The sequence below is a fragment of the Molothrus ater genome, chromosome 2 (assembly GCF_012460135.2).
Source record: "Molothrus ater isolate BHLD 08-10-18 breed brown headed cowbird chromosome 2, BPBGC_Mater_1.1, whole genome shotgun sequence".
NCBI lineage: Eukaryota > Metazoa > Chordata > Aves > Passeriformes > Icteridae > Molothrus > Molothrus ater.
In genome coordinates, this window is record NC_050479.2 from 100,828,646 (window position 1) to 100,969,302 (window position 140,657).

General features: G+C 51.4%; 4 protein-coding genes across 5 annotated transcripts in view; 3 read left to right on the forward strand and 1 right to left on the reverse strand.

The window, feature by feature from the left end:
- Positions 1 to 12,797: 12,797 nt before the first annotated feature.
- On the forward strand, positions 12,798 to 54,438 carry PDE2A (phosphodiesterase 2A). Its single transcript, XM_036397418.2, has 31 exons — positions 12,798 to 13,009; positions 31,243 to 31,294; positions 42,141 to 42,230; positions 42,768 to 42,856; positions 43,464 to 43,573; positions 44,070 to 44,125; positions 44,201 to 44,260; positions 44,359 to 44,518; positions 44,606 to 44,658; positions 45,149 to 45,223; positions 45,334 to 45,375; positions 45,461 to 45,529; positions 45,644 to 45,774; positions 45,903 to 46,014; positions 46,101 to 46,140; positions 46,581 to 46,644; positions 46,736 to 46,814; positions 46,898 to 47,075; positions 47,991 to 48,103; positions 48,358 to 48,435; positions 48,633 to 48,755; positions 48,967 to 49,037; positions 49,380 to 49,502; positions 49,606 to 49,693; positions 49,802 to 49,849; positions 49,959 to 50,033; positions 50,189 to 50,288; positions 50,518 to 50,630; positions 50,895 to 50,933; positions 51,079 to 51,185; positions 51,394 to 54,438. Exons 1-31 carry the CDS (start codon positions 12,942 to 12,944, stop codon positions 51,617 to 51,619), a joined length of 2,832 nt encoding a protein of 943 aa, XP_036253311.1. The 5' UTR covers positions 12,798 to 12,941; the 3' UTR covers positions 51,620 to 54,438.
- A 1,674-nt stretch (positions 54,439 to 56,112) lies between these two features.
- On the forward strand, positions 56,113 to 69,561 carry ARRB1 (arrestin beta 1). Of its 2 annotated transcripts, XM_036385568.2 has the most exons (16): positions 56,116 to 56,507; positions 61,796 to 61,826; positions 62,420 to 62,480; positions 62,881 to 62,925; positions 63,286 to 63,482; positions 64,045 to 64,104; positions 64,224 to 64,291; positions 64,734 to 64,869; positions 64,949 to 65,033; positions 65,124 to 65,196; positions 65,518 to 65,655; positions 65,850 to 65,933; positions 66,130 to 66,153; positions 67,008 to 67,078; positions 67,452 to 67,503; positions 68,138 to 69,561. In XM_036385568.2, the coding sequence occupies exons 1-16, from the start codon at positions 56,488 to 56,490 to the stop codon at positions 68,247 to 68,249; spliced, it is 1,257 nt and encodes a 418-aa protein (XP_036241461.1). In that variant the 5' UTR covers positions 56,116 to 56,487; the 3' UTR covers positions 68,250 to 69,561. The 2 variants fall into 2 exon arrangements, with proteins under 2 accessions (XP_036241469.1, XP_036241461.1); XM_036385576.2 differs by lacking the exon at positions 66,130 to 66,153 and having other exon boundaries at positions 56,113 to 56,507.
- A 3,556-nt stretch (positions 69,562 to 73,117) lies between these two features.
- Positions 73,118 to 78,969, reverse strand: WDR73 (WD repeat domain 73). Its single transcript, XM_036392805.1, has 8 exons — positions 78,905 to 78,969; positions 78,762 to 78,829; positions 78,306 to 78,394; positions 77,598 to 77,686; positions 76,450 to 76,517; positions 75,611 to 75,784; positions 74,145 to 74,519; positions 73,118 to 73,518 (listed from the first exon to the last, which is right to left on the reverse strand). The coding sequence occupies exons 1-8, from the start codon at positions 78,943 to 78,945 to the stop codon at positions 73,280 to 73,282; spliced, it is 1,143 nt and encodes a 380-aa protein (XP_036248698.1). The 5' UTR covers positions 78,946 to 78,969; the 3' UTR covers positions 73,118 to 73,279.
- Positions 78,970 to 140,084: 61,115 nt separating this feature from the next.
- LOC118688848 (transforming growth factor beta activator LRRC32-like) overlaps positions 140,085 to 140,657 on the forward strand; it is an 11,036-nt gene continuing 10,463 nt past the window's right edge. Inside the window, exon 1 of the mRNA XM_036386764.1 lies at positions 140,085 to 140,151. Coding sequence (XP_036242657.1) covers positions 140,129 to 140,151 — 23 coding nt within the window. The 5' untranslated portion in view covers positions 140,085 to 140,128. The remainder of the gene's footprint in view (positions 140,152 to 140,657) is intronic.

The following is a 140,657-nucleotide window of genomic DNA, read 5'->3' on the forward strand; positions in this document are numbered from 1 at the left end:
GAAACACGTGTGCAGGTGTGTTTCAGGGCCTGAGCCCTTGCAGTGTGAGACACAATGGGCATTTCAAAGCCAGAGGCTGGGAGCTGTCTCTTGCGGTCATGGCAGCCATAGGAACTCCTCCCCATAGCCCATGGCTGATCCTGTGTGCTGCTGCTGCCTGCCAGTGCTTGTGACCTTGGAATTTGCCATGGAAACCTTTTGAGCTTCATCTCACAGCCATCGTGGTGGGGAACATCACCTGAGCTCGGCCTGAGTGGCAGAAGGTAGCTGGGACTCTGCTTTCCCTGGTTTCCAGGGATGTGGGGATGCAGGGCTGATGGGAGGCAGGGGTGCTGGTCCCCAGGGATGGAGGGATGCAGGGGGCTGGGTGCAATGCAGGGCTGGGAGCATCACTCCCTGCTGAGTTGTCTGTGGCAGCCCTGGGTGGGGGTGTCCCGCCGCCCCCTCCTCACGCTGAGCCACCACAGGGGCTGTGGGTGAGTCATGCGTGGGAGCAGGGGGGCTGTCAATCACCTGCAGGCGCTGCCAGGCTGCAGGGTGGTGGCAGCGGGGCTGGCAGTGTCACCTGCACTGCTGCAGGAGCCACTAAGAGGGAGACAGGGAGGGCACCTGTGTCCCCCACGCCCCCCTGAAAACAGCACCACACAACTCAGTTACAGCAGTGTGTGGCTCAGGCCCCTCGTTGTTGTGGCAGGGTGAAGACCCAGGTGTTGGGGAGGGCAGGAGAGCCTTCACCACCCCTGGTTTCAGGACCTCTCTCCCATTCTGCTGTGCCAGGTTGCTTCATGGAGCTTCTAGTGCTCGGGACTCTGTGGGCTGGGAGCAGATGCCTGGCACCAAACCCCAGGGATGTGCCAAGAAATACCATTAGTGCTCAACATTGTTAGATATCCACTCACTCACTCACTCACTCACTCACTCACTCACTCACTCACTCACTCACTCACTCACTCACTCACTCACTCACTCACTCATCCATCCATCCATCCATCCATCCATCCATCCATCCATCCATCCATCCATCCATCCATCCATCCATCCATCCATCCATCCATCCATCCATCCATCCATCCATCCATCCATCCCTTTCTCCCTCCCTCCTTCCCCACCTCTATCTCTCCCCTGACCCACCACCATTCCCTCAATCCACTCCCTCCTTCAGCAGCCTACCTGTCTCTCTGGCCATCCAATTGTCCCTCTTACCCTCCTTCCCAGTCTTTCACCACTAGGATGTCCAACCTCTTCATCTTGCACTGCTCCAGGAGCTGAACAGACTCTGCAGCTCCCAACCAGCCAAGCTTCCAGCCAAGGCTGGATCTGTCCTCCCTGCACCCCTCAACAGACCAGGGGCAGAGTGTGGGGGCAGCAGGGGGATGCTGGGGGCACTTCTGGATCCCATGAGCATGAGATTTGGGGTTCCCTTCATCTCTAACCACATTTTTTTGGGAAGGGATCAATAGGGAGCTGCTGGTGGCCCACTTGAGGGAAACTGGGAGCGGGCAGGAGGGATGCAATTGTGGTGCTAGGAACCCGTGGGTGCCATAAGCATGAGGTTTGGGGTTCCCCTCACCTTCATACTGTTTTCTGGGGGAAGAGATGGGCAGTGAGCTCCTGAGAGCCCATCTGAGGGCAGCCAGGCTGCAGTGATGATCACTGGGGACCTCCTGCCCTGATGTCCTTGAGCCCAGCCAAGACAGGAGGGGCCAGGACACTGTGCCCTGAGCTGGTGCAGCATTGCCTTGTGGAGAGGTGGATCCATCCAGGAGCAGCATGGATCAGGCCTCTCTCCAGCTCTCACTATTCATAGTACTGCGGAGGCAGTGCCATGTGACACCGCACATCGGCAAGTGATTAATTGCAGAGACATTTACAAACAACTTAATAAACTGACACTGGGGGGGTTGGGCGTGTGAGGGTGTCTGCTGGCTTCTCCACGAGCACAGGCTGGGACCTGGCTGAGACCCACAGCCTGTTCCTGGAGTGCCGGAGCCCTTGGCACTGTCCCTGTCCTTGCCCGTGGTCTGCTGGTGCGGTGGCATCAGTGACCTTGTGTGCCAGACATGTAGATTAGATGAATGCCAGACTTGAGTCACGGTCACGGTGCCACCAAGGACAATGCTGCCATTCCTGAGGTGCTGCCTGCCCTGAGTGCTGCCATTCCTGGCTATTGTGTCTTGTGCTGGAGACACCCCACATTCACTGTCCTCATCTCCTGAGGAGGAGCCAGGAGGTGGCTGGACAGCCTGGCATAACGCCACAATCACCCCATGGCAGCAGTACAGATTGTCCCCAGGGGTTCTGCTCTGCATCCCACACCCACAGCAGCTCTGTGTCCCACTGAATGGCTCCTACCCCTGCACTCCCCCTCCCCCCTCAGTAATGAACTCAGCAGATTATCAGGTCCTGGGTTATTGCAGAGCAGCCACACTCCAGCAGACTCTAAACTAGTCATTATTTCATCAACAGCCCCATTAAACTGTCACTGGCTTTTTCCAGCCTTTTCCCCATAATTTTCCCCTTTTCCTTGCCTCCTGCCTTTTCTCCATCTATGCTTTTTTTTGTCAGAGCGTGTGGCTGCCAACACACTCAGGATGCTCCCAGGGGGTTCACCTCACCCCTCAGCTATCAGTTTACCCACCCAGAAAATGGGATCAGGCTGGGGAAGGATTTGAGGAAATCTACCACTGTCCAGACTGACACAGGAACTCCCCTCCCCCTGCTCCATTCCACTTTCAGCCTGGGCCAGTGATGGAAAAGCTCTCTGGATGTTGGGGAAGGGAGAGAAGAGCCCATGGGAGGGTTTTAAAAGCAGAAAGTGAAGGGGCAGAGAAAAGGCCCAGCTTGCTTGAAGCTTTTTATCCTTCACAGTGCTCTCTCCCCTCCCCGTGCTCTGTCCACTCCCAGCTTCCCCCCTGGCAGTTGCCCTCTCACTTTAATAAGAAAAATGAAGGAAATTTAAATAGCCAGGTAAATGTTGGGCTGGTATGGGGGGGAGGAAAGGCTGCAGAGGTGGGTTGTGCCTAGGAGGGTCCCATGGGATGGGGGATCTGCCTCTCCCCACTCCAATGGGGTGCTGGCAGTGCCAGGCACTCAATGCCACATTGCAGGTGATAGGTGTTGGGAGCTCGGTGTCTTGGGAGAATGGGGAAGGTGTTTAGGAAAGGATGTTTGCCCTTGGCTTTGGATGGCCAGGGCGGGTCAAGGAGACATGACTAAAGCAAGATGGTGATGGGTGGCAGAGATCAGAGCCAGACTGGGCTTTTCCCTGCCAGGGGGACCCTCCCAGTGGGACCAGTGAGCACAGCCAGCTGCCAGCCTTCTTCCCAGCAGAGGCCAGTGGTGCCATTGCATCCCAGAGCATGTGGGTCTGGCATGTGAACAAGGATGCTCTGGCTGATGGCTGTTTATCCATCACTGTCACAGACTGGCTCAGATGAGGATCTGGGTTTGTCTTTCTCCATTAAGTAGATGTTAATTTGCATTTATTTAAAAATAACAGAGCTTTCAATCTCTTTATTAACATCGCAGCAGCAATGCTTCTGGGTTGTCAGCCCAGAGATATTCCTGATGCATCCCTGCCCAGGGCTGGGCACAGAGCCCAGCTAGGATCCCCTGGAGCCAGGATCCCCAGGGAGATGTGTGCAATGTGGGACAAGCAGATACATATAATTGCTGAGTTATCAGCATCCTGGCTGCTGCGTGTCCCCTGGGTGACAGCCCTGCTCCCCTCGGTGCTCCAACACTTCTAGGGGTGGGGAGAAACAGGGATGAGCTTTTCAGGGATGGTGGGGGGACTCAGTGTCCCTGGGGGCTGTAGGAGGGTCACAGAAGGGATCTGAAGCATCTCTGGAGCCTCCCTGGGCAATCCTTCCCCAGGCAAAGGCTCAGAGCTGCTCTCTGAGCTACAGACAAGACCCCAGCAGGTTCTGCAGGTGAAGGCAGTGAAATCCCTATGGAATCAATCTTTAGGAGCCCTGTGGCTGATGGCCACAGTGCTCCAGGCAGTTTCATGGATGTGCCACATGTCCTGCAGGCTGGGCATCCATCCCCTACCCAGCCCTGCACCCGGGTGCATCAGACATGGGTGCAGCTGCAGAGGAGCAGGCACAGCTCTGCCCATCCACGAGTAGATGGCACCTGTCTGGTTCACCAGGACTCCAAAACCTCAGTTTGCCCAAGTTCCACCTGCTGGGAGATTCCCAAGGAGCCCATTTTGGGCTGTGACTCCAGATGTGTGTATGAGCATGCTGTATGCTCTCAGTGACATGGCGTGCCTGGATCTGCAATTCCATGCGTGACCATGCCTCCAAGCACACTCATACATGCTCAGCTGCACACACGTGTATTTATCCCACCTAAATACCTACCCAGGTGAGCAGCAGCTCCATGCACATGGCCTGAATGATGTCATCCCACTTCCACGTGGGCTGCCACTGAAATAGCAATGAGCTTTGGCTTATTGAAGGCAAGGGAGATGGCAAACCTCATTGTCTTGAGTGTTCATGGAGGCCAGGCATTGAATCAAAGGAAAAAGATATTAAAGAAAAAATAACAGCAACAACAACAACAAAAAACAAAAAAACCCAAAACAAAACAAAAATCAACAAAAAATAAAACCAAAAAAAAAACCAAAAAAATCCCCCAAAACCCCAAACCAAACCAAAACAAATGACAAAATAAAGAAAAATAATAAAATAAAGGAAAACAATAAAATAAGCAAGAATAAATCTAAAAAAATCCCTGAGACGTTATATATAAAAAATAACTACAGGGGAAAAAAAGCTCTTTGAGGAGAATCACTTCAAATTGGCTATTTATCGGTGCAGCATCCCGCCGGGAGGTTTCCATGGCTACCTGGCAGCCAGAGCCGGGCCAGCAGCGTGCCAGCCCCATGTGCCTCCCTCCCAGCGTGTCCCCGCCGTGCCCCCGGGCACCAGCCTTGGCGCTGCCCGATGCTGCTGCTGCCGAGCCAACACCATCGGCCTCAGCCCCGCCCTGAGGTGCTGCCCTGGAGGCCAGACCCCGAGGATTGGTTCCCACCTGGTGGGATGCTCAGGGGACTGGAGGCTGACATTGGAGGCACGGTGGGAATGGGGTGTCCCTGCAGAACCCCCTGTGCAGGTCGGGAGCAGGGCTGAGCCCCCATCTGGGGGGGGATGGATGCCTCAAGGCACTTCTGCTCCCCAGAGGAGCACTGAGTTCCCCCTTTACCTCTGGAAGCCTCATCACTGCTTCTGCCCACCACAAGAAGCCCTGGAGCATGATGGGGAGTGCAGAGGACATGCTGTCAGCACCTGCAGGAGCTGAGCCCTTCCCTCTCACCAGCCATGGTTTGAGACATGGGGTAGGGAAACCTTTGGGAAGAGGCTTTTGCTATCCCTTGGGGGGGATGCTGCTAGATTTGAAGGGATAATGTGCTAGAGAGCTCCCATGACGGCCATTGCTCGCATGGATCCCTTCCATGACCCTGAAGGACCATCCCAAAGGCAGCCTCTCTCCATGGGGCCCCTTCTGGGTGCACTCATGGGCCATGACGAGGGGACACTGATTGACCCTGACCCCTGCTGAAGGTGCAGGGAAACTTCTCATCTGCCCCAGCGCTGTTGGAAGGCAGAACACTGGGCCACCTCTTCCCCAGAACAAGGAGCTCCATCCTGCTCTTCCTGCGTCACCAAGGCTGCCTGGTTCCTGCCCTGTCCCCTGTCTCCCACCTCATCTGCCACCCACCCTGGGGGCATGGGAGTGTTGGGTGCAAAGGAAAATCCCCTCCACTCCTCCTATCAGGGGTAGGCCCCTGTCTCTGGGTGATGGCAAGGGGGAGGAGGGATTTGGGACTTCTGGGACTTCTGGGCCACCCTGGGGCTGGGTGCCTTGGTGCCCCCATGCCTGCTTCCACAGGCAGCAATGGGAGGGCTGGGAAGGGCTCAGGGGTGGCAATAAGGATCTCCAAAACCTTGAGCATTTTTGGAGTGAGGAATCAGTGGAGGGGGTCAGGTCTGGGTCCTTGGTATGGGGGAGGACTTACAGGGATGGTACCTGGGCTGTGGTACCCTGGAAGCATCCTTATGACTCCTGACAGTTCCCAGGGTCTGATCCTGCAGCCCTGCTTCAATCCCTGTTTCCCACTGCCTGTGTGCCGAGTGTCCCCTCCTGGCATAGCCCAGGTAAGGAAGCTGCCACCTGGAGAATGGCACTGCAGGGATATTTTCCCATAGTTTGGGCTCTGCAGGGACACATCATACTATGGGAAGATGGAAAAAATTGAGGTGCAATGAAGAGTGAGGTTGGAAAGTGGGGGCAGAGTGTCCCCCTGTGCCCCTTGGTGTCCATGAGGACCTCATTCTCCTGGCTCAGCACTGGGGAAGGTCACCTGCATGGTGTCCTGAGTGGGACAGAGCCAGCGGGTGCCTGTCCCCTCCCGCAGCCAGCTGACAGCTGTGACAGGCAGGGGACACTGGCAGAGGCTGGAGGGCATGTTCACTGGCAGGTGCTGGATGGGGCTGCAGGGGCTGGCCCCAGCCGCCCTCCCACTGTCCTGCCAATCCCAGGGGCTGGGGGGGCTGCTGAGACCAGCTTATGACGGTGTGAAACAGCCCTGGAGAAGGTGGCTGACTCAGATCTCTTCCTTCTCCCTTTTCCCTTCCCCTTCCCTTTTCCCTTCTTTTTCCTCTTTCCTCTTTCTCTTTCCTTTTCCCTTCCCCTCTCTCCCCTTTACCTTCTTTCCCCTTCGTTGCCTTTTTCCCCCCTTCTCCCTCCCTTGTTTCCCTTTTTCCTTCCCCCTTCCCTTCTTTTCCCTTCACCATCCTTCCTTTTCCTCTTCTTTCCCTTTCCCTCTCCAAATCCCATTTCCAAAGCCAAGGAAAGCCCTTGCCTCCCCAAGGAGGCTACTCAAGGAGCTCCTCAAGGAGTTACCCAAGCTCCTTCCTGTGGTGTTCAGAAGCTCCATCCCAGCTCCATCCAGCACCTTCCTAGCCAGTAGCACCAAACCTGGATGGCTCCAGCATGGGATGGGCTGGCATTGGTGACAGCATTGCCCCAGTGTGGGATGTAGTGGCCCCAAACAGCTCCTGGGACACCCATCCCCACCCCAAAATACACATAGGGTGTATCTCTCTGTTCTGCCTCAATCACAGGTGAGCTGTTGGACCTCTGGACACAGGGAATGATTTTCTGGTTCACTGTGAATTTATTTCCTTTTGGTTTTTTTTATTGAGAACATCTTGTACCGACGTTGCAATAAAAACAAGGCTCCAGGTTCCTCTGTGTGTTTTTTTTCTGTTCTTTATCTGTTCCCAGGATAAATGTCAATGGAAATGGAAAAGCTTCTCCCTGTTTTGCTGTTTTCTTGTCTCCCTGAAAGACTACTCAGGTTTATGAGGGAAAATGGTGGAAAAATCAGAAAGGGAAAAAAAAATCCCCAAAAGTTGCTGAAATTGAACTTTCTCATGGATATGCCTCTGTACATGGCAGGACCTGGAGGGATTAAACAGATATGTAGACGTGGCACTTGTGGATGTATTTTAGTGGTGGGTTTGGCAGTGATGGGGAGCTGTTGGACTTGGTGGTCTTTGAGGGCTTTTCCAACCTTAATTATTCTGTGATTCCATGATTCAAAGTAGGAAAGTGTACCATGGCTCAGACCATTCCAGGAAGCTGGACTGGGTGTCTTCAGAGGAAGAGAAGTATCTCCCTGCATGCACAGCAAGAGAGCTCACAGCTCTGGTGTGATGTAGAGCCCATTTCTAGGGAAGGTATTCAAGGTGCAAATTGCTTTGTATCAGCAAATACATCTCCATTAGCGCTGGAATTGGTATCCTGCACAATACGTGCTCGAGGACAAAGCCTGCCTATTCAGAGCCCACAGAATTCAATCATCTTGCTGAGGAGTATCAGCAGAAAGCAAAGCAAGGCTCGTTTCGCATTCACGCCACAAATATCGGCATGAGCCCACGGAGATGGAACGCTGCCTACGGAACCCTGGCACCTGCTTCGCTTTCCCAGCAGTAAATAAAGACATGCAGCCCATGCTGGTGCCCAGTGCAGGATCCCCAGCAGCTCCAGCAAGGAGAAACAAGAGAGATTTGTAGGAGATAAGGTGATATTTGTAGGAGACATTGTGTCAGGACTTCTGACTGTTGTCACGTCTCCCAGGACCCTCTCCTTGCAGCAGGAGGTCAGGCTAAGCTGCCCCTCTCAGATGCACCTGGAGAAGGTTTCTGGGAGGATCTCCCTGGCCATCACTGGGGCCTCACTCCTGTGAGATGGATCAATGAAGCCCTGGTTTGAGCAGCTTTGTGCAGGAGATTGTACCAGGAATGTCCATGCTCTGTAGCAGCCTCTCGGGTTCTCTAGCTGGTCACAGTGACCCCGAGATGCATTACAAAGTCTCTTTTCCCAGCCCAGCGCTCAAAGAAGCAGTCAGAACTCTTCATTTCTCTGGTCTCAAGGTTGTTTATTGTTTCTTATCTATAAAATTCTTTCTCCTGGCCTGCTGAGGTCAACCCAGCAAGACAGACAGAGGCATTCTGCCTGCCCCTGGGGTGGTGTTATCTTTTTATACTAAGAACTACGTGTACAATATTTACAATTACTTTCCAATACCTATCACCTATGTTAGACAGTGAGCTTCTACTCTAAACCAACCTAAAAGTGCCAACATTACAGCAGAAGATGGAGGCCAAGAAGAAGAAGAAGAAGAAAGGCTGGACTCACCCATATTCCTCCATCTTGCCCCCTGAACCCCCATTTTAAAAACCCCAAATAATCTACTTTTCACCCCATGATAAATTCACTATCATTCTACTTATACTGTAGTCACTTGTAATTCTTCATATAAGGTTGGTAATTGTTTTTTCCAAGGACTAATTCAAAGGCACAGGGTCTTGGGCTCTGTGCAAGGTCTCTGAGCCCCCTGGGCTGGGGCTCGAGCCCTCCAGGGCAGCCAGAGGAATTTCCTGGGTTCCAACACATCCAGTGATGCCCACCCAGCAATATCCTGGCAGCAATCCCCACCCAGAAATGCCTTGTGTGCTTCCAAGGAAGAATTAGCAGGATTTATTAAAAAAAGCCCCCAAAAAACCAACAAAACAAAAACCAGCCTCAAACTGAGCATTTTTAATCAAACACACCAAAACATTCCAGGAGGGTTTTTCTGATTCTTAGCCTCCATGACACCCCTGGGACTTCACACACTGTGCTGCCATTTGCAGGAGGACTCGAAGAAGCTTCTTGGATATGGGGCAGAGTTTTCTCTTGAGGAGAAAATAGTACAGAGAGATGTGGAGCTGAGAAAACCACGTCTATTAAATACCAGGAATGACATTTGGAGAGGGGAATGAGAAGGGAGAGAGCTAGGCATCACACTGGAGGGAGTCGTGGAGGGAGTTGTGGAGGGAGTCCCAGGGCTTTGGAGCATGTGGGACAGTGGGGATCCATGTGGATGTGGCACTTGGGTCCATAGTGTACTGGAGGGCTTGTCAGTGGTGGGGAATGGCTGGACTTGATGGTCCCAAATGGCTTTTCCCACACAAATTCTATGATTCCATGGTAATATGCAGATGTGATGGTTCTTGCCCAGCATCTGGACATGGATGGTTCCTTCTGGTGGTCTTTGCACCCAAATCTGCTCTGATCTTCTCAGCTGCTTCTGCCTGGGGACCACTGCAAGACAAAAACATCTCTTGGGGAATAAGAGAGGCTGGGATGAACAAGCATGGGAACCAGCTTTTCTGGAAAGGAGGGGACTCCTTGTAGATTACAAGGTGGTGGGGGTTAGCAGGGTGTGGGATGGCCCATACATGGCAGGCACCCTACTCCCAGCATCCACTACTGCCTCTGCAGAGTGTTGGGAACAACTTGGCCACCTAGGTGGGAGGAGATGGATGAGTGCTGGAATGGCTCCCAGTCCTCAGGGCACCCCATGGTGCCCCACAGCAGGTTCTCCCCCTAAAGGAGTGCAGGATATGATGAAAACCTAAGTCATTAAATCTAAGGCTCAGGGTGGAAACAGGGATTAGATTAAAGTGATGGTCCTTAAAATAATCTCCAATTAGTCCCAGCTCTGCTCTCAGCTCTTAGGGGAAAATTTGGGAAAGTAATTGCAGGTCTGGGCCTCAGTTTCCCCTTGCAGATAACAAAGTCAGAGGATCTTGTGTAACTGATACACTGCCTATATCTGTAGGCCATGGGGATATTAATTCTGGTGAATTTGACAGGAACTGATGTGATTTGAGTGCTAATCCCTTAATATCTATTGCTGCTCTGACGTCCCAGCTGGTGGATCCACAACGACTTTAAAGCACATTCCTCCCTTCTCCCCACAGGCAAATGATGCTGGAGAGGTGAAGGTCTGCAAGGATAGTGAAGAGCAACCTAAATAGCTTTTTTTGGTGCAAAATCTTGATGCACTAAGCCAAGTTCCCAGTTTGGGAGTGTGGTTTGGGCCTGTGGTGCAGCACACAGCATGGGGAGCGAGTGCAGAGGATGCAGAGGGGTGCAGTGGAGCCTGCAGACCCCAGATATGCTCCTAGATTAACCTGTGTGGCTGTGCTGGCTGAGAACAAAGGTCCATGGCTCCGTGCTGCCAGTGGCCCAGAGATGCTGAGAGTGAGGGAAAGGGCAGAGCAAAGAGCAGGGCAAAGACATGGATCTTTGTTAGTGGCACAGGCAGTGGGATCCAGGGTACCCCTGGCATGTTTACACCAAGCTCTGCGGTGTGGTCACCATGCTGGAGGGAAGGGATGGAATTGAGGGGGACCTGGACAGGCTGGAGAGGGGAGACTGTGCCAGCCTCATGAAATTCAACAAGGTTAAGTCAAGGTCTTGCACCTGGGCTGGAGTATTCCCAAGCACAAACAGAGAATGGCTGGAGAACGGATCAAGAGCAGCCCTGGGGAGAAAGACTTGAGAGTTGAAAAGCTCAGGATGCCCTGGCCATGTGCACTGACAGCCCAGATACCCCTTGTGTCCTGGGCTGGCCCCAGGAGCGTGGGCAGCAGGTAAGGAAGGGATTCTTCTGCTCTGCTCTGGTGGGACCTGTCCTGCAGTGCTGCTTCCAGCTCTGGGGCCCCAGCATCAGAAGGACATGAAGCTGATGGAGGGAGTCCAGAGGATGCTGTGGAGATGCTCTGAGGACTGGAACACATCTGCTGTGGGCATCCCTCCTACGGCTGAGAGAGTTGGGAGTGTTAAGCCTGAAGAAGAGAAGGTTCTGGGGAAACATTGGAGCCCCTTCCATTGTGCCAGGGGAGCTGAAGAGGGATGTTGGACAATGGCCTGAAGTGACAGGACAATGGGGATGGCTTTAGTCTGTAGACAGACAGTAGGGTTAGATAGGATATTTGGGAAGAAATTCTCGGCTGTGAGGGTGGTGAGACCCTGGCACAGGCTGCCCAGAAAAGCAGTGGCTGCCCCATCCCTGGAAGCATTCAAGGCCAGACTCGATGGGGCTTGCAGAAACTTGGTCTAGTGGAAAATGTCCCTGCCCATGGCAGCAGAGTGGAACTGGAGGAGCTTCAGATGTCCATTCCAACCCAAACCATTCAGTGGTTCTATGATCCTGAGTCAAGACCTTCATCAGCTGGATGATCTCTTCACAGTCTTTGTCCAGGACCTGGTCCCTAGGAGCTTCCCTTTTTGTCTCTAGTGCTTGCACTGGAGGAAGCTGAAATGCTTAAATATCTTGGAAAGCTCAGGTTACTGTTGGTCCTTTTTGATTCCCTCCCCTTGTGACAGGAGGTGTGAGGTTTCACAGAAAACTCTGACCTGAATTCAGTGTAGATGGGTGTCCTTTCCCAGGGTCCCTCTTGGGAGTGTAGCTCCCATGCATGGGGTCATTGCCTGGAGAGCACAGGCAGTGCTGGCACTGTAGTGACTTTTACCCTTCTCCAGGCACCCTCTGACTCTGTCCCACCCTGCTGACCCCTCTGACACTGCCCCACCCTGCTGACCCCTCACACTGCCAGACCTCAGCCCATGGGGCCCAGGACAGGAGAGCAGCAGGTTCAAGCTGGGGACCACCCATGTGGCTGGGACTGTTTGCAGGGTGTCCACTCTCTGGCAGGGACCTGTTTGTGGTCCAGTGCTGCCCTATATGATAGAATCACAGAATCATTATTTGGAAAAGCCCTCTGAGACCTCTGAATCCAACTATTTCCCAGCACTGCCAAGCCCACCACTAAACCATGTCCTCAAGGATCACATTGACATGGCTTTTAAATCCCCACAGGCATGGTGCCTGCAGTGTTTGACAACAGCATTGGGGAAGAAATTGTCCTGTATACCAAATCCAAACCTCTCCTGAAAAACTTGAGGCCATATCCCCTACAAAAGAGGAAATATATTGCTCAGTGCTGCTTAGTGCCCTCGGGAAAGCAATCCACCTGTGGTCCAAGTGTTGCCTAGTGCAGCTCATTGCCCCTGGGACAGGAACCTGTGGGACCAGTGCTGCTCAGTACCTCTGGGACAGGGTTAGGTGGGAACAGATCTGCCCAGTGGTGCTTTTTGCGGCCGATGCCACCGGGGCAGTAACAGCGCACGGCAAACCGGGCTTGCGGTCCCAGCAGGCCCAGAGGGGAGAGCGGGGAGGGCAGGTCCCGCGGGCACTCCGAGACAAAGGCGGGCGCTCCCCGGCGCGGCGCGGCGCACGGGCGAGGCCGGGCGCGGCGCGGGGTGGGCGGCGGCGGGCGGCAGGTGCGGCCCCTCCGGCCCCTCCGGGCCCTCCGCCGAGCGGCGCGGCCCCCGCCCAGCCCCGCGGAGCCGCAGCAGCGCCGTCAATCAGCGTCGCCCCCGCTCCGTCCTCCCCTCCCGCACGCCTCGGCGCGCTGCATCGGGCTCGGTGACAGCAGCGAGCTGAGCGCGGCGGGAGGCTCCGCTCCCAGCCGGCACCGAGGAGCGGGCGCGGCGGCGGCGGGGCTGGGAGGGCTGCCGAAGCATGCGGAGCCATGGGCCAGGGCTGCGGACACTCCATTCTCTGCCGGAGCCAGCCGTACCAGGCGGCCGCATCTGACATGTGAGTTCCCTCCCGCAGGCATCGGGAATGGGGGACCACGCCAAGAGGGAGGGATGCTCTGGGAGTAATGCCGGGCAGAGGAGCGAAGGAGACGTCAGGGACGCAGGAAAAAGTTCCTCTTGCCTGACAGCTGTCAGGGAGGGGGTGGCAAGGAAATGACAAGAGGCTGCGACCCCTCCCTGTTCCCCAGTCGCCACCTATGTTAGCCCCGGGGCAGGTCATCGCTGGTGTTTCTGTGCCAGAGGGCTGGTGTGAACTGAATCTCCCTGTCTCCCCATCACCCCCATCCCATAATGATCTCCTGCAAGGGTAGAAGGCTCCTGGCCCAGTGGTGGGCCGCAGGGGGGCCCGGGTGACTTTGTGAAATTCAGGTCAGGCTTCTGAATTGTGGTTTCGGCAGCTTCACACAGGGCAAGAGAAGCCAGCCCCTGCACAGCCACCCGCTCACCAAGCAGATTTGGGGGTCCCTGTGTCACAGTGCCTGTCTGTGTATGGCCAGGTGGGGATCGGGCTCCAGGGGTCATGGTGGTCTCCTGCTGCAGCAGGCACAACGGGCTTTGTGTGACAGCCTGGGTGACCTTGCTGAGGGATGACAGTGCTCCCTGGAAGCAGGGAAGGGTCATGCTCTGGAGAGCCCACGTGGCAAGAGGGGAAGCTTGCAGTGTGTGGATTCCCAGTGCCCAGAGGCTTGGCTGGGCTGGCAGAGCCCCCCGTGTCTGTGCACACGCGTGTGCAGCGCTGGCGAGGCGCCGCAGCTGCTGGGAAGCAGGATGTGCACGGATGGTTCACAGCGCGTGCTCTAGGCACCAAGGATCTGGGGTGCTCCCAATCCCTCCTCCCCCTACTCCAGGGGGAGCAGATCCCACATTTTGAAAAGCCCTCTGGGAGGGTGAGGTGAACCACAGGAAAAAAATGCAGGTCTAGGGCAAAAGGGAGGAAGGCTTCTCAGTGCTTGGATTCCTTTGTCTGACAGTGCCAGCTCCACATGCTCGGGCTCTGGCCGAACTGCCTGGCTCAGCTGCTCACACCAGGACCACCAGAACCAGGAGGCACATTGCTGCACTGGAATGTGCCCAGGAGCAGCCTGGGGTCTCCTGGAGCAGGTGCTTTAGGTGATGACAGGATTGTTGGGGTGCAGGGAAGCTTCCATCCACTCCTGCCCCAGCTCTACACATTTCCCTCACCGAATTTTCACACCTTCATGAGTTGACCTTTGGGTGAGAACCTTCTCCCTCTCCATAGAAAACACCCTCCAGCATCTCTCTTGCCTACATGCAATGTGTGCCTTGGATCTGTTTTCTCAAGGCCCCAATAGGTGCTGATCCTCCTACGCTTCTGTGGGTGCTGGGTCTGTCTCTGCAGGCAGCAACCTTCCCTGAGCTCTCCTGGCTCACTCCCTGGTGCTGTGTGTGCTTTGTTCCCTGCAGAGATCCTTCTCTGGTGCTGCCTGAACACGTGCACGTGTCCTTTTCTTTCAGCAAAACACACAAAGGTCTTGAAATGCCATGCGAGCCCCATGTTCCCTCCTGCCTCTGCTGCTGCTGTTTAAAGGCTTTTTAAAAAAAGTAAATGACAGAAAAGCTTGGCGTAGCTGGGCTGGCTGTGCCCAGGTAGGAATTGGCAGGCGAGGTAGGAATGGTGAGTCCAACTGCTTTACCCTTTTACCCGGGATATGTCCTTCATAGACATCTGTCCCTGCTCCTGTAAACCCCACGGGGTATAGAGAGGTGGAAAAGCTTCCCAGGAGTTGCCAGAGGATGATGCCCTTGGCCCTGCAGTGCTCCCTGGAGGGGCTGCAGTGGTGAGGCTGGCGCTGTGGGGAGGGGTGCTGCCTGCTCCCTGCCTCCCCTCCAGCCCTGCCCTGTTCCTTGCTGGCTGGCAGTGCTGCTGGGGCTGGCATCCAGAGGTGGCCCAGCTCTCCCATGTGCATGGTGCATTTTTTTGCAAGGGGATGCAGGTGCAGCATTATCCAGGTCACGTTTTAACCCATTTCCTCCCTTTCTCCTGCTGGAAAGTGTGCTCCCAGGTGGGTGGACACTGACCTGGTTAGAGGTGGGTGGGGTGTCAGGGTGCCTGGAGCTGCTGCTTTCACAGCATCTGACAGCAGCCGGGGCTGGGGAAGCAGCTACTGAGCTCTGCAGATGGAAAACACAGAGGAGGAGATGCAGCTCTGAGCATCCCTGCGGGAAGGATCCAGCTCAGCAGAGGCTGGGAGGGGTCAGGGCTTCCTTCAGGGCACGGCACTGTCTGGGACACAGGGAGCATGGGCTGGGCTCAGCCACACTTTGGGAGCCTTGGGGCACCTGCAAACCCCCTGGAGAACCCCCCAGACCCTTCATGGTTATTGCTGGTCCCTGGGCTGCATGTGCAAAATGCCATGGAAAATACTCACTCCATCACTCCATTGTCCTGGCAGTCTGGCCCGGATGGCTCTGCTCCCCCTCCAGCAGGGAAAGGGGTTCAGTGGAAGGAGGTTAACCTGGTCTCCCATTGTTGGGGTTCTTAGGTGGTGCTCTCCAGGTTTTTCAAAGCCTCAGGCTCTTCCTGCACTTGTAACTGGGGCTCTTCAGGATCACCCACCTGCCTGTGCACCCAGCCCTGGAGCCTGGCAGGGAAAATAGAGGGAAAACTCCTGGTTGCAAGCTCCCTGCATTCTGCATATGCCAGGAGCTTCCCAGCACCCTGCACCTGTCCATGGAAAGTCTCCAGGGTGAGCGAGGAATTTCCCCTCCATCACCCCAGGCCATCTCCCTGAGAAGCATCTCCAGCTTCAGAATAGCCAGTGGTTTGGAAGAGTTGGGAATTGGGCCAGATTCTGGCTCTGTTAGTGAGGACCCACACCAAGTGTGCCCTGGCCAGCATCTACAGCAGAGCCCTGCTCATCCCCTGTGAGCTGTGCTGCTCTGGGAGGCTGAGCATCCATCTAGGGCTGAATATAGGATTCCCTGGGGGCAACGGTGGATGTGGCAGCAGTTTCTGGGAATCCGTCTTTCCTTCTGCTGCCCTCTGACCCTGGTCCTTGCTTTTGCTTTTGTCTCATTCCCAGCTCCCACGTGGCTCAGCAGGAGCTGTCCTGGGCTCAGAAATGCCAGCAGGGCCCAGAGCTTCCTGGGACTTTCTGCCTGTCCAGCTTGTCCTCCTGAATGGATGGGCCTGTCTGGAGGGGGGAGTGAGCTGGATAGTGAGTGTTGGGAGAGGCTTTGTTTTCTGCCATGGCTCCATCTGCACAGCAGCAGCAGCAGCAGCAGCAGCAGCGGGGTCAGGCAGTGCAGAGGCTGCTGAGTGGGCAGCAGGCAGCCTGGAGCTTGGCTTCCCCCAGCCCAGGTGTCAGGGCTGGGTGGGGGGTCTCACCTGCCTTAGCAATGGGAGATGACAGCAAGGTTTGATGTGGCAGGAGTTGGAACCTGAATTGTGGGATGATTGGTTTGGGTTGGAAAGAACCTTAAAGCTCATCCAGTTCCTATGTCCCTGCCGTGGGTAGGGACACCTTTCAGTACACCAGGTCCTTCCTCATCCAATCTGGCCTTGTAGAAATGTGTAGGAAGGTGTTTGGAAGCACCTTGTAGGAAGCTGTCCCCAAACCTTGTCATCCACAGAGGATCCCCTGTGGGGAATGGACCGGTATGGCAGCCTCAGGGACTTGCTGGGTGCCAGCTCAGGAATGTCCCTCAGGCTGGTTATTTGGCAGCAGGAGCTCTTGCTCCACTCCTGTCCCCAAATCCTTCTCCCAGCAGCAAATCCTGCTCCTGGACCCATGTTCTGAGCCCTGCCTGCATCACTGGCGTGTGGAGTCAGAGGAGAGGAAGGACATAGGAGAATCTTGGGTGGGTTCAAGCCTTTTGGGCCTTTATCAGTTTGCATATTCAAATAGAACAAAGAGAGGGATTTGGAAGTGGGACGAGGTGCATTTCCCACTGAAAATATGAAACCCTGACTTTTTTTGGCTGGGGCTGGGTTGGGGCTTAGCCTGAGCATTGCATCCATCGAGGACAGCCTCACTGTGTGTTGCAGCATCCCCAGAGCCCTCTGCTCTCCACCCAAAGAGGGAGAAGCAGACAGCAGTGCTGCCAGTGCAGCTCTGGGACAAAGTGCTGACTTAGCCAGAAGCCTCCTCTGCCTTCCAGTTGCTTCCCAGCCCCTTCCCAGGCTGTTAATAACTTGCACGTTTCAGCTGGGTGACTCAGAAGACGGTGAGCAGATATTTATAAGGAGCATTTGAAAGGCAGAGACTGGTGCAGGGTTTTCTTCCCCCTTCTCTTCTCTTGAGCTGGTGCCAGCTGAACGTGCCTGTGCTTTGCTTGGCTGTGGGGTGAGGTCTGGAGGGTGACCTGCCCATGTCCCCTGAAGTTCAGGGTCTGTTTCCTATGGCATGAGGATGCTGATGCTCCAGTGAAAACCTCCATGCACACTTAATCTCACCCCATGGCAGCAGAGCCCTAATGCTACTGTCTGTGAGGGCAAAAGCTGGCAGGGCAGCCAGAATTTGGGAATGCAGGGATTTGCAGCCCCTGCTTGGTCTGATGGTCCCCAGCCTGGCTCTGAGGCTTGGAGCCCTGCCAAGCAGTGGCATGGATCAGCCTGGTGAGGATGTTGCTGCTTGGTGCTGATGCTGTGGGATGTCTGTGCAGCTTCTTGGTGGTTTGGGGTTTATCCTCACACCAGAGCTGCCCTGTGTACTTACTCCTGCAGCGAGGATGTCTCCACAGCCCTGTCCTCAAGCCAGCACTTGGCTTGAGCCTGGCTGGAAGGACACAAGCTGTGGGTGTTGCTGTGTTTTCCTTTGCTCTCCCCAAAATGGGGTCTTTCCTCATGCGTTTTACTAGTGTGATCACAGACAGGTGGATGGCAGCATCCTTCCTGCATGGAAAAAGCAGGTGGAAGCCATGAAGGCTTTAAGTAAGAAATTGGGGTCAAGGAAGGTGGTGCTAGTGATGGGGAACAGTGCCAGAATCCCCAGCCTCCTGATGACAATTTTCAAGAATTTGGTTGTCAACTGCTCAAGCCAGGAACTCCTGCAATGGGATGGGACTCCTGCAATGGGATGGGACTCCTGCAATGGGATGGAACTCCTGCTCCCCTCCTGAGAGGAGGGTGTTGGATCCTGAGCATGAACATCCTCAGGAGCTGCAGGATGCAGGGACCCCCTCGGTCCTTCTGCAGCACCTCAGGGGCAGAGATTGGCCTCCCTTTGGCTGCTGAGGGGCTGAAGCTGGGCCTGAGGTTAGGATTAGGGTCAGGGTCAGAGCTAAGGGTAGGGATAGATCTAAGATTAGAGTTAGAGTTAGGGTCAGAGCTACTGCTAAAGTTGGACTAAATTTAGGTCTGGATTTAGGACTATGGTCAAGTTTAGGGCTCGTTCAGATTAGGGTTTAAGGTTAAGGCTAAAGCTAAGTTTAGCTTTAAGGTTAGGTCTAGAGCTAAGATAAAAGATTTAGGATCTGGTTAGATCTAAGAGTAGTGTTAGAGTTTGAGTTAAGTCTAGGGCTGGTGTTTGGCCCATGGCTACATTTAAGGTTCAGATTAGTGTTAGGAGTAGTACTAATTTTAGGTTTATGCTTAGGTTTAGATTTAAGCTTAGGTTTGGGGTTATTGTTAGCCTCGGATTAGATTTAGGGCTAGGGTTAGAATTATGTTTCAAGTTAGTTTAGTGTCTGTGTTAGAGCTAGATTTAAGGCTTAGTTTAGTGTTAGGGTCATAGTTAGGTTTAGATTTAGAGCTAGGCTGGGTCTAAGTTTATGGTTACAGCTATGCCAAGGTGTAGGTTTATGGTTAGGTCTATGAGCAGTGTTGTGGTTAGTGCTTGACTAGAGTTAGTGTCAGGTCTGCCAGGACAAAGGCTGCAGTGCTCCATTCTCCCTCAGCAGAATATGCTCCACTTTCCCCACCAGCACAGCCTTGGGGCCTTCCCATCCATGTTTTTCCCCCTTTGGCTGAGCCAAAGGCTCTCTGGGACCTGTCGTGGTTTTGTCTTGCACCTGTCCTGGCCTCACTGGGGAGTGGGACAGATGCTGAGTCAGCAACGCTGCTGGATGAAACCCCCAAAACTGGGGTGTTTTGCTAAAGCTCAAGTGAGGAAAAGCAGTGCTGGCTGTGGACAAAGCAGGTCTTGAGGCATGAGGAGCGTCCCTGTGGAAATGGCAGCAAACCTTCCGAGGGATTCCCCAGAATCAGCCCAAGGGAGGGCTCTAAGGCACCAAGGTGCCCTTTGGGTGCTGCTTTCCTTTGTTCAGACCCAGGTGCAGGTGGATGCAGCAGCAGAGCCAGGTGAGCTCTTGCTGCAGAGGGTGCCACAGGAAACAAGCTGCTCACGGTGGGAGCTGGCTATGATGAACCCTGTGAGGAAGAGGCTGAGGGGGCCTGCTGTTGGGTGTGGCTGTCTCCAGGGAAATGATGATCCTGAGAATGGCTGTGGGTCCCAGTCAGGCATCTGTGGCGGGTCCTGTGCCTACCAGATCAACAGGACACAGCTGGAGCTGCCTGGGGCAGGATTTGTGCTGTGGCGTGCCATGCTGCTGGCTGGGCAGAGGGGCCACCAGTGCCAGTAGCTCCCATGGTTTGGGAACCCCGAGGTCTGTCCTTGGGGCCCCCCATGTCCAGTTGGGACCATCTCCCTTACTTCAAGGAGATGAAGCAACCTGTCCCACTGTGCAGGGGTGGAAAGAAGGGATGGAAAGAAGGTCTCCTTCCCCCAGGAGCAGCGTGGGAGCTGGCTCCTGGCTGTGTGGGTGTGCTGTGTTGGTGAAGATGGAGGCTCTGCGAAGGTGGGGAGCTGCTGGAGAAGCCCCTCTCCCCCGCGGCGCGGGCAGGGACAGGGACAGCAGGGACAGGGACAGCAGGTCCGTGGGCTGGTGAGAATGCAGCGTCAGGCACGGTGTGTGTTGCTGTGCACAGAGCCTGCAGCGAGCTCCACGTGCCAGCTGACAGTGCAGAGAGCTGCAGCATGGCCGGGGGGACCCCAGCTATGTCACCTCCCTCCTGCAGCCCCCAGTCTGCAGGCACAGCAGAGAACCCCTGTGCTCCCAGGAGGGACCAGGGGGTACTCTGGGAACCCTGTAGCTCAGTTGGATCCCAGCTCCTGAAGCAGCCCTGTCATGGGCACTGTGACACAGGGAAGGGGACGAGGCTGGGGACCGTTTCCAGGTGGCACCTGGCTGCCAGTCATCCTGCCAGGGCTCTGTCCAGGCACAGTGTGGCAGGGGAGCTGGAGCCAGCAGTTCAACCACAGAAAAGCCATTAATTAATGGAAAGCATGGTCGAGGAATAAAAGCCTGACTGCTCCGGCACTGGTCCCAGTACCAGTGGGATCTTGGCTGTGCCAGGGACCAGCCCAGAAGGGTGCACCAGAGGAGATTTAATTTGGATATTAGGGAAAATTCCTTCCCTGCAGGGGTGCAGCACAGGCTGCCCAGAACAGTGATGGGGTCCCCATCCCTGGAGGGATTTAAAAGTTCTGTGGATGTGGCATTTGGGGATATGGGTTAGTGGCAGGCTTGGCACTGCTGGGGGAATGGTTGCACTTGATGGTCTCAGAGAGCTTTTACAACCTCAGTAATTCTGTTTCCATATTCCATATGGCATCTCCATGCCTGTCCCAGGGCTGAGCTGAATCTCTCTGCCCGTTCCATCTCTCCCCCAGTATCCACACCAGCCCCACCACTGGCAGTCCATACAGCCAATCCCCACCCCCAGTTTCCCCCTTCCCTCCTCTCAGGGAAAGCTGAGGCTTTGGAAGCGAAAAGCTCAACTCAGCTCTGGCAAATGGGTTGAAAGTATCAGACAGAGCCACTCTTGCCCTGATAAGCTTCCAAGGCATGAGTCGCTTTGAGCTGTGCCATCTCTTGTCCCTCCACAGATGGTCCCCACTCCCTAACTCTGGCTCATGGGAATATTTGGATCATTTGAGAAGAAGTCTTGGCCGAGTGAGTGGCTCCCACTTGTGCCATGTTCACAGATGGAGGATCCAGTTAGAAATCTGTGGTGTTCCTTGGGAGACGATCCCTGCTCCTAGGGTGCTGTTGTTCATGGAAAGCATGGGGCATGGAAAGCACAGGCAAGATCCTGGCTCCTGCTCTATTCCCAGTATTTTTAAAGGAAAACAATGCTGGAAGGAAAAAAAAAGCGAAGGCTAGATGATGAACACATGCTGAACCACGATCAACTGCAGCTTTCTTTCCCCCTCTAGTTATCAACCAAATGGACTAATTGAAAGATGAGTTGGCAGCATCTGTAGGGTTGCATTTATCCAAGGACAATTCCCCAGGGATTCAGGGTAACTGTGTGTTTTCTCTCTCACCTGGCTATGCTCCTGCCTAGTTTGGCTCCCTTGGGGTGCTGGTGGCTTTGCTTGGAGGTCCCCATGATGGTGGGATTTGCAAGGATGCCATGCAACAGGGATGAAGATTTGCAGGGCTGCCATGCAGTAGGGACAGGGATTTGCAGCCTTGCAGGGCTGCCAGGCTTTCCAGCCCTGTCACTGAGACCAGCTGCATTCCTGTGGCTCCTGGCACTCCTAGGGGTTTGCAGGGATGCCGTGGAGTGGGGATAGGGATTCTCAGGGATGCTGTACAACAGGAATGGATTTACAGGAACGCCATACAACGGGGATTTGCAGGGTTGCCGTGCAATGTGGACAGGGATTTGCAGCCTTGCAGGGCTGCCAAGCTTTCTAGCCCCACCACGAGGGCCAGCTGCATTCCTGTGGCTCCAGGCAGCCCCGGGAGCTGCTCTCCCAGCCTGGCAGTGGGGGCAGCTGCTTGCATAGGACCTGATGCTCCAGGGCGGAGCACCCGGAGCAGTGTGTTTGCCGAGCAAACAGGGCTCAGCCTTCTGCAGCCGGATCAGCAGCCTCCCCTCGTTTGCTCAGCAAACAAATCCCACCCGGCAAAGCTTCGGTGCCAGCGCTGCCCTTCCCGCAGCTCCTGCCAGCTGCTCTGGCACTGCCATGCAGCACCTGTCCATTATTGTGCAGGTCTGGAATTGTGCAGGGCTCCTGAAGGCTTCAAATGGAACATGGCAGCTCAGCAGCCGTCCCTGCCTTTCCTGCCTGCAGATGCCAGGGTGTTGCTGAACCGTGTGTGCCCGTGCTGGGATCTGTCCTGGGGATGTGCAGGGCTGAGATCCTTCGGCTCCAGTGAAATGGTTTTGCTCTGGACTGAGCAATTGCAGGAATTTCTGTCACTGCTGGAGGCTGGAGGAGATGGAAACTGCATTGGCAGGTGCTGGCCTGGGAGGCTGGCTGCTCTGGTGATGGAGGAAAGGTGTCTGGGTGTGTGGGGATCCTGGAGCACCACGCCATGCCATTGCTGCTTCCCTTGCTCCAGGCTCTCCATAGCCCCAGACCAGGTTCCCTCTGGGGTCCTTATCCCCTCATAACACACTGCCCACAACCAGGGTTCTACTGACGTGGGGACAGATGCCACCTCCCCCCCTCCCTTTGCCTGGAGACTGTGGGATGTATCCCAGCCATTTCATGGGCTGGTTGCTTGCTCCTCCAGCTGACATCTTTCTCTGCTTCCCCTTTATTTCCCCCTCACAGACACACTCTTTAGCCCCTGCTGCCTGCAGAGACAGAAAAACTCCCTTTGCCCAGGCACTGTTGGCTACCTCAGGGACCCATTTTCTCTTGTTCCCTCTTCCCTGAGGTGCTGGAGGCATATTCTTCTTTTTATCTTCTCTCCCAGAGCAGCAGGACTGTGGCTTGGTCAGGATGTGACTGTGGGTACTGAGCCTCCCATCTCGCTGCACCATCCCTGGCAGAGTGGCCAGGCACTGGGGTCACCACTGTCACCCCATGGGGACACTGCTGCTTTCCCTCCCACAGAGCTCTCTGGAGCTGGGACCAAGTCACCCTCCAGCCTTCCAGCTTCTCTAAAGTCACCAGAGTCACTTGTGCACTTATAGGCCACTAAGTGCTGTAATTACAGATATGCTTTAATTAACATAATTGTGTTTCTACGCAAATAAAACATTTGGCACAGTTAATTCCAAGGCTGCAGCTCCAAACACAAGGCTTCCTGGCCCCCCTGTGGAGGTGGCAGGGGGGCTGGCAGAGAGTGGGGCTCTCACCTCCCTGCCAGAAGATCATCCCAGTCCCAGCCAGGGCCTGAGCCAGAGCCCCCCCTTCCCCACTGGAGTGTCCTGCCCTGCTTTGGTGGAGACAGCTGTGCTGGCAGACACTTGGATTGCTGGGAGATGGCACTGGGCTTGCTGGAACACTCTGTTGGGCTCAGTGGAACAGAGCGCTGGGATTTCTGGGATGCAGCAAACCCAGTGGTTTGCTGGGACACAGAACTGGACTTGCTGGGATGCAGCCCCAGGATTGCTGAGACACAGCCCTGGGTTTGCTGGGACACGGCTGGAGCCCAGCAGTGCCCTTGCAGCAGTGCCAGGGGTGTTCACCCTGGCTGGGCAATGGGCACAAAGGGTGGATCCAGCCCCTCCATCCATCCCAGAGCCTCCCACTGAGCTGCCCCCAGGGTGTTTTGCCCTCCCTGCACCCAGAGAGCTCTCACTCCCCATTCCCTCTTTAGCAGACCCCAGAGCTCCCCATGCTCTTAGGAGTCTTTGGATGAAGGCTGGAGCTGGGGGCAGCATGCCAGCCCTCTGCCAGGAAGATGCCAGGAAGAACTGGGAAAATGGCTGATGCTTATGTGCTAAAATGCCCTTTCCATTTGAAAAAACAGAAGAAAAGGGGAAAAAACATATTCCATTTTTCTCCAGCTGAAAATGAAAGTGATTATGTAACGAGCAATAAATTACAGAAAGGAATGAGTCATTGGAGCAAATCCCAAGAAAGGCACAGTATTTTTAGCTCCAACACCCTGTGCTGTACTGTGCATTAACCCTTGCAGGACTTGGGCCCCCACTGCAACCTGCCCCTAGGGTGACCCCCCCCCAGAGGCATCATATTGGTTTCTGTGAGGATTTTGTCCCTGTGACATTCCCAAGGGAAGATGGAAATGATGTAAGCTGTGGGCCCCTCATCCCATGGTCCTCCTTTGTATGGGATGCTTATGGGTGGTCCAGGGAACACTGCTCACCCCAGATCCATGTCCCCATCCTGGGCTAAGCCCCCGCTTCTCTTCCCCTCTGCTCATTCCCACTGGGATAATTAATCCTGATCCCTTCCTGAGACCCTGGGCACCACTGTTGTTTCCTTGCCAAAGAGCCTGAAGAATTAATTAGGAAATAAAAGCGAGGAACAAATTAATTGGAAGAGAACTAGCGAGGGAGCAAGTGAGCAATGCTGCTTTAATCCAGGTTAAATTGGGGAGTGATTGCTTTGCTAGCAGAAGAGATGATGAGGGAGCATTGGAGCAGGCAGGTGCCAGGTGAGACAATGGCAACAAGCATCCAGGTGCCAAGGGATGCCCATGGAGAGCTGTGCTGAGGGGGGAGGAAAATCCTGAAGATGCCAGTAGGAAGCTGGAAGAGGAATCTGGAAGAGAGGCTCAGAGCATCTTGGGCTCAGGGCTCAGAGTGTCCCAGGATCACCACTCAGACCATCCTGGGGAGCCCAGAGCTTGGAGCACCCCTAGGAAGAGGGCTCAGAACATTCTTAGGATTGAGGCATGGAGGACCCCTGGGATCAGGGCTCAGAGCACACCTGGGATTTGGGCTTGGAGCACCCATTGGAACAGGGCTTAGAGCATCCCTGAGTCAGGGCTTGGAACATCCCTTTCTTAGTGACACTGTCATCCTGTGGAATCAGGTACCAGCACAGGGACAGGGACCCTATTCCTTGTGTGCCACATTTCTTTGGGGTCTCCAGGCTGGTGGGAACCAGGCCTGCTTCTCTGTCTCTGAACAGATCCCTGGGTGCTCATGGTAGCACCACACTCCATTGTCACCTGGCAGCAACCCCACCCCTAAATAAGGGGCCAAGGAGAGTGGCAGGGACCAGTGAGAGCTGGTGGCCAAATCCTCGTGGCCTGCAGCTGGAGTGGGGTCAGCTCAGAGTGACACAGCCAGTGCCAGTGGATGTCATCTCCTCATCTTTTATTTAATCTGGCAGTAAATTCCTGTCTTCCATATGCTTGGGCTGGGCTGGGATCTTCCTTATTGCTGCTGGGCCCCCTGGAAGAGGGGCGTGGCACTGCATGTCCAGGGGCTGCTGTACCCCCAGTACACGCTGTCCCTTCTCCTGCTGCACACTCTCATTCTGGCACATAATTCCCCAAAATCCATGTGACCCACCAGACACATCCTATTCCTCCAGGCAAGCCCTGTCCTTATGGACATGTGCTGTCCCTTGTCAAACATGCTGTCCCTCTGCAAACGTGCTGTCCTCTCAGGCACCTGCTCTCCCTCGAGACACGTGCTGTCCCCAGGTGTGCCGTGTCCTTCCAGACACAGGGTGTCCCCCAGGATGTCACCTGTGCCTCTGGACGTGTGCTGGTCCCATGAATGCATGCTGTCACCCTGGAAGCAGGTTGTCCCTCTGGACACACGCTGTGCTTCTGGGTCCAGGCTGTCACCCACGGACACGTGCTGTCCTCCGGGATTCAGGCTGTTTCCATGGACACACTTGTCCCTGTGGATGCATGCTGTCCCCATGGATACACAGTGTCCTGATGGATACACGCTGTCCCTTTGGATACACGCTGTCCCTTTGGACACATGCTGTCCCTCTGGGTGCACGCTCTCACCATGGCATGTGCTAATCCCTATCCATAGGCTGTCCCTATGGATACCCCCTCTCCCTCACCCCTCTGAGGGCACAGTGGGGCTGTGTTCTGTCCCTGTCCACACGGGACAATCTCATGGGACAGGCTGTGTGCAGCTCAGGAGAGGAAATCCCACCAGCCGGGCTGAAGATGCTGGTGGCCACCCTGCCCAGAGCTTGGTGGCCCATGAGGACTGTCTGAGCCAGCTGGGAAAGCAGCCAAAGAATGGGGAGAGAGGTGTGGGAGCAGAGCCAAGAGCTGTCTCAGCCCCACAGGGACCTGACCACCATCATGGGGCCAGCAGGGCTCTGCCATCCCATTGTCCCCTTCATTAGCCCTGTCATGTCTGGGGGCTACTGGTGGCCCCCAGCCCCAGCCCTGCTCTGAAATGTCTCCACAGAGACCCTCCAAGGGCTCCATCACTTACTCATCAGTGGTATCACTTAATCAGCCTGGCCCTTCCTCGTCCCTTTGTCACCCCTCCACAGAATCCGCTCAGTTGGAAGGAACTCATAAGGAGCATCAAATGCAGCTCCTGGCCCTGCACAGCACCATCCCCAAGAGTCACATCACATGCCCAAAAGTACTGTCCAAATGCTGCTTGAACTCTCTCAGGCTTGGTACTGCTCTGGGGAGGCTGTTCCAGTGTCCAGTCACCCTCTGGGTGAAGAATCTTTTCCTAATATCCAACCTAAACCTCCCCTGACACAACTTCAGACCATTCCCTTGGGAGTGTCACTGGTCACCAGACAGCAGAGGTCAGTGCCTGCCCCTCTTGTTCCCCTGACAAGGAATTTGTAACTGCAGTGGGGTCTCCCCTCAGTCTCCTCCTGTACAGGCTGAACAGCCCAAGTGACCTCAGCTGTTCCTCATACAGCTTCACCTCAAGGCCCTTCACCACCCTCACGGTGTTTCTTTAGACTCTCTCTAGTGGCTTTAATGTCTTTGTTACTTTGTGATGCCCAAAACTGCCCCCAGCACTCGAGGTGAGTGAGAGCTCCCAGTGCAGAGCAGAGCAGGACAATTCCCTCCCTTGCTCCACTGGTGATGCTGGGCCTGGTGCTGCCCGGGACACGGGTGTGACAAGGTGACTCATGTCCAACTTGCTGTTGTCATGGAAAGGTCCCTTTCCACGACACTGCTTTCCAGCAAATCATTTCCCAGTCTGTGTGTACACCAGGGTTGCCCCATCCCAGATCCAGAATCCTTGTTGAACTTCACACACTCGGCAATTGTCCAATCTCCAATTTGTCAGCAGCCCCTCCCAGTTTTTTATTGTCTGTGAACTTGCTTAGTCTGAACTTCCAGTCCTGCGTCCAAGTAATTTATAAAGACGTTGAAAGGCTCAGGACTTCCTCATCCCTTCCTCATCCCTTTCTTATCCTGCTTTGAATCCAATGACAGCCCAAGCCCCAGAGCTGATGCAACCAGGTCTCTGCAGCTGGCACCTCTGGGGGCCATCCCCACTGGGGAGCTGATGCCAGGACACCCCCTCCCTGCCCAGCCTGAGGTCATTCAGCTCTTCCTTGTGTCCACACATTCCCAACTCTCCTGCTGCTCCCAGCAGGTCCATGCAGTGAACTCACCTGATGCCATGGAACCTTCTAGCACCCCCAGCCTGTGCCCATTGCTCGGGTAAGGGATGCCACAGCATTCCCTGTCCCACAGCATTCCCTGCCCTGCCATATTCCCTGCCCCACTCGGGCACTGCAGCTGCATCCTGGGCTCTGAGTGGGATGTATCCATGGGGAAACCACAGAGCAGTAAATAGGATATCGATTGGGTGCCATTGTGGGGATTAGTGCAGAGAGGAAGAGCAGATGGATTGATTTCTGGTGGGGTTTAGAGCTGCCAGTGTACCTTGTGCCAGCAGCTCCAGACAATAACACCCCAATTCATTCACAGATCCAGCAGCTCTGTTCGTGGCCGTGTCCCCCAGGCTCAGCTGAGTCTCAGTCATCTCTGTTCAAAGGGCAGGACCCCAGCCCTATGTGCCACCTGCACTCCCCATGGCCACTGTGTCCCCTCCTTCCCCAGAGGACAGGGATGCTCCAGAGGGCAGCACAGTGCTGTGCCTCCCCAGATCCAGCATCCAGCCCTGGGTCTGTACTGGTGCCACAGTTTAGTGGAGCACTGCTGATCCTACATGGCTCACAGCAGTCCTGGCCCAGCTGGGAACAGCCAGCCATGCTGCCCTCCTGCCCTGCTCTCCCATCCCAGTGCTCCCAGGATATCCCACACTCCCAGTGTGCCCACAGATGATTCACAGATGGGGAGAAATGGGATCTCAGGGTTACACAGGGTGTGAAGGCTCATCTTGGTGCCTTAACCCCCCAAAATCTTCAACTTTGGGAGTTTGGTACCATTTGCTGCCAGCACCTCCCAGAGAAAAGCTAGAGTGGGGTTTATGTGAGTGTCTTTGGTGTGGAATATTCCATTACCATGGAATAAAAAAGGTTAATATTTACTTGCCTGCATGAACTTTATTCCCACTGATGCCATCAGACGCCCTCCAGATGGGATGCGGCGTGGCTACTCCCCAGTTCCTAGGAAGAGACAGGAGGCACAGTACTTGATGGATCCACTTCAGTCCAGGAACAAGGGAAAACTGCAGGATGGATGGAAATGTGGGAAGCCCAGCTGGGAAGCCCACACTGCTGCCTCTCCTCAGCACCTACAGATATTCCCCAGCAGCTCCAGGGCTGGGTTCTGAGGCTGTGTGTGTCCATCTGACTGCTGTGATGTTCCCATCCAAGGAATGCCATTCCTGGGGCACACAGAAAAGCCAGGGATCAGCTCATAATTACCCTGGGACTGACTGGGAGATGAGCAATGATGTATGAATGAAACGGTGGTGCTGGAGCACAAGTCCCTGCACCCTTGCATCCCTGCACCCATGTCCTATTCCCCTGTTCCCAGATGCCCCTGTGTCCCTCCACTGCCATGTCCCTGTGTCCCATTTCCCTGTGTCCCTGTACCTGTGTCTCCCTCTCTGTCCCCAGGCCTTTGTGCCCTGTGTCCCACCACTTGTCCCCCAGCCCCTCCCCCGATGTCCCTGCTCCCCTTTGTCCCTGCACCCCTGTGTCCCACCCCCTGTGTCCCTGCAGCTCCTGTGTCCCAGGCACCTGTGGGCGAGCCCGAGGGACAGCTCCGTGCTGTGTCCTTGTGCCCAGCAATGCCTCTGTGTTCCCTGGGCAGCTGTGCTGGCTGCGAGCTGCTGTGGGTGGCTCTGGTGACAGGGTTGTGCCAGGTGGCAGGACATGGATCCTGCCAGCACCCAGCTCCTTGGGGTGTTCCCACTGTTGGCCCCACAGGGAACCTGCTATTCCCACCTCCTTTATTCATGGATTCCTGGACCCACATCCGTGCCAGCAGGACCTGTCCAGGCTGGGGTGACACTTGGTCACACCTGCAGCAGGGTCACCCCAGAGCAGGGGGATTCCACACCCTGATCTTGGGGACCTGGCGGCTCTGGTGGTGTCCTAGCCGGAAAGATGGGCGCTGTGAGACGCTGCTCTGAGGGGTATCCATGATCCTGTGCCACTCCCGGCGAGGGACGCCCTGGCCCTGTGTCACCCGCAGGGCAGGACCAGCGGGCGGCCGGGGCTGCTGCGGCAGGGTCGGGGATCGGCCGGGAGCTCCTGGTGGCTCTGGCCGCTAGATGGCCCCGCGGCTCCACGGGCCACCCTGAGCCTCCCCCGGGCTCCCCAGCCCACCCTGAGCCTCCCCCGGGCTCCCCGGCCCACCCTGAGCCTCCCCCGGGCTCCCCAGCCCACCCTGAGCCTCCCCCGGGCTCCCCGGCCCACCCTGAGCCTCCCCCGGGCTCCACGGCCCATCCTGAGCCTCCTCCGGGCTCCACGGCCCATCCTGAGCCTCCTCCGGGCTCCCCGGCCCATCCTGAGCCTCCCCCGGGCTCCACGGCCCACCCTGAGCCCCCCCAGGCTCGGCTCCCCGGCCCATCCTGAGCCTCCTCCGGGCTCCACGGCCCACCCTGAGCCTCCACCCGGCTCCCCGGCCCGGCGTCCCGGGGGTCTGGGAACAGGGAGCGAGATGGAGGGTGCAGCATGCAGGGTGTCCCTAACCCTACCCTGCTTGGCCCCTGCCTCGAGGTGGCATTTCCTTATCACGACTTGTCCTAGCGAGGGTTGAGAGACCATGCGAGGAGTCCTTTGCAAACCCCCAGGCAAGCTTCAGAGCACCCTGTCCCTGAAGAGCACCCTGGGGACAGCGACACAGAGGTGCAGGAACACAGGAGTGCCTGGGTAGGGAGGGGGACACAGGACTGCAGGGACACAGGAACATGGAGGGGCAAGGATACAGGGGTGCAGGGACATGGGAGTGCCTGGGGGGACGGGAGTCCCAGGATCTGGGAAGAGGCCCATCCTCCCCCAGACCAGAACCTTCTCTTCTGCCCAGAGAAGGAGGAGGAGGAGGAGGAGGAGGAGGAGGGGGAGGGATGGAGGTTGTCGCACTGCCGATATCCCTCTCACCGTGTGGCATGTGGCCGTCGTGTGACGGCTTGAGCACGTCCACCCTCCGTGCAGATTCCCTGGGGCCATTGGGGTAGGGGCAGCATCCCGAAATCCTTGTACTATCTCGGGCCGGGGGGCCGTGGGGCCGGGAGGAGGTGTCACTCCTCACTGAAGGCAGTGCGGGGATTAATATAGGAGGGTGGGGGCGAACAGACCCTATAAGGGGTCCCCAAGATGAGGGTCCCTCCCTATCCAAGAGAGGGGCGCTGGATATACACCCCTGCAGTATCCTATAGGATGGGGGGCAGGGAAGACTTTCTCTACTGAGCCCTGCTTCAGAGTTACCCCAGGGCGAGGGATGGGATGAGATTTCAGCCCCTCCGTCAGGGAGGATGAGGGGAAGACCATCCCAACCCAAACGTGAGGCGTAGCCTTTAAGGGGGTAGGGGTCTCTTTATTGGGAGGTGAAACGTGCCCCAGAAGGGAGAAGGGGCAAGGGGGAAACTTCTGGCCCGACCCCCAGGAGGGGAGGGTTTAACGGAGGGAGGTTGTTGCCCTCCCAGATACCAGACCCGTGACGGCACCCCCGGCACCTGCCCCGCAAAGAAAGCACTGCCAGCCCCGCGCTCCAGAGCGGAGCTACCCGAACTGGGGAGCGATGCCCTCATCCTCTCCCCACACGGGCTCCCCTGCCCCACTCCTGACCCCCTTCACCTCACCACCCCACACCGGGACTCCCACTCCTGACCCCCTCCCAATACCGGGGAGTGACATCCCGACCCAATTCCCACATCGGGACCACCCTCCCGACCCCCGCCCCATCCCGGGAACCCCCACCCCCGGTTGGAGAGCGATGTCCGATCCCCTGGCCACCCCACGGTCCCCACCCATCCTCGCTTCCCGGAGCCCCGCGGAGCCGCTGCCCCGCAGAGCAGGTGCGGGGCGTGTCGCGATCGGACGTATCGTGACGGGGCGTGTCGCGGCGGGGGCGTGCCCGCAGCCCGCGGGCGGTGCGGGGGTGCGCGGGACCGGGATGGTGCCGGGATGGTGCCGGGATGGTGCCGCGGCTCCTCATCGCGCTCCTTCGCTTTTTCAGCCGCGGGTTCCTGCGGGCGGGGGACGCCGCTCCCGGCCCCGAGGCGCTACAGGTAGGGACGTCGGGACCTCCACCCCGAGGGGTCCCCGCACCTCCTTCCCTCTCGGGACCCTCCTCTTCTCAACCTGGATTTCCATCCCCAGCCGCACCCCCTCCCATTCGGGACCCCAATCCCAGCTATCACCCGTTCCACCTGGGACCCTCAACCCCCCCCCCCCCACTCCCCCCGCCCCGTCCCATCCGGGCACTCAGACTCCCCTCCGCTCCTACCCGGGACCCCCACCCACGTCCCCCGACACCTGGGACACCCGATTCACCTGCCCCGTTACTGGGACCCCCACCCCAAGCCCTCTCCTCCCACCGGGGACCCTCAGCCCTTCTCCCCTCCCAAAGCACGACACGCAACTCACCTCCTCTCCCACCCGGGACCCCCATTCCCACGGCCTCCCTTCCCGCTGGGTCCCGGAGGCGGGGGGGATCCCCGTGTTCATGCTGTGGGGCGGGGTTGGGAGTCGGGGCTCCCGATTCGCCGTGCTCGGACTCCCCATCCCTTCCCAAGGGCGCAGGGGGCTTTCCCGAGCGCCTCTGCACCCGCTTGTCTCCCCCTTTTCGGTGGGGGGCTCTGAACCCCACGGGGAGAGCTTGACAGGGAAACTGAGGCACACATGGGGCTCCCGAGGCGGGGGTGACGGTGCCGTTTTGTGTCGTCGTCCCTTCCCCCCCAGCCCCGACCGCATCCGAGGTTCGAGGACACGCAGGGAGGAGGCAGCGGGCTGGGGGGTGCGGATCCCGGCGGGATCCCGGGAGGAAATGGGCTGGACTGGCAGGGAAGGGGGGACGGCTCGGTCCCGGGGGGACCCTCACGCCCTCCGGCAGCCGCGCCAGGAGCCGGGCCGCGCCATGGGGACTCTCCAGGACACTGTGAGCGACCCTGGGGAAAGGGATACCCTGGGGGTCCCGGGGGAGCTGTGGCCTCGGGCTGGGGGTCCGTCCTGTCCTGGGGCGTTTGGGGTGCGATGTGCTTGGGAGTGCCTGGGGGTCTCGGTTTCCTGGGGGGTTGGAGTCCCCCCTTCCCTGTGTCCCCTTGTCCCCCTGGCAGTGGGAGCCTCAAGAGCTCGGCTGCGAATTCCATCCTGCCGCCAGACCTCGGGGTGGGTGTGCTGGGAAGGACGGAGCCCCTTCAGCACCCCCAGCAGGACCCAGCCCTGAGCCCCCCACCCTCCTTACACCAGCGGCACATTTTGTAGAGATGGAGGCTGCATCCCAATATGTGGGTGGGAAAACACTTGGTCCCTCCTGCCTGCTCCTGTGCCTTCGAGCACGCCAAAATTTGGGGAGGGGGTGACTTGAGGGGGGTTCTTCCCCTCTGTTCACCTGGATGGATCCCTGCCCTGTGTGCTGATGGTTTTGGGTTTGGGAACCGTGGCCTTGGTCCTCCTGGGGGTAGAGCTGCTTGGGGGGCTCCAGGGGGCTGCAGGTCCAAGACAGGAGCGAGGACCTGGAGATTCAAGCTGGGAAACGAAGGGAAGGAAACGCTCTCTGGGAAATTGCCGAAAGCTGCTGACGGAGAGAAAGAAGCTGATCAGGGCCAGTGTGCCCCGGGCCGGGGGGAAATGAGCCCCCCCTCCCCCTCCGGATGGGAAGGTGGCGGCTTGCGGACATCTGAAGTGTCGCTCAGCACGACGGTGGGGTGTGACACTGCTCACCGCCCAGCGCAGTGACACGGGGGTCCCTGTGATCCCTGTCGGTCCCGGCCCTCCAGAACCCAACCGGGCCGGACCCAGGAGGGTGCTGGCAGCTGGGCAGGCTCTGAACCCCGGACACAGCCCCCCAGGGGGATCTGGGGATGGGGGAGTCAGGGAGCCACAACTCCCAGCCTGGGGGGGACAAAATGCACCCATATGGGGGGGGGGGGGGCAGGCTGGTTTTAACCCAGTGCTAGTGTGGCAACGAGGAGGAGGAGGAGGAGGAGTGGATCACATGGTGAGGCAGAGATGCAGCCCCAGTGTGTGAGGCCACAGTGGCAATGGGGTGTGACCCAGGATGTATGAGGAGTGAGTGGTGGGGATGGATCCTGCCCCTTCTCCATCACATCCCAGCCCAGGGTGGATGAGGAACAGCTCATCCCCCACAAAATACCACAGGACCCCTGTCCCCATTGGTGTCCTGGGTACTGACTGCATCTGGAACTCCCATTCCTGAGCTTGGGGGGGCATATAGGGGGGTATATAGGGCTTGGGGCATTATTCCCCTCCAACACCCTGCAGTGGGGTGAGGCTGAGAATGTCTGTTCCTCCTCTCTCTCCCTGCCACGAGCTGCAATGCAATTACTTGCAGACTGGATCATGAATCAAACGGTAATTGATACATGTTCACAGCCTGGAGAAGCAGGAGGGGCTGAGGGGGACAGTCAGGCACCTTTACTGACCTGCCAGGGGCTGGGGGGCTCAGCCAGCACCACGGGGCTCCCCCTGCCTCAGTTTCCCCCCGTGTGGGGCCAGCCACATTCAGTGGGCCCAGGGCCTGCTGAGGCCAGTGAGGGGACATGCGTACGCGGGCGTTTGTCCTTGCGTTTCCTCTGGCAGACACAAACACATCAGCAGGGCAATAAAGGGGAGGAAAGGGCCGTGGCGGCTTCTTTCCATGACATGCAGCAGGGCTGGCTTCCTCCCACGCTCAGCAGGGTCAGGGGTAGAGCTGGATCACCAAACTGGCATGGCTGGGTGCAACTTGGCATTTCCCAGCCAGGCCTGGGATCCCCACAGATCAGAGATCAAGGAGTGATCAAGGCTTGCAGTGTGGAGTCAGCCTGTGCTGGCACTGCAGTGCCCTGCTGCTGGTTTTTGAGGGGCAGTGGGGTTTGAGATATGGGTTGCAGTGCTCTCATGCCTCGTGACATCACCTGGGAAGGGAGGTCTGGAGTGGGAGTGCCCTGCTGGATCCCGGGCAGGGGAGCTGGGATGGGGATGCTCCTGCTGCACCTCAAGCAGAAGGAGTTGGAGGGGATTAGTCCTGCTGCATCCTGGGCAGTGAGAGCTGGGACAGAATGCTCCTGTTGCAGGATGACATGGTGGCATCTTCCCCCTGAATGGGATAGGCCCCGTGGGCTGACCTTGGCTTTTTGGAGTCAAGCTGTGACATTTGGCAGGGAGGTGGTAGGCTGGGATCCCCTGCAAGCCTGGCTCTGGAGGGTGCTCCTCTGGGAGCTGAGTCCATGGATTTGGGGACTGGCCTGGCACCTTTGCAGCTGAATCCTGCTGCATACTCACCCTGGCCACTCCATGGATGTGGGGGAGAGGATGGTGGAGACCTGCCCGAGAGAGCCATGGGGTGGAAAATGCCTGGGAATCTCCCTCCTCTTGGTGCAGGAGAGAGCACTGCTCCTGGCCTGGCTCTGGCAGATGCAGTGTGTCTGGCACCTTTGGATGCTCTGGCCACAGCTTTGGAACCCCCCACACATAAGGGTGGCTGGAGGCCAGACCCCTGGCTGGGTGCTGACCCATTAAACACCAGCCCTGTGATCCTTTCTGCTATGTAATGGGCTTTGGTCTTCTCCTGGCCGTGCCTCAATTTCCCCATCTGAGCAGTGAGACCACCCCGATTCCTAGACCCCCTTCACAGCAATTAAGAGCTGCATCCCACCATCAAACCCTCTCAGGCATAGAAAATAAGAGCAGTCCCTGTACAGACAGAGTGGAATCCCCTGGGGGGGCAGCTCTGGCAGCCCCCAGCCCCCCACACCCTGCTCCGGAGCACTGCCCAAATCGAATTCCTCCCCAGCTGCAGATGGCCAGGAATTCAATTTTCCCAGATCCCATCAGAGTCTGATAAATGAGGTCCCTAATCACTGTGCAGATCCCATTAGCACCAGCCATGCCAGGAGGGGCTGCACGGATGGATGTGGGAATGCTGCATCCCCCTTCCCACCCCACTGATTCCTATCCCCCCAAGGGACTTACAGGTCCCCTGAACCCTTTCTGGCTGCATCCCCAGAGCTTTGCCATGATGGCCCCAAGCAGAGCCAGGCACAGAGACCCCTGCATGGCTAATCCATCAGAAAACATCTAGGAAAGTCCTGGAAACCCAGCCAGCATGGATGGGAAGGGGACTGTGTGCCAGGGAAGTTTTTCCAGCCATGCCATGTCCCAGGAATGCCCATCATGCCACCTCTCTCCCAGCACTGCCAGCACCCCAAGCTTGGTGCCAGGATGTCTCTGTCCTTTGGGGTGAAGGCACCTGCATAGCAGGGATTCTCCTAACCATGGAGCAGCTTCCCTGCAGCTGCTGCAGGAGGGTCCATGTGCCCCTCCCTGACATGAGTTAGGGACAAGTGACATGGGGCTGGGGGGGCTCCCTTTCCCCCTCTCTGACGTGGCTTAGAGACAAGTGACAGTGAGACCCCCAGCCCTCACCACCTTCTTTCTTAGAATAGTGAACTAATTAGTGACAAACTAGTGACAGATCATTAGGCTGGTGGCCGAGCCTGCTGTTCCAAGAAGGCCACGATGTTCTGGGGACGGAAATCCTTGAGGAGTGTGGCTGCTGTCCCGATTTGTCCCGCCCGACAAAGGGACATCAACAGGAAGCAACCTTGACTCCAGCCCAGTTGTCTTGGCCCCGGGAGGCCAGGCCAGGATGTGGGGGGACAGACTAGCAGCACCCCAAGGGCTTGTGAGCTGCCAGAGGTTAGGAAATTTGCTTGGTTCAGCAAACATCCCACTCAGAATGTATGGGGTCCTCAGGGAATGGCATCTGTCTGGTTCCAGGCTGTAGAAACTCCATGTGCAAATGGTCTGTGCAAATGTCCTGTGCGGTGTGAGCATGCCAGGCTCCAGTCAGGCTGATGTATGGGTGAGGAGGAGGAGGATGGGGTAAGGGATGCACTGAGCTCCAGGGAGACACTGGGCTCAGCACAGCTCATTCTACCTGAACCAAACTCTAGTGCCAATCTAAGCAGGTCTTGCATGGCCATCACCCTTTGCAGGTGGGGAAACTGAGGTAGGAAACCTCCACAGAAAGGGAAATAGAGGTAGGCACAGGCATGCAGGGCTACTTGTGTGGTTTTTTGGGATGGCTGATTGCACAGATTTATGTCCTCCAGCCCTTGGAAGCCTCAGCCTGGATCACTGGGTGCCAGGGTAGCTCCATGACAGGGTCCTGCACCTCAGCCCTTGCTTCCCATCCATACATTGCAACAGGCAAATGACCATGAGGAGACAAGAGATATCCCAGAAGTGTTTCCTTCCTGTTTGCCCTCATTATCCCCCTGGAAAAGATGAGGTAATTAAGGAGCTACCGTGTTGCAGGTTGTTGCTGCCTGATTAGATTAAAGCAATGTAATTTGGGACTAAGAGCGGTGCTGGGAGGAAATGGATGGATGGCTTCCCAACTGGAGTTGGGCAGAGCTGCCAGCTCTACCTTCCATCCATCCCTCCATCCTCTGCTGCCCTGGACCTTGCTCCAGGGACACTGCTGGAGGGTTATCAAGGGTGCTGCTTTGGTGCACTAGGGATACCACTGTTTTCTCACCCCTACAGAGAGGATTTCCTGGGGAATTGGGACTGTGGGGCAGAGGAAAGGAGCCTGGAGCAGTGTGGGGGGTGACAGAGACAGGGTGACAGGGTGTTAGCAATGTAACAGCCTGTTGCAGAGCTGAAGGTTATCAGGGCTGCTGCCTCTGTTTCCCCAGCTCTGTGGGGAGGATTCCCTGGGAAATCGTGGCTTTGGGCCTGGGGGAAGGAGCAGTGCGGGGAACAGGGACAGGGTGACAGGGTTTGAGCAGTGTCGCTCTGCCCACAGCACAGCTGGTGACCTGCTGCCTTCAGGAGCTGCTTCCCTGCTCCTTAGCTCAGTTTCCCCACCCATGCCCAGTGTCAGAGCTGTGCTCTCCTGCCTGGCCCTGCCCCCTGGTTGTTAGCCCGGCGTTGCCACAGAGCTGGGCTATATTTAACCACCATGGCCAGAGCAGCCAGGGGAGAGCAGCCCCCCAGGGCTGGAGGGAGCTGGGGCGGCTCAGCGTTGCTGGAGGTGGGAGAGGAGAATGAATCATGGCTCAGGGATATTTTGGGATATTTTTAATGCCGCCAGATTGCTCGGCAAATGCTTGGGCAGGGCGGCGCGGGCGCGGGCTGGGTGTTTGCTGGCAGCTGTGGCTCAGCTTGGAGGCCCAGGGGGATCAGCTGCTCCCCGTGGTGCTGTCACTCTGCAGCCGTGCATTGGAGAGGTGACAAAGGCAGGGACATCTGTCCCCATGCACTTGGAAACAACTCGGGGTGTGATGGGTGGGGACAAAAGGGGATCCTGGAGCAGCATCTTCCTCCTTGAAGGGGAGGCAGGAGGGGAAAATGTTTCCCCATAACTTTCCCTGGAAAGGGGAAAGGGCTGGGAAAAGGCAGAGAGAGGGTGGGTGTCTCTGCCTGCAGGGCTGTGGTGGATAGGGAGCCCTTGGACAGGGACAGGTATCCAGGCTCCCTGTGGGTGGGACACAGGGAGTGGTGAGGGGCTCTGCAGGCGGAGGTAGGCTGCCTCCCAGGAATCCAAACGGGATTTTGCTTTTTACCTGCCAAATGTAACAAGATCCAGAGGCTGGTGGCTAAAAATGCATCCTATCTGAAGAGACCACAGTGGGAAGGAGCCCTAAGCCCCCAACACTGGCTCTCAGCCTTGCAAGAGGTGACCACATGGCCACCCTCCTCATCCAGGGCTCTCCTGGGAAGGGAATTCCCTGGGGAGCAGCTCCTCTGTCCTTGAAATCTGCAAACCCTCTGTGAGAGACACTGGGGCTGGTGAGACAGGCAGCAGGGGGGTCCTTTGCTGTGCCCCAGACCCCTCCTTGCTGTGTTCTGCACTCCCAAGCATCCCAATCCCTTTGCAACCTGAACCTGTAAAATCCATTGAGAAGCATCTGGATGGGATGTGGGTACTGGGATGTGCTGCCCACTCAGCATCTTGGAAGCTCTAATTTGATTTGGGGCCCACAATTGGGGGTGAAGTTGTCCAGACAGAGCGATGTCCAGCTCCATCCCAAAGGTCATTGCTCAGGCAGGGGCTAATAGACTAATCCACTGCCAAAATTAACTGGGCTCATTTTCCTTGTGCTCACAGATGGATAAGGTCCCATTGGAGGGCAGGAGCTGAGTGAGCTCTGAGGGCTCACTGAGCCATGGATGCCTCAAGCTCAAGCAGTCACCTCTGGCAGATCATTTACTTGGAATTCTTACAGCAAAGCTGGGCTGGAAGCTCGGCAGGGAGATGATTCATTTCCTCGAGGTTCTTTGGGGAGGGTTGTGGCAGGAGTCTGCCACTGAAGCCTGGGCTGCTGCCAGCATCCCCCTATAGAATCAGCACCCATGGGTGCTCTGGCAGCGATGGCAGGATCCATCTGGGGCCTCCCCAGCCCAGCACCCCCTGGCAAGGCAGGGTGGGGGTGCTGCAGCCCTGCTCAGCACTCCTCTGGGAGCAGGATGCTCACAGGCACCTGGAATTGCTGCCTGGCTCTCCGGGTCTGTTTTCCCATGGTGAAAGAGGAATCCAGTGGGTGGCAGGTCCCAGTTCTGAGCTCTGCTTCATGCAAACTCTACTCACCGAGTGCTCAGGTGTGTCCCTCCTCAGAGAGAGACCCCAAGGTGCAGGTACCCTCAGGGGGGCTGAACATCCCAGTGGGTGCCTCACTGCACTGGATCCAGCCTCTGCCTGCTGCCGGGGGCTTCCTCCTCACCCTTGGGGGGCCTCCATTCATCTCCCAGGAGCAAGGCCAGGAGAAGGGGTGCAAGCTCAGGGACCTGAGACCCTGTGACATCAGTGTCCTCCTCCTCCAGGCCCCCACCCTCCTCATGGCAGGTGTGAAATGAACCTTTCTAGAGAGAAAGCTGGCCAGGATGGGATTTCTCTATGTCATAAACATCCAGAGAAGCTGGGGGTGCCAGGGAGGACAAACCAAGCTTCCACAGCTGGTGGGGTTGGGGGTGGGGTTGTCAGGGGACAGATGTTGCTGATCCTCTTGCAAAAAGTAATGTTTTCACTCCTGGTGAATTCCCTCTGATAAAAAAAAGCTGGTTTTAAATCCCAGCAGGATCTATGGAAGCCTGGGATGGGGGCTCGGGAGCCTGTTTTCGAGGAGGACAGGATGCATGGGGACAAGATGCTTCTGCAGCTATCCAAAGGGAAAAAGAGGGGCAAAAACAGCAGGGGAGAAAAAGGGCCATTTTCCATGAGGGAGAGAGCAGGAGTCTGGCCTGTGGCGGGATTTGGCTTTTCTAGAGTGGGGGGTTCCATGCTGGAGCAGAGACAAATCCTTACTCCAAGGAGATGAATGGTGTCATTAATCTTCCATTGGCTCCAGTGGGAATACTGAGGCAGACATGGCTCTGGTGCTGCACCCACCACGGGATGCTGGCCAAGGAGAGCTAGCAAAATTTCTGCCAGCACTGAGGTCCCGTGGGTCACCCTGTGAGCTCAAGGGGTCTGGCAAGGTGACATCAATATCCTTGTCCTCTCAGGCCAGAGGAAAGGTGACAACAGTCCCTGGGTGGGGGCTTCACAGGGCCATGTGTGCGCACCATGGGGACAGGACAGGGACAGGGTGCTGTTCACCTGCTCTGCAGGAGCAGCATCCTCAGCTCCTGGGGCTGTCAGTGATGCCATGCTGTGTCCCCTTCCCATACCCTGTCCTTGGATCTGTTCCCAAAGCCCTCTCTCCATGCCCATTTCCAGACAGCATTTCCCTCCAGAGTAGCTGGGTGTGCAGCAGTTGGGATGAGGGTGTTGGACTCCGCTCCAGCAGCTAGGAGTTGCAATCCCTCCATGCTTTCTCCTGTTTTAGTGATGTTAATTAACCCCCTGTGCCCACTTGGGAAGTGTTACCATCGCTCTGCCCTCTGTGCAGATGGGATGCAGAGCAGGTGCTGGGAGATCTCCCTGGGAGTGCTCTGGTCCCCACTGGGTGCAGGTACAGGGCTCTGTGGGTCCTAGTGACATTCCTGGTGACAGGCATGGGCTGGCTGATGGTTTTGTCTCTCCCCTCGGGCTGGGGATGTGTGTGCCAATGCAGCCTCATTCAAATACCCTGACAGTTGTGGGGTAGTGCTGGATCTGAAGGAGCCCCCACCCAAACTGGAGTAGTGCCTGGAGGGTGGGGATTGCTGGGAGTAGGACACAGGGGGCTCCTCAGGAAAGGGAAAGGCTGTTTATGGCAATAACTGGGATGTGGCTCTGGTAGTGGCTCTGGCTGTACTGGCTCAGGGCCCAGGCTCTGTCCTGGCAGAGCCCCCAGAGTGGGTCTGCAGCACCTTCTGGGCTGCAGAGGGGGAGGATGTTGGGGTAAACCTCTGCTCTGGGCTGGAGGATGTGGACTGGGAGTGGGATGAGTGGGACAAATGGAATTAATGGGATGAACAAGTGGGATATGCAGGATGAGTGGGGCAAGTGGAAGGAGTGGGATGAGCCATTGAATGGGATGAGCCATTGAGTAGGATGAGTGGGTTGAGCTGGATGAAAGGAACAAGCCATTGAGTGGGATGAGTGGGATGGGCAGGACAAGTGGGACAAGCAGTTGAGTGGGATGAGCCATCAAATGCGATGAGTTGGATGAACTGGATCAATATAGTGAATAGGCTGGGTGAAATGAGCAGGATGAGTGGGAGAAGCACTTTAGCAGGATGAGTGGGATAAGTGGAATGAGTGTGATGTCCTTCCTAGCCCACCCTCACTCTCTCTACCTTTTTGCTAGGCTGCAAACCCTCCTGCCAGCATCTGCTGCTGTCTCTTTGTCTTGGGAATATCTTCTTTTAGCTCCTGCATCTTTCCCCTCACTGTTTCAGGGATGGACCTGTATTCCCAGCCCTAATAAAGCCACCACCCATGTCCAGCTGCCACCTGTCTATCCCCACACCAAGAATGCCACTGGCATTTGATGCCCCAAGCAGACCCAAGGGACCCACTCAGGCTCTGCCTCATCTTCTCCCACCCCAGGGGGCCACTGTGGAGGATCTGGGACAGAGGGACAGAGGGACAGAGGGACAGCAGGGGACAGAGGGACAGTGGGACAGAGGGACAGCAGGACAGCCACCTGGCTGAGGCCTGGCTGTATTCTACAGTGCATGTGTCTCCAGTGTGAGTAAGTGACTGGAGATGCGGCCCTGTTGGAATAACATCCAGTGCCCATGTCTTCAGCTGGAAGCACCTTCACCACCAGCCACACTCCCAGTGCCACGTGGATCTGGCCCCGTGGCCAAGGATGCTCCCAGGGTGGGTGTGTGGCATGGCCCTGCAAGGGGCTGCTGTCCTGGATGGGGTCACTGGGGGCATGACAGTCCCCAGGTCTGGTTATCGGGAATGGAGCTTGGAGCCACCTGGCAAAGCTGGGACCAGAGGAAGAGCAAATCCCAAACGCCATTATCCAGAGTCTAATTCCAAGCACCTACTGTTTCCATCATAACATCATCCTTATCCCAGTCTCCCAGACAAGGCTGGAGGCAGGAGCAGAGCTGGGAGGGTCGCACCACAGAGCCCCCTGTGCCCCCCAGCTTTTCCATGTGTCCATCCTAACACCTCTGCCTTCCATGGGGTTGTAATCCCCAGATGAGCTTTAATCCATCTCCTTGCCCCATTTCTCTTCTCACTGGTGCTTTATGGCATGGCTAGCACTGAAGGCAGTGTGGCTCAGTGCCAAAGCCTCCTCTCCCTTTTTGGGGACCTCCCACCTCCCTACATGATGGACATTGACTAACACAGGAGGGTTTGGCTCCAAAAAAGGCACCAGGCAGACTGGAGACCACTGCAAGGGGTCTGGGAGCAGAAGGACCTGTGCCATGGCAGGGGTCAGAGAGGGTGGGTGCTGCAGTGCCCATCTCCATGGAATCAACCCCCAGTGAGCCCCTGCTCTGCTCTTGTCTCTGCAGGATGCTCTGCTGAGCCTGGGGGCTGCGCTTGATGCCACCTCCCTGCGCGATGCCCTCCGCCATGCCCTTGTCACCCTGCTGCCTGCCGTGGTAGGTGGGGGATGCATCTGCATCCCCTGGGGGCTGGGAGGAATGTGGAGCAGAGCATCCTCCTCGGGTGGGTGGGGATTATGGGAGTGCTGAGACTCCCTGGGTTGGGGGAAGCCCTGGAGGGAGCAGAGAGTGGATTATCTGCTGGTTGATGCTGGGGCTCAGCCTGGGGTGGTGTCTCTAGTGCAGAGTTCTCCCCCTATATGGGCTACGTGTCACCACTAAGGTGCTGCTGGTGGCCTTGGTGCTCATGGTGGGTTCAGGGTGCTGGTGACCCTGGGGGTGCTGTTGGCCCTGATCCTGGTGACCCCGATGCTGGTGGGCATTGTTCCACTGACATTCCATGGGGCCCCCCAGCAATGGGTGGTGTGAATGGTGCACAGTTACCTGTGCGCACCTGAGCAGGGCTCTGTGCGTGGGCAGGGCTGGGTTTGTGAATGTGTGCATGTGCCACTGCAGCTGTGCACACGTGTTTGTGCACACATGTGGCTGTGCTCATGTGTATGCACACACGTGTGTGCTGCCCCTGTCCCCCAGGAGCATGTCTACATCTACTTGCTGGATGGGGACTCACGGCTGCTCTGCGACGACCCCCCCCACGAGCTGCCGTCCAACGGGAAGCTCAGGTGAGCTCAGCCACCTGCCCAGCCCGGGGCATGGATGGGCACACAGGGGTGGCCCAGCTGGACTGCATGAATAGGTGTCTGTATGGAAGGCAGGAGGGTTTCCATCCCTGTCCCCATCTCCATCGTCTTTCCATCTCCATACTTGTGGCTATCCGCTGTCCCTTCCCATCCTCTTCTTCATCCTGGACGTGCACACATGCACAGGGGCTATGTGTATGTGCAGGGACACACGTGTTGGCACAGGGGCTGTGTGTGTGCAGGAGCACACATATTTGTGTCCAGGGGCTGTGCATGCCTGCAGGGACAGGTCAGGGACCCCAGCCAGGCAGCACTGCCCCCTCATCCCCACTCATGCAGTGAAAGCGGGGGGAGGGTTTAGCTCAGAGTCCCAGCTGGAAGTCTGGGGGACACAGAGGGACAGGGGCAGTGTGGGGAATATGCATGTATGAGCCGTGCACATGTGTGCAGCAGTGCAGCTGCACATATGCACATGTGTTGCACAATCCTTGAGCCTGTCCCTATCCCATGCATGTCTCTGCCCAGGGAGTTGCCCTTTCCTGGGGGCTGACCTTCCCAAGGGGTGCTCAAAGTATCCCTGCCCCCACAGAGATGCTGTGCAGAAGCAGAAGCGGCTGGAATGTGGGGGGCTGCTCCCTGCCGAGCTCCCTGGCCGGCAGCTGGGACCCCTGGCAGCACCCCTGGCCCCTGGCACACAAGGTGGGAGCTGTGGGAAGGGTGCTCTTGGTGGACCACCCATGTATGGGGGTGTGGGTGTAGGGCTGGGTGGTGGGACAGGGAGGGGGATTGAGGTGTGAGTGGATGGATGGATGGATGGATGGATGGATGGATGGATGGATGGATGGATGGATGGATGGATGGATGGATGGTCCATGGGTGGTCAGAGGCAGTGGCTGAGACAGCAGTGTGTGGGTGAGTGATGGATGCATAGACAGGTGGGTAGAAACAGGATGGAGGCATGTGGGACAGGTGGGCACTGGGACTGAGGGGTGTTCTCAGGGACAAGGAAGCAGAGAGGGGGGCAGATGGATCATGGATGGGTGGGAAGATGGAGAGATGGCTGGCTGACTGTCTGGCTAGCTGGGTGGGTCACGACACATCAGGATGTAATGGGGTCATGCACCCCAAGAGCTGAGTTCCACAGCTCCGGGCTGTCCCTGGGGCCCACCTGGGACCAACCCTCTCTTGCTTGCAGTGCTCATCATCCCGCTGGTGGACAAGAACAGTGGGGCTGTGGTTTGTGTCATCCTGGTGAGTGCAGGGACATGGGCAGGGCTCTGGGGACAGGGCCTGGCCATCAGGGTCCTGACACCACTCCTGCTCCAGGTACACTGTGGCCAGCTGAGTGACTCAGACGAGCAGAACCTGCGTGCGCTAGAGAGACACGTGAGTGACTCCTTCTCAACTGTGGACCTGCCACCTGGGGACCTGCCAGCCTTTTCCCCAGCCCTGCTGCTCCTTGTCCCCTCTGCCCAACCTTGCAGGCCCTGGTGGCAGTCCGGCGCCTGCAAGCCCTGCAGAAGCTGCAGCCCTGGCCCCAGGTCAGCCTCTCCACCAGCTCCTCCCAGACCTCTCTGGCCAAGCCTGAGAAGGCACCAGACAGCAGCTACAGTGACCTGGACTGCAAGATCCTACAGCTCTGTGGTACGAGGGGGGACACTGGGAAGGGTGGGGTGTGTGGGCAGAGTGAAGCCATGCTCAGCCCCTCACAGCACTGTGATCCTCACACAGGTGAGCTGTATGACCTGGATGCCGCCTCGCTGCAGCTCAAGGTCATCAACTACGTGAGTAGCTGCTCCACCAGCCCCCTGTCCCCATCCGCCCCCAGCCCCAGGACACACCAGGGAGCCCTGTTTTATTTCAAAACAAGAAAATTCCCCAAAGCCAAGAAAAGCCTCAAGCATCAGCTGTGGAGTCATCAGTAGTGACCAGAGTGAGCAGCCTTGTAACAACCATCAATAGTCTCCAGAGTAAACAGTGCCACTCTCACGCCAAAAACTCCTTGAGAGAACATACAGGTTCCTCTCCTGCTCTCTATCATTCTGTACCTCAGTATGACCCTCAGTAGTGTCCAGAGTGAACAGCCTTCCCCTTGCCATCAGTAGCCTCCAGAGGGAACCTGCTGTGTCATGGGGAGGAGGTTCTGGGGAGGGGCACCTAGTTCTCTGTGGCATGTGTGGGAGCCTTGGGCACAGGGAGGCACAGGAGGGGCTGGATTCTGTCTGGGGAGAGCTCGGGGCAGGCTGGGGTGCTGACCCTCCCCTTACTCCCCAGCTGAAGCAGGAGACCCAGTCTCTGTGCTGCTGCCTCCTGCTCGTCTCTGAGGACAACCACCAGCTCTTCTGCCAGGTAGGTGCCACTGGGCCAGCCCCCAAGCCTGACCCCCACAGAGGACTACAGGACATCCCCTGGGAATGGTGTCTTCCTCATGGGCAACCCCTCCTTCCCATCTTTTCCAGGTGGTGGGGGACCGTGTCCTGGATGAGGAGATCAGCTTTTCAGTGAGCAAGGGGAGGTGGTGAGGGGTTGGGAGGTCAGGGGGTGGGCAATGGGTACTGTGTGCTAAGGTGTTCCCTTTCCCCACAGCTCACCTTTGGGCGCCTGGGGCAGGTGGTGGAGGACAAGAAGCCCATCACCCTGAAGGACATCAGTGAGGTGGGTACCAGCTCTGTGCCTTCCACACCTGGGGACATGGGTGTCACCCCAGTGTCCCATGGGGCTTCCTGGAGTGGGCCAGGCGTTCCAGCCCCATCTTGCCTCTCCCTGCAGGAGGAGCACAAGCAGCTGAGCAGCATGCTGGGCTGCGAGGTCACCTCCATGCTTTGTGTCCCTGTCATTAGCCGGGCCACCTCCCAGGTGGTGGCACTGGCCTGCGCCTTCAACAAACTGAGTGGGGAGAGGTGAGCAGCGTTTTGGCTGGGGCTCTCTGTGGGGCTGCACCCCCTCCCTTTTGGGGTGCTGGAGCATTGTCCCCGTGGAGAAGGGGAGGGGCCAATGGGGACAGACAACTGAGGTGTGCCCCCGCCAGCTTCACAGACACGGACGAGCACAAGATCCAGCACTGCTTCTGCTACACCTCCACAGTGCTCACGAGCACCCTGGCCTTCCAGAAGGAGCAGAAGCTCAAGTGTGAGTGCCAGGTGAGCATATGCAGGGCTGTGCCACGTGCGTGTGTGTGTGCCCCATCTTGCACTGGTCACTAATGGCATTCTCTCTGTCCCCTCAGGCCCTGCTGCAGGTGGCCAAGAACCTCTTCACCCACCTGGGTAGGTGCACTGGAGAGCACCCATGGTGAGGGAGTGGAATGGGGAATGGATGATCACTCCCCAGTCCTGGAGGGTGGTAGCAATGGGGTCTCTGTCCACAGCCAGGGAAAACCTTGTCCCCTTGTTGGGGAATGGTAACAGAAGGGTGATATGAGCTGGCACAGAACCTGACACGCACTGATGCTGCATGGCTGCATGCATGCATGTAGCATGACCACAGAGCTCTTAGAAACACGTGCGCACATGTGCAGCTGCACTGCTGCACACGTGCATGGCTCATACATGCACATTCCCCACACTGCCCCTGTCCCTCTGTGTCCCCCAGACTTCCAGCTGGGACTCTGAGCTGAACCCTCCCCCTGTTTTCACTGCATGAGTGGGGATGAGGGGGGCAGTGCTGCCTGGCTGGGGTCCCTGACCCTTCACTGCTACCCCTGCAGATGATGTCTCCGTCCTGCTGCAGGAGATCATTACGGAGGCCCGGAACCTCAGCAATGCTGAGATGTGAGTGGTGGTGGTGGGGCACGTGGGTGAGGGGACACAGGGGGGACACCGAGCTCCCCTGTGGTGAGAATGGCAGCGGGGTGTCTTGCAGATGCTCTGTATTCCTGCTGGACCGGCTCAGTCACGAGCTGGTGGCCAAGGTGTTTGATGGTGGAGTGGTGGATGACGAGGTGAGCACAGCATGGAGCTGGGGGGCCTGGGGTTGTGTCCCTCCCCACAGGCCTTGCTGGTGATCCCCTTCCCCTGCCCACAGAGCTACGAGATCCGCATCCCAGCAGACCAGGGCATCGCTGGGCACGTGGCCACCACTGGCAAGATCCTGAACATCAAGGATGCCTACTCACACCCGCTCTTCTACCGCGGGGTAGATGACAGCACCGGCTTCCGCACCCGCAACATCCTCTGCTTCCCCATCAAGAATGAGAGCCAGGGTGAGCGAGGGATGGGGGCACACTAGGAAGAGGGGGGCACAGGTCAGGGCCCAGCAGGTGTCTTAGTCAGCACATGGTGGTTTGGTCACCCATCATGTGGACATGACACTGTCCCCAGCATGCAGGCACGGGTGCAGCATTATCCCTGGCCTGTGGGCATGAATCCTGTTCAAGCACAGGGGCACAATCCTGGCTCAGTACTGTCCCCAGCATGTGAACACCCTTCTGTCCCCAGCCCATGGGCACTATTCTGCCCCCGGCCTGTACGTAGAGCACTGCCCCAGCACATGGGCATGACCCTGTCCCAGTCGCACGGTCACAGTCCTGTCCCCAGCATCAGGGCAGCATTCTGTCCCATGAATGTGGGCATGGTCCTGTCCTGACCCTTGGGCTCAGTGCTGTCTCCTGGCACAAGGGCACAGTTCCTGGGTGTGATCCTGTCCCCCCACAGATAAACACAGCACTGACCCCAGCACACGGACATCATCTTGTCCTACTCCATGAGCTCAGTGTGGTCCCTGGACATGATCCTGTCCCCCTACAGACACCCAGCACTGTTCCCCAGCCCATGATTCTGTCCCAGCCCATGGGCACAGCACTGTCGTTGAGCACATGGGCATGATCATGTACCCTGCATATGGGCACGATCCTGTCCAACACATGAGCACAGTACAGTCCCTGGGCATGAGCCTGTCCCAGCCCCTGGGCACAGCACTGTCCCCAGCCCACCGGCACAGCACTGTCCCCAGAATGTGGGTGCTATGCTGTCCCCAGCCCACAGGCTCAGCACTGTCCCTGCTACTTGGGCACAACCCTGCCCTAAGCCCACAGACACGGTGCTGTCCCCAGCATACAGGCATGACCCTGTTCCCAGCACAAGGGTCTGATACCCCTGCTGTCCCCCCTCTGCTCCAGAGGTCATTGGGGTGGCAGAGCTGGTCAACAAGATCAATGGCCCTTGGTTCAGCAAGTTCGACGAGGACCTGGCCACTGCCTTCTCCATCTACTGCGGCATCAGCATCGCCCATGTATGTGCTGGGGGTCCTCCACTTGGAGGGGGTCACACACAACGTGGGCTCCCAGCTCTGCCACAGCACGGGGATGGGGATGGGGGGATGTGTGTGTGTGTGTGGTCCCCATTCCTTGGAGACAAGTGGTGGTGGCCACGGGATGGGAGGGAATTAATGGGCACAAAGATGTGCTGTGGTGCCAGGGTGGGCTGGCGGGTGCTGGAGGTGTCTGCCCACCCCCAGCACTCCCATCCCCTGATCCTGCCCCACAGTCCCTGCTGTACAAGAAGGTGAATGAGGCACAGTACCGAAGCCACCTGGCCAATGAGATGATGATGTACCACATGAAGGTGAGGTAGCATGAGGACAGGGACGGGGATGGGGATCCCCGCTGCCAGCATGGTGCCCCCACACTTTATCCCAAGGTGGTCACACAGCTGGGTGGTGGTGATACCCCAGGGCTCTCTGCTCTCCCTGTGGTTCATGTGGCCTTTGGGACACCTGGTGACCTGGCCACAGTGTGGGTCACTGGCTGTGGCTCCTGCAGGTGTCTGATGATGAGTACACCAAACTGCTGAGCGAGGGCATCCAGCCTGTGTCCACCATTGACCCCAACTTTGCCAGCTTCACCTACACACCACGCTCACTGCCTGAGGACGACACCTCCATGGTGAGGACCATGGGGACAACTCTCAGGGGCCACCATCCCCTGCCTGGCCTCGGTCAGGTCAAATACCCAACCCTGGGGTGCTGGGGTTCTGGGGTGAAGGGATGTGGTTGCACCCCTGAGCATCTTCCTGCTGAGCAGGGGCAGGGGTGGCTCACGGGGGACCTTGCTGGGCATTGTCATTCCTTGCCACCCACCCTGCCCCCTCTGCCAGGCCATCCTGAGCATGCTGCAAGACATGAATTTCATCAACAACTACAAGATGGACCGTCAGACGCTCACCAGGTGAGTCCTTATCCCTGTCCACCTTCCCTGTCTCCATCCTCATTTCCATCCCCATCCACCTATCTCATCCCCTCCGTCTCCTTCCCTGTCCCTGTCCCCATCCATATTCCCCTCCCTGTCCACCTACTCTGTCCCCTGTCCATATCCTCATCCCTATCCCTATGCCCATCCCCATGCAGATAACTGTCTACCTTCCCTGTGCCTATCCCCCTCCCATCACCCCTCCCCAACCCTTCCCCATCCCATCCTCATCCCCATGCCCGTGCCTGCCTGGTGGGCACCTGGCAAGGTGGAGATCCCTGTGGGGTGAGACCCACCCCGCATGGCTCTGCCCCTCTCCAGGTTCTGCCTGATGGTAAAGAAGGGGTACCGTGACCCCCCCTACCACAACTGGATGCACGCCTTCTCCGTCTCCCACTTCTGCTACCTGCTCTACAAGAACCTGGAGCTCGTTAACTACCTGGAGTAAGGCCAGGTGCTATCCCTGCCCCTGTTCTCCAACCCCTGGCCTGGCTGGGGTGCTCCCTGCTCTCCTGCCTGCCTCAGTTTCCCTCCTCCCCCTCCCCAGAGACATCGAGATATTTGCCCTCTTCATCTCCTGCATGTGCCACGACCTGGACCACAGAGGAACAAATAACTCCTTCCAGGTGGCCTCGGTGAGCCGAGCCCAGAGCTGGGATGGGCGAGGGGGAAGGAGAGGTATGGGGAGAGCTGTGGGGGTCTTCACCCCCATAGTTCTTCATTCTGGCTGCTCTACCTTGCAGAAATCAGTCCTGGCCGCGCTCTACAGTTCAGAGGGCTCTGTCATGGAGGTGAGATCCCCCACAAATCTCTCATTGCCCATCTCTCCTGGGTTCTGGCTGCATGGCAGCATCCTTGCCTGCTCCCTACCTGCTTTCACGGTCCTGCCTTCTCCCACAGAGGCATCACTTTGCGCAAGCCATTGCTATCCTCAACAGCCAAGGCTGCAACATCTTTGACCACTTCTCCAGAAAGGTGAGCCCCCCACCCAAACACCTCTCTCCTGCCACCCCTGCCCATGCTGAGCCCCTGCATCCTCTCCAGATCTCCTGCTCCCCATCCCTGGATCCCAGGAGGTGTGGGAGCTGGGAGGGGCAGAGAGCTGGTCACGGCAGCTGCCTTGCCCACAGGACTACCAGCGCATGCTGGACTTGATGCGGGACATCATCCTGGCCACTGACCTGGCCCACCACCTCCGCATCTTCAAGGATCTCCAGAAAATGGCAGAAGGTGAAGATCCTTGATGGAGATTGGGATTGGGATTTGAGGGGTGGTAGGAACTCATCCCACCAAGGCTGGGAGATGGCACAGGAGGTTCTTATGTCAGGGGTCATAAAGGCTGGGACACGACACAGAAGGTTCTGGCTGTCCCTAAAGTGCTCACATGTGGTATGATGGGGGCTTTGGAGCTCTGTCCTGAGCCCCCCATCCCAAACCCTGCCCCACACTCTGCCCACAGTGGGATATGACCCCAAGAACAAGCAGCACCGCAGCCTGCTGCTCTGCCTGCTCATGACCTCCTGTGACCTATCTGACCAGACCAAGGGCTGGAAGACTACCAGGAAGATCGCAGTGAGTGCCACACCACGGAGCTAAACCCCTGAATGCCACCTCAGAACCCACCTAGGCCACCTGCATGTCCCCAGGCACACAACTGCCCCTTGTGGAGTGGGCTCCTCCCTGCAGGACTCTGGGCCATGCAGAACCCAGTCCCTCCAAGCAAGACTGTATCCCTGCTTGATTCAGAGCTGTGGGGAGGCGTCTGGAGGGCAATGGGGATGGGGGATCATTTCAGGCTGTGCTGACACCCCCTGTGCTGACACCTGTCTCTTGCAGGAGCTGATCTACAAGGAGTTCTTCTCCCAGGGTGACCTGGTAGGTACCAGCTGGCAGGGTTGGGCTTGGCCAATGCTCCTAGACAGCACCAATGGGATGGGGGATGTGGGCAGTGGGCAGAGAGGTCTTGCCTGGGAATGGGGGAAAGCACCACTGGCACTGACCCTCCTCACCACCCATGCAGGAGAAAGCCATGGGGAACAGCCCACTGGAGATGATGGACCGGGAAAAAGCCTACATCCCTGAGCTGCAGATCAGCTTCATGGAGCACATTGCCATGCCCATCTACAAGTGAGCCCCAGTGCTGGAGCTGGGATGGGGAGGACCCCCTGACACCCCCACCTCCCTCAGGGGGGGATCGGGTGCTGTGTGTGCCAAGTCTTGCAGATGTTGGGGGGTGTTCCAGGCTGTGGGATGGGGGTTGCACTCAGCCAAGGGGGTTGCATTGAAGTAAGGGGGTGCAGCCCTGTGCTGATGGAATGCATCCCCCACTCCCCAGATTGCTGCAGGATCTCTTCCCCAAGGCAGCAGAGCTCTACGAGCGGGTGGCCAGCAACCGGGAGCAGTGGACCAAGGTCTCCCACAAATTCACCATCCGGGGGTTGCCCAGTAACAACTCCCTGGACTTTCTGGATGAGGAATATGACCCACAGGTCCCTGACCCCCAGCTCAATGGCTGCCTGGAACCTGAGGTGGGGCAGCCCACCGAGGCTGGGGCTGAGTGAAGAAGGCGGCGGGGGGGCCACAGCCATGGCTGGGCTGGGAGCATCCCCAAGCCTCATCCCCCAGCTTATGGGGAGGAGGTTTGGGGGAATATCAGTGAATCTGGACTACCACAGCAAGGGCTGTGTGCTTCCAGCAGCCGCCACTGGTCTTCCCCACCACTGAGTGACTATCTCCTCCCTCCGGGGCGGGTGTTCAGGTGTCCTGTCCTCCCGGTAGTCCATGGGACACTGCCTTGGTGGCTGGGAGCACCGAGGGACACGGTGGGGCTGGGGGATGGATGTGCTTTAAGCTGCCTTAAGACTGCAGGTCCTGTCCCCATGGGGTGACAATAAGAATGATGTCCTTGGTGGAAGCACCCATAGAGGGCTCGGTCACCATGACATGGGTGTGCATGGGTCAGGCAGGACAGAGGGGGATGATGTGGGGCAGGGTGGTGAGGGGCAGTGGGAGAGCTGTGGGGTGGCTGTACAGCATATGGGGGATGTTATGGGGATCTATGGGGACCATAGATCAGGTCCACGGAAGAAGGTTGGCTCCAGGTGGAGGAGGGAAGAGACACCAGAGTGGGATGGCCATGGCCATGGGGATGTGCCTGCATCCCCTGCTGGGATCCACACTAGAGAACTAGCTGCAGCCTCTCCCTAGCAGCTGCTGAGCATCCTTTGGCTGAAAGCCCCACCCCTCCAGGACCCCTGAACCCACTCACCCATGGAAGGGCTCATATCTCTCACACAGCCCAGTCCCACACAACCACACAACCACATCCCCTACAAGGGCTACACACTTGCCAAGGCTGGGGGTCCTGCTGCTGGTTTGCATGCACAGGGGAGGGAGGCTGTGCTCCACAGGGGGTCCATCTGGTCCCACACATCACCTTCACCTTCTGGTCCCATACATGTCCCTGCCATAGGTAGAGGAACATGGGTGTTCCTCTGAGGTGTCCACCCGGGAGCCTCCTCACTGCAAGCAGCTTCTCTGCTTGGTGACCATGTTGTGAGCATCCCTAGCTCACAGTGGCTTCACAACTCCTGCCATACCAACCTCTGTGCACGGATCCTGCCGGCATTTTGGGATCCTTCTGGTCTTGCAGACCACTGGACATGACCCTCAGTGGTCTCCTGTGGTGCCTCTGGTCCTGCAGACCACCATGCATCGACCCTGCTATTTTCCTGTGGTCCTTCCAGTCCTGTGTGGCACCATGCATGGATGCTGTTGGTCTACCATGGTTGATCTGGTCATGCATGGACCCTGGTGTTTTCCCACGACTCCCTCCTTGTCCTGACTGCCATGCATGCACCCCACCAATCTCCTGTGGTTTTTCTGGTCCTGCGGACCACCGTGCATGGACCCCAGTGCTCTCCTCTGTGTCTTACAGACCACTGTGCATGGACCCTGCTGCCCTCCTGTGGTCTCCCCAGTCCCACGACCCAACTCATATGGACCCTCTCAGTCCCAGGGGCTCCGCCAGCCCCCAGGGTCCGAGCAGCTGTATGTGATCCTGGGCTCCATCACCCCAGCCAAGGCCATCTGAAACACCCATGAGCAGGGAAACTGCTGGGGCAGAGCTGAAGAGGGGGCTGGGGCTGAGTGGGTGTGCTCAGCACTGGGGGATTAGGGTGCACTGAGCCCTCAGGCTGCATCATCCAGCTTGTGGGGGCTGGATGAGTCCACCACCAAAGCAGGGAAAGGTGATGGGAGCAGCAGGGTAAAATTCCAGCACTGCTGGCATTGGTGTTGGTTCTTTTGGGATCAAGAGTGCACGTGGGGCCCTTTGCCACCCCATCCCCACTGCTCTGCAGTAACCCATGGCACCATCCCCAGTGGTGCCACAGCGGGTCCCTCCTGGATTTGGGCTGCACAGTGGCTGCTTCTCTCCTTGGCTTGTCTGTGAGCGATGACTTGCCTGTGTTCTCGGGATACCTGGAGCGTGTGTCTGCAGGAGCAATGGGAGACCTCAACGCTGAGCTGCTCCACGTGGCTGAAGTGGCCTGAATTCCTTTTGCCTTACCTACTCGGAGATGCCTTTAGTGAGATGCTTTGCCCGAACCCTGGTGGGGCCCACCTGGTGACTGAGTCTGTCTGCTGGCCCATGACCCCCTTAAGCCCTTCCCCCCCTCCCCACACTGCCATAGGGGGTGGGGAAGGTCCCAGAAGGCAGCAAGCCCCCAAGCTGCAAGAGGAGGACAGCAGCTCCATCCCTGTCGTGACGTTGGCACAGCCTTGGTACCAAGGTGCCAGTAGGTACAACTGTTCAAAGACAGTCCCTGCATCCCAGTGCCGCCCAGGGATGCCTGACAATGCACAGATCTCTCCATCCAACATGTGGGTGTGTCCTGTACTTGGGTTCTGCATCCCGGGTACCACACCGTGGTGGGGGCATGCAGGGATGCCCTTTTCCCAGCCGTATCCCACTTTTCCAGCCCCTGCTGCTGGTGTGTGTAGGTAGTCAATGCTTTCCCAGCTCCTGCCCCTGTATATACCCCTCTGGATACTGAGGAGTGCAGCTCACAGCCAGCCCAGCTCACCCAGGAGTGTGCACAGGCGTGTGTGGGTGTGCAAACCTCCTCCAGCTTTTCTGTCCTTCTGTCTTGCGGCACTGGTTGTTCTGGACTCCAATGGAGCCTAAGGAGGAGATGACTTCTCTTTCTTCCTCTCCTCCTTCTTTTCTTATTCTCCTTCTTTTCTTCCTCCTCCTTCTCCTCTTCCTCCTCCTCCCACTACTGTTTCTCCTCCTCCTGCTCCTTCTTTATTATTATTTCTCTTTTTTTGGTGGGTTTTGGTTTTCCTAAATAAATTTCATATGTCAACCTTCCCGTGACAGGTTGGTGGGTGGCCTTGTTGGGGTCTGGGGAGCTCCAATTGAAACTCATGAGCACCAAGATCACCTTCAGGGGGAGAATCCAGCTTGGGCCGTGTAGCTCTGACTCCCCAGGAAGCTCCAGCCTGTCCTTGGATGTTCCACTCTCATGGAATGATCAATGCTGGGCCCCATCCAGCCCGGCAGCAGGGGGAGCTGGGCCTGGGGCAGGATCCAGCCTGGGCTGGGATGCAGCATGAGGCCTGTGTAGGGACTCCTCTGAGCCTGGGGAGGGACTGGGGCAGAATCCAGCTGTTCCTCTGGCTCCTGCAGCCATCCTTGCACAGCCCCAGAGGAGACCCCCTAGTCTGCCCATCATCCATCAGGGCTGTAGCTTTCATTCCTGTCATACAGCTAAGGAGCGATTTATTATCCAAAATCAATGCACCACTTTCATCCCAGCCCAGTCTGACAGCTTTTGGGCATTTTATACCCAGAGGAAAAGTCCCTGGAGGCTTTGGTTCTGGCATCCTCTGGCACTCCATGAGCTGCCAAAATGGGGGTGAAAACCGTGAAAAACTGCCCAAACTACCAAATGGCTCCATCCTGCTCCAAGCGCCGATTCAAATCGTGGGATTAAATCCTTTAATCCTCCGAAGTAGTCCCAGAGCAGGGTTTATGGTTCCTAGCCAGGAGCTGCCCCACTTCTGACTGCAACCGACGGCTCTATGCCCTTAGGTGACATTCCTGCCTGGATCCGTCAGGTACCACGGCCTTCTTTCCAGACCCTCACCGCAGCCTCGGCCCGTCATTGCTTCCTGTCCTTTTGTCCTGGCTGATCCCTACGGTGGGGAGCAGGTTTCCCCAGGGATGGGGTAAAGCTGCCCCGTGGGTGGGGTGCAGGTGTCCCCACAGTGGGCACAGGAGACACCGCATGTCCTTCCTCGGTCCCCTCCATCCACGACGGCCGCGGGGGCAGGATAGGAAGGGGATGCTCCAGCTGGGGATGCACGTAGCACTGGAATCACCTGAAGCCCGTTCCCCGCGGGCTGCTCCGCGACAGGAGGCGGGCGGGGACGGACGCGTTCCTTCCTGCAGGGAAGGCGGATTCCATTGGAGAGGGGAGGGACACCTAGGGGGCGGGGAGTTCGCAAGTGCGTGTGTGTGCGTGCGCCCGTGTGCACGCTCTGTTTTGTGTACACGTGTGTGTGCGCGCACATGTGCATGCATGTATGTGCACGTGTGCGTGCGTGAGTTCACGCGTGTGTGTGTGTGCATGGCGCCTGTATGCAGATGTGTGCGCGTGTACGTGCAAGTTACGTCCCTCTGCCCAGAGACACTTTGTACTGACACTCCCGCGTCTGTGCTCACGTACGTGTCTCTGTGTGCTCTCAGACGTGTCTCGGCTGACACGCAGGTCCCCGTTCCCCCACGCGTGTCCCCAGGATCACACGCGGGATTCCCCCCGCTGTGCCCACGCGGAGCCGCTGGGGGGCGCCCCGAGCCGCGCGAGTACTCCCGCCGCTCCGTGTGTGTGTGCGCGCGCACTGCCCCACACTCTCCTACCCCCTCACCGCCTTCCCGCCCACCCCGTGTCAGCCCGGTGCCCTCCCCCCTGCCTCCCCGTATCCTCTCCCCGTATCCTCTCCCCGCCCGTGCGGCCCTTGCGCGCCGCCGCCCCCGGCCCCGGGGCCGCGCCGCTCAGGGGCGGGCGGAGGCGGCGGCGGCGGCAGCGTCCGCACCGGAACCGGGACGGGCCGAGCCCTGCCGAGCGGCTCCGAGCGTGTCCGAGCGGCTCCGAGCGGTTCCGAGCGGCTCCGAGCAGTTCCGAACCTGCCCGAGCGGTTCCGGGCGGCCCCGAACCGGCCGGCGTGGCGTCCGTCCGGGCCGAGCCGAGCGGTTCCGAGTGTTTCCGAGCGTGCTCGAGCGTTTCGAGCGGTTCCGAGCGGGCCCGAGCAGGGCCGCACCGGGCCCCGCGCCCGCCCCGCCGCCGCTCCCTCCACCATCCAGCCAGTAATTTTCCAAGCCCAGCCGGCGCTTCTCGGCTGAGCCCGCAGGATCGGCGGGGCCATGGGAGACAAAGGCACCCGGTGAGTGAGGACCGGGACAGAGCGGAGCATCCCGGGGGGACATGACCGGCAGTGGCGGGGGAGGGGTGGGACAGGCGCTGCCTGTGCCCTGCGCTGGAGCTGGTGGTCCCCTGAGGTGGCCCCGCTGCTGGGATATGGCGCTCCCCGAGCAGTAGTGAGAGCACCTGGAGACCGGGGGCGTCACTGCTCCCTCCCCATCAGATTTGGAGCCTGGATGGATTTGGGATGGGGGAGGCTGTTGTCATCGCGGTGACGCCGGGGGACCCAGGCCCTGATGTCACTCCCGGCATGCGGCACAGCTGGGGGTGTCAGGGAGCACGTGCCGGCCCTGGAACACAGGGACACGAGGGCCTGCGACGCCTTCATCCCATGGGAATGCTGCCATGGGGATGCTGTCTTTTAGGGGTCCCTGTGCAGAGATGGATGGGGACACCCCTCTGTGCTCCCCAGGGCTCCAGGTGCAGACGGTGGCAGGACCTGCTGCACATCCTGCAGGGGGCTGTTGGGATTTGAGGGAGAGCTGCAGGGCCCGCGGGGCTGCACATCCTGCAGGGAACTGTTGGGATTTGAGGGAGAGCTGCAGGGCCCGCGGGGCTGCACATCCTGCAGGGAACTGTTGGGATTTGAGGGGAGCTGCAGGACCTGCGGGGCTGCATATCCTGCAGGGAACTGTTGGGATGTGAGGGGAGCTGCAGGACCTGCGGGGCTGCATATCCTGCAGGGAACTGTTGGGATGTGAGGGACAGCCTGATGACCCCTGCCAGCCCTTGCAGGGAGGCCTGGGGGTGTGACATCCGCTCACAGGTGTGACATCCTGTGACATCCGCTCACCAGCTGGCCCTGGCAGAGTGGTCAAGGAGTTGACACTCCCATTCCTTGCCCCAGTCCCTTTCTGCCCCCTTAGCCATTAATCATGGGGGAGCAGGGATTTCAGGGTGCTCCTGCTCACCCCTCAACACCATGGCCCTGACTTTGCTCATTCCCATGTCCCCTTGGCAGCAGGATCAGGGGCTTCGGTGCAGCCTCTGCTCCCCCCCATCATGGCCACGGCATGAGAGAAGGATGAGGGGGTCTGGACTGCCTGGGCAGAACCTTCCAGAAACATTGCAGTGTTTTGGAGTGGCAGGATGGGAGCTGTGGGTGCCTGTTGAACTCATCCAGCATTCTGGGAAGTGGCTGTTGCTGCTGCTGGCCTGCTGCTGGGTGTTGGTGCCCCAGCCATGGCTGACAGCATCCGCTTCCTCCTTGCTCAGTATCCTGAATTCTTGAGAATTTGTATTGTGCTCCTGGAGCCGGCGAGCAGCCCCACAGATCAGGGGGCTGGAGCAGCCACTGGGTTCCCCCCAGTGTCTGGGTGCAAACCCCAGGATGCAGCCAGATTGGCCTGCAGGGTTTTTCAGGTGCCAGGGGGAGCTTGGTGAGCAGCATTCCCATCAGCAGGCGTGCCGGCAGGAGAGGCATGAGCTGATCTTCTCCCTGCCTACGCAGCGTGTACAGTGGGAGCTGGGGGAGGGTGAGGGGGGAAGAATTAGGCTGACAAATCCCTCTTCTTTTCCAGTTTGGATCTCCAAACCCAAATCCACTGGGTTTGATCAGGAGGTTCAGCTGTGGGAGCTGATTTACTATCTGATTTCCCCAAAAGCCCATTTTTGCTGATTCCTGCTGTGGCACCCCACTTTTCTTGGGAGTCACCAGTGGGAAGAGCTGGAGGAAACAGCTGAATTGGTGGCTGTTGGCATCATTGATCACCTTTCCCTGCTTTTCCCACTCAGCACCCAGCCGGGGCAGCTGCAACCCCACACAGGATGTGCAGCTACTGGAATTCCTGGCTACTGGGATTCCAAGCTTGAGGGTGTGGCTTGAGGGTGGCTTCCTGGTGGCTGGGAAGTGCTGCAGTGGTTCTGGTACACCAGAGCCCACCTTGGCTGGTATTAAGCACCCCTTGCACCTTTCCTCTGGCCCAGCAGTACCATCCAGCCCCTCTGCAGCATTCCACCACAGCACTTTGCTGCTAGGGGGGTGACCCTCACCCACCACCAGACCTGCTGCTCAGTCCCTCCACCACCCCATTTATCCCCCTAGATGAAGCCATAGGGTGTGGGAGCCAGACAGGGATCTCCACTGGAAGAGAAAGAGCCCTAGAGGGTGGCCCAGGACTCCTGCTTCCTGGATGTTGTTTGGAGAGCAAACTCTGGTAATAACAGCAGGATCCAGACACATCCCGGATCCCACAGCTGAGGCGTTTCCTTGCCAGGGAAGTTGGTGGAGCTCTGACCCAGCTGGGAGATGCTGCTGCTGACCCTGGGAGGGGATAGATAGATAGATAGATAGATAGATAGATAGATAGATAGATAGATAGATAGATAGATAGATAGATAGATAGATAGATAGATAGATGCAGCAGAGATGCAAAATGTAGCATTGGGCCTGTGGGATGCTCTTGCTTTGGGATTGGCTGGCATGGTTCTCCAGGCTTATCCAGGCACAGCTGGCATTGAGCTTCTGGCCGCCACCATGGGGTTGTGCCGGTGTGTATGATGTGGTTGCTGGTGGTTCCATTATCCCTGGAGGTCCCTTCTAACGTGGCTCTAGCTAATTAGATCTGCCAGCCAACCTTGTTAGCATGAGGGCTGGCAAAACCCCTGAATTCTCTGCCCTGGGTTCAAAGGCAATCAATGGTGTTGCCATCAGATCCTGTTCCGATGCCTAGGGGAATTAAATCCTCATAAATCTTCCAATCAAGATCCAACAGACCCCACTAATAATAGCCCTGGCTGGGTGCCTAACAAGCTCATTAAGGGATGGGATCCATGGCAGGGAGAGGGCAGGCGGGATGGGATGTGGCTGTGTGGCAGCGTGACAGGCTCAGGGGGCACTGGGACTGCCAGCCCATGGCATGAGGCCCCGAGCCTCTGATGGGCAGCAGGGAGGCCACTTCCTGCCTCATGTCTCCAGGATTTCGACACCAGGAAGGGCTGGAGGGGGAGGGAAGGCTTCACACTTCCTCCTTTCCTCCCTCTAGATCCGGAGGCGGGTGAGGGTCACCCCGTTGGCAGCAACAGGCCAGCGTGTCCCCATGTGCCCCTTCCCTTCTGTCGCTGGTGCTGCAGGGGAGGTGTGAGCTCCTGCAGCCGTGCTGTGGGGCCAGGCAGGGCTGCTGCACCCACAGGATGAGGGCACAGCACGCTGGTGTACCCACAGTGGGGAGCCAGCCTGGCTCCTGCATGCACAATGTGCAGCTGTGCAGCTCTTGCCTTCTGTGGAGCTTCTGCACCCATACTGGGGCTTCTGCACCTGCAGTGTGTGGCTCAGCAAGTCTCTGGCTCCAGTGTGGTGCCAGCACGAGTATGTGCCAGGCAGGGTGGTGAGGAATGGCTTCCTGCAGCACCTGCCGTCAATCTCACTCGCACTGGGTTCATTAGCAGCTCCGTTAGTGCCTCCAGGGCTGGCTGGGAGCATCACCCATGTCTCAGGGGCTGGCAGTGGCACCCACTGAGCCTCCAGCCCTGGCTGCCTTTTCTGGGGCTTCTCAGCACACCTCAGGTTGTGATCCAGCATGCTGGACCCTCTTTGCGGTTTCCCCTGGGAGCTGGTCTGTGGGGTGTGGGGTGACAGGCTGTCAGGGGATGCTCCTTATCCTGCTCTGAAGTAATGCCTCATTAATTACCCATGAAAATTCTGCTGTTAGCTGCTCTGGGCTCTCAGGAGGATGCATTCATTGCCCCTCCATCCCTGACTCTGGAGGCTGATCCCCCCATGGCTTTCTAATCCCAGAAACTGTGGGGTGCTGATGCCCTTCCATGGCAAGTTGAGGCCTTTATCTCCCCAAGTTACTTAATTGGAGCAGCATTCCCATTAATTCCATCTTTCTTTACACCAGCACAGAATCACACCTTCATCAGCAAACCCTCATGACAAACATCCTACTGTGGAAATGCTTTCCCATTTCGGCTGGGAAAAGTCAATCTCCCAACCCCCACAGGGAAAAGACATCCAGGAAGAGCCAGCAGGATGTTCCTGATGCTCCCAGTGGCTTGGGACAGCCAGAAGGATGTCCCCAGTATTTTATGTGTGTGGCAGAGGGTTCCTGTGGCTTATCTGGGGACAAGGGAATGAGGGCCCCCAGCCCCCACACTCCCTTATCCAGACCAGATCCTGCTTCCTGGGCAGAGCCTGCAGGCTGTGCTGGTCCCCATGGCTCTCAAGAGAGAGGGATGTGGAGACTTGGGCGTGCAGGAGTGCACAGACACACATATATGCAGGGACACAGGGAGGTGGGGACAGAGCATTTCAGGGATATGGGAGTGAGGGGTGTGCCCACACATCTCCTGATGCATCCTACCCCATCGCTGGGGTGGTGGTCACCCCCAGGCTGGAACCCAGCAGCTGCTGCCTTCCCTGCCTGCCCCTTGGCTTGGTGTGGGCAGCTGCAGGCACTGGGGTGGCTGAGGGTTCATCATCCACTAGCAGCCTTTGACATTTTGGCAGAGCCAAGCAGCTGCCCTGGGAAATTGGTTTTTTTCCAGCCTAAAACCACTACTAATCTTCCCGGATGGTTTTAATGGAATTTAAAGGCGAGGAAGGATTATCTGAGGAGAACCCATTATGGGTGGCTTTGTGCCAGGGCAGGCTCCAAAAAATCTGGCAGCACCAGGCACCCTACCTGCCTCTGCCCACTTCCTGCCTGCAGCAGGCAGGCTGGGAATGCTCTGGCATTCCCCAGCAGTGGCATGTTGGATCCTTTCTCCCATATCTCTGTGGGGTGTTCCAGAAGGATTTTGGGAGTTGAGAGGGGTGTCTGGGGGCTAGTTCCATGGTTTGGAATGGGAATAAAAAGCCTTGGGGACAGGAGCACCCAGACTTTTCTTGCTTCTCCAGTGGCTTTGGGATGCATCCATGTGAGGTAATGGTGAGATGGGTTCATCCCATGGGATGCTCCCATCCTATGCATGCCTTGACCCCATGGTCCCACACGCTGTGCCCAGGGCCAGGTGGATGCTGGGGTGCTGCTGCCTTTCACAGTGGTCTCTGGGCACCATCCTCAGGTGAAGGGGTGGGCTGGGGTCCTGATGCCTCCATTATCCAAAGCTGAGTCCTGGCAGTAGGTGCTGAGGATTGGATGCACCTGGCACCATGGGACTGTGCCAGTGGATGCTTCTTCCCCCAGGGACCCTTCCTGAAGGGGAGAGCTGGACAGCTCCATGGGCAGGGAGCCAGGCGCAGAGGGGGGGTTCAGGGGTAGAGGGTAGCCCTTGCTCTAGCACTCACCCCCCTTTGCTGTTTTGCAGGGTGTTTAAGAAAGCCAGTCCTAACGGGAAGGTAAGGGGGACGTGGTGGGGGAAACCATGGGGTCACAAACAGGGCTGGGAGTGGGGGTGGGCATGCCACTGAACCCTGTCTGCCTCAGCAGAAGGCAGGGAACTTCCCTGCCCTTCAGGAAAGGAAACTGAGGCACAGTGGGGCTGGTGGGTGGCTTTCCCAAGGTCAGGGGTCAAGCAGACAGGTTTTGGAGTGCTGGGGTGCAGATGACTCTGCCTGTGGGGGTTTTGGGTCGGACAGCAGGAGCTGATGCAGAAAACCTTCAGCCTGGCAGCTGCCTGCCCTGAGCCTCAGTGTCCCATCAGGAGAAAGGTGAGAGGGTGACACTGGGGGGCTCATCCCTGCCTGACAGTGGAGTACAAACCCCTGGGGTGCAACCCAAGAGTCCCCAGATGCAAAGTGCCTCCAGCTCTGGGGACATCTGGAAAGGTTTCAGGCTTTCACTGGAATGGGGTGGGATTGGCTTTTGGCTACTACAAGGACAGGGTGACACTGGGGATAATGAACAATATGGACCCCAGTGGGTGGTGACAACATGGGGGGCTCTGTGGGGTCTGCTCTGTGCACCCCTGACACCCTGTTCTCCCCTGCAGCTCACTGTCTACCTTGGGAAGAGGGATTTCGTGGACCACATCGACGTGGTGGACCCCGTGGGTATGTGGTGGCAGGAAGGGGACCTCAGTTGTAGGGAAATGCATGCCAGGGTGGGCTGGGCTGTCTGTGAAGGATTTTGGGGAGCAGAAAACAGTTGATTTGGGATAATATTCATGTCCTGCTGTGGCTTTGCATATGCCCTGGGTGTGGTAGGTGCAGACTGTCCCTGCTAGCAATGTGTTCCCTCAGGCCCCAGCTGGCAGCTTGGAGGTGATGACTCTCTGTGTAAAGGGGGTGTCATGTCCCCCCTTAACTGTGCTGGTGTCCCCCCAAGCCTGCCTGTACATTCCTCTCTAACCCTACCAGCATGTCCTCTGACCCTGCCATTGCATTCCCTGACCCTGCCAGTGTGTCCCCCCCGTCCTTGTGGTGCATTTCTGATCTGGCTGTTCCATTGCAGATGGAGTAGTGCTGGTGGATCCTGAATACCTGAAGGAGAGAAAAGGTAATGTCTACCACTGGGGCCACAGAAGTGGCACTGCCCCAGAGTGATGCTAGCATCCCCATGCAATCCTACCCAGGCACTGGCATCTCTGGGCTCTTTGGTGACAATTTCTAGCCCCTGTCCCCACGACAGATTCCCTGTCCTGTGGAGAATGGGGGTGCTGTGGTGGGCATCCGAAGGCACAGCTGGCTGCTGAATCCTCATCTTCTCAACATGGCATGTCCTCAAGCCACCACTACTTCCCAGTGCTGGTGGCACTGGCATGAGCCATGATGCCACCTTGCCTTGGTGCCCCCATGCCATGATGGTTCCTCCATGACGCACACCCTGCTACCAACCTCCCCTTGTCACCCTCTCCAGTCTTTGTGACGTTGACCTGCGCCTTCCGCTATGGCCGAGAGGACCTGGATGTGCTGGGGCTGACCTTCCGCAAGGACCTGTTCGTGGCCAACTCCCAGGCCTTCCCCCCGGTCCCCGAGGACAAGAAGCCCCTGACACGGCTGCAGGAGCGGCTCATCAAGAAGCTGGGCGAGCACGCCTACCCCTTCACCTTCGAGGTACCGTGCTCTGGGGTGCTTGAAGGGACAGTGAACCCTTTGGTGGGGACATCAGGGTCTCATCTGGCCCTGTGGGGTTGTGCTTGGGGTTTATCTGTGATCAAGACACAGCTTTTGGTGGTGGATCTTCAAACTTGTGAGCAGAAAGTAGCCAGCAGTAGGGAAACTGCCAGTCTGCGTCAGCACCAGGGGGTCCATGGTAACACTGGGAATCCATGCCAGCACTGGACAGCTCTGGCAGGGAATGGGGTGGGGGTATACCCCCTGCTCCTCTGATTTCCCCAGCACAGCTTTGGCAATGCTGGCCACCCCCTCTGGAGCTCTGTGACATTTTATGGTGCTCAATCCTATGGCCTCAAAAATGTCCCTGATGCCCTGATTTCTCAAAATCCCCAATTAATTAAAACCCTCTAAAATAATGTATTTTTATAACACTTTGGGATTTGGGAAATGCAATAGTAAAATGAGGAAATCCTTCCTGAATTTCCCTCTTTCCAATATGGATAGGATAGGGAAGTACTGGTAGCCCCCCAAAAAGCTCTCACCCTCCTTTCCCTTCCAGATCCCCCCCAACCTGCCTTGCTCCGTCACACTGCAGCCAGGCCCAGAGGACACGGGGAAGGTAAGGTCCCCCATGTTCCCATGCCACTAGGCTGTGGTGAGTGGCCACTGCTGGGGTCACCTCTTTGGGGAGTCCAAAGGGGTTTCTCTGCCTCCTTCTCCCCCCTTCCTGGTTTTCAGGCCTGTGGAGTGGACTACGAGGTTAAAGCTTTCTGTGCCGAGAACCTGGAGGAGAAGATTCACAAGAGGTAAGCAGAGAGGATCCATCCTGCCTGGATGGAAGCAGCATCCTCCTGGTACTGGCAGCGGGAAAGGGGCACCGCAATTTGTTACCCACCTTGGGTGAGATGTTTTCCAGAATGGGATAGAGTTGTCTTCCAGGAGGGGGCTTGGATTGAGATGTTTTCCACGATGGGGCTGGGATGGAGGTGTTCTCCAGGATAGGGATGGATCAGAGAATATCTTGGGGCTGGGATATCCATCACTGTGCAAGGAGCCCAACACTTGCTGTGGGCAACCTGGCCTGGCTGTAGGGCTTTCCCCTTGTAGCTCTGGTGGGCATCCAGACAAGAGCTTCCATGGCATCCTTCTGTGCCAGCAGGCCAGAAGAAAAGAGGGATTTGACCCAGAATGGGCCAAGAGAGAGGGTAGCCTGCGGGCAGCCTGAGTTCTCCTCTTGTCTTCTCCCAGGAACTCGGTGCGCCTGGTGATCCGTAAGGTCCAGTATGCACCAGAGAGACCCGGCCCCCAGCCCATGGCAGAGACCACCCGGCAGTTCCTCATGTCAGACAAGCCGCTGCACCTTGAGGCATCCCTGGACAAGGAGGTGGGCAGGGACTGGGGAGTATACACTGGTGGGGTGACCCTGGGGACCTCACCATCCTCTCTGTTCTGCTCTCCTACAGATATACTACCACGGGGAGCCCATCAGTGTCAACGTGCATGTCACCAACAACACCAACAAGACCGTGAAGAAAATCAAGATCTCAGGTGAAGAGTAGGACCCTGCCCCACTGGTGTCCTTGTTCCCATCCCTGTGGGGGCCTACCCTGATCCCCATCTCGCTGTGTCTCTCCCCAGTGCGTCAGTATGCTGACATCTGCCTCTTCAACACTGCCCAGTACAAGTGCCCAGTGGCTGTGGAGGATGCTGAGTGAGTACTGGCTCCTTGGAGCCCTGCAGACCTCAGGGGGGTCTTGGAGGAGCATTGGAGGTCTCCTGCCCCAGTGCAGCCCCACTGGGATGTTGCACTTGGAAAGCAGGAACCAGTGGGAGGAACGGGGAGATGGAGACCTTTTTTCTGATAGCATCTTGGGGACATCACCCTCTGTGTCCTCCAGGAAGGAGATGTTCATCAGGCTGTGGCAGGGATGGGAATATGTGGAGTTCACCAGGCTAAGATGGAGATGTCTGGGGTGGCCTGTGGGAGCTCTGGGTGTCTGGGGCCCTGGCTGACCTTGGAAATCATCTCCAGTGATATGGTGGCCCCGAGCTCGACGTTCTGCAAAGTCTACACCCTGACCCCCTTCCTTGCCAACAACCGGGAGAAGCGGGGCCTGGCACTGGATGGGAAGCTCAAGCATGAGGACACCAACCTGGCCTCCAGCACACTGTGAGCCCCTCTACCCCCCAGGGCTCCTGTCTCCCCTGCAGTGTGGGGGCAGGACCTGGCCCTGGTGGGCATCCAGCCCCTGCTCCAGGGGTGATGCTTGGGGTGGAGGAGATCCCACGGAGGGACCTCCAGGAGGACAGGGGGCTGGTCCCATGGATGTTCCCTCACTGATGCCCTCCTGCCTCTTCCTCCAGATTAAGAGATGGAGCCAACAAGGAGATCCTGGGCATCATTGTCTCCTACAAGGTGAAGGTGAAGCTGGTGGTGTCACGAGGAGGGTGAGTGTTGGGCACCCCCCCACCGTGCTGCATCTCCTCTCTAACCTTGGGACTGGTTTGTGCTGCAGGTGGGGCCCCATCATCCTTAAAGCTCCCCTGGGACTAAGCAGCATGGGTGGGACAAAAGGTGTGTGGGGGTTGTGTGTCCTTGGGAGGGCACAGTGACTAATGTGTTGTATCCTTTGACTCATGCCAGCCTGCTGGGAGACCTCGCCTCCAGGTAACACCGCACTCCCCCCAGTGCCCCCCAATCCTCACTGCACCCCCTCAGCCCCTCAGGGTGCTACCTGATCCCTTGCCTGTCCTGGGAATTCCACTGTGTTGGGGATGCTGTCTCACCTAAAGCGAAAAGCCTGGCAGAGGTGGGGCTGGGGTGATGTGGCTGGGAATGCTGGCAGGGTTTGAATTCTGCATCCTCGTACTTGTACTGGAGTGAGAGGCCTGTGGGTGCTGCTGGGGAGAGGGAGCAGGGCACAGAGGTGGCTCCGTAGGGCTGAGCATCTCTGGATGTGGGGAGGCAAATCTCTGGGGCTTCCTAGGTCTTCATCCTCACATCACTTCCCTCCCACAGGGAGGTCCCTACATGGACCGTGTGACTACTCGTCCTCTTTTGGGACACTTCTGTCTGAGCCCTGTCCTACCTGCCCCTGGGGCAGCTTGTGGCTGTGCTTAGGCTGTCATGCTCTGATGCCACCATGCCCACTGAGCACTGGGAAAACTTGGTGCACCTCCTGCCATTCACATGGCACTGCTGGCTGCAGCCTAAGCTCAAGGGATTTTGGATACCCCCCCCCCAGCTGCTAAAGACAGATTTTTGTCATGCTGCTGTCCCTCCTGATGCCCCTCTGCTTCCCAGGGGGCCTGTGCTGATCCCCCACCCTGGAGTCCAAGCTCAGCCAAGAGGCATGAGAGCTGCTGAGCAGCTCCATGGAGATTGACACAGGGGTTTGCCCAGCTTTGTGGTCTCTACAGCAGCTGTAATGGGGGTGCTGTTCTGCTCCCCCTCTGCAAACTTGCCTCGCTCTACATGTAAAGTGCAGGCAGGCCTGTGCTTTACCCTGGTGTCTCTTCCAGCGACGTTGCAGTGGAGCTGCCCTTCACGCTGATGCATCCCAAACCCAGGGAGGAACCAGTACACCGGGACAGTGAGTGTCTGTCCCTGAGTGACAGGGGCAGTGTCCCTGGGGGTGGGTGGGGGCAAAGGGAGCCAGGGAGGCTGCATGGAGGGAGATCTTGGCTCCTGGTGACCCTATTCACAGGGCCTCATTGTTAAAATCATGGGGGTGCTGCCATCACTCCAGTGTAGCCAAACTCCAGGGCGGGTTGCATCCACACACTGGAAGTGGTGATGACCCTAGGCGAATCTCAGCCACCCCAGTGGGATGGCAATGATGGCAGCAGGGGGGGTCTCGCCCACCCTGGTAGGAGGGCAGAGATAATCCTGGGGAAGGTGTCACCCACCTCGGTGGGATGGCGGTCACCACCCTGTGACTAATCCTGTGTCATCCCTTTGTTCAGTTCCAGAGAATGAAGCGCCCATAGATACAAATCTGATAGAGCTTGATACAAAGTAAGAGACTAAAATACACCCCTCCCCCAATTCCCACATGTCCTGTGGGAATGTGAAACATGGCGGTTGCATGGCACCCCCCCAGTCCTCTAACACCTGCTGTGCCATGGGATTGGCACCTGTGATTAACCCCACGCATGTCACCTGTAATGCATGACGCGTGCTGTTCCCCTCTCTCTTCTCTCCTCCTTCGCCCTTCCCTGCATGGCTTTCCAAAAAACAGGAGAAATTGCAGTAAGAGGCCGCCGGGATCGTGTTGGGGGTGCGGGAGGTTGTTGCCACAGCATTCCCTGGGCTGGTGATATGTTTGGGAGGTTTTAGGGTACTTAACCCACCCAGCTACTTTCTGCTGGTCTGCAGTTCCCCCAGAGTGGGACAAATGCCCATGGCCCTGGTAAAGCTGCACCTGCTGGAGAGCTTGGGGGCTCTTTTTGGGGTGCATTGGGCAAGTATTAATAAGGCTTTGAAAACCAAGGCTGTTTGCTAGGGATGGGGAGATTTGGGGCCCCCTGAGCTGCTGTAACATGGTGGCGGTGCAGGTTGAGCTCACTGGGCAAGATGGGACAGGTTTGCGGGACAGGAGGTGTTTCACCTTGCACCCCACCTAAACCCGCTTCCCTTGTGTCCCCACTAGCGATGATGACATTGTGTTTGAAGACTTCGCCCGCCAGCGACTGAAAGGCATGAAGGATGACAAGGAGGATGAGGAGGAGCGGACAAATTCCCCACAGCTCAACGACAGATAAGCGAGCTCCCTCCAGCTCGCCACCCTGCCCCAGGGACACCCCTACATTAGGCTGCTTCTCTTTTCTATAATTAATTAATTTTGTTTTCTACCTGTACTGGGAGCCTACCAATTGCCCGATGGCCACAGGACCTATACCCGTCCAGCTGTGCCGTGTTGTCTCTTCATCCAGCTGCCAGAGCTGCTGTTTCCCGTGCAGGGCACGGCCAGGGAGGTGCTGGAGGCAGTGGGGCTCACTATAACTCCGTCCCTGTCCGGCCTCCTGCCACTTACTAGAGCCCTTTACTATGAGATGCCCCTTTTATGAGTTTTATATAAGCCCAGTCTCAACACCAGTTTGCTACAGGGAGGGGGGTTGCAGCAGAATTGTGGGGCGGTGTTTTTTTTAGGCAGCCTTCTTATGGGAAAAGGCACCTGTGCACTTTGGTGTCCCTTCCTTTCACCCATGACCAATGCCCCTCTGTCCGGCCCTGCTGCATGTGTTCCCTCCCTGGGATGCACGAGCCTGGCTTCGACTTTGGCCCCTGCCCCAGCTGCTCCAAACAAAGGGGGTGGGCAGCACCTGCCCTTTTCTTCCCCCAAGTCTCCCCAAAGTGGCCAAGCCCAGGGGTCCTCTCAGCTGCATCTGTTTTCACACCAGTATAATCTCCCTGGAGGAAACCAGCTCAGAGCTGGGAGCTGCTGGTGCCAGGTTAAGGCAGCAGAGGGGACCCTGTGGGTCTGTGCCATCTGCCACACGCTGCTTGCTCTGGGAGAGGCATCAAATGCCTCTTCACAGCCATGGCAGTGTTGTGGCAGAACAGCCTTGTCCCCCAGCAGGATGTTGCCAGGGATACTTTTGTCCTGCCAAGCTGCAAAGCCCCCCTGGTTGATGTTTCGCTCTGCCTGCATGGGATCCAGCACCTATTTGGGGGTAGGGGAGAATCAGGGCTTTTGCCACCCTAATCAGTGTTTAAACAGATGCTTGTACCTCCTGGATTGGTGGTGCCTCGACCTCCCCCCTCCAAGGGTCCCTGGTCTCCCACCACTCACTGAGAGGCCATTCCCACTATTTATTGTGCTGTTGCAGTCAGCGTTGTCATCTGAGAGCATTTTGTAGGGATAGCTCCATCCCCCCCACCCTGTTTGTGGGGTGCTGAGCTGAGCCCACCCCCCTCCCCCCGTAATTTTTGGGTAAAGCTGATGGGCAGCGTGGTACTTCTTTTTGTAAAGTGGTTCCTTTGTACTGATCATTGATACCTGCTGCTTTGGTTTCTCCACCCTGTCTGTGATGTTTCTGTGTTCTGTCAAATAAATTATTCTAGTTTATTAAACTCAGAAAAAAAAAAAAAAAGAAAAAAAGAAAAAACAGAAAATACAGTCCCAATACCTGGACACTTTTGTTGGCTAAGGATGGGGGGAACTGGCACAGGCAGCAAGTCACAGAACCATAGAATGGTTTAAGTTGGGAGGGAAGCTTATCCAGTTCTATCCTCCCTGCCACGGGCAGGGACACCTTCCACTAGACCAGGTTGCTGAAAGATCCATCAAACCTGGCCTTGAATACTTCTAGGGATGGGCAACCTGTGCCAGGGCCTCACCACCTTCACAGGGCAATTTTTTCCCTCCTGCGCAAGGACCAGGGAGCAGCAGCTACCTGCCCTGCTCATGCCACCCCACCCCTCCACTGATGACAGCCTCCCTGGTGTGCAGAGACATGCAGAGGAGCCAAGGAGGAGATGAAGGATTCTGTATCCCACAGCAGGGACTGGGCATTATTTTGGATATGAAATGCATGGTCATGCAGTACTTGATGAGCACAGGGCACTAACGACCTGCTTGTTAAACAAGCCATGTCCAGTCTCTGTCCTGCTGAGGAACTGCTCAGAGCTGATTGTTTTAATGATCACAGAATCATGGAGGTTGGAAAAGCCATCTAAGATCATAGAGTCCAGTGGTTCCCAGCCCTGCCAAGGCTGGGATCATATCTCCATAGACCACATTAAAACCACTGACCACATAAACCATATCTCCAAGAGCCACATCCAAACATCTGTTAATGGTGCAAGGAGCTTCTTGAGCTTCTCATCCCCTCTGAGAGCAGCAGGAGCCAGTACTGGGGAAATGAGCTAAGTGACACCTCCATTTATGGACCTGAATTTGGAGACAGTCCCTCATGGAAGGGCTGTGGTTTGTCCCCTCACAGTCAAGGAAGAAGAAGCCCTGCTTCAAGTTGTGCCAGAGGAGGTTTAGATTGGATATTAGGGAAAATTCCTTCCCTGAAAGGATTGTTCAGTCTTGGCAAAGGCTGCCCAGGGCAGTGGTGGAGTCCCCATCCCTGAAGGGATTTAACAGATGTGTAGATGTGGCAATTGAAGACTTACATAGTTTAGTGATAGACTTGGCTGTGTGAGGGTAAAGATTGGACTCCATGAACTTAAAGAGCTTTTCCAACATGAATGATTCCATGATTCTGTCTCCAGCTGTGTTACCTTACCCAGGGGTTAAAACTCTGTGGCCTCAGTGAAGACAGGCCTTCTGGAGGAACTTTCCATGGTCCCAGGGAGAGCAGGGGTTGGACACATTCATGTCCCAAGTAGCTTGATCTGCCCTTGCCATGCTGATGCTATGGGGAGGGAGAGACTGTCCCTAAGTTGGTTCACTTCATGGGTGTTGGCATTTGTGCCAGAGGCTGTCCCAACCTTCCCTGCCAAAGACAAATCTGTCTCCAGCAAAGCCAAAGTCTCCACAGTCACACAACCAGACTCTTATTGCACATGGACATTGCCAGAGACTCCATGTGGTGCATTCCTGAGAGCAATGTCCCTACTGCCCAGCACAACTCTCCACATCCCTCCTATGTGCATAATCCCTTCCCACAGCATCTGTGAGTACTTAATATTTTTTATATCTCCAGTCCTCTGTCAAATCTGGTTCAAGCTGGACAAGAAGGCTTAAGTTATTTTAGGAAAAAAAGGGAAGTTTAGATGGGTACAAACTGAGCTATTGCTTAAGCCCCATTTTGAAAGCCAAGCAAATTCAGTTCCCTGTCCTCACTGCACTATCTGCATCACTGTGATGAGAGAGGGGTCAGCCCCTCCACATGTCCCAGCAAAGGAGGCAGTCAGCAAGAGGTAGCTGGGGTACTGGGAAGGCTCCAGTGGTCTTCTCTCTGCCTCAGAGCTCACCTCTCCAAGGTGAGACCCTCCCTCTGTGTTTCCCCCAGGAAGGAGGAACTGCACTATCTGAGTGCGCCTCTGCCAAATTGCCTGCTCCCAGGGGTGCCTGAGGAAAACCCATTGAGCTCCAAGATCCCTCTCTGGGAGCCCTTCATGTCTGTGTACTACACACTGCCCTCCCTGGGGCTGCTACAGGTCCCAGTCATGGGGCAGAAAGGCCACCTGCTAAACACAGGACCCTGCAGGGGAAGGGCATGCTCGGCTCTACCAGAGCTGGAAGGAACTGACTCAAGAAAGAGCAGATGGAGAGACTAGAGAGCCAGGAGAGCCTCCCTGCTGCCCACACTGGGGCAGAAATGCTCCCAGGCTCTTGTTCAGAACCCATTTCCCCCAGTTCAGCTCTAGCTCAGCTGGATTGGTTTTGTTGTGGACCCCTGGAAGCACAAAGGATGCTCAGGCACTCCTGCAGGACAGCTCAGCTCCTCTAGGACTCAAACGGGCTTTTCCTTTTGTTGATTGCGGGTGACACAGATCCATGCCTTTAGTAACTGACAAAACATTACCATCTCCAGCCTTGGGCAGGACACGTTGCCCCTGCTTCACATGTGGCCAGGTGGAGTTTTGGGACGAGCAGAAATGCTCACATGGCTTGTTCTGGGAGAAGAATGAGGCCTGGTTCTAGGCTCAGCTACCAGGCAGACAACTGTTGTCATGGCACAGAATGAGTCAGTACAGCACATTCCCAGTGTAAGGTTTCCCCGGGTGCTCTTGAAGTAGAGATTTCACCCCCATCTCACCTGTCTTCAACCCCTCCTCACCTCAGCCAACACCCAAGCAGAAGGGAGCCTTTATGCAGGCAGGTTGTTCCTCCCAATTAACACCTTGGTAGAAGTGTGAGTGTTGCACGAGCTGCAACACAGCTCAGGAAGTCACATCAGTTTGATCAAATCTAAACATGCAGCTGGTGGGAAAAGAGCCAAAGGACACCAATGCCTCATCTCAGACCAGGTGCTTTCAGGATCTAGAGGGGGAGGGGCAGAGTTAGGAGTAGGCTGTGGCTGGAAAGGTAGTTCCTGTTCCTTTTGCAGGCTGCAAGCAGGAACACAAGTGGTCACACTGAAACTTCCTGAGCGGAGGTCACTGCTCGTGAAATACGAGCACGTGATAAATGTCAACACCCCTCGGGGGTGCAGCTTCCACTTGGTGCTCTGGGCCTGGAATACAGTGGGTAAATATCCCACAGAAGAGCCTGTTTCCTCAAATTCCTGGGTTTTTTTTCATGAAATTGGAGAATAGTTTGGTTTGGAAGGGCCCTCAAAGCTCATCCAGTTCCAACTCCCTGCCACGGGCAGGGACACCTTCCAATAGACCAGGTTGCTGAAAGATCCATCCAGCCTGGCCTTGGGCATATCCTGGGATAAGGCAGCAGCAGCTTCTCTGAGCAACCTGTGCCAGGGCCTCCCCACCCTCACAGGGAAGAATTTCTTCCCAATAGCCCATCTGACCTGCCCTCTGGCAGTGTGAAGCCATTCTCCCTTTTCCAGTCACTCCAGGCCCATGTCAAGTCTCTCCTTTTTGCTCGTCTCCCTTGCTGCAGACATGACATAAGCCTATGATCAAACAAGAGAAGGATGTTTTCTGCCAGCAGCAGAAACACAGGCAGAACCACAAGCACAGCTCTCATCTGAAGGCTGGTACACAGGAGAACAAGTAACACAGGCAAAAATTTTTACTATTATTAAAATAGAAATTTTACAGTTGTTCTGCTCACTGCAACAGTCTCCAAACAGTATCTGCAGGCAAACACACACACACTGCAGCCCACGCAAACTACAGCAGAGGCAGGAAATGCCCCATCTCACCAAAACACCACCTACCCACACTTCCCACAGGGCTGAACCCAGTCCCAGACGTGCAAGGAACCATCACTCGCTGCTGACAACAAAGTTCTGGGTTTCTGCAGATGCCATGTGTGCACAGTGACCAGGGGAGGGTCCCTGCTGCCACCTGCTCCACCAAATATGTGGCCTTTGTGAACGAAGATGGGCTCTGCTTCCTTGCCGGAGCTGTCCCAGCTCTGTGTGTCATACACATGCACGGTGCCATCAAAACCTTGGATAAAAGGGAATTAAAAGGATAAGGAAATTTCTGCACAGAGTGCAGAAATTAACTGCTTTGGAAATTTCTGCACAGAGTGCAGAAATTAACTGCTTTGGTCTAGTCCAGCTGGGCTCAGGATCACCTCCCAGCAGGAACAAGGAAAAATGGCCCAGACTAGAAACCTGTGAGAAGAGAGCAGCTCTGCCTCTGAGAAGAGTATCTCAAAGAAACAGCTGCTGCAGAGAGCCCAGACCAGATCCCCAAAGTTTGTGGACTCATGGGTGTGAACATGCAAGGCTCTGGTCAAGAGGCAGCCTTGCTGCCCAGCTGGCATTATCAACGCTGTAGCCTGCAGCCAGGCTGTGACTGGCACTATCAGGCAGTGCTTGTGATCAGCTTGGGGCCTTTGATCTCACAGAAGGGCAGCAGGCATCTTCCAGAACCCACCCAGGCCCCTTCCGGAGTTGTTGGAAAGAGGCAGCTGCAGAGGACAATTAGCTGGCATCTCTGCTGGCTCCAGGGGCAGCACTAAAAAACCACCATGTCACTGGGGGGTTTTAGGTGGAGTGAACTATCCTTCACAAAAATATAAATCAACAAAGCACCCAGAAAAGGAGATCTCTGCCCTAAGCACCTACCTGAAACGGCAAGGTAGCCTTCCAGAGCAGGAGCCCAGGAGACGCACAGGAACTCCGCACCTGAGCCGGGAGAGGGGACTCTGGCCTTTGCCAAAGCCAAGAACTCCGAGGTTTTCCTGAGGTCTGTCAGGGCCAGGAGCCCCCTGCTTGAGAGGCGAGCCACGGGCTGGGAGCTGGGCTCGGAGCCCTGAGCTGCATGCCGGGTGCCCATGCACCAGTGCTCGCTGCACGGCGCTGAGGGCGCTGGCACGGCCTCCACGAGGCTCTGCGGCTGTCGGGTGTCGACCAGGCACAGCCGGCCCGTGGCACAGCACAGGAGCAGCAGGTTGCAGTCCAGGAAGGCCAGGCTGCCGAGCTCCTCGCTGCCTCGGGAAGCTGCAAAACAGAGGCAGGTCTCAGGTCCAGTGAGGAGCACTTTCAGGATTTCTGTGCTGCAGTATTGCCTGAGAAAGAAAGCAGGATGGATGCTCAGGAGTAACGTGTCCAGCTCCAGGGCCTCCAGCATCAGAAAGAGTGGAGCTGCTGGAATGAGTCCAGAGGAGGCCATGGAGAGGCTCTGAGGGCTACAGCCCATCTGTCCTGGTGACAGGCTGGGAGAGCTTGGAGTGTTCAGCCTGGAGAAGAGAAGGAGCCCCTGCCAGTGCCTACAGAGCTCCAAGAGAGCTGGAGAGGGACTCTAGACAAGGGCCTGGAGTGACAGTGGGGATATGGCTTCCCACTGACAGGGGGCAGGGTTAAATGGGATACTGGGCAGAAATTCTTGTCTGTGAGGGTGGTGAGGCCCTAACAAGGCTGTCCAGAGAAGCTGTGGCTGCCTCATGCTTGCAAGATGGTCGGGGCTTGGAGCTACCTCATCTAGTGGAAGATGTCTCTGGTTATGGCAGGGAGTTGGAATGAGATGTGCTTTAAATGTCTCTTCCAAGCCAAACCACTCCAAGATTCCGTGAGTCCCTCTGGCACAGGGACAGTGACAAACAGACCTTCTTTTTCCTCAGTGCTTTGATACTGCCACTGGACACACACATGCCCTCTTCCCTCCCCAGAGATGAGCTCTGTGGGGACTGAGTCTCACTGCACAGGTGAAGGCAGAGTCCCCAGATCCCCAAGGAAACCAGACCTGCACCCACCACCTGTTGTAACCAGGCTGTCACCTCCCCTGTTTGGGACAGCACACACAGCACTCCTCTGTGAACCTAGTTCTCCACACTGAAACTATCTGCAGGACTCAGGTGGTGCCCAGATTTGGAGCAGAAATGTGAGAAATCAGTGTAATGCGAGTAGTAAGCAGCTGGAGATGGACCTGACCATTGTCACCTCTTTCCTCAAGACAATCAACTTGTACCAAATATCTTTATAACTACTTGCACATGTCCAAAAGTACCTGCTCAGTGAAATGTTTGCTACTCAAGCAATTAGCATTGCTTTACCCAAACTCCACCTTTCCAAAAGTAAGACATTAGACTTGCCTTGAATAGCTGCTGTGTAGACATTTTTCCTTGATTCGACCTCTGTAATTTGGACTCTGTCAAGTCTTGAACCATGAAGGACCCATGGGGCTCTGGCTGAAATGGTGGCAATTTTAGCCCAGGACTGCCCACTGCCATTTTCTGTTGCTATGGTGCTTACAGATTTAATAACATCTATTAGGAAGAGATAGAAAGAGATGTAAAACACATTGAGAATCAAGTCATCCATCCAATTAAGCTGCTTCACAACAATAGCTCACAAAGGTAAAACTGACCTACAAAACCAGTAAGAAATCTAATTATGCCTAACCCCTTCTTCAGGGTAAAACCCTTTTCCAACTCATCCAGCAAGGACTGACAAAATGCTGAGCAAAATGAATGAAAATTTGTGAATCAAGATGTTTATGATCAATGAAGAAGTTTTCTCCTTCTTTTGCACCTCCTTTCTGGTGGTTCACAAGTATTTCCCAGTAGCAGCCTCTCTCTTTTTGAGAGAAGGTGGATCACAGTCTATCCCAAAAGGCTGGATGGAGCTGCATTTCTAACCATTGGGGTTATAAGGGGACAGCATGCCAGCTACATGCAGTACAAGCCTACTGGGATAGGCCTAAACATACTGATTCTCTGATGAGGTTTGTGCTGTTAACTCCAAACCACCAAAACTGGTGTAGATCCTCATCTTGTACCCTTCTCCAGCCTGTGCCACACAAGTGTGGTCACTCAGGACAGGAAGTGGCACTCCTCTCCTCATTTTTGACACACAGGAAGAAGGGGAAGCTAGAGATGTGAGATGCAACAACAACTGCATTGGGAAACTACTTGAGCTCAGAAATCCTTACCAGAGTCCTCTGCTGACACCTGCCAGACCTGGAGGGAGCTGTCAGGTGGGCCACTCGTCACCAGCAAGCTGAGGAAACAGAAGAATCTCACAAAAGAGTCTCCTCAGGAGCAGAGAACAGCCTTGTTTTCCCCAGCCTGAGACAAATTGGTCTGCTGCTCCTGTCAGCAGGAACTCCTGCCTCTGCTTGGAGCAAAGTGGTGGCTGGAAGGACCATAATCCCAGAACTCCTCATGCAGGGATGCTCCACACAGCCCATGCAAACACAGTCCCAGGCAAGAGCATTTATGAGGATGCTTTATGAGGATCTGCTGAGTAGTGGCTGAGGGAGCTGGGGGTAGGAGGGTGCTCAGCCTGAAGAAAAGAAGGCACAGGGGCCATCTTTTTGCTCTCTACAACTCCCTGACAGGAGGGTGCAGCCAGGAGGGAACTTGGGTGCTCCCAAGGAACAAGGGACAGGACAAGAGGAAATGGCCTCGAGTTGCACCGGGGGATGTTTAGGTTGGATATTGGGAAAATTCCTTCCCTGAAAGTGTTGTCCAGCCTTGGCACAGGCTGCCCAGGGCAGGGGTGGAGTTGCCATCCCTCGAGGGATTAGAAGTTGTGTGTGGCACTTGGGGACATGTTTTAGTGGTGGGCTTGGCAGTGATAGGGGAATGCTTGGAACCAATGGTCTCAGAGGGCTTTTCCCACCTAAATGATTCTGTGATTTAATTATCACATTTTCCAGAAGGACTAGACTGAGAATGATCCAGACAGCCCCAAAGTAGTCAGTGGGGATTTGTGTAGGAAGAAATGCTGAACAAGAGATCAGCCAGCAGTATTTGTTTGGTCTAAATCCAGAGCAGGAAAAAAGCTCCTGAACCTGCACACACAGGGTCTTGCAGAGCAGTGGCACCAGCCACCAGTGTCCTACTCTGCTGCTGAGCAGCTCCAAACAGTGTCAAATGCCAAAGGAAGCGAAGGTAGAGCAGGAAAACTCTACAGGCCCCAGCTGCTCAGAAGTGGGGTAGGGAGCAGTAACATCAGCAGTTCTTGGTATGTAATTGGCCCAGACTCACACTGGTCTTAGAGCAGGCAGGATTGACCAGCTGGGTTGGGAAGCAGGCATGGAAAAGGAGCTTGCTCTGGGAAGGACCTGGGTCATACCTGGTGTCTGGCACGTATTTCAGGCTGTACACTGGGCGCTCTGAAAATCCACCACATTCTACCTTGAAATCTCTCTCTGGACACAGGCCCTAGAAATCAAAGGCAAAGCCATTTCTTCACACAGTGGTGCACAACTTGTGCTCAGTTATCACAAAAAATGACAGAGACACAAGGCAAACTCTTGCTTGGTATAGCTCTTCTCTGTCCAGTGCTGGCTTTCTCAACAGGTGATATAGGACTGAAGGATCCCAAAATAGTCAGAGAGAACAGAAATCTGGAGAAAGCTGCTGCCAAGAGCTCTGCCTGTGTTGCCATCTGTGCACATCCAGCTCAGGAGCTTTCTACTTACCCAGTGAGGGGTAAGTAGAATATGTCCAGGCAGGTCCCCCAGGCCTGAGCTGCTCAGCAAGGCCCTTCTTCAGCTGGCTTACTGTCCTCATCTGTTCTCTTTCCTCATGAAATGCTTTCATTCACATACCTGGAGATGAAGTGTCCACAACCAAGCTGCCTGCAGAGCAGCTGCAGGATAACATGACTGGACGACAAACAGGTGACTTATGTGCTTTTCCTTTCAACCAAAGCTGCTCAATCCCTGGCCATGCCCTTGTCACAGCAACAGGTACCAGCTCATGAAGGCCACCAAGCCCTGGCTTGGTCTCTGAAAACATCAGGCCAAGGAGGTCAGAGAGGTCTGGCTGCAACACTCACCTGGGTCTCCTTTGTCAGCAGCGTTGGCGGTGGGATCAGCTGCAGGATCTCGTTCCCATCACACTGTCCATACCCGGCTACACAGACACCTTGGTGGGGTGGGCATGAAGAGCCAGGAACATGGTGAGGGCTGCCCCCCTGCCCAACCCACCCTCCCTGAGACAAACCCGAGTTACCGCACAGTCCATGGACCGCCAGGCCCTGAGCTGGAGCCCAGGCTGAGCCCGGAGCAGCTCCAGCCACTCAGCCCCACTTCTGGGCTCCTGCACCCTGGCCGCCCTTCGGGACCCCAGACTGGCCCAAGCCCAGAGCCTCCTTTCCCCCTTCTCCTGCCACACGGGCCCCGGCCCGGCCCCTGGGCCTCCTCCTTTCCTCCGGCTAGCCACGGGCCCCGCACCCCGCCAGCCTCCAGCCTGGCCCCTCTCCTCCCCTCAGCGCTCCCCGCCTCGCACTCACGGTTCCCGCGGGCCCATTCGATGAGGCGGGTGGGCGCCTGGAGCTCGAAGGTGTGCAGGTCGCTGTACCTGCGGGGAGAGGGCGGCTGTGAGGCCGGCGGTGCCCCGCTCGGGGCCGGGGGGCGGGGGCCGGGGGTCCCTCACAGTCGCAGCGACTGCAGCAGCCACTCGTCCGCCGCCTCCATGGCAACGCCCGCCAGCACGTCGCGCCCATGACGTCACCTGCCGACGCGCGGCAGTGACGTCATGGAGGCTGAGGGCGGCATATGGCAGGTGCGGTAGCCGCAGGAGGCGGGGATGTCAAGGCTTATCTGGCTCCCTTCCTCTGGCATGGGCAGGGACACCTTCCACTAGACCAAATTGCTCCAAGCCCCATCCAGCCTGGCCTTGAACACTTCCAGGGACGGGGCAGCCACAGCTTCTCTGGGCAACCTGTGCCAGGGCCTCGCCACCCTCACAGCCAAGAATTGCTTCCCAATATCCCATCTAAACCTGTCCCCTGACAGTGGGACGTGTGAAAAATGCGTATTTTATGATGGGCTTTTCGCAACTATTAAAATGAATATTATATGTGTTATGTTAGAAAGTTATGTTGTATTAATTCTCTTAAGTAGTATGTTAAATATAGTTTTAGGTTATAACATAATGTTAAAATAGAAAATATGCTATGTAGGATACTTTTTTTCTAAAGAAAGGACTCGCACCAGATAGCACTCACAGGACACCTAAATCTTTCAGAGAAAGAGAATTTATTGCTCCATTATCAGGAGAAATGAACTTCTTCCCGCCTCGCTCAGCCCTGAAGGCGCCGTCGGGATTCAGAGGAAGAAGTTGACACTGACCAGACAGAATCCTGTGTTTGAATGGAATTTATGCATCATGTATGAGGTGTATGAATATGCAAAGGGCTGTTGTTTTTAAGGGTTAATCCTCTGTTAATGTGTGTCCTTTTTTGGGCTTATGCTGCCCAGAAAAAGGTACCTGGACGTCTGTAACTCTTGTTTCTATTATCATAATCCAAATTGTCCAATTTTTTTATTACTCTAACTATATTGCTATTTTTATAATCATGTTATTACTACTAAACTTTTAAATTTTTAAAAACAAGTGATTGGCATTTTTCACACCTTGAAGCATCTCCATGGCTTTCCTGGGCTTGCCACACCAGCTGCATGTCCTCTTGTTTGGGGTCCCAGAACTGGATGTTTTACTCCTAAACATAAAACCTGTTTTCCCCCTTGTTCTATTGCTCCAGGCTCTCTCCATTTTGTTCCTCTTCCTTTTGGTCTGTTTTCTTTTGCAGACATGACACAAGCCTATAATCAAACAACTGCAGGATGTTCTCTGTCAGCAGCCCCAGCCAGAAACACAGGTACAGTCACATCTCTCATTTGCCAGGTCATATCCAGCTCTCCATCTAGTGGAATCTTCAATGCTTCATGTATGAAATTCCTTGCCCCTTCCATAGCAGGGGTTTGGAACAAGATAAACTCTAAGGTCCCTTTCAACCCAAACCATTTGATAGTTCTGTGTGCCAATGGCATCTTTCAAAAAACAAGCATTAGGTACCTTCAACTGAATGCAGATGAGTCACCTGTTCTCTGATGTAAATATGTAAAATTACAAGAAAATAGAAATTTGAAGTGAGTTAAATCCTGTCTCTTAGTTGAGATCCCATGGATCACTGTGTTAAGGGGAAAGCAGGATTTTATCTGTTCTGAAGACTATCACATAGGATAAAGAGATATAAACTGGAGAGAGAAATATTCAGAAAGAGCAGGACAAAAGGCACAGACTACCCAGAGGAGCTGTGGCTGCCCCATCCCTGAAAGCAGCTTGGAGTAGCCTGGTCTAGGGGAAGGGGGGTTGGAATGAGATGTCCTTGCAGGGAATAGGATGAGCCATCTGCAAATAGAACTGTGCCTGGGTAATGGGAGGGAAGATCAGTTAAATCAGTCTCGGGGTTATTTGAAATGTGCATCCCTTGTTCACACTGGAATGTTCTCCATCACCAGGTAGAGGTAATGGGCTCGCTGGATTTAGGGTTATGCATCTTCTTAAATCATCTTATGCTTGTTCTGGTGTTAGAGTTGCTGTGCTGACACCAACTTAATGCAGTCTGGTACTCCTGCTGCACCTGGGTCCAGGTGTGGCCAGCTCTTCTCTGTCTCTCCATTCTTGGCTGCTTTAGTTAGAAACTTAGGCAATTCCCCCAACCTTGGAATCCACAGTCAACAAAACACCACATCTCTGATAAAACCTCGTACCTGCTTTTTGTGACCAGACATGGGAGCTCAATTATTGCCTCTATTCTTTCTGGATTTATCATTTGTTGCCTCTTCCCCAAAATAAAGCCTAAATATTTCACCTTGCTTTGGCACAGCTGAGGTTTGGATGGACATAGTGCCACCCTTTTGCTAGAACAAAACCTAATGTACAGTGTCTGCTACACAAGCAGAGTAATTTTATCTCTTAATTGCAGTGCATTAAGTACTAGAATTCTCTGCAGATACAACAGGGCTGTGAGATGGATAGGGAATTGGTTGCATGGTCACATCCAGAGGGTGCTGATCAGTGACCAGTGGTGTCCCTCAGGGGCCTGTACTGGGACCAGAGTTATTTCATATCTTCATTAATGACACAGACGAAGGGATCGATTGCACCCTTGGCCAGTTGGCAATGACACCAAGCTGAGTGGTGCAGGTGAAAGGGGGGATGTCAGTCAGAGGGACCTGGACATCTCGAGAACTGGCTCATGGGAATCTCATGAGGTTTAACAAGACCAAGTGCAAGGTGCTGCATCTGAGTCGAGTCCAAGCACAACTCCAGGGAGGAGGAATGGTTTTGAGAGCAGCCCTGCTGAGAAGGACTTGGGGTGGTGGGTGAGAGGCCCTGGCTGTGTGCACTGGGAGGGAGCCCAGAAAATTCTGTGTGCTGGGCTGCATCCAAAGCCCTGTGGGCAGTAAGGAAGGGGGGAATTCTGCCCCTCTACACCACTCAGGTGAGACTCACCTGCAGAGCTTCATCCAGCTCTGGGGTCCCAGCACAGGAAGGACATGGACCTGATGGAGCAAGTCTAGAGGAGGTAATGGAGATGATTAGAGGGTTGGAGCACCTCTGCTGTGAGTAAAGGCTGAAGGAATTTGGAGTGTTCAGCCTGGAGATGAGAAGGCTCCAGGGAAACCTTAGGGCCCCTTTCAGTACCTAGAGGGAGCCTACAGGAAAGATGGAGAGAGACTATTTACAAGGTCACGTAGTGACAGGATAAGGGGTAACAGCTTCACATTACCAGGGAGCAGGGTTAGATGGGATCTCGGGAAGAAATTCTTGGCTGTGAGGGTGGCGAGGCCCTGGCACAGGTTGCCTGGAGAAGCTGTGGCTGCCCCATCCCTAGAAGTGTTCAAGGCCAGGGTGGATGGGGTTGGAGCAACCTGGTCTAGTGGAAGGTGTCCCTGCCCATGGCAGGGAATTTGGAATGAGATGATCTTTGAGGTCTGTTCCAAGCCAAACCATCTTGTGATTCTGTGATTCTACTTCCTGAAGACCACAGAACCTTAAAGCATTTTCTCATTTACTTTTTTTTTTTTAATAGCTGAAGTTTTTTCCATCCTATGTGTAATAGTCTGGTCTTTGGAGTCATTGTATCCCGATGTGTCTCTGAGTGGCTGCTCACTGGCCTCTGGCCTCACTTCTGAGGCCTTTTCCTGCCATTTCTCACCATGCAGAACTCTACCTGCAGCTTGCACATTGAGCTACCTGTTCTAAATATATTCCTTAACAGTTCATTTCCTAGTCTGGGATTTTGAACATTCTTCTGGTCTACAGCCACATTTCCATATTCTTTCAGTTAAGCTTATAAACCCATTTGACCTGCAAAAAATGCATAAAACGATAAGAGGATAAGAGAGAATTTATCCTTCACACACTATTTTAAAGTTTTTTTTTTCAATATTTGTTTACATTTTTCAGTGAGTGATAGAGTGGAAATCAAAGGAATGCCACTTGGATTCCCTCCCAAGGGAACAGAGAGGTGAAATGTCACCATGGGTTGATAATTGAAGAATGATTGATTTGATCTACAAACCTGTTACCTGCCCAAAACAGTTGTCATTCTGCAGTGCCATGGGGCCTCTTCCTGCCTGAGCAAGTAAACTGCAGAAAGGTCTAAAAGCTCTTTGTCAGTAGACAAATGAGCAGAGGGTTGAGGAAGAGGTGGAAGGATGTCAGCTGTTGTGTGCAATGGGTTTGTGGAGCACTGCTGAGTGACTTAAAACACCTAATGTATAGGAAGGCAGCAGAATATCTCTGTATGTCCTGTTCTCTCAGGATTGGAGCTCAGCTGCATATCCATGTAAAGAGAAGAAGAGGATTTTCCCAACAGGGTTTTGATGAATTCAGAACAATGCCTCATAAACCTTCTTAATTAACTATTTGCTGACTGCTTGGCCTCTGTGCTTAATTGAATTGATCTGCTGCTGGGAGAGCAGTCTGATAGTCAGGCAAGAAAGGCACAACTGGAATGATATAAAAGGGAAGAGAAGAGCAAATACAGGTCTCACAGCAGCCTCCCCGCTATCAAACCTGACATGGCCAAAAGCAAGGGACAAAGAGATACCTGAATAAAGCCTAAAGTGGTCCAGAAGTATAGATGGGGAACTTGTTGGAAAAATGAAGCTGAGGCAGGCAGCATGATGAGCAGAGAGGTCCCACCAAATTGTGCTGACTCTGCAAAGGAGGAGATGCTCCACTGTCAGCACTGCCTTCAAACTCTTCCAGCCTGTGGTCTAGAGGGGCCCATCCAAAATCACAGTGACAATCCTTTTGGTCACACACCTAAAAGAAAACATGTCCTTTATAGGGTAAAAAATAAATCCTGACGTGGGCTTGTGTTTGTCTGGGGAATAATAGCACAACAGAGAGAGGCTGGGTGAAATCCATCTCCTAAGATAAATTTGTTACTTTACTTTAGCTGCCACTCTAGTAATGTTCAACCTGTTGGGTGCAAAGGTGACAGTCTGATGGCCCTGGTCACCGGCTGCCGGGGCTGTGGCTTGTACTGATCTGTTGGTGTTTGCTATCTTGGCAGTGGGAATTCCCAATTTATCACTGAGGTCATGGTCATGTTAGAAAGTGCTACAAAGGCAGCAGGGAAGAGAGGACAGCACATAGAAGGTGAAATATGGTTGTAGTTGTCTTTTTGCAGCTTAAAAGGAGTGCTTTTTGCATTTCTCAAGCCATTTTCACCTCAAAGCTGGAAAACACTTTTGTACTCTTTATTAACTGCAGAGCAACTGTGCTCTTGTAAACGTTCTGTTTCTATTGTGACAAAATTCACAAGTATGTTCAAAATGAAATTGTCACCTTCAGTTTCAAAATTACAGCTTTTCCTGCAAGATAAGCTCATGACTCCCTCAGTTACACATTTATTTTCCCTGTCCAGGCTGGACTATTCAGCTCCTGCGTTCCTTGTTTCTCATTCATGGTCTGTAACAGCTAAAAACTTCTCACGAGGTGCAGTGAGGGTGTGGCCCATAAAACCACTCTGTCACTCCCCTCCCCAGCAGGGCAGGGCAGAGAAAATCTACCAGAAGTCTGATGGGTCAAGATAAGGGCAGAGAGAGATCACTCAGTCATTACCGTTTCAGGCAAAACAGACTTGATTCGGGGAAATTGGATTAATTTATTATCAATCAAATCAGAGTAGGATAATGAGGAAAAAAACCCCAAATCTTAAAACACTTTCCCTGTATTCCTGTCTTCTTCCACTCTTCCTGAGTTCAGTCAAGGCTCAGTTTGACTGGCATGGAGTCCTGCAGCTGCTGCAGGTGGATCTCTGCTCTCCCATGCCCTCCATGAGCTGCAGGGCACAGCTGCCTCCCTATGGGCTGAACTATCAGCTGCCGGGGAATCTCAGCTCTGGCACCTCCTGCCCCTCCTTCTGCACTGATCTTGGACACTGCATGCTGTTGCACTCACATATTCTCACTCTGTCCAGCTGAAGTTGCCCAGTATTCTTTGCTTTCCTGAATGCTTTGTCTGAGAGGTGCTCCCAGTGTGGCTGATGGGCTCGGCCTTGGCCAGCAATGGATCTTCCTTGGAGCTGCCTGTCATTGGCTCTGCCAGACATGGAGGAAGTTTCTGGCATCTTTTCACAGAAGCCACCCCTGTAGCCTCCCTGCTATCAAAACCTGGCCACACAAACCCAATACAGAGGAGTTGTCAAAGAGCCTGAATATCCCCAGAGCAGAGGGAAGACTTCCCCCAGGAGAGCTGCCCTGATTTTGGGTCGTGCTGCTTGCGGGTGTGCACTCAGCCTGTGCCTCTGGCGTGCCTTGAGGTGCTGCAGAAGTGAGCCTGACTCTTGTTGCATGTTAGTTTGGGGTTAGAACCCTTCTCTCCAGGAGAGAGCAAAAAGAGCCAGCATTGCTCCAATGACCTTGAGAACACTGATGCCAAGAACATAACATTTGTTGACCAAGAAGAAGGAAAGCTGACCTCAGATCCTTCCAATTACAGCTTGACAGACTAACAGTAACTTTTCTTACTGGCCCTCAGCAATAATAAAGGACAGATGGTAGCCAATCTTCCCACTATTCTGCTGCAGCATTCACACTAACACCCACATAGATCTGGTCATCTACAATAATACTTGTCTGGGAGGGGGCAGGTACCTTGGAAGTGATGTCAGAAAAAAAGATCCACCTGTGAAAAAGTTTTGCCAATGTTAATGTCTGAAAAGTAGAGTTTATATAAGACTAAGTGCAGCCTGTGTGGTACAAAATGTGCCATTTCCTTTGCATTTGTAATGAAAACAGAGTGACAGAGCTGAGCATGCCTTTTTAATATACACCTAATTTAAATTCAGTACTAATGATGGATGCAAGGAAGGATGAAGTGTTGTGTTGTGGAAGTTGGTTTTCACAGTATTTGAGGGAACAAGGAAGAAAAATGGTACAAGTGAGCAACAAACACTGCTGTGAAGAGCTGAGGGTAGCCAGAGCAGGATCTGTGAAGACAGTCATGGGTGAAAACCAAGATAATCTCTGTACTGCTGACCCAGGAATGGTGCTTGACTTCTGAGACTGCTTTTGAGGGACAAATTGACACTTTGTTCACTCTCCCAGGCAAAGGATACTTAGGTGTTTTTGACTCAGCCCTTTGCCATCGAGCTTTTTTCTCACTACAGTTGTTCATAAGAACTGCCCTGACATACGTCCTATTCCTACAAACCTGCAGAAAGAGGCAGATTTATATTAATGAAATTATTCCATGACAGATGCTATGAAAGGACATTGACTGCATACAAGTAGTGTGAAACAGCGGGCTGAGTCTCTTCAGTCATTCATTCAATTATTTAATTTTATCCAAGAGTTTTCTTTCTCCAAACAAGCACGTCTTGATTTGAAAGACAGGTGTCTGCCAAGGGAGAAAAATTCTGATTGCAAAGTAGATAACATTTATATTATCATTTTAAGCTATTGTTATGTCTTGGCTTGAAAGACAGGTGTCTGCCAAGGGAGGTGGGAACTTCCCTTGAAATGGAGAATATGACACCCTTCCCTCTGAAGGGAAATTAAGGGGCTTTCAGGCAAAGTTATAGGAAAAGGAATAACAGTTCTTTACTAGTATGTATAACAGGCAAACAGCGAAAACAGCAATCAACAACAACAAAAGCAGAGACCCAGCAGCAGCGTTCTCTCGGCTGCGGCACTTTCCACTTCGGTGCAGTTCTGGTCTGTCCTAGGGTGACGTTATGATGCTTGTATCCCCATTTGTGTGTTCTGTTTATGCTGGATATTATGTTCTGTGCTTTCAAGACTGGCTCTGAAGAGTGAAAGTTTTGTTTTGGTTTTGCTATCAGCCTGCTCCCCCACAGCTGGCAGGATGCACAGATCGGGCAGTACATAGTGCTGCTTTTGCTTTTTGCTTTGCTTTTCGCTTTGCTCTTGTTCTTGATTCTGCTTTGCTCTCGCTTTTTTGCTTCTGCTCGTTAGTTACTAGCTAAGCAGTCCAAATTTTTTCCTGGACTATTTCTCCTTTCCCTTTTTTTGGACCTACTTGAACCTGCTCCAGACTGGGACATGGGAAACACCGAGAGTTTGCACCTTGTGGCCTGCAGCAGACTGATAACAGAGCGACCACCCTCAAGAGAGACTTTCTGAAGTTGTCATCTTTTTCAGAGCGGTGACGGAGTGGTGCCATCCGGTATTGTTCATTTTGAGCGCTGGGGGGTGCTTTGCCTGTTAAATAAACAGGTTCTTTCCACTTCTCTCCGAGGAATCCTTCCCGAACCGGTTGGGGGGGCGGTGCCGTGTGGGTTTGCTTTCTGGAGGGGCCCCCTTTTGGAGGTTTTCTCCCAAATTTGCCCTAAACAAGGACAGGGTCCCAGCCGGGCGGGGCAGTGCAGTGACTCCCCCTGGCTGCAGGGGGCGCTGCGGCGCGGGCTGGGCCGTGTCGGCAGGAGGGGATGGAGACGGAGCTTCCCTGACGAACCCCCAGGCACAGCTGATCCGCTGCCCCCTCTGGATGGCGAAAGGAGCTGTGGCAGGAACCTGGAAAGCAGCAGGCTGGAATGGCAGGGTGGGCTTAGCCGGGGCAGCGAGCAAGAGGCAGCAGAAACTCTGCAGCTGTGGCTGGGAGCTCCCAGCAGGCAGGGGGTGCAGGGCCACAGTGCAGCAAACAAACCCACAGCGGGTGCTGGGCAGCGGCGGCTCGGCTCTCGAACACGGCAGGGAGAAGCTCCCTGGGAGGGAGAAAGGGCTCGGCATCCCGGGTTTTTCCCTGAGCCACCTCAGCAGGTGGTGAAAGTGCTTTTTTGGTGAGGTAGGGTGTTAATGAGGTCCCAGTGCAATGGCCGCTCGCCCACGGCAGCAGGTGACCAACCGGGCAGGGCTGGGCCAATTCCGCCCCCTTCGTTCCCCCAAGCAGCGCCCGACCGCCCTTCTCTCAAGCCGGGAGAGCAAGGAGAGCCAGCAGCTGCCCCAGCCCCCCCTTTTCCCCGCCCGATTCTCGAGGTATCTCTGCTCCTCCGAGAAAAACCCTCACATAAGAGAGCAGCCAGCCGCACTGTTCCCGGGGCAACTTCTTTTGTCTCTCCTGGGTACCCGGTCTTTTTTGTCTCTTAGCAACAAAATGGGATGTGAAAAACGCCAATCACTTGTTTTTAAAATTTTAAAAGTTTAATAGTAATAAAAGGTTATAAAAATAGTAATACTATTAGAGTAATAATAATTTGAACAGTTTGGATTAGTACAAAACGAGACAATAAGAACAAAGAATTACAGACAGTCCGGGTACCGTTTTCTGGGCAACATAAGCCCCAAAAAGGACACCCGTTAACAGAGGATTAACCCTTAAAAACAATAGCCTGTTGTGTATTCCTACACCTCATACATGATGCATAAATTCCATTCAAACAAAGGATTCTGCCTGGTCACTGTCATCTTCTTCCTCATAATCCTGATGGCATCATCCTGCCCAACCGAGGTGGGAAGAAGTTCGTTTCTCCTGATAAGGAAGCAATAAATTCTTTTTCTCTGAAAGATTTAGGTGTCCTGTGGCTGCTATCTCTCTGCGAGTCCTTTCTTTAGAAAAAAAGTATCTTACATAGCATAGTTTCTATTTTAACCTTATGTTATAACCTAAAACTATATTTAACCCACTACTTAAGAGAACTAATACAGCATAACTTTCTAACACAACACATATAATATTCATTTTAATATTTATTTATTATTTAATATTAATATTTATTATTTAATATTTCATTTAATATTTGAGAAAAGCCAATCATAAAATACGCATTTTTCACAGGGAGAAACTTTCCTAAGAGAAAGAAATATTATATTCCAGGTTCAAGACAAACCAAAGGGGAGACTGAACAGGGTTACAAGATGCATAGAAAACACTTCTCCATTAGGAACTGAGTGATTAGGAGTTGAGAATAATTGAAGGTAGTGTCAGTCTGGGTAGAAAGTACCCTATATTCCTAGTCTATTCATATTCTTCTTGAGATACCTGCCTGAGACTGGTGGGGGACTGGGGCTGGGTGGACTCGTGGACTGACCCTGCACAACTATTCTGAACTGGTACAGAAATGTCACACCATTTCCCCAGCTCCTACGAGTCAGAAACTCTGTTATTGTCCTGCCCAGATCACAGTGTGGACAAGACCTTGGAAGAATAGATATTTGATGTGTGCAGTGAATAACTTGGGGTCTGGGAGACCCAAATACATCTCCTCTGTGCTGCAGGAGAGTGAAGGAAAGAGATTTTCCACCTTTTGCCATGCAAATTAGTTATTTTTTGGAATTAATGTTTCTATTTGGTGCTCTGAAATCCATGTCTCCTGAAAGGAGAACTCTACTAAAACCACTACTGATCAATTCCTTCCCTTCTGGTGGAACTCAGCACCTCTGTTTTCCTTAGGAATCTTTTCCCTGCTGTATAAAAGCAGGAAAGTCATCCTTAAGTAAGTTACTGGCTTGTCTGGAATTTGGTCTTCTGTGAGGGTTAAAGGGAAGAAGTTAGTCTTATTCCTGAGACTACACCTCAAATTTGTTTGAATGTACAACAAATAAACTCCAGCTTTGGTTGGTTGCCTCAAAAGAAGAGCACAGACCTTTTCTTTTCCCTTCTAATGGTAAAAAAATTAGCAGCAGGAATATTTAAATATTAAAGAAATGCAGAACAACTTTGCCTTAATAATGTTAAGCCTCACCTAAATTACAGCTGTAAAGAAGGGGTTTGGGTAACAAGGAGATCCTTTCCTGGCAAAAAATCCAACCATCATTCATTTCTCCTCTGGGAGTAGCCAGGCAGGTACTCACAGGCCAAGTGTGCAAGCAATGCATCCTGCTAGCTATCACAGGCCTCTTCTCTGCTTAAAAGAGAAGGATGTCCTTATAGGATATTCAGTAAAATATAATTACTCAAAATTCTTTCAAAAAAGATTTTGCTATCCAAAAAAAAGAATTCAAAAGTTTTTTTAGATTTGACAAAATAATACATTGAATTTGAAAAAATAAATGTTCAATATTTCTGAGTTATTTTACTATGCAGAAAGTTTCCTTCCCCCAAAATGAAGGAAAAAGGAACAGAAAAAAACCCATCCCAAACCAGAAACATGCTCTTAGGTCCTAAAAAAGGAAGTGAGTGAAATAACTGATTGAACAAAGGATCATGGAAGGGCTAAGGTTGGAAGGCACCTTAAAGATCATCTCATTCCATCCCTGCTGCCATGGGCAGGGACCCCTTCCATTAGCCTAGATTGCTGCAAGCCCTGTCCAACCCGGCCTCATCCTATCAGAAAGGTTTAACTGAAATCTCAAGTTGTGAACCATATATATAAATTATTATATCTTAAAAACAAACAAACAAACAACCTCAGTGGCTTGTATATATGAAACTGAAGAAAGTTAAAAATGAGATGGAAATTATTCCATTACAGACAGCTGTATCAAAATCAGAAATGAGCTGTGCCCTCTGTGTGTGTTCATGAGTTGAAAAATACAAGAGAGGACTCTGAAAGGGAAAATTGAATTCTTGTAACAATTTACATGACAAATATGTGCTGATTAGTACATGGACTCATTAAACGGTTACATTTTTTCCCTCACATAAGATATTACTGGGACAAAAGACTTATCAGCATATACATGTAAGAACTAGTGAAAGAAGCAGATGAAAATATTCTTGCTCTATGCTGAGAGGAATAGCAAATTTGTCTTTACAAACAAGCTGTGGGTCTGCTGGTAGGTAAAACTAGCACTGGTAGATAAAAGAAACAATGGGAAGGATTCCACTGATTGATGAATGGAAAAAGATATTTGCTTTAACAAATTAACTTTAGGTTTGCTGATAAATGAAATTAGACATTGAAAGATGAAAGAAACAATGGGAAAGAAAACCCCTAAATTCCATAAGAATTAAAAATTAAAAGGGAGGGTTATACATTAGAGGGAAATCTTCGCTATCAGGTGTATCAGGAAGTCTGTACCTCTCAAGTACCTCAGCCAGTGGGGAAAGAGAGAAGGGAAATGTTGCCAGGAAATTAGGATAAAAAGGAGGCTGCATCCTTCAAAAATTTGAGAGATCCCAGAGAAATGCCCCATGGCCTCTCCCTTTATTCGAATAAAGCCAGAGAGCATTCCTCTGTCTCCTTTTTGGACATAAGCCTCTGTTGTTTTTGGATTAATCTTCCTAGCAGTCACAATTAATGTGACTGACAGCATTCTGGCACCTGGCAGCCAAGGCCTGCAGTGCTGTGGGTTCAGAGTGCTGCAACCTTCCTGAAGAGGAGTCTTGGAAAAGACCACCTCGGGGGGCACAGATGTGTCTGTGCTCATGCTGGGTTAGCTCAGTTCTTCTGTGATCCAGGTGATGCAGAAGAAGAGATGGGGTCTTTGTGTGAGGTCCCAAGGAGAGCCTTTATTGAGCTTCTTCCTTTCAGGGATCCAGGGAGAAAAGAACTGCTCAGGTAGGGGAAGCAGGGGCTTATAGAGGGATCTTGAGGGGTGGGACAGAACACAGGAGCGAATGGGATGAGGGCACAGAGGCAGAGCAAAGGGGAAGGGCCAATGGGGTAGAGGAAATCAACACACACTTATACAAATGTAGAGAGCATTTTGAGCAGGCACCGGGTAGAAGCAAGCTGCGCAGCCCTGCATACGTGCCTGATAGCAGAGACATGCTGCCCTTGAGCAAACAATATAACGAAGTTTGCCAAGATGTACCCAAGGAAAAGGGATGTGAAGCAGGATGTTTTGAAGACATGAAGATATGGGGCAAGATGTTCTGTTGACACTTTTGCCAAGCTGTGCTACGTGGCTGTTAGCTTTTTGTCTTATACATAGTACTTTGTAGCCAATCAAATGTGTTCTCACGTCGCTGAACCCTGCATTGTATGCATAAATGTACCCTCAGATTTGCAATAAATTGAGCATTGATCATTACCTCCATGAGGACTGATCTCTGACTCCAGGGGCTCCTCTCTATCCCTCTGTTTCTCCCCCTCACTCCCTCTCCCTTATATTCTCTCTTTATACAAAGGACTCTGGAGGCAATTCTCTTGCTCTCCCTGAGTGCTTTAGGGTTATAGCTCAGGGGTTGTCCCTCCAGGGGAGTGCCACAGGCTTTCCCTTTGCCACTTCTCTGGCCCCCACATGTAGAGTCCAGGCCAGGGGGGAGTGCACTACACCTGCCCTGTCCCAGTCCTTGTCTTGATGTGCTGACCGTGGTCTGCAGCCTCATGCACTTGCACACCTGGAAGACCCCAGCTTGCAGAGCTGCCTCCAGCTCCAGGGCCCCCAGCACAAGAAGGACAGGGGGCTGCTGGAGTGAATCCAGAGGCCAGAGGATGGTCAGAGGGCTGGAGTCCCTCTGCTCTGGAACCAGGCAAGAAGAGCTGGGGGTGTTCAGCCTGGAGAAGAGAAGGCTCCAGGGGGACCTTAGAGCCCCTGCCAGTGCCTAAAGGGGCTGCAAGCGAGCTGGAGAGAGACTTTGGACATGGGCATGGAGTGACAGGACAAGGGGGAATGGCTTCACACTGCCAGAGGGAAGGGTTAGATGGGATACTGGGCAGAAATTTTTCCCTGTGAGGGTGATGAAGCCCTGGCACAGGTTGCCCAAAGAAGCTGTGACTGCCCCATGCCTGGAAGTGTTCAATGCCAGATTGGTCAGGGCTTGGAGCAGCCTGGTCTGGTGGGAGGTGTCCCTACCTGTGGCAGGGGGAATGGAACTAGATAAGCTTTGAGGTCCCTTCCATACCAAACCCTTCTGTTATTCTATGATTTTATGAAGACAGTGAGAGCTGGCATCCCTGGCAGCCCTTGGGGTGTGCAGAGACCCTGGGCTCCATGCTTAGCCCTGCTTTGTTCATGCAAGAAACGGCTTCTTGCTTAAGCTGAAAGAGCTGGGCATGCCATTTATTTTCATGCTTTCCAGTAATTTGAGCTTTCTGTGTCAGTCATTTTTGAGTACTTTGTGGCTGATGCACCAGCACCTTATTGGTGCATTTACCCAGAAACAGCAGAAGATGGAAAGTCATGTGGTGCTTTGGAGGACTCAGGGCAAGAGGGAGGTGAGAGACAAATCAGTCTCAATTAGCTACCAGGAAGCAATTAGGAACAATAATGTGTATTCCCAAGCAAGTGTTTTAGAGATGTAGTGTCAAAATTACCTTTACGCTTACTTCAGTTATATTTGAAGCAATTGAACTGTTGAAGTGTGTGAAAAATGCTGTATTTTATGATTGGCTTTTCACAAACATTAAAATGAGTATTATATATGTTATGTTAGAAAGTTATGTTGTATTAATTCTTTTTAGTAGTGTGTTAAATATAGTTTGAAGTTATAACATAATGTCAAATTGAAACTATGCCATGTGAGATACTTTTTTTAAAGAGGGGATTTGCACTGAGATGGCATCCACAGGACACCTAAATCTTTCAGAGAAAGAGAATTTATTGCTCCATTATCAGAGGAAACGAACTTCTTCCCGCCTCGCTCAGCCATGAAGAAGCCGTCAGGATTCAGAGGAAGAAGCTGACACTGACCAGACAGAATCCTGAGTTTGAATGGAATTTATGCATCATGTATGAGGTGTATGAATATGCAACAGGCTATTGTTTTTAAGGGTTAATCCTCTGTTAATGGGTGTCCTTTTTTGGGCTTATTTTGCTCAGAAAAAGGTACCCTGGACTGTCCGTAACTCTTTGTTTTTATTGTCTCATGCTGTCCTAAATCCTAATTGTCAGAATCTTTATTGCTCTATTTATATTGCTATTTTTATAGCCATTTTATTACTATTAAACTTTTACAATTTAAAAAAAAAGTGATTGGCGTGTTTCACAAGTGGATGCTATAGCATTGAGGAACACATTGGTGTTCCTGGTGAAGTGACTTCAATCAGGCACAGACCATTCCTCCTTTTCCCATGGCAATGGTTTGGACAACCAGCCAGTGGTACAGAATGGTGATTTTTATTACCACATCATTAAAACTCTGTGTTCAGGAGTTTTTTTATGGACATGAACTGATGTAGCATCATGGTTTTGTTGCAGGTATTAGCTTTAAATTGAAAGGGGATAGGGCTACATTAGGATAGTGTCCGGTGGGCACAGGCAGGATCTGGAGATCAGAAACCTCCTGGAAGTGAACAAATGACTCTGCAGCTATTGACGTAGGTTCAGGAGCTTTAAAGCTTACACCACATTGCAAAAGCCCAAAGTAGCGTTACTCAAACTAATCCAGGATTTCCCTTAAGTACAAGAACACAGAGCAATTATGCATTAGAGAAGGATTAATGAGTATAATGGGTAATCAGCATGGAAACAGAGACAGAGCACAGTTGTAGATGGAGTTTTCTTGGCAGCTGGGGGATTACCTGGCACTTCCCATGCTAAATCAGCTCACTGCTGCAGGCTCTTGCATGTGCTTAGACCATTTTTTAGTCATTACATTTGACACCACAAAAACTTTGTCAAAGGGAGAATTGAGTGGAGCCAGGTATTTCTTGTTTGTGTCCTTTGCAGATTTATCTGCCCATGGGCAGCTCCAGGGTTAAAATTTGCTCTTAAGTGTGACAGGCCTGGGCTGAGTAGAGCTGATTGACTTCTACAGTTTGTACATCCAGCATGTTAATTGCTGGTAGCAATTGGATAATGGGTAATCTGAGGAGTGTATTCCTGAAGTCACAGGATCACTGAAGAGTTTGGGCTGGAAGGAACCTTTAAAAGGTCATCCAGTCCAACATCCCTGCCATGGTGTCTCAGGTTAGAGACAAATTTTAGGAGAAAAACACCCTGGAATGAGCATTCCATCCAAAGAGAAGGGCTTCAATAATCCCTATTTGCTGATGAGAGGACTGAATACCTGTGGGTGAAAGTGAAAAATAAAGTAAACTGTTTATTAACAAAGAAAAATACCCACAAAGCACAGGGAGAAAAACGCACCTCACTGCATGGCCAGGATGCAAAGATGGCAGCTCCCCTCCTTTGTCTCAGGGAAAGGAGGAGGAAAAAGAGTTCGTGCAGCAGCTGGGAACCTGCTGGATTTCTGGTGTGGGTCTTCTCCTCACAACAGGCAAAGCTGGTGAAGTTGAATGTCCCTTCTTTCACTGTCTCAGTCTTTCCCAGGATTTGGACTGTCTGTGGCTGCCCCCTGAGGCTCCTCGGATCGAAGAAAAACAACAAACTGAGACAGTTCAAGGAAATAAAAACTGAAAGGATTTGTAAGAGCCTGAATGAGAGATGTGGGACTCCAGGCTGCTCTCCAAAATGCAGTTTATTACATCCAATACGTTACAGCAGTCCAGGGTCGTGGGTGACAGAGCCTGTGCCTGCAGCTGTCAGCTCCAGCTGCAGGCAGGCCTGGACACCCTTTGGTTTTGGTTACAATGCATTAGATACTTTTCTTTGCTGAGCATCTTAATACAGTAGAACCAATCTATACCTTGACTTTTACCTATAGCCTATCATAACTACTGTAATTACCATATTCATGTTACTATTCTCCAGTCACTAAAAGTTAGTATGTTACAGTTTAAGCTAGAAGTTGTGTTTCAGTTTTCTTGCAGTGGAGAATTCTGAGACCTTTTTTCTACTTGCAGCATTGGCAGACTTGTTTGCCTGTGCTATCTTTCTGCTTGGTAAAAACATCTTGTTTGAGGTGGGTTTATCCTTTGCTCTACGTCAGAAAACCCCCTTCTAACTAACATACTCTTGGCCTTCTTGGTTATCCACTAAGACTGGCTCAGCAATTCTCTTCTTCTATATCAAAACTTGCTTCCATCTCTATTCTTCCATCAGACTCTACATTTAAAAATCTTTCTGCCATGCATACATATCTGTGAGACTTTCTTGTCAAACTTTCATCCTTCCCAACAAGGATTTGCCGGTGAAAAGCCTCCAGGACAGGGGAAGGAAAAAGCCAAAATACCAGAACTTTCTTGCCTAAATTGGTGAAATTGATCTAGCAAAGGCAGCAAAGTAACAATCCATGTAGACACCGACCATGCCAGAGAGAGTGATTGAACAGAGCCTGTGCCTGCGGTTCCCGGGCTCCAGCCCTGCCCCCTGGTTCATCTAAAATATACAGCAGCCATTTCTGGGCATAAAGCAGGTGATTAGGGAATAAAGTATCATCATAAAATCACCCCAAGACACATGGGCAGAGACACCCTCCACTAGACCAGGTTGCTCCAAGAGATATCCAGCCTTGAACACTTCCAGGGATGGGACAGCCACAGCTGCTATGGACAACCTGTTCCAGTGCCTCTCCACCATCAAAGGGAAGAAATACTGCCCAGTATCCCAATATCTAACCCTGCCCTCTGGCAGTGTGAAGCCATTCCCCCTTGTCCTGTCACTCCAGGCCCTTGCCCAAAGTCCCTCTCCCTTATTCATGAATCCTTCTCTTAGCCCACTTAGGGCCCTGGCAGGGGCTCTGAGGTCTCCCAGGAGCCTTCTCTTCTCCAGGCTGAATGCCCCCAGCTCTTCTTGCCTGGTTCCAGAGCAGAGGGATTCCAGCCCTCAGACCATCTCTCTGGACTCACTCCAGCAGCTCCATGTCCACCTTGTGCTGGGGGCCCGGGAGCTGGAGGCATTCTTTTCCTCCCAGCGTGGTGCTAGTCAGTGGCAGCATTGTCCCCTCTCTGACGAGGTGAGTGTGCACTAACACTGTCCAGGTGACATTCCTGAACTGCAGATTTGGCACAAGCTGGGAGATGGAAATGAGGAAGACATGTTAGCATTCCCCTTGAATAGTTCCTAGGTGCTTTGGTGGTAGAAAAGAGGAGGAGGGTTTGCTCTCTCTCAGAAAGACAACTTTCTAAATGCTTTGGTTTTTGCATGGCTAAAAAGATGCTATTGATAAAAGTCATTTTAAGCATGGGGACGCAGCTATCTCTTGAAAAAATAGCTTCTTCTTCTTCTTCTTCTTCTTCTTCTTCTTATTATTATTATTATTATTATTATAATTATAAATTGTCCTCTTGCCCTGGTAGGTTCTCAGTAAATTCCATGAAACTGCAGCAATTTATAAAACTGTGTGAGTGCTGATAAGTAATTTTTTTTCATCTGAATGCTTCATACTGTTATCAGGAGGCAGCATCTCTGAATGTCACTCCTTATTTTGTTCACCTAATGCAATCACAGTGCACTGGCATAGGCCAGGCTGTTGCTATAAATATTCCACACTGAAAGGTACAAAAATAACATTTTATCTCAGCTCTGTTGAAAGCAGGAACAGCAATGACAAAATCCTCACTAACTTCAAAAGCATTCATATAAATCAAAGCAAATATACTATTTTTTAACTAAGGTGTTTCTTAAATCAACCTTTTCAGTCATATCCAATATCAAATGATATCAGAGCAAACTCATTTCCTTTGAAAACATGGAAACTGAGTTTCTCAACAGAAAAGAAGCAGCAGAGATATGCATTTTGGCATTGCTAAAGCATTTTTCTTTTTGGTATGTTATTTAAGCAAACTGTGGTAGTAGAATTTAGATTTGCCATAGAATTTAGATTCACTATAAGGTGAATACTAAAAAGAGACAGAGAGAGCAGTTGTTGATCTTTATTGCAAGATGCAAAGATGCATTAAATGAAGTGCTTTGTTTGCTTCCCAGAGCTGGTGGTAGCCCTGCTCCATTTCAGGGGCAGTTAATAGTGGTGGGCAGATGTTTTCAGAGAGCTCCCATGCCTTTTTCCCAAGCATTAACACCAAATTTCCAACTCGGTAGTGCATGCCCTGTGTAAATAAAAGACAGCACCCAACTGCTCTACAGTACAGGATCACAGCAGCTCTTCCCAAATCAATTTTGTTACCCTTCATATTTGTGTCATGGGAAATTTCCCCCCTTTTCCCTTTTCCTTCTTTGCCAGAAGCATGACAAACTGCATGGATTCAAAACAGACCCCAGCTGTCTTCCATTTACCTTCTATCCTTGTGAACAATGTCTCTATTAACCAGGTGCAGAGAGGAGACCTTTTTTTTAACCCGGGGTAGTTTTGTTCCTTTTTGGTTATTTTTTTGTGTTGCTAAGAGTCAGAAAGTGAGGATTATTCATGGAGGAATTGCATACAGTGATGTCTGAAGTGGATGGAGTAAAGTTGACAGGCTTCTGTATACTCTCTGTCTTGGTTTAAAAGACAGGCGTCTGCCAAGGAAGGTGGGAACCTTCTTGGGATGGAAAATACAACCCCTTATCTCCAAATTATTATAACTTTGAAATTATGGGGCTTTTGGGCAAAGATATGGGAAAAGGAATAACAGTTCTTTACTAGAATGTATACATACATATGCGCATATATATATATATATATATATATATATATATATGAGAGAAGGCAAGCAAACGACAAACTTGGGCAATGCTGGGAGGAGAGTGAAGGTGGAGCAGGGAGAGGGATGTGTTTTGGTTTTTTTTTTTAATTTTCTCTGTCTTTCTTGTGTCCCTTGTGACATCCTGGTGATGGCAGCAGAAACTGGGCTCCTGCAAGCACCCTGGAATGCTTCCTCTGGAGAGAGGGAGGGGCTAGGTGGTCCTGGGTTTCCCCTGAGGCACCCAAGCAGATGGTAAGGGTCCCTCCCAAGACCCTTGAAATGTTCAAAGTCCCAGTTCAAGGGCCTCTCTGGTGAGCAGAGGCTCACCCACAGTGAGGAGAAGCAGTGAAGGACAAAAGCCTCCACAGCAGCAGTGAATCCTCTCTGCAGCAGCAGTCCAAAACCACAACTGTCTCACCTCCAGTCCCAGAGGGGGAGAGAGAGCTGAGCCCAGTCCCTTTACCCCCAGCCAAGTCTTGGTTAATGCCCCTCCCCAACCTCTTGTGGTATCTCTACAGTTTCCAAGAGAAAAGCCCCCAGCCAGTGAGCTCACTCCCCAGCTAAGAGACTGCAGCAACTGCTCCCCTTCCCAGCTCCCCCCCATCCTTTCTACATATTTTTTCTTTTCAGTATTGTCATTCACAATCTCTTAGGCAACAAATGGGAGAAAAATTCCCCGAGAGAAAGAAAAAAAAAAAAAAAGAAAGAAATTAACTCTCAACACCCTCCTAATAGAAACTCTAGATAATTTGAAAAGCATAACAGCCCAATGTAGATAGGAGCTAGCCTGGGGAGATGGACCAAGGTGAATGGTCTCAGCAGCAAGAGGGAGGAAGGAAGTGCTCTGTTGATCAGGTCAGGTTGAAGAGGAGCTGTCTCATCTCAGACACAGCATCATCCCTGCCCTAGAAAGTCAGGTCACCCTCCCCAAATATGGGAGAGGTGACATTTCAAATCAGAGGTATGCAGGGAAGAGCAATGATTTCATGACCTGGAAGGTCTGAACTGAAGGGCTGACACTGAGACACCCTGTGAGATGCCCAGCTCTCCCAAGGCATTGCACAGATCTCTGAGGAAGAAGTGGGGAAGAAAGCCACTAAGCCAGGAAGCTGCAGTAAAGCCTGGTTTGGGAATGGCTTCCCAGTTGTTCATGGGCTCTCTGGGGTTCAAATAATAATGCTTTTCTTCTCTGTAAAAGAAAAAAGCCTTGCCCTCACTTCTCAGCTGTTTTCAGGCTCTCATGGTGTGGTAAATGCACAGCAAAGGTCACAGAGCTCCCTGGGAGTGGAGGGAGGCAGACAACAGCAGAAGAATATATGCTGATAGCACAGGGTTAAAGACAGATCTCTGTGTCACCAAGTGCTGCACTGTTGATGTAAATGGATGAAAAATGGTGTTAAACCACCAAGAGAATGATGAATTCCTTCTCCATACTCTGGAAGCTCTGCTATGGCACATCCCAGTGCAGAAGCTGTGTAACGAGGGCTCTGCTTGCAGGTATGCTCATTTCACAACCTGCAGTTTTACTTTTTTATATTTAAAACCTCAATAAATCAAAATGTGTATCCCTCTACTGCAGATGTTATGACATTTCCAGCCCAGATTTCCATCGCTCCTAAATTTAGAAACATCCCTGGAAACCTTTCTGTTTCCCTGCTGTGATGATTCAGCATCACTGTATGAACTTAGGAGGACTGATCTGCCTTAAGGAGGGAGGTCTCCAGCCCACTCATCCTGGTGACTCCAAACATTTCCAGGTGCAGACCCTCCTGCATGGAGAAATACAAGATGACTTAGCCTTGTGGATGGCTCTTTTTTCTCTTGTTGACTATGGAGGAGCTCAGCTGGAGAGGCTGGCTCTGAGGGATGAGAAAGGGAGACATCAAATGAGGGAGATGTTGCTTCTGGCACTTTTCACAGACTTTTGAATGACCCCAGTGAGAATTTTGTCTTTTTTGGAGGGAAGGAGGTACCCTTGGGTGCATTCGCCATGGCATGTGGTGGTAGGTGAGGGAAGCTTTTAACTCTTGCCTAGCAAAACCAAACAAAACCAGCAAAATAAAAGTGTTTTGAAGTTCTTGTGTTCAGTTGTGAGCCTGAAGGAGCCATGGAAAAAAGATTATCTGCTTTTACAAGAAATTAATGCAGAAAAATTCTGATTGCAAAGTAGATTACATTAATATTATCATTTTAAGCTATTATTATGTCTTGGCTTGAAAGACCGGTGTCTGCCAAGGGAGGTGGGAACCTCCCATGGAATGGAAAATATGACCCCCTTCCCTCTGAATTATCACAACAGTGGCAGCAAATCCTCAGGGCAGCAATGGTCCAGCACCAAACCCCACCTGTGTCTGCCCCAATCCTGAGAGAGAGAGAGAGAGAGAGAGAGAGAGGGGGAGGGAGGGACTGGAGGCAAGCCCAGTCTTTCACCCTCCAACCAAAATCTCCAGGTGTGAAAAACGCTAATTACTTGTTTTTAAAATTTTTAAAGTTTAATAGTAATAAAATACTTATAAAAATAGCAATATAATTAGAGTAATAAAAATTTGAACAATTGAGATTGAGGACAATATGAGACAATAGAAACAAAGAGTTACAGACAGTCCAGGTACCATTTTCTGGGCAGCATAAGCCCAAAAAAGGACACCCATTAACAGACCCTTAAAAACCCTTGAATATGCCTGTTGCATATTCATACACCTCATACATGATGCATAAATTCCATTCAAACAAAAGATTCTGTCTGGTCAGTGTCAACTTCTTCCTCTGAATCCTGACAGTGTCTTCGGGGCTCAGGAGGTGGGAAGAAGTTCGTTTCTCCTCATAATGGAGCAATAAATTCTCTTTCTCTGAAAGATTTAGGTGCTTGTGGCTGCTATCTCAGTGCAAGTCTATTCTTTAGAAAAAAAGTGTCGTACATAGCATATTTTCTATTTTAACATTTTGTTATAACCTAAAACTATATTTAACGTGCTACTTAAGAAAATTAATACAGCAGAACTTTCTAACACAACACATATAATATCCATTTTAATATTTGCGAAAAGCCAATCATAAAATACACATTTATCACAGTCCATCCCCCTGCCATGGGCAGGAACACCTTCTACTACCCTACGCTGCTCCAAGAGCTGTCCAGCCTGGCCTTAAACACTTCCAGGGGAGGGGCTGACTCGCTCCAATGCTGAGCTAAAAGTCACCTCAGAGACTGATTCAGTGAGGTGGTGTGCTGGTGTTCACAGGGGTCCCAGGACGAGGGAAGAGATGAGAATCTTGACTCCATGTTTCAGAAGGCTGATTTATTATTCTATGATATATATTATCTTAAAAGAAAATGATATACTAAAACTATACTAAAAGAATAGAAGAAAGGATTTCATCAGAAGGTTAGCAAGGAATAGAAAAAAATGGAATGATAATAAAATCTTGTGACTGACCAGAGGGTCCAAGACAGCTGGACTGTGGTTGGCCATTATTTAAAAACAACCACATGAGACCAATCAAAGATGCACCTGTTGCATTCCACAGCAGCAGATAATTATTGTTTACATTTCGTTTCTGAGGCCTCTCAGCTTCTCAGGAGAAAAAATCCTAGCAAAAGGATTTTTCATAAAATATGTCCGTGACAAGGTGGATATTTGCTTTATTCAGTGCCGGGTACATGGGGATCACTCCTGCTAACATGCACACCCAGCACTTTTACACTGTACAATATATGGTTAAATTTCATGCATATGCATGACATTCCTTGGGATAGGCGTGGTTATACAAATTACTTCTGGGAAATCATTAATATAATTAGCATATGTTACGAGCTGGTGCAGTGTTCTCTGGTGGTCCCACTGAGGAGGGCTCTGAGTCTTCCTCAGCCGTTGTTCCACTGAAGGCCAGCAGTCTTCCTCACTTTGCACTTTTCACCTTTATTTCTGAGGCATGTGCAGTCCTTCACTGGCTGGTTTAATGTTTTCTGCTGACAATAGGTTTTGTTCCTCTTACCTTGGCAAGGTGCATTCTGTTTCTCTTACCTTGACAAAGCTAAGGTGCTTCTTAGACTTGTGATTAGTATTTGCTGACTCTTAATAATTAACTCATGCTTACATGAGTTAACTATTGATCAACTCCTTTCAGGGCAGCCACAGCTTCTTTGGGCAACTTGTGCCAGGTCTTTGCCACCATCAAAGGGAAGAATTCCCTCCCAATATCACAGCTAACCCCACCCTCTGGCAGTGTGAAGCCATTCTCCCTTGTTCTGTCACGCCAATGCCCTGTGAATTGTCTCTCTTCATCTTTTTGTAGGCTCCATTGAAGAAGCCTGAGCTTCTGGAATGGGGAGGGGATGCAGAAGGGTAGAGTAAAACAGGGCAACCCCGATGATGGGGAGAAATGACACATCTGACTCCACTGATATCAGAAGGCCAATTAATTACTTTCTTATACTATATTATTCTATACTATATTACACTATATTACATTACATCTAAACTGAATCTGCCCAAGCACTCAACTCAACAGAATCTTGTGACTGTCAGCTGACAGTCCTGACACACACACTTGGATTCAACTGGTCAATGAATCAAAACACAGAATCCAATTACCAATTCCCTTCAGGTAAACAATCTTGTACAATGCATTCTACTTGTTTTAAAACATAAGAGCAGTAAATGAGATAAGAATAGTTTTTTCTTTTTCTGAGGTTCAGAGCTGCGATTCCCAGAAATATCCTTGGGAAGATGTGCCTTGCTTTTCTCTGTGGAGAGAAGTGCGGCTACAGAAGTGGGGCTGACATCCCCAATGATGAGGTAGAGTAATTTAAGTGCAAAAAGGAGTAATAGGTAAGAAAATTTGCTGCTTGGATAGAGAATAAGGTATTTTGCAGTGCTGTTCTGGCTAACACAATATTAGGGTATTGTAAGTATTTGGAGGTTTGTATTCATCAGCAGAGTGCCTCTCGTGGTTCAGTTATGTCTGGAAAAACCGACACTCAAAGCCTGCAGCTTCTTCTGCTTGTTGTAATTCTTATTTTTTGTTTCATGAGTAACTGAGATGAAGGTGTGGAACAGAAAATGCATTATGGGAATGCAATGTTTTGTACAAGGCAGCTGAGTGACCCTGTGGATATTAAGACAATGCTATTGCTGCAGATAACAAATTATATTAGTTGGAAATGATTTCTACCTGCTAGGCAAAGTTATTATATTGTCAGATGTAATGATGCTAAAAGTATTTAGCATCCCATCTTGGGAGTTGTATTCTGTGATGGTATTCTTCATTGGCTGTGGGCTTCTCAGCCCTCCCTGCTCTGACCTTCCCCCTTGACACAGGTGTTTAGGAGCCAGCTGAGGTATTTGCTTCCCTTTGAAGAGCCAACAGCACTTCCAGGTGAAAAAGTCCAGTTCCTCAATGTGGAACCTCAGTTCCCTCAATGAGGGAACAACTCAAACTGCAAAAGGGGAAAACTGTTTCAAAACTATGTAAAATCCTCTGGGTGGATTTTCTTCTTTTACAAAATGTGGTGGTTTAAAACCAGCTGGGCATTAAACTCCAAATAAGCTGTTCCTCCTCTCCCCTGCCCCCCTCCAGTTAGAGAGGGGCAAAGGCAGAGACTATGGGTTGAGATAACAATTTACTGGAAGCAAACAGCAATAGCATGAACAGTGTGAACAATAACAGTAATATTAATAACATGAGTATGTATACAAGAGAGAAGGTGCTTTACATACGAAGATGTTCATTGCCTTGGCTCAGTTCATGTGGTGGCCAGGACAAAGAAAAGGTGGTGGGTGGGTGTTTCCACAGGCTGGCAGGGACACGCGGGTTTTCCTGAGACAAAGGCAAGAATATTGTGTGCAGTTTTGGGCACTACAATACAAGGAAGGCATTACTGATTAGAGAGAGTCCAAAGGAAGGTAACAAGATGGTGAAGGGCCTTGAGGGGAAGCTGTATGAGGAGTGGCTGAGGTCACTTGGTCTGTTCGGCCTGGAGCAGAGGAGACTGAGGGGAGACCTCATTGCCTTACAACTTCCTTGTGAGGGGAACAGGAGGGGCAGCTCTCTGATTTCTGCTCTCTGGTGACCAGTGACACGCCCGAGGGAATGGTCTGACGTTGTTTCAGGGGAAGATTAGATTCAATATTAGAAAAGATTCTTCACCCGGAGGTGGCTGGTCACTGGAACAGGTTCCCCAGGGCAGTGGTCACAGCCCCAAGGCTGCCAGGGCTCAAGAAGTGTTTGGACAATGCTCTCAGGCACAGGGTGTCACTCTTGGGGGTGATGCTTTGCAGGGCCAGGAGTCAGATTCGATAATCCTTATGGAATTCCTTCAACTCAGAATCTGTTTTGTGATTCTATGAAGATGGCAGCTGTTTCTGCAGGCAGCGTTCCCCTTCCCCAAGGACAAACCCCCCAAACCATCTTGTCCAGGCTGTGCTGCTCTGACTGCTCCCCTGGGCTTGGCTGTGTCTGGCAGCATTCAGCTGAGCCTGGCTCACCTTGGCTCAGCTCCCTGTGGCTGCTTCCAGAACTGGTGCCCGTGGCGTAGGCACTCTGCTGGACCTGGCTGTGTTTGCTGCTTGGACCTGTATTCTCCTGAGGGATGAGAAGCGACAGGCAGCACTGGGAGAAGGGCAGAGTCCCCAGTGGCAACTGTGGCAACTTCTTGAAGAAGAAAATGGCACCACTTCTGGTGTGTGTTCACCTTTGCCTTCCCCCCAAAGCTGCACCCCGGTGATGATTTGAGTGATGTAGAATAGCAACCTTGCTATTTTATAGCAACCATGCCCACACGGCTCTAGGTTTTGCCCATTCTCCATACCTGTGAGAAAAACTAGGACATTATCTCCCCCTGATTCTGTACCATCTACTCATGCCCAGATCCTACACCTTTCAAGACATATAACTATACACAAGTACAAATATAATTTCTGTAGTCATGGCCATCCCTCCCAGATATCTGCTGAGTTCATTTGGTCCATGACTGTGGGTTCTATCCCTCCTTGATGTCTTCCCGGGCATGAGGGCTGGTGTGCTGTTGGCTGGTTGCTGCATCAGGAGCTCCTGGCTGGTGTATCTGGAGCAATCCATCACTGGACATGGCAGTTGTGACACACAGTATCATTCAACAACCAATATTATAGAATTCAACATTACAGAATGTTCTGAAAAACCAGATTCCCATCTAGGTACACATTGTGTTTCCCCATCCCCCTGCATTACCCACCAAGTACACCCAGGCCCTTGAGCAAAAACAATCCCAAGGATGTGTTTGCCTTTACCTGAGGCAGGATTGATCCAAACTGTCTTCCCCAACACATTTCTCAGATGTACCAGTAGGACTTTATCCCTTTCTGTGGTTCGTGGAGGTTTTGATTGGCCAGGGCCAGCTCAATTGGTGGAGCCTCAGTTGTTAGCTGACCACATGGCCTTCTCTAAATATAGATCCCAGTGTTTGAAGGTCCAACTACCCATTGCTTTCAATGTGCTTTTTAACAGTCCATTGTTCCACTCAATTTTCCCAGAGACGAGTGCATGGCAGGGAATGTGATACACCCACTCAGTCCTTGGTCTCTGGCTCAGGTCTCTACAAGGCTGTTTTTGGAATGAGTCCTGTTGCCTGACTCAGTTCCTTCTGGGGTGCCACGTCCTGCTTTCCAAGGCCCAGGATGGTGTTCTGGGCAGTGCTGTCATGTTGGAACCCAGGACATTCCTCTGACTGTCCTGGAGGACTAGAGACCCTGGCAGGGGGCTCAGAGACCTTGGCACAAAGTCAAAAACACCTGTGCCTTCGATTTTAACCCATGGAAACAATTACCAACTTTGTGCAAAGAGTTACAAGCCACAAGGGTTTGAATAGAATGATAGTGAATTTATCACAGGGTGAAAAAGTAGAATTTTGGGGATTTAGAATGGGGGTTCAAGAGGCAAGATGGAGGAATCTGGGCGTGTCCTATCCTTCTTCTTGTCCTCCATCTTCTGCTGTGATGGTGGCACTTTTGGATTGGTTTAGGGTAGAGACAGACTGTCTAACATAGATGATAGGTATTGGGAAATTATTGTAAATAAAGTACATGTAGTTTTTAGTACAGTTCTGAGCCTTCCCCCAAGACCACCATCTTTTTAGTATAAAAAGCTAACACCACCCCAAGGGCGGTCAGAGTGCCACAAACCGACCTGCCAGACAGACCTCTAATACATTCTCAAAAGAGAATGTATTAGATAAGAGAAAATAACCTTGAAAACCAGAGCTGAGAAATCCCAACTTCTTCCTTGATCATGGGGCTGGGAAAAAAGACTCTGTAATACCTCGGGAGCCATTTCAGCAACAACAAACCTGATAGCATCAGGCACAGGGTATGTCTGCAGCCATCCATCCAGTGGTTGCTTCTAAAACTCTAAGCACCAGAAGCCCCTTCCTTGGTGGATTTATGTGAGTGTGATGTAACCAATCTACCACATAGTCATGCTGGCAATGAGGGACTGCACCTGGGCCCTCCCCTTCACTTTAGGCTCCTCTCCTTCTCAGGAAGTACCAGAAAGGTCTCCTCCTTCTCGAGGCTAAGTCCCAGTGACACTGCAATGTGCAAGGGGGGACAGAAGTTCAAGCCATGGCTTTCTGTTAATAATTTCAAGAGACAGACTGGAATGATGCCTTCCAGTGTGGCTGCTGCAGACAGCTCCTGTGAGGCACACAGAGGGGATGCCTGGGGTTTGGGGGAGGTTTATTCTCTTATAATAATAGAATCACAGAATCCTTAAGGTTGGAAAAGCTCTCTGAGAGACCATTGAATCTGACTGTTCCCTCAATACTGCCAAGCCACCCACTTATCCCATGTCCCCAAGTGCCACATCCACATGGCTTTTAAAATCCTCTGGGGATGGGGACTCCACCACTGCCCTAGGCAGCCTTCTAAGATGTGCTGTGTCAATGTTCTTTTTCTTTCTCCTCCCATCCTATTTTGCCCATGGGTGTTGGAAGGAGAGGAGTGGCTCTGTTAAGGTGTCTTAGCATTTCACTCCTGTGGCTTCAGTGGCTGATTCCCCATTTTGCTTCGTGGTTCTGAGCCTTCCCCCAAGACCACTATGGGATTTTTATGGCAGCTGGTATCATCCTCCCTGCTGGCACTGGAGAAACCCAAATGTGTACTTCCTCCTTGATTTGGTTTTACTTTCCTGGTGATTGGCTGTGGGAAGAGCACAGAACTCCCCATTTACTCACAGGCCGTGTTCTCTCTCCCTCTGGATTACAATAAGTTTTTAATCCTTTTCCATCATCCCATCCTAGAGTTTTGGGAGGAGTTTTCTAGCTGTGGGTGAAAAATGCATGCAAGCAAGATTGGGTACTAGGGAAAATTCCTTTCCTTGAAAGGGTTGTTGGGTCCCAGGACAGGCTGCCTGGGGCAGTGGTGAAGTTCCTATCCCTGAAGGGATTTAATGGATGTGTGGATGTGACACTTGGGAATAAGGTTTAGAGGTGGCTTGGCAGTGCTGGGGGAATGGTTGGACTCAGTGGTCTCAGGGGGTTTTTCAACCTGAGTGCTAAGAACCTATGCCCTTATGGCTTGGGAGACACCCCTCTGGGATAAGCACCTCCACAGTGCCAGACTTTGCACAGCTCCCTGTTTGATCTGCTGTCTGTTTCCCATCCTTGGGGCACTTATAAACAACCATGCAATAAAAGAGTAGCTGAAATGCATATATATAGGGCTTTTTCCTCAGGAACATTTCTCTCTGAGAAATGACTTGTTGAGAAGAGTCAAACTATCCTGTATGTATCAGGAGGGAAATGCTGGAACCTTACTCACCGTTCTGGGGAAGGATAATCTCTGTTTTATGATGCTGCAGCAAATACAGGATTATTATACTGAGTTTTTATGGATATTCTTTAACAAGGATGTTAAAACATAAAGAGGGTTGGAAGAAAAATCCAGAGAACTGTTAAAAGTTTGGAAAGTGTGTCTTACAGTCTGGGCCTCTGGGCACTCATTTCATATGGAAGAGTTGGATCATCATGTGTGAGTTTACATGGGCCACAGGGATCTGGTGTCAGACAAAAAATAAAAGAAGGGTCTTGTGGTGGGAAATTATTTACAAAGGGGGAATAAGGCTTAAGTTTTTAACAGTGAGAGTAAAACAAAGAACATTTTGCTAGTCATTATGAACCGTTCTTCACTGTTAAACACTTTGTTGGGGGAAGGATTTCAACTGAAAACTGAAAAGAATTGAAGCAGATCAAACTATATTGTTGTGCTGCAAGGAGATGTCAGCTCTTCTGGACACAAAGGTCATAGTATGCAAAAGCTGGGACCAAGGGTGAATTTATGATACATGGCACCTCTAACTCAGGCTAATCCTGCAATTCCTCAAAGCTCATTGGAGACCTCCTTGTCCCATGAAAGCCCTTCAGGCACCTCAATGTGGTGTGCTGCTAGTGTGCCAGCAAGGGCCCTGGTGGTTGTCTCTCCTTTGACATTTGTGTAGGTCTCCTCTCTTGCAAATGGGGGATCGGTGCTGATTTTTATGTGCTAACTGATACATGGGCCTCTGATGTTCCCTGGCTGGATCCCATGGTGCCTCTTCATGTGGAAGAAGAGCATGGTTGCCACTTTTAGACAACCAAGATGATGCCATGCCATGGCCTGTGGTGGCTCTTACACAGCTCCTGCTCACATGCTTGCGGTAGAGAGGATGCTCTCTACACTGGGGACTCAACAGGAAACAGTGAAAGTCTGTAGAGATTTAAAGCCAACGTCTTCCACCCAAATCAACCACTCTGTTCAGATTAATTATTTCTCATCACTTTTTTCAATGAATTCCCATCTATGTCTACATTTTTGCTAGTGGACAGTGCAGGAAAGTCCATGTCATAGCACATCTGGCTGTTCTCTCTGGATGTGCAGGATGTCATAGCACATCTGGCTGTCCTCTTCTCCAGTACCCTTGGCTGCAGGCCCATTGCTTGGAGGCAGGCAAGAGATTGATCACAGGAGGGTGATATCACTGCATGGGGGAACAGAGACCCTTCTAAGCTTACAGGGACTGGTGAAGCAATGGGTTGAATCTGGACTGAATCATCATCTCAAGTCAAAAATATCAATGAATGAGCAAGGAGATAGCACAAGGCTACTCCCATATCTCTGTTGCACACCCCAACACCTTTCAGGAGCCTTGAAAGGTTCTGTTAAACAGATCCCGTGGGAAAGACATAAATTTCAGTCTGCTAATCTCAGAAAAGTCCAGGTATGCCTCAAAAGGGCAGAGATTTGCACTAGACTAATGGCCTGCTCTGGAGAAAAAGGAACTGAATAAACTCTAGATGAACAATCCCACTTTCTGATGCTTGATAGCGTTGACAGTTGGTGGTTCATGGTGGTTTATTGTCTGTTGCTTCATGTTGGCTTCTCTAGTGCAGGAGCCTGTGAGTCAGGCTATTGGATGTAAGGAGTGGTTGATAGCACTGTATTGCACACAGACATGGTTTCATCCAGCTGTGCCTGCTCTCTTTTTAATCATCTTTTACTTTCTTCACAGCTCTGCAGTCCTGTGAAGTGATTTTTAAAGTTTCCTTACCTGGGAAGAATGAAGTCCAGGGTCACCTCTGTCACTTGTAGGGAAAATAACTTCTGTCACCCTGGAAAGTATTAAAAAGTATTAAATAGAGGAATTGAAAGAATGCATCCTTCATGGTGGAGAAAAATGTAAAGAAACATGGTAATGCTCTAGTTCAGCTTTATTTAGTGCATTAATGGCTTTATTTAGTGCATTGGTGATTTAGTCACTGAAGGATAGAGAACAAACTAGAAAATTATAAATATTATAGCAGGTTGATTAAAAGAATCATGGAAATAGGCTGAAATATATTTATATTACCAGCATGTGCCCTCGTCTGGGCAAACCACACAGAACACCTAAGGCAATGATGTCTTAACTAATCAGAGGATTGAAGTAATAAATAAAAGAAAGGTTTCATTCCTCCTTTGGAGTTGATCTGTAGTATTGAGGGCATGACATGGATAAATGACAGTGTGATGAGGCCTAAGGGATGACCAACACTGTCACAGCAACAGGGAACTCCAGTGTCTGGAAATGGGCACTGAAGTCCGAGCATGTGGATTGTCCAGCTGCCAGGTGGTCACAAAGGCAGTGGTGATCCATGTTTTTGTGTCTGTGAGCTAGTGAAGGGGTCAGTGTGATGATGGGCCCAGGTGTTGGCAGTGCAGGTATCCAGGTGCTCACTGCTAGCTGGATGCTCACTCTTCTTGTCACCTTGGCTGGGTAGCAGGGGTGGTTGCAGGTGGCAGGTATTGGACATAAGCCTTCCAGCGCTCTGAGAGTGCTGGAAAGGGACTTTGGACAAGGGCCTGGAGTGTCAGGACAAGGGGAATGGCTTCATGCTGGCAAAGGGCAGGTTTAGATTGAATACTGCAAAGAAATTGTTTCCTGTGGGGGGGTGGTGAGGCCCTGGCACATCTTGCCCAGAGCAGCTGTGGCTGTCCTATCCCTGGAAGTGTTCAAGGACAGGTTGGATGGGTCTTGGAGCAACTTAGTCGAGTGGACAGTGTTCCTGTCCATGGCAGTGGTGTGGAATTGGATGATCTTAAACCTCCCTCACAAACCAAATCATTCTGTGATTCAGTGATGATTCCATAAAACAGACTGATGTTCAAGATATTTCCCTAAGGAAATTTGCAAAGCTTCTGTGAGGAAAACTCTTATTGGACCAAGGCTTGTAGAGCTGAGCACTTTGCAAGATACAGCTTAGCCCCTCTTGTCTCTATCTCATAATTAAGATGAGTTGGATTTTCTGTTGGAGATGTGGAGTTTGTCTATAGATAGAATGTTCTTCAGCCTTGGGCACAAAAGAAAGTCACAAAAGAAAGTCAAGGTCAAACACACCTTGCTTTGGGTGTTCTCCATTCAGAGGCTCCCCATATGGACTGGTCATTTGGGATCCTTTTCTGGTCTGTGGGGAAAAGGCACATTTGGGGCCATGCAGGTCCTTTGCCCCATTCTGCACTGAGGAGGAGTTGAGCCATGTTATGGAAATGCACATTTCTCTAAGGGAATTCAGGGAATCGGCTCAGGAGCAGTCCATCAGCCTCCTTTTTTTGCTAGATTACAATCTTTGCTACCCAAAGTCCTCCTCACTGTTTTTCATACTCCAGCTGCCGCTGGTTGGATACTTGCAGCATTTTCCATGACCATTGCAGTTGTGTTCTGCTGTTGTTGCTGAACTTCAGAGGAAAATCTAGAATTTCTTTTGACTTCCATGTTGTTTCCTGGTACATAAAATACTAACGATAATAATTTGCACTGTAATTCTTTTAGCTGATGGAGGCCATCATCATGTTCTTTACCACAGTAAGAAATGTTTCATGGCATTCAAAGACAGAGTAACAAAAAAGTCAGAATGAGCTAGTGACTTCAGCTGACATGAGGGGGACGCACCCTGGCAGTTAACAGCCCTTACACATCTTTATTTTACATAATGTAACTCTACAGTTGTATTATTCATATAAACTTATGATGCTTTTTGGACTTGTCCAGGAAGTTAAGACAGTGTATGCAACTCTTTCCCATTTATTTAAAAATTAAAATTCTCGAGGTACAAAGATTTTCTTCTTCTCAACAGAAATACTTTGTTGTTCATAAAGATTTAATGCAGAAAAAGGACTATTCTCCCAAAACCTATGGTATATGATCTTATTTGCTGCAGAAAAAGTAGCATTTTGGAAACTTCCAACAACTTTGATTCAAGCCACAAATGAGCTGCTGAAATAGCACAAATGTGCTATTTCATAGGCACAAATTCCTTGTGAATTTATCTCTTTTCTCTAAGTGTGTAAATCATAACCAAGACAATGCTTGCAAGAAAAAAAAATACCCTTGTATTTGTTAAGTTTAAGTTAAAGAAAAGGAGAAATCAGGCTTAATTAAGTTTTTATGCCATTCCTTGGTTTCCTTATCCCAGTTTAAGAGAGGGGAAATAAAGCTCACTTGGAAATGTTTTGTGCATGGCCATGAGTAGTTTAGAGTAATGGTTGATCTCATACAATTTCCGAACTTTATTAAATCTCTGGTAATTTTTAGATAGTTTTACCTTTCAACTAGAGACTCATCTCCATAACCATATAGGAGGGATCAATTTAATATTACAAATAATTAGATTTTCTGCCACTCCAAGATTTAAATACAATTGATATTTTGTTTACTGTCTACCTCTCACCTAATCTGACCTTCTCCACTTCTCATCCTTTTTTTTTTTTCCAAACTGGTAAACTTTGAGGATGTAATTTATACAAAAAATTCTGTGCTATTAAAGAACCCAAGATAGCTTATTGTACCTAAATAAAATTCCCAGCATGTGAAGTCCTTAAAATTAGCATTGATTTGAAGTCATTTTCAGACATATTAGATCAAATTCTCATCCCTTGGAGCCTGTTGACAAGGATTACAATCATATTTTTCCATCCTGGTCCCCAACAGAAAAAAGTAAATCAAAATGAAACACTTAATTAGTCTGAAACATATTTTCCTATTAACTGAATAGTTGCAGCAATAACTCACTGGTACTTTGGAGTTAACATGGTTTTCCCCTTCCTTAGTGTTATCCTTAGTGGGAAGTGCATAACTCCTGCAATAAATCAACGAGCACAGCTACTGCTGATGCTGATCTCGTTTGAGCATGCTGCCTTGCCCTCCAGAGATGCTCTCCAGGAGGTTTCCTTGGCTTGAGCCCACACATTTATTTAACCCACATGTTGTTTTCCCAAAGGAGCATCTCAACAGCTTTGAGCCCCCCTCCCAGCAGATGGAGACGGTACAACCATAAACTCCAGAGCAGCAAAAGAGGAATTTCCACTACCCAGCATTTGTCATGTGGTGGAAGTGGGCCGTTGTGTCAAGGCCAATGGGAATCTCTGAAGGAAGATTGGTTGTTTCTTCCCAGGTGGTATCTTTGATGTAAACCTGCCCTCTCACAGTGGGAAGCCTTTACCCCTTGTCCTGTAACTCCAGGCCCTTGTCCAAAATCCTTCTCCTGCTCTTTTGGAGCTCCTTTAGGCACTGGCAGGGGCTCTAAGGTCTCTCTGAAACCTTCTCTTCTCCAGGCTTAACACCTCCAGCTCTCCCAACCTGTCTCAGGAGTAGAGGAAAGAATATCAGCCCTCAGAATATCTTTGTGACATCCTCTAGCCCTGATCCAATAGGTCCATGATGTTGTAGCCAGGTGGGGATCAGTCTTTTCTCCCAAGTAACAAGCAACAGGACAAGAGGAAAGAGCCTCAAGGCTCTTTGTGCCAAGGCTTGAGTTGGATATTGGGGAAAATTTCTTCTTGGAAAGGGCTTTTCAGCCCTAGCACAGTCTGCCCAGAGTCCTGGTTGAGTCCCCACCCCCAGATGGATTTAAAAGCCACATAGATGAGGCATTTGGGGACATGGGTTTCTGGTGGGTTTAGCAGTGCTGGGGGAACAGTTGGATTTGATGATCTCAGAGGGCTTTTCCAACCCAAATAATTCTGTGATTTTATATCCTGTGATTGTCAGAGCAATTTCCCACTTGGATTTCTGATTGCATACAAGCAGAGATGGTGTTCCTCATGGTGGAGTCCCTGGACACTCATATTAAAAGTCTTTCCTGTAAACATTTGGGAGAAGTTGTACTTGCAAACGGGGTTGGTTTGAAATACTAATTCTTACACTTGGGGGGCAATGCCAGTAAAACCAGTGCAAATTGGTCTCTCAGTGACTAGGAGATCTTTGGAGTTTTAGAAATGCTTTTCACAATAATTAATATCCAGGGACAAACACAATCAAGGCTTGCACAGATAGGGCTGGAGCATGCTGAAGCCTCAGGCAGCCTGAGCATCAGATGGCCTGGGTCCTAGAGAGCCTGCAGTGGGACTTCTAATGAGATTAAATCCTTTCAACTCTATTTTATTTTGCAGCTCTGCCCCATGAAGGGTCTCTGGGGGACTTGGGCTGTAGAGGAAGGTTGCACTTCAGGCTGCTTTGCAGATGTAGGGCATCATCCTAGAGCCATTTTTTTTGTCCAGCTGTAAGTAAACTCATGAACACCACTGTGTTCTGTGGATGTCCCAGGGTACATCAAGGGTTTTAATTCTCCTAATTATGACTTGCTGGGAAATACTTTCATTTTCACATAGATCCTGGAGTTAAAGAGAAAAGATTCAGTGAAGCATTAATTTATGTTAAAAATTTCTTACATTGAGGCTATCTGAGTTAACTTTTACTCTCTTTATTTAGTTTTTTCTTAAAATTAAATTAACATGTCTGCATGTCTTTTTTTAATTATTCATAGAATCACAGAATCACAAAAACATAGTATCACAGACTGGTCTGGGTTAGAAGGGGCTGTTAAATGTCATCTAGTCCAACCTGCTGCCATAAGCAGGGACATCTTCCACTAGACCAGTTGCTCAGAGCCCTGTTCTCTCCTTCAGTAGATTCCTTTACTGGTTTTGTAAAGCATCCCCTTCTCCAACCTTGGGGGGAGGGGGTGGGGGGTTCAAATTCCCCAATTTGAACATTTATGGAGTTCAAATGTCAGCTCTGCATTCACCTTATCTTCTTCCCCTTCACCCTGCTCCCTGCTAGAGCTGAGCATGATCCCATACAGGACCAAACAAATACCTCAGGAATAATGATCCCAGCTTGCTCCAGTTTAAAAAATGTACTTACCCTACCATTGATTTGGAATTTCAAAAGTTCTGGGTAGGAAAGTGCTGATTTCTTTTTATGGAGATAAAGCACTTGGTGTTACTCTTTAGCTCCCCAAGCTCCCCACTCTTCAGTTTTACCAAGTGTGCGCAATCAGTTCTTAATAAAATAGTGGAGTAAGGGCAGATTAATAAATGGATATGCTGTGAATATGGTGAGTGACACGGCTGGATCTAATCTGTATTTGGATGCCATAAAAATGCATTTCCCTGCAGCATGTGAATTTTATACAAATCACCCACAGAGCCCAAATTGGAAGAACAAGAACTGAGAGAGGCACAGGGTCAGGGGTACAATGACACCCTCCTTCCCCCATTGTCTTTGTGTTTTTCCTGAGCACCAAGCATGTGCCATCCTGTTACAAAGGGGTGAAGAACTTGGTGTGATTCCCAAAAGCACAGTCAGTCTCGTGCAGCTCATGCCACACAGCCTCCAGGGTGCTGGTCAGCTGTGAGTTTTCTGGGGAATGGGTTGAGAGGGGGTTTGATTTATGGGGTAACATGAACAACTCAGACTGGAAAGATGGGGAAACTGAGGCTAGTGAAAAGCCACAGGACCCTCTCAAGGTGCAGATGTGGGCAATCCCAGCTCATACAAACCCGTGAGCAGTGGGAGCCCAGAGCTGGCTGTTTCGTTTTTCATTTTGCTTAGCAAAAAAAATTCAGTTAAAGTAATTATTTTTAATTTTCTCGCTTTGCCCAGAGATATGCATAGAAATGAAACTAATCTGGAGGCCCAGGACTCTCTGGTGAGCTGCTGGGCTGCAGGATACAGGATGTTCACCTCTTCAGGCATTCCAGCTCTGGGACTTCACAGGCTCCCGACTGGCATGGAGGAGTCTCCTCGTTCTGTGCTCTAACACTGCCACCCCCTGGCACATCGACACTTCCAGGGATGGGGAAGCCACAGCTTCGCTGGGCAACTGTGCTGGTGCTTCACCACCCTCACAGGGGAGAATTTCTTCCCAATATTTAATGTAAATCAGAGAATTACAGCATGGTTAGGGTTGGGAAGGGCTTTTAAAGCTCATCTCATTCCAAGACCCCTGCCATGAGCATGAACACTTTCAATAGACAGGGACACCTTCCACTAGACCAAGGTGCTCCAAGTCTTGTGCAAACTGGCCTTGAATATTTCCAGGGATGGGGTATCTACTGCCTCTCTGGGCAACCTAAATTCCTGAATTTTGCACTGTGACTCCAGGTGCATCCAATGAAGCCACCAGTGCAGGCATCAAAACATGTTTTTAAGGGCTTGTTTTACTTCTCATTATCCTGCTCTGATTTTGTTAGCAATAAATTCATGTTATATCTCAAAGCTGAGCCTGTTTTGCCCTTGATGGTATTTAGTGAGCAATCTCTCCTAGTCCTCATCTCAATTTACAGACCCTTCATTAAATTCTCTCTCCACTCTTCAGCTGCAGCAGGGAAGTGAGTGAGTGAGTGGCTTTTTTTGAGCTCCTGGCATCTGGCCAGTGTCAACCCATGACATGTGGAATATCACTCTGGCCGGTTTGGGTCAGCTGTCCCAGCTATGCTCCCTCCCTCCCTCCTTGTGTAGCCCCTCATTGGCACAGCATGGGACAAGGAGAAGTCCTTGATTTAGAGTAAGCACTACTGAGCAAAAATGTCAGTGTGTTCTCAACCTCATTCTTGTACTAAATCCAAACCCCAGCACGTTGCCAGGTACTGGGAAGAAAATTAACTCTATCCCAGCTGAATCCAGGACAATGGAAAATGCTGGCAGCATAGGAAAGCATGGGGGCTGCCAGGAGAGGAGTGGAGGGGCTGCACAAATCCTTGACCACCTGAGCATCAGAGAGAAGAGAATATGAGGAGGCTGAACTGGGAGGGATAACATGATGTTGATGGAAAAACAAAGGCTGCTGTGTGTAGGGGAACTACAGGCAGATTGAAGGGTGGTAGATAAAGAAGAGCTTCATTCACTGCTCAGCAGGAAAGAAGAACAGACAGAGGAGGATGCAGGGAATGCAGAGGAGTTTAGTAATTTCTTTTTTTTTGGCTTTAATCTTCATAAAAATGCAGATAATGAAAGAGGAGGTGAGTAAACAGGTCACAACAGGAGAGGTAGGATAAAGGAGAATGTAGATGTGTACCATGTATTCAGTGTAGGGTGTCTGGGAGAGATTGTGAATATGCTGGAGACAACAGGAAGAGGAACAAGCCCAGCCAGAAAAAGAGAGTTTACCAACCCATCTTCAGGGTGATACTGAATAACTGTTCACTGGATACTTTTGTGTTTGAGACCATTTGTGCCACAGGAGATGATCTCAGGAGGTTTTTGGCTTATGGCATGTCTGGATGTCCCTGTCAGATGAAAATCCAGAACCCCAACAGAACTATTGCTAAAACCCAGACAGAAAAGAGATCCTAGAGGAGTGCATGTACAGCAACCACTGCATTACTGTGATTGGTGCATGGACTCTGGCTACTTGGGCTTGTGCCACGTCCCCAGCCCTAGGGCCTCAACACTCCCTCCAAGGACCAAATCTCCAGTGGCTCCTGAAGAGGATGATCAACTGGAGGCCAGGTTTTGGGGCATCTTGCAGGAGTTTGCTGAACCAGGGGGCTGGGTTAAATCACAGTGCTGAAACTGTGGACAGTTACCTTCAGGAGCCAGCTCCATGCACGCAGGATTTCAGATGGCTTCATGGAAGGGGTAATTTTTCAAGGCTAAGGAAGTGCAACTACAGAATGAAAATCTACAGTTATTCCCTTAGTGGAGCCAAAATAGGGTATCATTCCCCACTGCAGCCCACAGCATCAGCCAGGAAGACTTTCTCTCCTCATCTTTAGACTTATTTTCAAGTCAGTCCCAGAGAGAAGTTGGGAGATTGGGCTCAGTCCAGTGATTAGGCAGGTTCCATGAAAATGAGGGGCTGCAGGGCCTGGCAAGAGTGCTCAAGGTGGCCAGACTGGACATGTGAACTGATGTGAGTTGGTCATGGCAGGCACCTTGAATGGTCCATGGGGAGAAGCAGGAGCTTCCCTGAGCTCATTCAGTCAAAGCAGATACAGGGCCAGGGACTAATTCTGACATATTATATCCACATAGGCCTGATGGCCAAATGAAGGCCACAATACAATGCTTGAAATTCCAGTTGGTCTTCAATATTTATTAAGGATTAAAGCTTTTTTTGGCTATTGTTCAAATTTGCTAAAACTGTGGATGTTCTGCAGTTTTCAAGTGGAAAATGATCTGGTCTTCACAGTTTGTTTGCCAGACACCTCAGCTGCCTGCCCTCTGGGCTATCACAGTCACTGATTCCAAAGCAACCCTGGAGACAGTTTGCTTAGATCCAACCTCCACATCTGATTTCCTCCTTTATTTGTTTTTTTGTTCAAAAAGCTTGAACTGAAATAACATTTCAAAATCTTGAAATGCTTCAGGAAACCAACTAAATTTTCTCCACTCCAGTCAGAAAACTGTGGGCAGGAAGAGAATGCAGCAAACTGACTCTGCAGGGCTGAAGCTCCAGCCTTGAGGCCTTCACTCACCAGGAGCAATGTCTGAGCATTGCAGAATAATACCTGATTGCAGATGTAGTGAAATTAACATCTTTAATAACCATGGTTCATTGAATATTTCTTCTGCTGTAGTAGCAGATGACTTAAACCATGGACTATGAGTCTGTGCTGTAAATCATAGAATCACAGAATATCCTCGGTTGGAAGGGACCTACTCAAGTCCAATTCCCAGCCCTGCACAGGACACCCCAAAATTCCCACCATGTGCCTGAGAGTGTTGTCCAAACATCCTTGAGCTCTGTCAGTGTTGGGGCCATGACCATTCCCTGGGGAGCCTGTTCATTGTCTGACCACCCTGAGTGAAAAAACTTTTTCCTGATACCCAAACTAAACCTCCCATGACTCAGCTTCAGGCCATTGCCCTGAGTCCTGTCACTGGTTACGAGAGGGAGGAGATTGACACCTGTCCCTCTGCTCCCCTGCATGACGATGCTGAAGATTGTAATGAGGTTTCTCCTCAATCTCCTCCAGGCTGAACAGAAGAACAGACCTCAGCCACTCCTCATATGGAGCCTTAAGGCCCTTCACCATCCTTGTTGTTCTTCAGATTCTCTCTAATGACAATGTCTTTTTTATTTCATGGTGCCCAGAGCTGCCCCAGCACTCGAGGTGAGGCTGCCCCAGTGCAGAGCAGAGCAGAGAGGACAATGTCCCCTCCTGCCTGGCAGGCCATGCTGTCCCTGATGCCCCCAGGTCATGGATGTCCCTCCTGGCTGCCAGGGCACTGCTGACTCCTGTTCACCTGGCCATGGACCCGGAGCCCCAGGTCCCTTTCCACAGCTGCTCTCCAGTCTCCTGTTCCCCAGCCCATGCACACAGCCCTGTCCCAGCTGCAGAATTTACTTGTACACAGAATCACAGAATGGGCTAGGTTGAAAGGCACCACAGTAGGTCATCTGGTCCAGCCTTTCTCCTCAAGCAGGGTCATCTCAGAGCACGTGGCGTTGGGTTGTGTCCAGACAATTCTGGATCTCAAGTAAGGGAGACTCCACACCCTTTCTGGATGATCTGTTCCAGTGCCTGGTCACTGCACAGGGAAGAAGTTCTTCATGTTCAGGTGGAACTTCCCGTGCATCTGTTTCTGCCTGTGGCCTCTTGTCCCATTGCTGGGCAGCACTGAGCAGAGCCTGGTCCCTGCTCTGACCCCTCCCTGCAGGCACTGACAGACACTGATGAGGTCCCCTGCCAGTCATCTCCTCTTGAGGCTGAACAGCCCCAGATCCCTCAGCCTTTCCCATAAGAGATGCTCTAGTCCCCTCATCATCTCTGCAGCCACTGCTGGACCTGCTCTGGGACCTCTATGTCTCTGTTGTCCAGAGGAGCCCAAAACTGGACACAGCACTCCAGTGGTGCCTCACCAGAGCTGAGCAGAGGGGCAGGATCAGCTCCCTTGACCTGCTGCCAAGGCTTTCTCTTCCTAAAGCCCACAGGGATTGCCCCATTGGCCAGTGCACCCAGGCTGGGAAGCACCTGGGGGGAAGGAACCAGCATCAGCTTTCATGCTGTCATCTCCATTGCACAGTCACAGAATTACAGAATGAACTAGGTTGGAAAAGACCTTTGAGATCAGCAAGTCCAACCTGTGACCTGTGCACCCCTTGGTGCACAGGTGGCCTCCTTGGTCCCCAGGGCACTGCTGGCTCAGAACACCATGTTGTCCACCAGGACCTTGAGGTCCTTCTCCACAGAGCTATACTCCCTTGCATGTGAACTCTGCTTTGGTACATTATTGCTTTAAAGAAAAAACCTGAAAACTGTTAATGTAAAGAGTTCTGATTTTAAAGGAAGCTCAGGCTTGGCTCTGAACGTGCATTTTGTGACTTATGGCTGTTTGCAAAAAGAAGCATCACAGGAGCACAGGACTCCTTGCCAATCCTTGTTTTGAGCTCTTTGTGAAATCTTGCACCATGTCCCAAGAGCACTGTATGGAAATAAAGCTTTTGTTTAACCTACTTATGTGGGCTCACCTCCCATGGAAGAGATTGTCTGCCTGGTGAAATCTGTAACTCTGGCTGCCTGAACACCATCATCACAGAAAGAAAGTGTTGGGGGGAATAACTGCAGATTATTATCCAAATAAGGTGCCAGAGTTTATTCATGGAGAGATGCCATTGAAGATGCTCTGATTGACTGCAGCACAGCCAGGACAAGAGGGAAATATGACTCCCTACTCATGGTAGGTTCAAGCCTCGGGTCCTGTTCGTAGGCTGACCCCAGGAACTCCATTTCTCACACAAGGGAGGGGAGGAATCAGCCTGAAAACCTTCTCCTCTTTACTGCTGCTGCTGTAGCTTTGTCCTTGTGGCTGATTATTATGAAGACTGCAGACTGTGCACACTGATGTCTGTGGGTGTGGAGAGGAACAGGAAACATGAGAATAATGTCCTGACCAGGTGAGGTTAGAAGACAAAAACATTTTCATTTCATTAGGATGAACCTGCCTTGGTTGCCCACCCAGGCACTGTTGTCCACATGTGCCCAGCCAGCAGAGAATGGGCAGGTGGAAAGAAAATGGGTGAAGAATCTCTCCAGACAGGAAATCCTCCAGCTGTAATGAGACAGGAGGTTTCACGTCCTGAGAGGTCTCTAGCAGATCATTCCCCGTATCTGGAACAACAGGAGGCCCTAAGCAATGAGAGGAACAAGCCTTGCATGTTGCTTCTGGGGACTCAGAAAAGGTAAGGCACAAATGGATGCTCCTCAGAAAGCACTGGAGATGCCTTTGTGATTAAATGGCATCTGCTTGGTACCTTTCCCTGGCCAGCTAATAAACTGCCTTCCCCTTCCAAACACCCAAACTCCATGTTTGGAATATCCGTGGCCCCAGATGTGCCCCAAGGTTGTTTAGGGTGGTGCTTGTTGGGCTAGGGACCAACTGCTCATATTTTATGGACAGTTTTATGAAAAATCTTTTGCTTAGGATTTTTTCTCCTGAGAAGCTGAGAGGCCTCAGAAACAAAATGTAAACAATGATTATCTGCTGCTGTGGAATGCAACAGGTGCATCTTTGGTCTGATGTGGTTGTTTTTGATTAGTGGCCAATCACAGTCTGGCTGTCTTGGACTCTCTGGTCAGTCACAAGATTTTATTATCATTCCATTCCTTTCTATTCCTTTCAAGCCTTCTGATGAAATCCTTTCTTCTATTCTTTTAGTATATCTTTAATATATAATTTTCTTTTAATATAATATATATCATAAAATACTAAATCACCCTTCTGAAACATGGAGTCAAGATTCTCATCTCTTCTTTCATCCTGGCACCCCTGTGAACACCCACACAGTTACCACAGAAAAGGCAAAAAGTATTGCGCAGTCACTGGACAATGTGCAATAAATGGTGGGTTTGGACAATATGGAATCATAGATTAGAATCACAGAATATCCTGAGTTGGAAGGGACCCACATGGATCATCAAGTCCTTCACCTAGCCCTGCACCAGGACCAACCCAAGCACTCCACCATGTGCCTGAGAGTGCCATCCAAACACTTCTCCAACTCTGGCAGGCTTTGTGTTGTTACTGTGTCCCTGGGGAGCTTGGGACTTTGGACATAATCTCCATGTTGCCTAAGGCTATGAAAGTCCAGAGACATAGTGTGTTGCTCCCTGTACATGGCTTTGAAACAAAATCTCAAGTAAATACGTAGTCAGAATGATAATCAATTCACTGAGTGGTGAATCAAGGCGTCGTTGAGAAGTTACTCTTGTTCACTTTCCTCTGGATATAGACAAGGTCCATCAATATGAACTGTAATCACTGTAATAGTTATCTGAAGAGAAAAGGCTGAACACCACGTTTAGGCAATACCTCTGATATTTATGTAAGTGACAGGAGATGCAGTGTTGAACACATTTACCCTCAGTACCTGACACCCAGTGCTGGACACATTTCTAGGAGGTGTGACAAGCTACATGGCTGCTCTTTGCAGCTACAAGGGAAAATGAGTTTAAAATGACTTGGAAATAAACTGCACCAAAGGTGGAAGAATATATCTTCTCCAAACTTTCCCCTTCTGAGCCCCTCTGCTATCCCACACTGGCATTATGTAGGAAAGGGCATGTCCATGCTGTGGCAGTTGTTATTATGCTGCCCTGTATTTGCCATAAGAACTGCTCCTAGAAAAACATTTTGCTCTCGATTTTGTACATCTCACCCAGTTTCAGCAGAGTTTATAGAGAAGAAAGGAACACATGGAGGCCTCCCTGGTCTCTCCAAGCTGGAAAAAAATTCCATTATAGTCCTATTATTTTCATGCTGAAATATTTTATCTGAACTAAATTGTAACCAATCACAGGAAAATCTTCATCATTAAAAAGACCAGCTATTGCCAATGGAACAATCAACTACTGCTCACTTCTGTAACATCAAACACAAGGTACAAATCTGAATAAAGTGTCTTCTGCTGTACATGTCACTGCACACATATATATGTACATATACAGTCACATGTGTATATAGAAATAGATATGCATGCATACACTTAATCAGCACCCATTCACCACGAGAGGGCAGGCAAAGAATATGAAAATCAGTTGTCCTGTGTGTTCTCTGCAAATGCCAATGAGCAAATAATTCAGTGGCCAGAACATATCACCACTGTTTTCTTTAATCATCTCAAATGACTTTCTTATTATAGAATCATAGTATAGTTTGGTTTGAAAGGCACTAAAGTCATCTAGTTCACTCCCCCTGAAATAAGCAGGGACATCTTCAACTAGACCAGGTTGCTCAGAGCCTTGTCCAGCCTGGCCTTGAACACTTCCAGGGATGTGACAACCACAGCTTCTGAGGGCAACCTGTGCCAGTGTTTCACCACCTTTATCAGAAATGTTTTCTTAACATCTAAACGAAATCATCCATCTTTTAACTTAAAACCATTACCCCTTGTTCTAGTGCAACAGGCCCTTCTAAAAAGTCTTTATCCTGAATCTCAAACCTTACAACAACCTCATAGAGCACAGTTTGATGGCTATTTTTTGTTTTGTTTACTTGTTTTGAAAGTCTCTGCATTTTTCAAGGATGAAATGGTCTGAGCTAAGAGTAGCTCATCATGGGTTAACCCCAAGAAATGTCACAAGTGAAAGATGAGAAACTTCCTCAGTGCTGTGGCTAAAACCTCTTTCCTGGTTTGCATGGGTGTTGGCGTGTGTGTGTGTGTGTGTGTGTGTGTGTGTGGAGAAAGGGAGAGGTCAGGAGGAGCTGTATCTCTACTCACTTTTCATTGGGCATAAGTGGATTTTCACTTACGCGTGGTAAAAGACTGGAATGTCTTACCTGAGAGCTGAAATGACTGAGATCCAAACCTAGCATGGATAGGTTTGTCCATCCTCATAGTCCTGAGTCCTGAGAACAGCTGATTTCATCCATTAAGTTGTGAAGTGTTCTATCAGCAAGAGGAACATTTTGAAAATGTCCAATGAGAAAAGAAGAGCTTATCTTCTTTTCACTCATGATATGGAGAGAATAAAAATACAGTAATCTTGATGCCAGAGATCAAATCCAAAGAAGCACACCCCTTCATCCAGGAGATGCTTATAATATGGCATGGACAGACCTTCCAGATGGGCCATGAGATCTGTAAGGATCACTGTCTAAAACACAGTGCCTTTGACCTGAGGAGGAAAAGGGGTGTACAATCCAACCCCAGAAGCTGCATCCCAATTTCTTAACAAAGATCTTTACATTTTTATATGACGACATGCTTTATAGGGGTACTGAGGCTCTTCATGGAGGAATTCTGTTCAGGGCTTTGCTCAGTGGGATGATGGATGTCAGACCTTCAAAGCAACAACAGAATGCCAGAATCACTTATAACATTTGTAACACATCCAGAGATACCATCATCAACTGGCTTCTCTCAAGGAAACCTGGGAATTATCTTAAGGAATTGATATATACAACCTGGGCTGAAAAACTGGGATTTACACCAGCAAGAGGTACATCCACAACCAGCAAAAAAAAAAAAAAATCTCCAAATTCTCTGTTTCCTGACTACAAGAGGGACTAATTTCCCTTAATTTTGAATCTATGTCTGTGTTAGTCATTCACCACTCCCTTGTTCACAGGAGAAAGTTGGAGCTCCTTGCGGGTGATTAATCTGCTGGAGAATGAGATGAATCACAAGCAAGAAGAGCTTCTATTTCTGTCCATAAGCTGTGGAGGTTATCAGAACCAGTGTCCTTTGATACTAACCTTGTACATGTCTATATTTGATCAGAGATATCACATCTTTTTGACCTATGACATCATTCTGGGGTTACAATTTTTTATGAGAAAAAGGAGACCAGGAGTTTACTCAGCTCTTCAAACTTGCTGCCATCACTTCTAACTGTCAGGGAGCTGGTGATACACATGTGAGCATAATTATCTATGCTTCTGTGTTGCCCATATTTCACCATTCCAGTGCACTAAACTTCCTAGTGGTAAAAGTTGCCTGTGCCCCGGCTCTGAAGTTTTTGCTGAGGGCATCCCATCTCTGAAATCAAGATGTTCAGCAGCAAATTACGTTTCAATGTTTGGAAAAATCAAATAGATAAGCAAGATTGTTTCCTTCAGTTTGTTGCCCTATGTCTGCTTTCCCAGTCCACTGAACTAACTCCAACATTCCCCTATATCTCCCAGTGCATCTTCAGCTTCTTTCTTTGGTCCAAATGGGTTGTTATGATGCCTTAGGATTTTGGCCTTTATATTTTTCAAATCCTGTACTGCATTAGTGCATAGCTCTGAACTCCATATAAAGTGTTAGTTAACTGTCTTCACATTTTAGTCAGACAAAACCATCCCTCTAGGCCTGAAATTCAAGGAACAGCCTACAGCCTCAGGCCTCGAAAAGTACAAACAAAATTGAGTTAGGGACGGAAGCAAACTCAGGGAATATGACTTCTTTACCTGAAGCTGTAACTGGGGGATTAACCCCTGATATGTAAATGGACCAAACTTATAATTGTGTGAAAAACTTGTGACCCTGGTCCATCTAGGGTGTGGCCTCTCTCAGAGGCTTTCCACTACCAAAGATGTACCTGTTTACACCCAGAGGTGTGCCTTTAATAAACACCTACTTTTCATTCTCCTAATCTTGTCTAGCCTCTGTTCTAGGTAGTTGTTTTCTGTTCTTTCCCTGTTATCTATGGAATTTTGTTCCCATGGAGTTGCCAATAAGCACTGATGGGGGGAGGGGGAACTCCTTTGGTTTTTTTGGGCGTTTCTCTGGGGGTGGAGAGGGAGGAGATACTGTGAGAATGGGGGCAGGTAAAAAAGGAGACAGGGTTGGGGGTGTTATATATGGATAATGGGATGATTGGCTCTCGCAATTTAGGGATGAATATTGTGTGTATATTAAGAGAAGCTTTATTGATGTATAGTTATGTTATTGTAGTTTGTTGTTTAGATGTCCTCTGTTCTCCCCACAGTTCCCTTTTCGCCCCCTCTGTGTTGTTGCCATCAGACAGCCTCGGTTATCCAGGACAGGTAGAAAGAAGAGGTGTACAAAAGCTTGTTGCTGGGGGGGTGTGGCATGACAACACCTGACCTCCAATCAAGTTACAAGAAAGCAGTCTCCACTGATAAATGGCAAAGAAGAGCTGAGTGACAGACTGCAGGAGAAGCCAGGGCTGGCTGATGCACACCCCCAACGCCCGGTGAAGCATCCATCTTGAAGATGCGCCACGTGGTAGTCAGCCACGAGGGAGGGCTCCCAGGCCTGTTTCTCCTTATTTAGTCCTTTTGATGTAATTTTTATTAAGGTTTTAATAAACCTTTTAAAGCTTTGAGAAGTGAGCGGTTGTTTCTGTGAAAAATGTGTATTTTATGATTGGCTTTTTGCAAATATTAAAATGAATATTATATGTGTTGTGTTAGAAAGTTATGCTGTATTAATTCTCTTAAGTAATGTGTTAAATATAGTTTTAGGTTATAACATAAGGTTAAAATAGAAACTATGCTATGTAAGATACTTTTTTAAAGAAAGGATTTGCACTGAGATAGCAGCCACAGCACACCTAAATCTTTCAGAGAAAGAGAATTTATTGCTCAATTATCAGAATAAACGAACTTCTTTCCGCCTTGCTCAGTCCTGAAGATGTCGTTAGGATTAAGAAGAAGAAGTTGACACTGACCAGACAGAATCCTGTGTCTGAATGGAATTTATGCATCATGTATGAGGTGTATGAATATGCAACAGGCTGTTGCTTTTAAGGGTTAATCCTCTGTTAACAGGTGTCCTTTTTCGGGCTTATTTTGCCCAGAAAGACAAAGTACTTGGACTGTCCATAACTCTTTGTTTCCATTGTCTTGTATTGTCCTAAATCCTAATTGTCCAAATTATTATTACCCTAATTATATTACTATTTTTATAACCATTTTATTACTGTTAAGCTTTTAAAATTTTAAAAACAAGTGATTGGTGTTTTTCACATTTCTCACAGGGGCAGGGCTCTCTCACTTTCCGGCATCAGAGAAGGACAGCCAGGCTGTCGCTTACTGCGGGGAGAATTCACCAGCACTGCTGGAGCTCAGCCCTGAGACACCTACCTCTATCTGCTCGTGTGCCTAGCAGACACCTGTCTGGTAAACCAAGACAGACAGTAGCCCCTCCAAGACATCAGCTAGATGGTGCAGATATTTTTCTCCTCCTGCAGTATGTTCTACCCGAAGCAGTACACACAGGGACTGGCATGACAGACTGTCTGCACAGCAAGGACCATGTTCAGAGTTCAAGTCAGGATTTCAATCATCTTCCATCACGGAGAAAAAAAACCCCTCCAAAATATGTCATTGGGGATGGAAGTTATATTCAAGTGAAGCTAACACACTGTGCAGGAAGCAGAGGCGTTTTGGAAATAACACACCTGTAAGCTATTTTTAAAAAAAATGACATAGTGATGGAACAAGGGCTTGTTATGGGGAGGATCAAAGGGTTTAAGGAACATGACAAAAATAGAGCATTTCTAAGCAATTTCTTCTCTCCCTAGGATTATGACTGCAAATTGCTTTTCTCTTCAGTTCTTGCCTAAAAAAACTGACATAAAAGGAGCAAAATCACACTCTCAGCTAACTGTGGTGAAATCCTTTTCTGCATGATCTGTGTCATCATCAGCTTCAAGGCCTTGCACACAGAATGACAGTAATCCTTTTACTAGCTTCCCTACAGTAAGACATCAAATAGTCAAAATAAAGAGGTGGAAAGGAGGGGCAACAAAAAGGGAAATTTGATTATTTCAATGGTGTTTGATAGTTTAAACTGATTTTCATAAGGTATTAATCAATAGCAGGGACTGAAAATGCCAGACATGAATGACATTCATTCCCCCATCCAAAAGGAAACCAAGAGAAGGAAGAATGGATGACATTTCACACTTTAAATGGAGCAGGAGGTTTAGAGTGAAACATGATCTTTAACCCCATTAGCACAGACAACAGAGGACACTGTTCTGCTGCTTGTTTGGCACCACCTGATTCATAGATCCTCCTGCTATTGCAGTGGTAGAGTTATGATAAATATTTGCAATAGAAACCACATCAGTCTCAGTAGTGGGCTATTCAAGATAAACCAGATTTGTCCCATGGAGCGCAGTTTCTCAAACCTGCTGATTAAGCTTTGGGATGTTCGAACACAGGCAAGAGATGTCCTTGGAGATAACAGTGGGTGGAAAAAGTGGTGGATATACAGTAGTGGACAGAAACACCTGAAATCTGGGTTGGATGCAAGATGCTTCCAACCATCTGAGTTGGCAGGCAAGTGCAAGAAAGGCAGGAGCTCTCTGTCCTTATTGCCATCTTGAGACATTCACCTGGCAACTCTGCTTGCAAGCTGTACATCAAAGTCTTGCTGGGCAGTGGTGTATGTCAGAGGTCCACAGAGGATGGAAAATAAAACCAGAGGGCCCTGGAGACCCCGGAGTTTTGTCCCCTCATGCAAATTCCATTTGCCCCATTTCAACCCTCCAAAAATTATGAGACTGAAACTCCCGTGATGTGGGTTTACTTGTCTGGAAGTTTTGCCCGTGTCTTTTTCCTCTCCCTTTTCCCTTACTGCCTCACTGCTGCATGCCCCAGCAACCCTCACATCTGGGAAGATGTTTCCATCACAACTTACTTGTATTATCTTCTGTGGTCTCTCAGTCTGCAGAAGACCTTTATCACCAAAGCCATGTCATCTTTATCCTGCAGTAGTACCTTCTTACACCAGGAGTTTCCACAATATCTGCCACTCCAAGTGATGTACAACATTCCAAAGCACTCCACAAATGTCTTGAGCACTGTGAACTTTTCATTCTTGCTCAATTTTTTTGTCATTGGCTGCCAGGGCATCAAGCAGTGCCTGGGGACCCTGTCACCCAAGAGTGACAAGGTGAGCCAGGACTATGCCCAGGCTTGTGCTCATCCTTCCAATCACTGATCCATAATATGGGTGCAACTGACTGCTTCACAGCTGGTCATATCTGGCTGGGGGAGGGTGAAGTGCCCCAGGAGAACTGGACATGTGTCTTTTACCCTGCTTTTGGGATGAATTTCACAGCTATTTGGGTCACTGGTAGCTGATTTGGAGCTAGTTAAGGTGTGTTTCTTTTGCAGCTGTTCCTGAAGCTGTCTGCATCTTGCAACACCAATGTCTTCATGGCCCAAGGTGAGGTGGGCCTGAGGAAGATTTTGGCTGGGACCACAGGGGACTGAGCCAAGCCTAGTCTAGGGAGATGCCAAGAGCAGCTTCTTCTTCTTTGAGTTCAGCTGAAGACACAGTACCTGAGAGCTGTGGGCACAATATGATGAGAATGATATGGGACAGGAATCACACCTGACCCATACAACTTCCCTTTTCTGCTCACCACCAGCATCAGCACCAAGACAAGCCAAAATCCCAGCATGTGAAACATCATCATATTCCCAGCATCAAACTTCCCTCAATACCGAAGGAATAGAAAATGGGGCCAGAGCAAACCTCTTGGACCTCTTGTTCCTCATGTTTGTTTTTTTTTAAAGAACAAGCTATAATCGGAGCAGGAGGAAATCGAGCATAAATATTAAACTTTGTTTAGTCTTGGGAAATATAATTTATACTTAGAGTTGGGCATCCTGTTGACATGATAGGACCTATTTTAAGTGTGAGGTGAGCACATGGTCAACCTGTAATCTTTTGCAATTGCATAAAAACTGCCAGTTCTCAGTTCTTGTCTTCTTATTTTGTCTTATTTTTCTTCCTTTTTTTTTCCTTTTAAATGTAATTTCTAGAAAGCAACTGGGCTAACATCAGTTCAAGATTATGATACTTATAGAGGCAGTGATGTCTTGGAGCATCTCAGCATCTGGAAATTTTGCTTTATGTTCATGCATTTCTGCTTGTCTTCATGCCAGCCCCACCAACCAAGCCTGTTCACCTCTACTATGGAAGAATGGGAATCCCATGAGACTTGGAGGGGAGAGGATATGGTGAAGATTGACTTTGTGTGACCAGCACTGACCTGTGGGCTCTTTGTTTTGAAGTGCAATTTGCCAATTGCCACCTCCTGCAGCCCTAGTACAGAAGAATGTAGGATTTGTGCATGGCAGGTACCAGCAGAAATTATTGTAGGACTGAGGGTTCCAAGCATTTTTGGAGGCAAGATCCTACAAGTCTGCAGGGTGTGGTGTCCCTCCTAAAGTGCTCAGGTTCTTTTGTGGGGTGTACATCAATGCTGTCAGATAACCCAGCTCCTCACATCAATCCTATTGAGGGTTAGCTCTCTTCTGGGCACCCTTCCCCACCAAACCAGATTGTTCCTTCCAAGCTGGGTGTAGTCCTTGGGTTTTCTTCAGGGCCTGGATCAGGTTGGCTGCTTCTGTTCTGCACAGTCCTTCTGCACTGTTCTAGGACAGCTTTGCACGCTGTCCCCACCTTACTCAGGGCCCTCTAAAAGAGAGTGAAACAACTGTCTCAGGGTAGTGGGGTCACCTTCCAGAGGTAGATAACTGAGTGTTATGCACCTGGACATGTCCAATCCACTAGAAAAGGGTGAGGTTTGTGTGGATTAGGCCAGGGATATCACTCCCTGGGAGAGATATCTTTAGTGGGAGAGATAACTGGAAAAGCCATCTGCACTTAGGTGTCACTGGGAATAAACCATTTGCTGACCCAAGTTTCTGCTGCCCACACACCAGAGATGGAGTCTAACAACAGCAAGATCTGTAGGAATTATTCCTGCTGCTTCCATGTAGTCTGAAATTTCATGTTGGGAGACTTCCTATTCTTTCTGTGATGGACTATTTTCCTATTAGCTAGCCATGCACCACCTGGGAAAATACAATTGGCTCTCCACCCCTGAGCAGCAGGTCCACCGTGATCCTCCAGGCTTGGCTACTGTGACATCAAGTTGGCCATCAGGTTGTCCTGCTCTGGTGATAGGAGGGGATAAAATAGATGCCTGTTCCTTGGTGAATTCATAAGCATAACAGCTTCCAAATAAGCTACTGTGGGCTATGAGGTGAGTTTTGGTCCATAGTAATAATTGTAACAACAACAACAATGCATATACAGCTACATCTGTACATAGGCAATAATGGAGACAGTAAAAAAATTATTGTTTTCTTTGTTATCATTATGTACATGTTGCTATTTAATTGATTAGTCTTATTACAATCTTATTGCAACAACATGAGCAAAGTGTATTTACTGAGATATTTATCAAACCACATTTTTCACATCCGTAGTTGTTTTCATCTTGAATCTCCCAGTATGCTGCAGTTCTGAAGTAACTCTGACTCAGAGGAGCTGGTGTGTTACAGAGAGCAAACCTGTTGCAGAGAAGCAAAAGCTGGAGCCTGCAAATGTTTAGCAGAATTCATGAATTCTTTTATACCATGTTTGGCACATGGTATAAAAGGACGTCGCTTTCCGCTGATTTTAATAAGCAGATCCGGGAGAGAGGGACAGAATTGATGCTGTCTGGGAGAAGGGAGTCAGCACTTCATTTTTTTTGGGGTGAAAATTCTTGGCCATTGCTTCATATCTTAAAAAAAACCCAGTTGATAAAACACATGATGCAGAAGGAAAACCTCTCCTCTGAGGGAGATCAGATGTTAAAAGGTTTTTTAAACCTTAACAAAAAATACAACAAAGGACTGAATAAGGAAAAAATACAGCACTGGGAGCCCCTATGACTATCAGCCATGTGCTCCTCTACCAAATGGATGCTCTGCCTTTTATATCCTAAGCCCTTCCCAAAGTTTTGTCAGTCAGCCCCTTCTCTGCCATGCATTGGTGGAGATTACCTGCTTACATCTTGGTTGGAGGTCAGGTGTTGGTACACTGCACCTCTTGGTAATAAGCCAGCCTTCTCTAAATGTCCTGACTACTGAGGCTATTGCCAGGGGGAGGGGAAAGAGGAGGGGGGGGGACATTACAATAACATCACTATACATTTTAACATCTACATAATATCTATCTCTTAATTGTGAGAGCCAACTATTACATTACATGTCCATAACAACACCCAAAGTAAAGAAAGCAAAATTCATCCCACAGCCCTTCTTAGAAGGTATTTACATTATTACCCATTCAAGCATTAAATTTAATTTATCCTTTCCCCCAAGGCTGTGTTTGGCCATCCCACTGCTGTGCCATGAAGACACAAATGACCTATTGGGACACCAAACATCATGTGCTCGCCCTACGCCCATATACCCTTTTCCTACACACCCCATCCTGCATGGACTTGAAATGTAAGGCTTGCAGCCAGCTCAGTGGCCCTGATTTACCCCAACCCCTGAGAATCTCCAGGCTGACAGCTGTGGAACAGGCATGGATGACTTCAGAGGCAAGCACGTGTCCCAAAGCCTGTGGAGGGGATTTTTTGTGGTATTCACAGACTGTTTCTGTGTCAATACAAGAGGAGCGTAATTACCAGCTGAGAAACTGCAGGAAATAAGCCAAGGCTGAATGAACAAAATGGAGAATAAAGAGAAGAGCAGAGGACACACATATCTTAAAAGCATGACGGATGTATGTATTTACGTAGTCTGGGGAGCCTGGAAATATATAAGAGCTTATGACTGCAAAGGAATGAATTCAAGGACTAGTCTATGGGGAGTATTTTTTTTTCCCTGTGACTTCAAACTTCTCTCAGCGCTTGCAGAGTTTTAGTCAGCTGGCATGCAACAGAGGTACGACTTCCCCAAGGAAACTCTTCCTTGGCTTGAGCTGGAAAGGCTGCTGGGAGAGCCGGGGGAAAAAAAGGCTGCAAGCAGAGACGAAACCTTCTCCTCCTCCAGCCACAGAGCAGGTATGTGGAGATGTGTGTGAGCCCGGGAGCCTGCTGGAAAGTTGCACTTTCAACTGTGGGAGAGATGAGGGCTCTGGTGACTTTGAGCTGCAGCCTTTGAAAGTAACACAGATGAGGAAGGTACTGTATAAATAAAATGTTCTGTGTTTATGAATAGGCTGAGGAACTGGCTAAGCATGCTGTGTAGATGGCTCTATCCACCCAGTTTTATATTTTATCCATCAGGGACTTGCACTGTGTGAGTTAGATCATTTATATTTAGGAGGCACCACTTTTTAGTTTATAACAGTACAGTTGTCATACATAGTATTTGTTATTTTACTTCATGTTTGCAGGAATAGATAATGGGGAGATGTTTGGTTTTTTTTTTTCTTCACAGGACTTCAGTCTATTTATGGTACTACTGCATTATAGCCTTCTGAACTAGGAGTGCTGCAGAGATCAGCACTGTACACTAATTAAATGCCACTCAACCAGCTCTCCAACACTGAATCCTAATATAGCCTTGGGCAAATCACACAGTCCCTGGGTGAAATAGGCAAAATGCTGTTTGGCTGGTCTGCTCTTCTTCCTGTCAGTGTTGTTATTGAGCTCTCCCAGTTGCAGCACGAGGTGTGAGATGGCAGGGTTATTTTGCTGCTTTTAAGTTCCTAATATCTTGATTGTCACCTTTGGGTGAACGATGATTTACTGAGACAGCTTTGCTGGATTTGGACTGTTATCATAAGAATGAATGTTTAGGCAATATTTGGAAGTAGTAAAGTTTTAGAAAATCATAGTTTACATAAAAATCACAGTATTTCTAAGGCTAAGCCCAGTTGTAATTTAGATAAAAGAATTTTTGATAAAAGACAAATATGCTTCCCTTAAATAGAAGCAATAATTTGGCTTTGTACAGCAGCGATAATTTGTTTTTTTTACTAAGATGTATTAATTGATACTCTAAAATAAACATATTACTCTAAAATGCTGAAATCCTCTAGTTTTCAAGAACAAAAATTTACAACCTGTCATCTCTTTTTTAAGCAGATGGTTACATCTTAGTGACTGTATCAGTGCTTGGCCTTTTACTAGTAAAATGATGGGCAGATTCAAGCATGGATATCAGTATTATGTAAATCAAATCTATAAGAAATATTTTTCTTCACCTCATTTTATTTCCTATTGGATTTTATAAAGTCAGTACACATTTTCCCAAATAGTGACTGTCTTTAAAAAATCATATTGCTGAATTAAAAGCGTACTTTATAAACTGGTAAGAAAATATTCTGGTTTGGTTCCTGAATCTGAATTTTGTTCTCCAGGGAGAGTATTTCATGCTTAGTTTAGTTTAATCTGCAAATGCCAGTACATGTCACTTTTTGCTGATGTAAGAGTTTTCATTTTCCCATCTCCCTCTGTCCCTTTGGCCATCACTCACAAATTCTCCAGGCTTGTGGGTTTCATTCAGTTCTTGTTCATTTACATTTTCTTTCTTGAAGAGAGTAGAAGGAAAAAGGGTGAATAAAATAGGGAACCTGGCTAAAACTTCAATAATTGGAAGTGTTAATTTTTGGTGGGGAAATGCTGTTGGCTGAACATCTGAAGAAGATGCACATGGAGAGAGGGCAGAAACAGAGGGAAGGAAGGCAGCAGCTTCAAAAGACAGGAGAAAAGGCTTGTTAGCTTTACAGGAGACAAAGAAGTCTCTATTTTGATCTGTGGACTTGACACCAGGAAGAATAGGGGTTGCATCTGCCTGTGAGATGCCAAGCACAGTGTAGCTTGCAGGAACAAAATAAACCAGGAGAATCAGCTTCTGGAGATTCTGGAGTTGTAGAGTGTCAGAAGCTGGAGCTGTGCCTCCTTCTCAAAGTCTGTGGCTCAGAATGGCATTGGGTATTCTTTTTAATAGGGTTAATATTGATGTTGTCTCCATCTCCCCTGCGGGACGAATTACCAGGGAGCTATTCCAGCCAAAAAGGAGCAAGACTTGTCCCACTCCTGTGTTTACAATTCAGACCTACTTTCTAAGGCAGGAACTTGTTTTATTTACTTCTCTAGAGAGTTTGATTCATAGCGCTTGACACAAGACTCAAACAAAAGTAGTGCCTTAGAAAGCAGCAGCATTATGAATGGACAGACTCCAAAAAGTCTGGAGACTCAAGACACAAAATCGTCAAGACATTTTCTTGTTCCTCTGAAACCCTTGGGAACCTGCAGCAGTTCACAGACTGACTGGTAAGAGCCAGCAGCTAGGATTGGCTTTTCCTTCTTGCTCTGAGCCATGGTGGGGAAAGGGTTTGGAGGAGAGGTCTGATAAGGTGTCCCTCACTGTGGGTGACAGAGGATGAAATTCAACTGACATTGACAGAAACTGAGTAGGAAGTGACTGCTGAGACACCACTGGAAAATAAGGATTTCACAGAGTTTGCAGGTGCAAACCGTTTGTGGTGGGTTTCAGTGCTGGCCAAATGCCAGTGCACTCACTAGAATATACTTACTCATTTCCTGCTGTGAGATAGGATTAGGAGGAAGGCAAAGTAAGCTCAAAAGTTAAAAGGATATAAATAAAACTTTATTAACAGTAACTCAGAAAAAAAAGCATAATAAGAATCAGAATAAAACTTTTAAAACACATCTCCTGCCCCTACAATCTTTTATTTCTCACTCACAACACACAGAAATAGTTCAGTCAGTTTATCACTTCTAGAATAGTTTTTCTTCAGTTTACTTAGGGAGAGGAGTCCCTCTAGTAAATTTATGGAGACTTTTCTACAAGAAAACAGTTCTCTCATAGCTTCTAATTTTCATGAGTAGCAGCTGCCCAGAAAAAATAAATCTGCAATTGTCAAGTCCCTCCCATTTTTCACAGCTTTCCCCACAGCTGTGTTTATGGGCCATGTTAAGTTATGGGATACTATTTTAAGGATGAGCTGTTCAAAAGCAAAGGTTCTCTTTATTTATTTCTGAGATCATCTTTATCTCTGAGAATGGAGGTCTTTTTCTTCTCTCCCTGGGGGCATAGGGTCTTTATCACTCTCCTCTCTCTCTGTTCAAGCTTTTTATTAAATTCACAGCTATTTCAACATTTGCCTGCTTTAACACAGGTTTGAACAATCCATCCCCCCATAATTCTTCAATGTGTTATAAGGAAAAAAAACTTGGACGGATCAATTAAATTTTTCTCTATAGCTTTTCAAGAGGATTTCAGTCCTAAGATGAAGGCATCTCCTTCTCCCTCCCATCTGGGACTTGACTTCTTCTTCACTGACCTTGGTCTCTTTATGTTGCTTCTCTACATGCCTACACTTTGTCCTTTTCTCTCACTCGAGGGAGGATTGAAGCACTGAAAGAGTTGATATCTTGCCCAGGGCCTGCAGATGGTCAGGAGGGTGGATTGAAGCACTGAAAGAGTTGATATCTTGCCCAGGGCTTGTAGACGCTCAGGTGGCCCCGGCCGAGCTCAGCAGCTTGCGGTGGGAGCTGTGCGGGCTGGGCTGGGCTGGGGCAGTGCCTGGGATCTCAGCGGCCAGGCCAGAGCTCAGCAGCCGGACCAGGGCTCAGCAGCCGGACCAGGGCTCAGCAGCCAGGCCAGAGCTCAGCAGCCGGGCCAGAGCTCAGCAGCCCGGCCAGAGCTCAGCAGCCAGAGCTCAGCAGCCAGGCCAGAGCTCAGCAGCCGGACCAGGGCTCAGCAGCCAGGCCAGGGCTCAGCAGCCGGGCCAGGGCTCAGCAGCCAGACCAGGGCTCAGCAGCCAGACCAGGGCTCAGCAGCCAGGCCAGGGCTCAGCGGCCAGAGCTCAGCAGCCAGGCCAGGGCTCAGCAGCCGGGCCAGGGCTCAGCAGCCGGGCCAGAGCTCAGCAGGCGGGCCAGGGCTCAGCAGCCAGAGCTCAGCAGCCAGGCCAGAGCTCAGCAGCCAGGCCAGAGCTCAGCAGCCGGGCCAGAGCTCAGCAGCCGGGCCAGAGCTCAGCAGCCAGAGCAGGGCTCAGCAGCCAGCCCCTGGGTAGGGGGACCGATGGCTTCTCCTCCCCTGCCTGGTGGCTGTGGGCGAACCCCAATGGCAGCAGAATCTTGGCCGAGCTGGCTGGATCCTGTCTGCTCCTGGGGCCCGTTGGAGCCCGGCTCAGCGGCGGGCAGGGCTCAGCGGCAGCAGCAGCAGCCCGGGGTCAGCAGCCACGGCACAGCCCGGCCTTGGTCCTGCGGCCTCCCCTGCCCTGCCCTGCCCTGCCCTGCCCTGCCCGCCAGCCCATGGGCACAGCCTGCCCGGGCCGAGCCGGCCCAGCCGAGACAGCGGGGCCGGGCGGCTGAGTTATGTTCTAGGTGGATAATGAGATGATTTGGTCCCACAATTAAAAGATAACTATTGTGTGAATGTTAAGAAAGCTTTAGTGATGTATAGTTATGTTATTGTAGTTTAGATGTCCTCTGTTCTCCCCACAGTTCCCTTTCCCCCCTGTGTTGCTGCCATCAGACAGCCTGGGCTGTCTAGGACAGGTACAAAGAAGGCTGCACATGTGTCCCTGGCATGGGGCAGTGGGGAATGGAAAAGCTCAGGGGGTTGCTCAGGGGGTGCAGCACGGCAACACCTGATCCCCAATCAAGTCACAAGAGAGCAATCTCCACTGATAAATGGCAAAGAAGAGCTGACTGACAGACTCTGGGAGGGCTGGGCTGGCTGATGCAACCCCCAGGGGTATGAAAGACTGAGAATCCATCCTGAAGATGAACTGGCCATGTGGTATCCATGAGGGGCAGTTCCCAGCACTGCAGCTTTTTCCTTTTATAGTCCTTTGTTGTATTTTTATTAAGGTTTAATAAACCTTTTTAAATTTTCAAAGTGAGCAGTTGTTTCTCACAGTTACCTGCTCTCAGGCAGGAAAAGGCAAGGCTGAATTCCTGGGATTTTTCATTTTTAACATAGGAGTTCACAGAGGTGTATCAGCTTTCTCAGTGGTTTAACAGATTGTCAATTCTCAAAGGAAATCACTGATTGGTTTTTTTGTCAGACATGGAGGAAACTGCTAGCAGCTTCTCTTAGAACATCACTTCTGTGATGCAAAACCAGCACACCCTTTGGCATTGTTGGGATGGGACAGCCCTTGCTATTTTGTGGGCAAAAAAGGCTTGATTCTCCAATCTGTGTGATGGAGATGATAATGACTGGGGCATTGAGCATCGTGGTCTAATGGAGTGAGTCCCTGCTGATGGCAGGGGGGTTGGATTATCTACGAGGTCCCTTTCAAATTGGGCCATTCTCTGATTCTCTGACCCAGTCTCTGACTGATGCAGGTGACACTTGCCCTGCAGACGTATCTTTCCAAGCCCATACCATGCTAAAGTTTCAACACTACTTTATAGTGTAAACTGCTGGGTAGCCCAAAGCCAAAAATATTGAAAATTTGGGAAATCAGCCAAATGCTTCGGAGTCTTTGAAGCTGTTTGCTGCCAGATCCCCTTTGGGAAGGACAAAGATGGCAAGGACAGCACTGATCTTTCCCACTGCAGCTGGTGTCCTCTGAAAGTGTGGTTTTATTGAAACAAAGCCCTGAGCAGTAGAATCAGTGCATGCCCTTCCCTCCTGCTTTGGCATTTGTTTCTGTCCAGGCTCTTCTTTACAGTTCAGCTGGCACAGCTACCTGGTTACTCAATAAAACAGCTTGAGGAGCAGAGCTGGCTTTTTGAAAAGCACAAAATCTTTGCTATTTTTATCCCTGTAAATCCAAACTTCCTAAAGTGCTCTGAACATCCAGGTGTAGAAGCTGCCACCATCCTGGCCACCTGCTGCTCTTAATTAGAGGCATGATATTTGTAGTTACAATCAGATCAAAATATTCTACTAAAAAAAAAAAGGATTTATTTTCCTTGGAGGCCTCAAATAAATATTTGAGGTTTGCCTTACAAGGTGTCTGTGCTTTTCAAGTGCTATTTCACACTGCTGACAAGGCAAGCTCTAAACCCTGAGCATCCAAAAGGCATTTAAATCTCTGAATAGCACAGTGATCCCCAGTTTCAACATGAGTTTCCTGCTTACCCTATGGAGATTGCAGATGGAGAGCTTGACTCCAGGGAGTGTGCCAAAGGGATGAAGTGAAAAACAGCACTGCAAAGTGAAGCTCAAGGCATGACATGCTTGGGGAAGGTGATCAAAACTAACCTGATAAGAGCCCAGTCAAGGGAAACTTTTCTGAGATTGTGATAATCTCACTGGTGGACAGTTCTCCTGAGAGCTTAACAAGTATTTTTCTCTCCATTGCACCCAATCATGCCCTCCCCTGTCACCTTGTCATAGTATTTTTATTGCTAGACATGCAACCTGGTCCTGTGAAAGGTGTCCCTGCCCGTGGCAGGGGGGCTGGAACTAGATGAACTTTAAGGTCCTTTCCAGTCCAAACCATTCTGAGATTCCATAAATCTGTGATTTATACCTCTCATTTCAGTGTGCATTACCAAGCAAACTAAGAGCCCAGCTCTTTGGTGTAGTATTTCAGCCATGGGAAAACTGTGTTGTGGCAGTTCAGACTTGTGTCTCTGGGAGAAAACAGCAGGGAAATCTGTGTAGAAGTAGGTTTTCCTGAAGCAGGACTTAATTAGCAAAAGGAAATGAGGAAACCAGCTGCTCCAGCTCTAGAGGGCAGCACAAAATAATAAATAAAAAGCTGAACTTGGGCAATTTGAAATCATCTTCTGCATGACAAAAGCACCCCTTTGCAGTGGGAATTCTTCCCACTGGATCCAGTATATTCAGCACTGTCTACTTACAGCCAAAAATTCAGCAGCTCATCTGAAAATGCCTTTATGGAGGCTTTTAGCCCTAATTCCTGCCTCATGCCATGAAAATCCATCAAGGGTGTTGTAGCCAACAATGGACCCCCTCCTGCCAGCAGACTGCAATCACACTCTCATTAGTGGGATGACTGCAAAAAGAAAAGTTATTTCTTCCAGAACAGGTTTCCAGATTGTGGGGTTTATAGTTATCAGCCACGAATTTTAAATATTTAATCTGCAAGCACTGTTTCCTTAAAGATGCAGAGAGGGATTTTGGTGCAGGAGCCTACAACCCTCCAGGAATGTAACTTGCAGACACACCCAAAATAAACACACTGTCATGCCCCACGCACAACAGCCAAACAATGGCATTGCCAATAAGTTACTTTTTCTCTGGAGAAAACCCACAGCCTGATCCTGACAGTTCCTCTGGCAAAAATCCCCCTGTCTCTCAATGCCTGCCCCAAGGAAGGGCTGCAGGATGTCACACAGTAGCTGACTCCGTCCCGAGCACAGCGGTGGCTAGGATCCAGCACAAGCCCGGGGAGGAGAGGAAGACAAGCAACATAATTTAAAGCAGACACTGTCCCAAATAAGGTTATTTCCCTGAAAAGGCCTTCATTCTGAAGTTATGAGTGAACCTCTAGGTGTTCTGAATGGGTGTGAACATGAACCCGAAGAATGATTGCATCGATACCGGGATTGAATCGATTTTGAAGAGCTGGACATGCTTTTTAAAGAGATGATAAGCAGTGTTTGGGGATGCAAGAAACCCTTGAAACAAGGTAAATGTGAAATAGCCACTCTTTTTACCCCTGAAGGCTCTAACTTAACAGGAAAGAGTTGTGTGGAAAAGGATCAGACCCTGGGGAGTGTGGTTTTTGTTCTGTGTGTTCTCTTGTATTTAACTTTCCTTGGCACAGAAGAGCATCTCCGTTAATTGTCTAAGCAATAACAAAAATTACGTTTGGGGAAATCTGGAAAGTGTTGCTTTTATTAAGCAAACAACATCTGTGAAGTAGCTTCAGGATTAATATTTTGATAGAGATGGAGGCAAACATTGTTCTGAAGTGGAAACTGGGAATGAATTGTTATTATTCCATAGTTTGAAATATGTATTGGGGCAAATTACTGGTCTTTGCCTTCTCTGCCTTTCCTACTTTTAAAGTGGGTATGCTGACATGGTTAGGGTATGCTTTTTCTAGAATTATTTGACTGACTTATTAATACTCCTTGGGGATGATATTGACTTAAACCACCTTTATTTTTCAGCTGGGGTTGACACTGCATG

Coding starts and splice junctions, on each gene's coding strand:
- PDE2A (XM_036397418.2), top strand. CDS start 12,942: ATGGGCCAGGGCTGCGGACACTCCATTCTCTGCCGGAGCCAGCCGTAC. Junction 46,645..46,735: donor AACCTCAGCAATGCTGAGAT/GTGAGTGGTGGT, acceptor GGTGTCTTGCAG/ATGCTCTGTATTCCTGCTGG. Junction 46,815..46,897: donor GTGGAGTGGTGGATGACGAG/GTGAGCACAGCA, acceptor CCCTGCCCACAG/AGCTACGAGATCCGCATCCC.
- ARRB1 (XM_036385568.2), top strand. CDS start 56,488: ATGGGAGACAAAGGCACCCG. Junction 56,508..61,795: donor ATGGGAGACAAAGGCACCCG/GTGAGTGAGGAC, acceptor GCTGTTTTGCAG/GGTGTTTAAGAAAGCCAGTC. Junction 63,483..64,044: donor CCTACCCCTTCACCTTCGAG/GTACCGTGCTCT, acceptor TTTCCCTTCCAG/ATCCCCCCCAACCTGCCTTG.
- WDR73 (XM_036392805.1), bottom strand. CDS start 78,945: ATGGAGGCGGCGGACGAGTGGCTGCTGCAGTCGCTGCGACT. Junction 77,687..78,305: donor TGCTGACAAAGGAGACCCAG/GTGAGTGTTGCA, acceptor TTTGATTTCTAG/GGCCTGTGTCCAGAGAGAGA. Junction 74,520..75,610: donor CTACACAGCAGCTATTCAAG/GCAAGTCTAATG, acceptor TCTGTTTTGCAG/CTTCCCGAGGCAGCGAGGAG.